Raw genomic sequence first — 116,005 nt, 5'->3', positions numbered from 1 at the left:
TCAGATACTCCCCTGCATGCAGATACTCCCCTATATGCAGATATTCCCCTGCATTCAGATACTCCCCTGCATGCAGATACTCCCCTGCATGCAGATACCCCCCCTGCATGCAGATACCCCCCTGCATGCAGATACTCCCCCTGCATGCAGATACTCCCCTATATGCAGATACTCCCCTGCATGCAGATACTCCCCTGCATGCAGATACTCCCCAGTATAGCCCAGGCAGGAGGCAGCTAATCAATTGCTCTCTCATCATCGATATTTCTCTCTCTCCTTCCCCTTTCCTCTCTCTGAAATCAATAAAAATATATTTAAAAAAAATTAAAAAGAAAAATACCTACTGGGTGCCCTTGTGGTCCAGGTATGCACAGCAGGGGACATGACATTCAGGATTCTAGGAGCTGTAACAGACACGTCTTCTCTCTTTCATGAAGTGACAGGGCCGACCAGCTGTCAAGGGCTGAGTTTTGCCAGCAGGCTGGGCTCCCACTGCTGGCTATCGAGGAGCACCTGGGTCATAAAGGTAGCAGGGGACAGCTACCTTCCTCCCAAATCCATCAGCGACGATTGCCTTTGAGGTCAGATCATTTGCACACTGACTTGCCATGTAAACAAAACTTTTAAAATGCATTTTTTTTGTTACTCTGAATAACATCGACGTTTTATAAGCATGTCTATTATATGCTATGAGCACACATGTCTCACTGAGATAACATTATAAGGAAATAATGTTTTTTTAAAGTATTTGGAATTATGACTGATAAATAAATCTATACATTTAAGAAATATGTCACCCAGCAGGCGTGGCTCAGGACCTATGAACCAGGAGGTCACTGTTTCAATTCCCATCAGGGCACATGCCCAGGTTGTGGGCTTGACCCCCAGTCGGGGGCGTGCAGGCTGCAGTCGATCAATAATTCTCATCGATATTTCTCTCTCTCTCCACCTCTCCCTTCCTCCCTCTAAAATCAATAAAAACATATTTCAAAAAAGAAATATGTGACCTACATTTTTTAAGGAGGCCGTATGTACATTTTTTCTAGACCCCTTTTAATTTCACAGGACATACAAATACATAGGCTTTTATCAAAAGTGGATCTTTTGGAAAATCACATGTAAATTAGGTAGTGTGCTGCATCATTAAATATTTTGGCAAAAACGACGTCTGTTTTATCCCTTTAAACCTCTCTATAAAGAAGCCGCAGAGCGGTGGGTTTTGAAATCAGGATAAAAATTTTATTTAAGCCCGAACGGGAGATGGTGACACAGTCGAGGATTTGTTACGAGTCTGGGCCGTAACGTATCTTCATCAACCAACTTGAGCTGTGGCCAAGTTTTTGTTATCAAGACACATCGATTGCTTGCCTCCTGCACGTGCCCCAACGGGGGGCCGGGGATTGAACCTGCAGCCCAGGTACATGCTCTTGACCGGGAATCGAACCCGAGACCCTTTCGCTGTGCGGGGTGATGCTCTAACCTTTGAGCAGCACCATTGGCCACGGCCAGGCTCTGTTTTATTTTTTTTTCAAGGAGGTTTCAGATACAAGGTGCAAACAATGTGGTCATTACATAAGATACTTCTGACTTAAATAATGGACGTAATAATGGACGTTCAGCTCTCTCTGGTTTTCTTTCGGTTCCCATTAAACCTTCCCCATTTCCCTGTGGTCGCGGGAAGAGCCGGGCTCTGGGTTCCTGGAATTGCTTTCAAAGAGGAGGCCTGCGTTTCTCTTGCCTGGGGAGAAGCGGTGGACATGCCCTGGCTGGTGGGGTTCAGTGGTCAGAGCATCGCCCCGCCCTGGACCAAAGGGTCTCGGGTTCGATTCCTGGTCAAGACCACACACCTGGGTTGCAGGTTTGGTCCCAGCCTCAGCTGGGGCTCCTGTGGGAGGTGACCCATCAAGCATGCCTCTCTCACATCCATGTTTCTCTCTCTCTCGCTCCCTCTCTCCCTTCCACGCTTTCTAAAAATGGATGGAAAAAAATATCCTTGGGCCTAACAAAAATAAGAAAAAATGGAATTTCAGTTCAGCTCCAGCCTTTGTCAAAAGGATACAGCGTTGTTTGCATCCAATTGCTGTTTGGAAAAAAAAAAAAATGCACACACACACAAAAAAAGGCCTGTGCCTAATTCTGCATAATTGTACTGATGAGCTGGCTAGAGCATTGATGACGGTCCCGTGAGAGGCAGAATTTTGGGAGCCAGGGGGGTTGGGGATGTTTATTTCTACGCCCGGAGACAAAAATACTTGCTCTCTTGGTGTCATTTTTCTTTTTGTGGGGGGAAGAAAAAAAAAACAACCCACGAACAACAAAACACACAACTAAAACCCAGAAGCTGATCTGGCTGGTGTGGCTCAGTGGTTGAGCGTCAACCTAGGATCCAGGAGGTCGGGGTTCGATTCCCGGTCAGGGCACAGGCCCAGGTTGTGGGCTCGATCCCCAGCAGGGGGTGTGCAGGAGGCAGTCGATCCATGACTCTCATCATTGACGTTTCTCTCTCTCTCTCACTCTCCCTTCCTCTCTCTGAAATCAATAAAAATGTATCTTTTTAAAAAAATGAAACTGTATTAGGGTCCTGTTGCTACTGTAACAAATGACCACAAGCCAGGTGGCTTAAAACCACAAATGTATACTTTGTCTCCATCCTGGAGACCAGATGTCTGAGATCCGGGGGTCCCAGGGCCGAGCTCCCTCCAGAGGCTCCAGGGAGGGTCCTTCCTGCCTCTCCCAGCTCCTGGGCCTCCAGGCGTCCCCGGGCTGGTGGCCGACTCCCTCCCGTCTCCGCCTCCGTCTCCACGCGGCTTCGTCTCTGTGTCCGTGTCTCCGCTTCTGTCTCTTCCAAGGACCGCATCTCAGGGCCTTCACGTCACCCCATCTGCAAACACCGTGTTTCCAGATAAGGCCCCTTCCCGAGGTCCTGGGAGGTCAGATTGCATCATATCTTCGTGTGGGGACACAATCAACCCACAGCAGCCACCAAACATTTCCTGGCCTGACGGTTCCCTCCCAGTTAGCTCCGTATCGTCCACAGCCTCTGCTGTTTATGTAAAGCCAGGAATTGCCTAATTGTTGCTGAGTAAAGGAACTTGACTCCTTTTTAATTTTTTTGGTAGTTTCTTTTTTTAAAATTTATCTTTATTGTTGAAAGTATTACCGATGTTCCCATTTCTGACCCGTCCACCCAGCACCCACGCTCCCCAGGCCTTCCCCACACTATTGTCTGTGTCCGTAGGTTGTGCACAGATGCATATAAGTTCTTTGCTTAATCTCTCCCTTCCCTCGTCCCACCTTCCCTCTGAGATCCCTCCGTCTGCTCCATGCTTCTGTGTCTCTGGACCTATTTTATTGGTCAGTTTATTTTATTCATTAGACTCTACATATAAGTGAGACCATGGGGATACTTGCCTTTCTCTGATGGGCTTATTTCACTCAGTATAACACTCTCCAGGTCCCTCCCTGCTGCCCCAAAGGATAAGAGACCCACCTTTTTCAGAGCTGCATACTATTCCGATGGAAAGAAAAATCATGAAATTAAGAAACAGAGACCCCTTCGTAGTCACTCAAAACTGAAACCCACCTGAATCTAAACCTGGTCCTGGTGGCCCAACCCCGGACCACACTCTTGCCTTCGCCGTCTCCATCGACGACACCCCAAGCCACTCCGGACAAAGACCTCAGCCTCACGGCCGCCTCCGTTTGCTCCATCGGCCGTGTGCGTCCCGATTTCCCTCCGTGGAATTGATCAGCGGCTCATTTTCAGAGCCTGCTCTGGGCTCCCCACCAGCCCGAGACCCCATCCGGTTGGATTCAGGCTGTCGAACCAGAACCCCAGCTGGGCCATTTGCCCCAGAAATGAAATCTCTCCAGATCCCTGAGGCTGGCACGGGCTGGGGGGCGGGCGGAGTGTCTCTTTGAAGGCTCAGGATCTTGCAAGTAGCAAAAGCAGAGACTTACACTGAGGCGTGTTTGAGGATCTTGCACGGACCCAGCGCCTGGTCTTGCTTTGCTGGAAGAAGCCCTGTGGGCCGGGAGCGTCCTGAGCCCGGGGTTGGCACCCTTTTATCTTTGCACCCACACCCACAGGGAGCCCAGCCACGGAGAGGGCGTGCCGGCCTCCCCAGCCCGGCTTGCCCATTGGTGCCCGCCTGCCTGTCTGCCGTGCCATCCGCAGGGTTGGCCGTCGAGGCTCAGGGAGGCTGGCCCGGGACGGGCCTGGTGCACTCACTTGTCTCACGGGTCCCTGGCTGGCTCTGGCTTTTGGAGCCTGAGCAACAAGCCCTTTGAATGCTGGCAACGGGGCTGCCGTTTGGTTCACACTTTCCACTTGGAGGCATCCTACCCGCCTCCCTCCCTCGCTGGGAAAGAAGTCAACACCACCGACGGACAGACAGACGGGCGGGCGGGGTGACTCATCTCCGGAGTCCCTTGGCTGCGGGGACCCCTTGAGGTCCCTTCCTCCGCACGGGAGCGATGGGAAATCCGTGGGGGCTCTTCTGGGTGCCGTTCCTGTGTTTCCTGATCCACGCCCGAGGTAAGAGAGGCTGCGGGCTCACAGAGGGGCGTGCGGGTGTCGTCTTTTCTCCCCGGTTGCTTTGAAATCTCGTTGCAAAGCAGCCAGGTCCAGGGAGGGGACCAGAAATGACAGCTGGGAGGGGACAGGGCAGGGATGTCTACGTGAAGCGGGGTTGGGGGGGGTCCCCAAAGTGAAACTAAACGCGTGCAGCCGGTGGGCTGAGCTACCCACGGTGCTCGAGCCGACGCTGTTCTTGGGGTTTTGCATCAGGGCGTGTCTCGGGGCTCTGGAAAGAACAGGGCGCGTTTTGGGGGTTTCTAAATCCCCCCCTGGCTGATTGATTTCGAGATGGTCTGCGGACGGGGGAAATGCTCCTGAGACATTGGTGCTGAGGGCCCCAGGCTGGCTCGTCCGCCCCTCAGGATTTTAAAAAACTTTTCATCCGTGGCTTCCTTCCTGGAGGTCGATTTAAAACATCTGAGTCGTGTGCGCCCCGGATGGCGGGGTGTCTTGTCTCCCCCAATCCAACCCCCCCCCCGGATGATAATAGGATTTGGGGCTGTTTGGGGAGGGCGGGGGCCTTGTTTAGGGACCATCAGGGACCCTAAGCTTTTTTAGGATTTACGTTTTTTTTTTAGGATTTAAACAGCCGTGCTCGTGTGAATGTCTGAATTCCAGGGGGAGGCCTAAGGCTGGAACTTGGGGCGGGAACCGTGCTGGGTTAGGAACTGATGGCGTCCAGACGTTGGGCGTGATCGAGCATTTCCTGTTTGTCCTGTTTGCTGCGTCTGGAAGGATACGAGCTGGTTGTTTAGGGACAGGGGCTGGGATCGGGACCCCGGTGCACAGGCCCCCGGACCCCCACCGAGACCCTCCTGTAAGCCCTGTCGTCCGGGGACCATCCCCAGGGTGCACACAGCCCTGCAACCCACTCAGGAGCTTCCCTTCGCAGCCAATGCCACTCCCCAAATTTGCAGAAACAGGAGGGGGCAGATTTCGGATTCACCCAGAGGAGGCCCAGCTGCAAGCCCAGCTCCCCCGAAAAGCAGGTCCCGGAGTTTTTGGGGGTTTTTTTTTGTTTTTTTTTTTTTTCCTCTCGCAGCTGTGAGAACCGTGGGCTGAGTGTATTTCCCACGTGCGGCTGGGCTTCCACGGTGCAAAGTGTGCTCCGCCCTCCAGCGGGCCCCTCTGGCAGCCGAGCCCGGGAGAATTTTAGGGGATGTTTGTTAAATCCGGGGACAGCGGGGGAGCCAGGACGGGTTTAGGACGGAAGTGTCAGCAGGAGAGGGGCTGGGTGGGGAAATGAGCGTGGGCTGGGCTGCTTGGGCTCCCTGAGGAGTCGGAGAAAAGGGGGCCTCGGGGGCAGGTTCAGGACATTGGCCCAGGGCAAGCTACCACTGTCCATTGCACCCCCCATGGGGTCCCTTAGAGTTTAGGGGATGCCAGCCTGTGAGGGAATATGTGGGGGTGCCAGGGGCGTGCTCCTGGGAGGCCGAGCATGTGCTGGGACCTTTATTTTGAGGGTTTTCAAGGCTGGGCCTTTAGGGGAGGTATTAAGGCAGGATCTCAATAGAATATTCACCAGCTTTATGCTGAGGCACCCAAATGAGATTTATGCCTTTAATTCCATCTGTTCTTTCTTTTTGTTATTGTTAATCTCCCCCCGCACCAGCCCACGGCCCCCGCCGAGGGTATTTTTTTCTGTTGATTCTTAGAGAGACCGGAAGGGAAGGAGAGAGAGAGAGAGAGAAACACGCATGGATGTGACAGAGAAACATCGGTTTGGTCGCCTCCTGCACGCACCCCGACCAGGCCGGGAGTGGAACCTGCAACCCAGGCACGTGTCCTCGACCGGGAATCGAACCCGTGACCCTTCGGTGAGCCGCCTAACGTTAGCTCTAGCCCCTGAGCAACACCGGCCAGGTCGATGAGCCTGTTTCTAATTCTGCTGTTTTGCTCCTGGGCCGTCCAGCCAGCATCCTTGGGCCGAACCCGCGGGCGGGTGTGAAGTCAGCGCCCCCGAATTATGTCCATTTAACCTGCACATTGTCGCCTGGCCCGTCTGAGAGGCTGAAGGTGCCCAGTTATTTAGGGCAAGGATTCCCAAGGCTTGTTGTGCGCGGGACTCACCTGGGCGGGAGCTGGTTGAAGGGCCCCAGGCCGGGCCCCACACCTTGAGAACCTCACTGAGGAGGTGGGTGGGGCCCCCGGGGAGCTGGGAACCCGGCGTTTGCAGAAACACCCTGGGCGAGATTCTGAGAGATGATATGGGAGCGAGCGTCCCGCCGTCTGGTTGAAGCTTAGCTGAGCCTCGTGGGTTCCAGACACGGGAGCCGGGGTCGGGGGGACAGGGGGACGTGGTGACTGGAACCCATTCAGGGGTGAATCACCGAACACGTGCAGGTCGTGACCCCCCCGTCCCGCCCAGGTGGAGATGCTGAAGCCAGACCTTCCCAATTCAGGGGAGGCTTTGTCCCCAGGGGGCGCGTGGCAATATCTGGAGTCGGTTTCGGTTGTCACAGCTGGGAGTGGGGGGGCTGCTGTGGTCAAATGGGGGGAGGCCAGGGGTCCTGCGGAATGTCCTGCCATGCAGAGGACCGGGAATTAATTACTCACCCCTCAACTGCTGGTCCTGCTGAGGTTCAGAAACCTATCTACCTACCTACCTAGGAAGTAAAATTTATTTTAAGAGACAGGCTTACAAGACCCTGGGGCCGGCAAGTGTGAAACGTGTAGGTCAGGCTGGAAACCGAGTCAGGATTCGAACCTGCCCCCCTCGAGCCCGAATTCCTCATTCCCTGGGGCGCCTCGATCTTTGCTTTTAAGGCCTTCGGCGGGTCTCATGAGGCCCACCCACGTTGTCCTCGATCACCTGCTCTGTTTATATATCGTCGGTGGGTTGTAGGCCTGAGCCCTCCCGGCAAAACGCCTCCCCAGTGACACTCCCGTTAGCCACAGGGACCCACAAAATTCATCAAATCTAATACGTTTTTGCCTCTCGGGCGTCGGCTGCCTGAGAGGCCTGTTCCGTAGACCATGCGAGGGCGGCCCTAAGCTCTTTCTTTTACGCTCATTTCGCGATTTATTTATTTTAATTGATCGTTATTGTTGAAAGTATATCCCCCCTCGCCCAAGGAGCCCCTCCACCCGGCCCCCCTTCCCCAGGCCTTCCCCACACTATTGTCTGTGTCCATGGGTTATGCTGGGGTTTTTTTTGTTTTTGTTTTTTAAATCCTCGAGGTTATTTTTTTCCATTGCTTTTCAGAGAGTGGAAATGAGGGAGAGAGAGAGAAACATGGATGTGAGAGACAGACACATGGATGGGTTGCCTCCCACCCTCGCCTGGATGGGGGCCAGGGACCCAGGGACCTGCCCTGGACCCTGAATCGAATCGGGGACCCATCAGTCCACAGGCCGAGGCTCTAACCATCGAGGGAAACTGGCCAGGCCCGAGTCGATCTCTCTCGTAACAAGTCCAATGGAAAGCTGACATCGGCAGTGAGATGATGATGCGGAAATAAATAAGTAAAAGAAACAGTTGTAAAGGGACCCCTGTTCCAGGAGGGACAATAAAATCCGAGAGCCAAAAAAAAAATTAAAAAAAATTAAAATAATAAAATAAAATAATAAAATAAAATAAAATAAAATATAAAATAAAATAAAATAAAATCCGAGAGCAGAAAAAAAAATTAAAAAATTTAAAAAAAAATCAAAAAAAATCCAAGAGCTGAAAAAAATAAAATAAAATAAATAAAAAATAAAATAATAAAATAAAATAAAATAAAATAAAAATAAAATAAAATATAAAATAAAATCCCAGAGCCGGTCCGCACCCTGGAGTGGGGAGTGTGCCCCAAGCAGTCCACGGGGAGTTAAACTCTGTGGTGTATAAAATCTGCTGCTGATTGTGGTCATTGGTGTGAGGGCTTCAGATAGCAAATGGTATCTTTCTTTGGAGTGTGTTTTGGGTTGTTTTTGTTTTTTTTTTCCCTCTCAGAGTTTGCCTGGGGCTAACTTTCTCATTTTAGATCCACAGGAACATAACTCTGTGGTTCCTGGGGACTGGGAGGGAGCGTGTTTTGGTTTCTGTGGTTTTTTTCCGCCTCGGTTGCTATGGTTCTGCAGAGCACGGGTCTTGGACGGTATTATTATTAGTAGTAGTATCATTGCAAAAAAACCAGCCCTGTGCCCGGCCGGCGTGGCTCAGGGGTTGAGAGTCAACCTATGAACCAGGAGGTCAGGGTTCGATTCCCGCTCAGGGCACAGGCCCGGGTTGCAGGCTCGATCCCCAGTCGAGGGCATGCGGGAGGCAGCCGATCAATGACTCTCTCATCATTGATGTTTCTCTCTCTCTCCCTCTCCCTTCCTCTCTCTGAAATCAATAAAGATGTATTTAAACAAAAAAAAAAAAAGGAAAGAAAAGCCAGGCCTGGTCTTTGCTTTTTGCAACCTTGCGACGGCTGGTATTGACGAAGGGCAGTGAATGGAAGTTGAGAAATTCAGGAATGAAAGGTCCTCTGGGGGATGGAACGAATCTCCCAGGGTAGACTCTGAACTGGGTTCGGGTCTGTGGCTCTGTCTTTGGTTAGTAGAGACGACAGAATTCTTCCAAGCGGGACGCAAAGCCTCCAAGAATAGCTTTTCTTAAAAAAAAAATTAAATGTCCTAGTTCTTTTATAAAAATATTTTTTTATCGATCGTACAGACAGAGGGAGAGAGAGAAAAATGTTGATTTGAGAGAGAAACATGGATCGGCTGCCTCCTGCACGCCCCCTACTGGCGATGGAGCCTGCAACCCCTGCAGGTGCCCTGACCGGGAATCGAACCCCTGACCGGGAATCGAACCCCTGACCTTTCCGTGCACAGGGCGATGCTCAACCGACTGAGTCACACTGGCCAGGGCAAGAATAGCTTTTTTGAGGGAAGAGAGAGCCGTGTGTATAACACCAACCTCCTACCCAGCAGCTGAACCCCTTTAGCTCATGTCCCCAGATTGTCCAGGATAAAAGAACAACATTGTTTATTTTTGTTGCTTTTTTTTTTTTGTTTTTTTAATGGATGCAATTAGACTTTAATTGTTCCATAGGATAATCCCTGATATTTCTGTAACTTAGTATCCAACGAGCGTGTTATTTACAGTAACCTGTTTAATATTTATCTCAGTTCTTTGCTGAGGGAGTACGAACGCCGTTTCTCTACGAGGACATGGACTACGGTGTGCTCAGGATTTTATCAGGGTTCTTGGCATTTAAGCTGCCAGACCTCGAGTTACAAGTAGGGTCTAGTACACTGCCTGGCTAATAACAGTCGTGCAATGATTACATGGTGAATAATTGCCTGTGAGAAAGTATCCAGAGCATGAATTATAACCTGATTTGGTGTTTCATGGGAAAGACGGGCATTGCGAGCTGGGAAAAGGTGAGGCTGCTTCCTCCTCGGACGTTTCCAGGCCCCAAGGCACGTGGGTTTGATTAAACCCCAGAGCTAGCTAAGCAAAAAAATAACAAAAAAAACAACCCAAAAAAACAAAAATAAATGAGAAACAGACCTTACAGTCCAATTCCAGTCTTATGCCCTGAGTGGAAAATGTGGGTCATGAAAGTTTTGCCTCATCAGCAAGCTCACTTCCCCCCATTTCCCCAAAATCGAACCCCCCACATCAGCATCTTCTCGCTGAGCAATCTCCCAGATGCAAAGGCCTCCTGAGACCAGCCTGGGCTCTGCAGAGGTTTTTTTTCTGGGGAGCGGAACACTGCCCCCTGCAGGACTGGGGGTGGGAGGGCTTTACACGTGGTGCCTGCTGCTGGCTGAAGCCTCCCGGGTTATGCAACCAGGTGGCTGGAGCCTCCACCCGTCCCCCCCAAACGTCTGAGTCATGCTCAGAGTTATTTCCCTGCAAAACAAAACACTCACCAGGTGCGGCTTCCCCGGTGGCCTCCTGGAGGAGGCATCCCAAGCACCTCCCAGCCCAAGGAGGTGCTGTAGACTAGTGAAAAAAAAACAAAAAACTAGGAGCCTGGCCCGCGTGGCTCAGCAGTTGAGCATTGACCTAGGATCCAGGAGGTCACAGTTCGATTCCCAGTCGGGGTACACGCCCGGGTTGGGGGGCCCGATCCCCAGTAGGGGGCGTGCAGGAGGCAGCCGATCCATGACTCTCATCATTGATGTTTCTCTCCCTCTCCTCCTCTCCCTGAAATAAATAAAAATGTATTTTAAAAAATAAAGAAGCTAGAAAAATTCCGGGACACTCGGAATAGGGAAACTGAGGCAGACCGTTAAACAGCCGTTTGCAGCCCCCTAGTAAATCCTGTCTTCCCTAAACCAGGGACACCTGAGAGTAAATGGTTTGTACTTAAGCCATTTGCCCCCTTTTCCCCCAACCAGAGGGCAAATAGCTTAAATCTCCCCCACAGGGACACAGGCAGCAGAAATCCAATTAGTGCCATTTGCTAACTACACCCAAGGACAGATTAAGGGGAAAAAAAATCTCATTTTGGTACAAAATATATATTTTTTTATTGATAAATAAATCTTTATTTCTAATCAATAAATCTTCATTGATTTCAGAGGGCGGGAGAGAGAGAGAAACATCAGTGATGAGAGTCATTGATCAGCTGCCTCCTGCAGGCCCCCTGCTGGGGATCGAACCCACAACCCGGGCCTGTGCCCTGACCGGGGATCCGTGGTTCACAGGTGGGACCCTCAACCAACTAAAGCCAGGCCGGCCGGGCTCTACACTTTGTCTCTCGATTGAAATCTTTCCCTCAAAACACAAGGTTTCCTTTTCTCGCCAATAACAGAAGCAGCTGAAGAGGGGGCACAGAGGGTGGTTTGCAAAGCCAGGAGGGGGTCCCACATCCCCCTGAAAGCATGGACCTCTCTCCCCGGAGGTGGCCCTGTGCCCTGCGGGGATAACTCACCGGTGCCTCCCGGTGTGTTGTGCAAGGGCCTTTCGGGGAACCCGGGGGAACACGGAGGCCTTGGATTACCTGGGACCAGGGCGTGGCCAGCACACAGCCCTCAGGAGATAGTTTGGCATCAGTTTATCACGTTCCTGGGACGGCCGAGCCCCTTTGGAAGTTGTCTGTGAATCATCCAGAGCTGTTGGAATTCGGTCAATGCAGCTGGGCGGCCTCGGAGGAGGGTCAGCCACACCCCCCCGACTGCCCTTGGAGGCAGGCGTCCCAGGAATCCAGGTGGCTGACGCCCTGTCCTGTCCCCGAGCCCGTTCACAGTGGCGACTAAGGGACCAAGGAAGGACCAGGGTGCCCCCCGTGGGAGCAAGCGGAGGCTGTAGCAGATGAGACCCTGCAAAACACAGATATCTGGAGGGACCCCCAGAGTTAGAAACGCCTCTCTCTCTGCCAGTTGGCCTGTAATTGCATCAGCTTCTGGGCCCTGGGCTGCTGGTGGGTGCATTCGGGCCTCAGTTTCCCCTGCCCTTCCAGGCCTGTGGTTTGTCCCGACTCAGGATGCTCATACCTGGGGTTGCATCCATTCTGGGGCCCGAGGTCCCTCGGTCAGGAAACCCTGAGCCTGCCACGCGCCATCCGGGCTGGGACTGAGGTTGCTGGAGGGTCCAGGTGCGAATTCCAACGCTACTTTTTCCTGTATGTTTTTATTGACTGCAGAGAGAGAGAGAGAGAAACATCAATGATGAGAGAGCCGTGGATCCACTGCCTCCTGCACACCCCCTATGACAGACAATGGAACCAGCGACCTCCTGGTTCATAGGCCGATGCTCAACCACTGAGCCAAGCCGGCCGATAGAGGCAGCTGGGGTCCTAGGAGGATCTCTCTCCTCTGATTTAAGAAACTTTATATAATAATCTTCCCTGAGACATCTCTGCAGTGAGGGGCCACCATTCCTTCCGGGGAAATATAAGATACTGGTTTGACCCACCCATGGGACCTGGAGGGTCAAGGGTTTGCTCAGGGGGTGTTGCCCTTTGCTCTGAGCGGGGATCTGAGGGTTTTAGACAAACAACCAGGGGCCCTGGCTGTGTCATCTCGGTGTGACTCACGCCCTGTGTGCTCCCCGCAGGTCAAGGTGACTTCGATTTGGCCGACGCCCTCGACGACCCAGGTAAGTGCCTGCCCACGTTTTGCCGGGAACTTTGCTTGGGCGGCTTGTGTCTCTGGCACCAGCTTTGGGTGGGTGGAATTAAGGGGGGGTGGGTGGGATGCAGAGACCCCGGGGCAGTGAGGCCTCAGCGTTTCACAGGAGATCACAGGCTCAGGTGAACGGCTCTGGGTACCAGGTGTATGCCCACTGGATCATAGATTCATGCTCAACCGCTGAGCCACGCAGGCCGGGCCAATTGTTCATTTTTTAAATGGTATTGAGGATTCTGACGCTTATTGGATGCATTTTCTCTCTTTATTTACAGAACCCACCAAGAAGCCGAGCTCAGGTGAGTCATCACCGGCCTGGGCACACCTGAGGCTCTGTTGGGATGATGCTTGGGGATGGGTATAGGGCCGTGACGTGTGTGTGTGAGGGAGATGTAAGTGTAGGCCAGGGAGCAGGTGTTAAAAGCAAAGCCTGGTCACTGGGGACATGCTACCAGAAATCACATCGAGACATCACTACATTCCGGCTGGGCCGCAGGTATCAAAGCAGGAAAAACAGCAGGTGTTGGCGGAGACTTGGAGGAATTGGAGCCCTCGTGAGTTGCGGGTGGGAACGTCAAATGGGGCAGCAACTGTGAGAAACAGTCTAGAAGTTCTTAAAAAATTTCAACATGGAGTTACTCTAGGATCAGCAATTTTATACCAAGGAACTGAAAAGAGGGACTCTAACAAAAATGTGTATGGATGTGTTCATAGCAACACTATTCAAAATAGCCAAAAAAAAGTGGAAACAACCCAAGTGTTCATCCGTGAATGGATGTATGAACACAATGGGGGTTTATCCACACAGCGGAATATTACGCAGCCATGAAAAGGGGAAGGGCAGTTTTGCCCCTTGTTTTATGCATTAAAATCAAAATAGGAGACATAAGTGGGTCCCATGAAATCCATGGGTGACAGATGAGGGAGGCGGGAGAAAGCAAAGCGGGGAAACCTCTGGGATTGGATAGAAAGTAAAATGATAGACACACGTCTTTTACTCAGGTGGGAGCAGGATAGTTAACAGTCAACAATTAACTCAATAACAATGAGGGGATTTGTAGTATCCACAGGGTGTACCTGGGCCCCGAGGGGTCCGGAAACGGGGAAATTACTCTGACATCCCAATGATATGTTACTGTAAATGCAAAAAGACAACAGACAGGCTCAGTTCAGGTAAAGATGGACATTTGTCAGAGGAGATACCAGCCTAAGACCTGACGACCCTCCATAAACTGCTTTTAGGTAGAAAGTTTTCATTTCAGACCATCCCGTGGGGTTCCTTTAGGCCTCTGAGTTTGCAAGGCCGCCCGCAGGCCTCCCCCAAGCTCATCAGGTTAGCACCCCTTTTTAGTCCACATTTTGCTTTTGAGTTTTATCTTTCCGGGGCTAAATGCTTTTCAACCAGTCGGTGGTAGCCTCTCACATGTGAGCAGCCAACGTGAATGAAACTACAGATTTTATAGAGTCACAGCAAAGTTCTCGTTTTCTACGCCGCTTCTCATGAAAGGAGATGTTTTTTTCTCTCGTTTAAAAAAGCAACATCTTTTCTCCCTGCAGACATCTACCCGAAGCCGAAACCCCCGTATCACCCGCAGCCCGGAAATCCTGACAACAGCGGAAGTAAGAGCGCTCAGCATTCAGAATCATTTCGACACGGGTTTGATGGACGTGGCCTTTTGCGCCCTAGTGTTGTTGGAAGATTCAGTTGGCGGGATTCCTCTGTCCCTAGTGGGAGTGAGGTTCTCGGGGTACAGCTGGAATGAGCATTTCCAGAGGCCCCCACAGGCGGATGAGATGTGGTAAAAGGCTGGCTTTATGTTTCTGGAATGACATCCCTGGGTTTGCAAAGTCCAGTCCTGGGAGAGGTGCAGCTGGGGTTTCAGCAGAGCTGGAAGCAAAGCCAGTGTCTGCATGACCTAGTCCCCCCCCTGCTTCTTTCCTGTTAAATAATAACCACATTATGACAATGGCATGAAATTCTACCTGCATTGCTCCTTTTATGATATTTGTCCCCAGCTTCTGCAGTGTTTAAAAACTTGGCAGACACAGTTCCCGTAGATTCTTTAGGGGGGAGAAAAAAGAATCGGGGGCAGGGACATTGGCCTTTGTGTCGCTTGTTCCTTAAAATCATGTTGGTTGTTTTCCAACAGATATTTATCCAAAACCAAAACCGCCACCCCCTCGCCCACAGCCTGGCTACCCGGATGGTGGAGGTAAGACGGTGCCTATAAGGGTATATTTCAGAAACTAAGCATTGGGTACAATGTATGCTCTGGGTAAGACCTGTGCCTATTAGGGTACATTTCAGAAACAAAACATTGGATACAATGTATCCTCTGGGTAAGACCCGTGCCTATTAGGGCACATTTCAGAAACAAAACATTGGGTACAATGTATCCTCTGGGTAAGACCCGTGCCTATTAGGGCACATTTCAGAAACAAAACATTGGATACAATGTATCCTCTGGGTAAGATCCATGCCTATTAGGGTACATTTCAGAAATAAAACATTGGATACAATGTATCCTCTGGGGATTCTATCCTGCATGGTGGAAGGCCCATTGCTTTGAAATACTCAGACAGGATCCTGTCTGTCCCCCCCCCCCCCGACTTGGGGCTACACTGACAGAAAACACATTTAATTTTCTTTTGGGTTAATGGCCTAAAAAATGCACCCTGTTCCAAAGACTCTTCATGTTCTCCTTGAGGAGGGCGATTCTTTCTTTGTGTTTTGTTATCTGTTTGGGTGTTTTGTTGAGGTTATTATTATTTTTTAAAATTTGAATGAAAAGGATTTAGTGAGTTCTGATATTCCGGAACCACACCTCTGGCCCTGTAAAGACTTTATCTGTACAGCAAAGACAGTCATTTTTAATACCTTAAAGATTGGCAAATGTTAACAAAGGACTAACAAAATCATTTACCCATTTTTGAAGTGTTTCTTTCCATCTAGGAGGTTATGTATTTATTTTTTAAGTACAGTTGACATCCAATATTATATTAGTTCAGGTGCACAGCATAGTGGTTAGAAATCTATATACTTTACAAAGGGCTTCCCCCTCTATTTCCAGTACCCACCTTATACACAGTTATTACAACATTATTGACTATATTCCCTGTGCTGTAATTTACACCCCCAGGACTATTCTCTAACCACCAATCTGCACTTCTCAATCCCTCCTCCTTTTCCACCTGGGCCCTCACCCCCCTCCCATCTGGGGACCATCAGTCTGTTCTCTGTATCTATGAGTATGTGTCTTTTTTGTTTGTTTGTTTATTTTGTTGTTTAGATTCCACATGTAAGTGAAATCATATGGTATTTGTCTTTCTATGACTGGCTTATTTCACTTAGCACAATACCCTCTAGGTTGGTCAAGTGTTGGGTTGATCTTTGCTTCTCTCTTTCTCTTTATTGTTGACAGTATTACAGATATTTCCTATTTTCTCCATTTTTACCCCCCTTGTGTCTCTTTACATGAGCCCTTGGGGGTCCCATTGCTGAGTCCCTGCAGTATTTCTCCTGAGATGTTACTGAACCTCACATAAATGAGAACACCGATCAGGGAAGAGATGCCCACCCTTGGCCCTGGCCGGGTAGTTCAGTTGGTTAGAGTGTTGTCCCAATATGCCAAAGTTGTGGGTTCGATCCCTGGTCAGGGCACATACAAGAATCAACCAATGAACGCATCAGTAAGTGGAACAACAAACCGATGTTGTTTCTCTCTGTCTTCCTCTCTCTAAAATCAATCGATATTTTTATTTATTTAATTATTTTGTTTTATTTTATTTTATTTTATTATTTTATTTTTAAAATATATCTTTATTGATTTCAGAGAGAGAAAAGGAGAGGGAGAGAGAGAGATGGAAACATCAATGATGAGAGAGTCATCGATGGAGCCCCCAACCCGGGCGTGTGCCCTGACCGGGAATCAAACCCTGATCGCCTGGATCCCAGGTCGACGCTCAACCGCTGAGCCATGCCCGGCCGGGCATTAATCGATATTTTTAAAAATAAAAAATATAAGAGAAAATAAAAGAGATGCCCACCCATAAAAATGGAAGAGTCCCAGCCATCATACAGGTGGGCACATGTAGGGCAGTGATGGGTGTTGGAAAAAGTTAAGATACTCCGGGTATCTGATCTACCTGCCTTGGCGACAGGGAGTTTCCCAGATTCACTTATGTTATATGGATATCAGTTTCCTAGGGTCCAAAACACTCCGTTATGTCCAACTAGACAACCTCCAGATGTATCCACTGGCCATGGCCTGCCCCTCCTGCAGGTCTCGGGTCTTTGTCTGCGAGACCCCACCTCCCCATCCCAAGAAGGGCCTGCGGGGTCGAACCTGTTTCCCATCACCTGTCCCCGGGTCCCTCACCTGAACCTGGGGGCTAAGAGGGCTGCCTGGAGAGCGTTTGAGGAAATGACCCTGTGTTTTATCCCACAGGTTACATCAGCGATGGGGACGGCGGCCGCTACCCACCCAGGCCTAGGCCCAGGCCACCAGCAGGTACCGGGGGGGCTTCTCTGACCAACTGGGGAGGGTGTTGGGAGCCCAAGGCCCCCAGCCTGGTGCAGGGTCAGCCCCTGTGGGAGATGCAGGTGCAGGCGCTCTTGTCCTACCTCACCTCTCAGGGTGCGGGCCGTGCGTCCGTCCATTCTGGAAGTTTGGGACATGGCCTCAGGTGACACCTGCTGGAACCCCGCGCCCTGCAGGTGAGACGTTTCTCACATCCACCTTCTTTCACACAGGAGGCGGTGGCGGTGGAGGTGGCTATAACCCCGGTAATGACGGCTATGGAAACTCGCACGGTACACCCAGCTCTGAGGCTCTCCGGGTGGGCGGTCGATTTGGGGAGCACATCCAGGGCTTGCAGTTGGGTTCCCCAGAATCCCTTCTCCCCGAGGTCTTGGGTGTTGGGTGGTCCATCTTCTGAGCCCTGTCTACTCTGACCCTCTGCTGCTCTCCTATCTCAGCTTCAGGAGCTCAGGTGCTCCCCACATACCTGTGTCTAGGTCGAAAGAAACAGAGAGAGCCCTGGCTGGTGTGGCTCAGTGGTTGAGCATCATGCCAAGCACCCAAAGTTCTCCGGTTCGATTCCTGGTCAGGGCACATGCTCGGGTTTCGAAGCTGGATCCCCAGTAGGGGGTGTGCAGGAGGCAGCCCATCAATGTCTCTCTCTCACATCGATGTTTCTCTTTCTTCCTCCCTCTCCTTCTTTTTTCTCTAAAAATCAGTAAAAATATATTGAGGGGAAAAAAAAAAAGACACAGAGATAGAACATGGAATAAATTGAGGAGTTCTTTGCTAGGCAGCAAAGGAAAGAGAAACACTTCAGGGCTGTGGATTCCACCAAATTAAAAGGAGCTTTTCACAGGAGCAATGAACAGGGTCCTTCTCTAGACCGAGCTTCCCTGAGATCGACTGGTGGACCTGCAGGTCCTCAGACGTTCTCTGGTTCTTTAAGGGGAGATGGGGAGCCAAATATCACGGCTGAGAAAAGAAAACGCTACAGATTTATTTTATTTTATTTTATTTTTGGTTGATATATAACTGACGTTACACTCTTTAAAAGTTTCAGGTGTGCAACATAGTGAGTTGATATTTGTGTATATTGCAAAATGATCCTTCCCCCCCAATAAGTCTAGTTAATATCTGACACCTCACATAGTTATAAATTTTTCTGTGTTTAAGACCTACTCTCTTAGAAACTTTTAAATATTCAATACAGTTTTGTAACTATATAATATAGTGTAATATTAACTATAGTCACCACTCTGGTACTTTTATTTTATTATTTTATTTTATTTTTTTATTTTATTTTATTTTATTTTATTTTATTTTATATTTTATTTTATTATTATTTTGTTCATTCTAATCCGGGGATATTTTTTCCATTGATTTTTAGAGAGAGTGGAAGGGAGGGGGAAAGAGAGAGAGACATCGATGTGAGAGAGACCCATCGATTGGTTGCCTCTTACACTCGCCCTGACCAGAGCGGGGATCGAACCTGCAACCCAGGTACATGCCCTTGACTGGGAATCGAACCCGAGACCCTTCCATGCATGGGCCCAACACTCTAACCACTGATCCACGCCAGCCAGGGCCTGGGACTTTTAAAAAAATAATTTGAAGTTTGCGTTTTTTGACACCTTTCATCCACCAATCAATCTATGGATTAATTTTAAAGTATTATTATTATTAATAATTTTATTTGTTGTTTACCATTTGGTAAGAGTTTCGAACATCTTCAGTTAATTGAGAAACTAGTTTGGGTTGATACGTATATATCTTTTTAAAATATGTTTTTATTGATATTTTTTTAGAGAGAGAGGGAGGGAGAGGGAGAGAGAAACATTGATTGGCTGCCTCCTGCACGCCCCCTAGTGGGGATCGAGCCCACAACCGGGCCTGTGCCCTGAGCGGGAATCGAACCCTGACCTCCTGGTTCATAGGTTGACTCTCAACCCCTGAGCCAAACCGGCCGGGAGAAAACAATATTTTTATAGAACATTTCCAACGTGGGCAGCCCTTCTTGGATTGTGGTCACGTTAAACTCTGTCCTTGGGGATCATTACTCAGTTTTACACAATAAAGGCCATCATGATGCCCAAACCATCTCCACTGGAAGGGGGAGGCCTTTGTCACCGTATAGGTGGCCCCATCCCCAGGATTTCATCCCTAGGAGGTGGACAAGGGAGAGGTGACACGTGGAAGACTGTGGCCGAGGCAAGAGCTATCTGATTTTTATTTTATTTAATTTTTTATTTATATTTTATTTAATTTTGTATTTATTTTATTATTTTCCTTACTTTATTTAATTTTTAATTTTTATTATTTTATTAATTTTAGTTTATTATTTTTAATTTTTATTATTTTAAGTTTTAATTTTATTATTTTATATTTTATTTTATTTTTATTTTATTTTTAATTTTATTTATTTTATTTTTATATTTTACATTTATTTTATTTTATTTTTATTATTTTATTATTTTATTTTATTTTATTTTATTTTATTATTTTTAATTTTTATTTTATTTTAAGTTTTAATTTTATTATTTTATTTTATATATTTTTAATTTTTATTTTATTTTTAATTTTTATTATTTTTAATTTTTATTATTTTATAAGTTTTAATTTTGTTATTTTATATTTTATTTTATTACTTTATTTTTAAATTTAAATTTTATTTTCATATTTTATATTTATTTTATTATTTTATTTTATCATTGGCACTATTACAGATGCCCTCCAGTTTCCCTCTCTTTCTCCCCTCCTCTCCCAGGCCTTCCCCACACTATCATCTGTGTCCATGGGCTGTGCACGGATGCATAGAAGTTCTTCGGTTAATCTCTCCCCACTCCCTTCCCTCTGAGCTCCCTCCATCTGCTCCATGCTTCCGTGTCTCTGGATCTATTTTGTTCACCAGTTTATTTTGTTCATTAGATTCCACATATGAGTGAGATCACGGGACACTTGCCTTTCTCGACCTGGCTTATTTCCCTCAGGATCATACCCTCCAGGTCCTTCTATCTGCTTTCAGCTCAGCATACTAATGCGATGAGCCCGTCTTTCTGTTCCCGGTGGAATCCTGGGGAAAAGAACATTCAATATTTATACAAATGCCCAGGGGGAGTGTGTAGCCCTCGGACACCTGGCATTCCTGCAGCTCAGGATGCCTTGTGCTCAGGTGACCCTCCTGGTCCCCCCACCCTGCACGCACCTCTGGAGACTCAGCCGCCCTGCAGGTCCTCTGCACAGCGAGTTCTTTTGTTCTTTGCCACGTTCATAAATCAGCAAGAAAGGCCTCCTCCTCCTGTACTGGCCTTGGAGTCCTGAGTGTCTACGTGTTTTCCCAGGAACTTAGGTCTCTCTCTCCACGAGGCCAGCTCCAGAAGGGATGAAAGCTCACTAAGGTGACATCTGAGCCTGGGGGCTGATCTCTGGCCCTGAGCTGGGCGAGGCTGTGAGTCAGCAGTCGGGATGGGTCAGAAGGTGGGGCTCCGAGGGTAGCTGAGCGCCTCACCCAGCTTGTCCCCTGAATGTGGTCAAACGTGTTCAGCGTGTTCCCTCCTCATATGAGACGCCCACCCATTGACCAGGGCTGAGCAGCCGGGTGTGTGTGTCCTATGTTGGTTCTCCTTCCTGGTGATGTCCAGAAAATGGGTCTTTTTTTTTTTTTAACAGCTGGCTTTAAAAAAAAATTATTTTTATTGTTGAGAGTATTACAGATGCCCCCTCTTTTGCCCTCATTGACCCCCTCGACCCTGCTCCTGCCCCCGCCCCAGGCCTTCCCCACACTATTGTCTGTGTCTGTGGATTACCCACAGATGCATATAAGCTCTTTCATTAATTTCTCCCTTCCCTCCTCCCGCTTTCCCTCTGAGCTCCCTCCGTTTGCTCCATGCTTCCATGTCTCTGGATCTATTTTGTTTGTCAGTTTATTTTGTTCATTAGACTCCACATAGGAGTGAGATCATGGGATACTTGCCCTTCTCTGCCTGGCTTATTTCACTCAGCATAATACCCTCCAGGTCCCTCCCTGCTGTCCCCAAAGAATAAGAGATCCACCTTTTTCACAGCTGCATAGTATTCCACGGCGTAGATGTACCACAGCTTTTTTATCCGCTCGTCTACGGATGGGCACCTGGGCTGTTTCCAGATCTTAGCTGTTGTCAATAGTGCTGCTCTGAACATAGGGGGGCATAGATTCTTTCTGATTGGTGAGTACCTGGCTTTTAATGACCAGGTTTCCCTTATAGAAACTGTCTTAGTCAACTCAGGAATACAAAACAAAGGACACCGGGTGGAGTGGCTTAAACAACACAGTCCTGGCTCATTTCTCACAGGCCTGGAAGCTGGAAGTCTTAGATCCAGGTGCCAACAGGTCTGGTTCCTCCTGAGGCCTCTCTCCTTGGCCTGTAGACGGCCGTCTCCTTGCCGCATCCTCACACGGTCGTCCCTCCGTGCCTGTCTGTGTCCTAATCTCCTCTTCTTATAAGGACCCCGGTCCTATTAGATCAGGATCTACCCTAGTGACCTCATTTTACCTTAATCTCCTCTCCAAAGACCTATCTCCAAATACAGCCTCATTCTGAGCTGTATTCGGAGCTGGAACAGACACCATTCAGCCCCATGACATCCATCACCCACTTGGAAGAGGCAGTGTATTAAATTACCCTTAATATTTAGAGAATGCCGAGATAAATAACTCCAGTTCAAAACGAGCAAAATTTAGCATCAAGCAATTTTTTTAATTTTTGTTTTTGTTTTTTACAAATCTCAAATCGTTCTTTACATATCACTCTGCAGACATAAGAAGGAAGCGGAAAGATGCCTCTCAGTTTTCGCTGGCTCTGGTTACAATTCATAATGTGTTTCCATCCCAGTCTTGTCCCTACCAGCGCCGGTGCGGTTTTCTCCTGTTGCTCAGAAAGCAAATTTGTACACAGCTGAGTCATTCCCCACCCTTGGGGGCCAAGAAAAGTGCCTCTGTGGCCATGTGGTCTCAAGGGTGTTAGCTCACTTTGCCGGCGGCGATGTCACCGGCTGCCTCTGTGTGCCGAGGGTGACTGTTTCTTCCCATCGGATCCTTGGTGGCCTTTCCCGGCATCTTGCTTCAGGCGCCCTGGCTTCCTCGTGGGTCCTGCCGTTCTGGGTGTTGGGGAGACTTCCTGGGCCTTACCTTCCATTTCACGTGATCTTTCTGTCCTGCAGGAGGAGGGTATCGACCCAACTCAGGTGGATATAATTATGGTAAAGGAACGATTTCTTAGAAGCTGTGTGGGGAGAAGCTCTCTCTGGAGAACTGACCCCTGCCTGGGCGCTGGTGGGAAGCTTTTCGGGGTGTCCTGCATGGTAACCAGCTCACCACCTGGGTCCCTCATGGTTTTGCATGTGGTGAGGCCTTCGTTTCTTAACGGGATGAAGGCCTGCTCAGCGCTGGTACTGTGTGGGAGGGCACGCATGTGTGTGTATATGTGCACATTTGTGTGCCTGTGTGCGTGAGTGTAGACGTGTACATACGTGTGCATATGTATCATGCATGTGCATGCATGTGCCTGTGGGTGGGTGTGCACGTGTGCCCATGTATTATACACATACACGTGAGAGCATATATTTACATATATGTGTGTGTGTATGTTCTGTGCATGGGTGCACATGTGGCATTTGTAAGTTCACACGCGTGGAAGACATGCATCTATGCACCTGTATGCATGTGTCTCCACGTGCACACGTGGATGTCTGCTTGCGTGCCTACATGTGTCCACATGTGTGCACATGGGTGCATGTGGTGGTGTGCTTGTGTGTGTTGCATGTCTATGCTCATGCGTGCATTCCCTGACCCCTGAAATGCAAGCTCTTGCCCTGTCCCTTCATGCCCCATTCCAGTCCTCGCTGTTAGATGCAGTGTCCATGTCCCGCGTTCCTCCTGCGGAACGCCTGTCCCCTCTGGGACCGTGAGCTTCGTGAGAATGTAGATTTTTGTCTGCTTGCTCACGGCTGCATTCCCGGCATCTCAACGGCGCCGGGAGCAGGGGCCAGCGATACGCTCTTCCCAAGGCACGCGTGACTCTGGTTTTCCCGTTACAGGCGGAGACAGCTACAACAACTACGGCAACCCTCACGGTAATACCTGGTGCAGCCCACCCCGACCTTAAGGAGAGAGCAGCCTTGCCTGTCCATGTGGGAAGGGCCGGAGTAGGCCTGCATTCCTGTTTCAGCCCAACGGCATTCATGGGGCGCTTCCTGAACAAAAGCGCCTGCCCTTTGGGGTGGGAGCAGGTCCGGGGAGCTCAGGGAAGGAGAGAGACTGATTCTGAGGCTGGCAGGTGCCTTGTAACCATGAGAGCAGAGATGGGGTTCTCGGATGCGTCTCGGGGGCACCACAGCGTCCCTCTCTTCATGAACTTGAAGCCAAGAAGGAGAGAAGGGAGTTATGGTCATTCGGCCCTGGGAGGCGCACAGTCAACCCCATCGCAGGTCCAAGAATGGAGGGGCTGAAGTCAGAAGGGGACTTTTGTCACATGTAGCTGGAGATGGGTCCCAGCCTCTATGTTGAAGATGACAGGAGCCCCTACCCCCATCCCCAGTGCGGAGACAACTGTGACGCGTCAATTTTAAGGCAGAAAATAAGGGAACAACGCGGGTTGGCAACCCTACATCATGATACGCAAGCAGAGTGTCGGGATTCCTACTTGTTGGGTGTTGGGTGTTCTTAGTTGGCCCCTAAGGTGCCAGTGGGAGATACGATGCGTGAGACAAAAATGCACGTTGGACACCTAGTTTGATGAGACACATGGGGTCCTGTAGCTACACAGAGGACAGATCCTAGGCCAGGTTGGGATGGAGTGGGTCAGGACTCCTGGAAAGAGCTATATCCAAGCCAGAAGGGTGGGAGGTGGCCAGAAGAAGACAGTGAGGTGCTAGGGATGATCGTGAGCAAGGTCAGGCTGGCGACGATCCTGGAACACCCGGATGTGTGCAGCCAGGGTGTCGATGATCATGGGCGGGTGGGACAGGTGAGCAGATGGACGGGTCTACGGCATGTAGTCACTTAATGGGACAGAGCCTGCCCCTGAGAAAGGCATGGATCAGATGCAGGCAGTTAAGGCTCAGGGAGACCAGCTGTAAGACCCACTTAGTTCCCAGAATGGAGGTGATGACCAGGTAAATTAGGATACAGGCAGTGGAGGTCGACTTTTAGGGTTATTTGGTGATTCGCATGGATGTGGTTAATGAGTAGGGAACAGCAAAGAGGGAAAAGTGTATCAGTCAGCTGTCCAGGTGTATCAGCTGGCTGTGCCAAATAACAAAAGGCTCCAAACCACAATGGCTTAAAACACAACCAGTGATCAGATCACTGGGCCGGTGAGCAGATGGATGGACACGTCTGCACTACGCACAAGCTTAATGGAAAAGAGCCCCACTCCTATTAATATTTTGTAAAGGATGAGTTACATGGAAGCCTCCAAGGGTCGGGGTGACCAGTTGTAAGACCCATTTAGTTCCCAGACTGGAGGTGATGGGGAGCTAAATTAGGGGATAAGCAGCAGAGGTGGGCTTTTAGGGTTATTTGGTGATTCGCATAGATGTGTGTGGGACAGCGGAGAGGGGAAAGTGTATCAGTCAGCGGCGCTGCATAACAAAAGATCCAAAACGTAGTAGCTTAAAACACAACCATTTATCAGGTCACTGGGCGGGTGAGCAGATGGACACGTCTGCCCCACTTACGGTCTTAATGGAAAAGGACCTGCCCCTATTAATATTTTGTAAAGGATGAATTACTTGGAGGCACCTAAGGGAGTCCAAACAGCATCCCGATGACGAGACAGAGGCGACGGGTGTTTATGAGGAAGGGACGGGGGACAGTGACACCCACGGCGGGAGGGCGTGGCCGTGGGCACAGATAACAGGACGTCCTGACGCTGATTCTAAACAGGGTGTTTAATCTTCAGTCCTGAGGTCGCCCGTCCAGTGCGACCTGCTTTCCTGTCATCTTTCCAGACAGCTCTTTGGGACATGAGGTTGCTTTAGGCCCCGTGCAAAGGTCGTCTTGTCTTGTTTTAACATCCAAAGTTTGAGGCATTGGATGTGCCAGGCAGCTCCTGAGGACAGCAGCTCTGGCTCCGTTTTAAAGGGGCTTTATTTATATTATTATTATTTTTTAATGGAGACAGTAATTTACACTTTGAGAAGAGTATTGACTATCTCTGCAAGGTCCCACCTCATTTCTCTGTGCAAGAACCCCAAAACATTGCATTAAACTTGCCTTCGGGGTATCAGTATCGGGTCTGTGTCTGTGTCCAGAGACCCAGTGGGTTTCGTGGGGCCCCTTACCCGGGAACTTCTGGATTAAACATTGTTTCTTGCATGAGTAAATATTCTACATCCAAAAAAGTACAAATCCTTCAAATTAAACAAATTTTTAAAACCACATTAAGTGCGTCTTCTGTGCAAAGCCGTGGATGTCCTGGACGCTGATGCTACTGGAAAGGGGACCTGGCCTTGATGGGGTCTGCCCAGGACCAGCAGTTATTTAAAATTAAAGGTGTTCCTGCTGGCCACTATTTTTTTTTTCTCTCTCTCAGACAATCTTGTTTTTTCTTGGTTCCTGCAGGCAACATGGTAGCTAAAATTGTGTCTCCCATCGTATCCGTGGTGGTGGTCACTCTGGTGGGGGCCGCAGCCAGCTATTTCCAACGCAACAGGAGGAGAAATTGCTTTAGAACAAATCGTGAGTTCCATCCCAATTTTTTTTTTCTATTTATAAAGCGCCCCCCCCCCCCCCCCAAATACTTTCTGGCATCGTTCAAGAGCAATGTTATTTCTGGTTAAGTCCAATATAGACCCTCTTAAGTAAGTGATTTTTTTTTTTTTTGGTTTTGTTTTGTTTTCATTGATTTTTAGAGAGAAGAAGGGAGGGAGGGAGAGAGAAACATCTCACATCTATTGGTTGCTGGGACCAGGGATCGAACCTGCAACCCAGGCACATGCCCTTGACTGGGAAGTGAACCTGAGACCCTTCTGTGCACTGGGGACACTCTCACCGCTGAGCCACATCGGCCAGGGCCTAATTAAGTGATTTTAAGTTGGGACTTTCTCCCAAGCATACGGAAAATGGAGAGAAACAATGCTTTGTTTGTTTGTTTGAACAGAAGATGCTCAATGATTTATTAATTTTTCGGACAGTTTTCTGAGCTGCAAGATTTGATTAAACTGCCAGAGAACTTCAATAACTAACATACACTGGCCCATTATAAGCTCGGATGTGTGTGTGTGTGTGCGTTTCGCTAGCCGGATACAGTTTTGTTTTGTTTTTGTGTGAAATTTTAATCACAAGTGACTCTGGAGAAATATTGGGGTTCAACCTGACATTTTTGCACCCCTTTCCCCAAAGAAAACGATGAGAGAGCCCTAAATTATAAACCTTCCCATGTACAGACCTCGGGAGTCTGAGGCCTCCCCCTGCTGGTGGATAGTGGTACTGACACCTGCCCATGGCCTCCCCCTCCTGGTGGATAGTGGTACTGACACCTGCCTATGGCCTCCCCCTGCTGTGGATAGTGGTACTGACACCTGCCCGTGGCCTCCCCCTTCTGGTGGATAGTGGCACTGACACCTGCCTATGGCCTCCCCCTGCTGGTGGATGGTGGTACTGACACCTGCCCGTGGCCTCCCCCTGCTGGTGGATGGGTGGTACTGACACCGGCCGGTGGACTCCCCTACTGGTGGATAGTGGTACTGACACCTGCCCATGGCCTCCCCCTGCTGGTGGTTAGTGGTACTGATACCTGCCCGTGGCCTCCCCCTGCTGGTGGATAGTGCTACTGACACCTGCCTATGGCCTCCCCCTCCTGGTGGATAGTGGTACCGACACATGCCCGTGGCCTCCCCCTGCTGGTGGATAGTGGTACTGACACCTGCCCGTGGCCTCCCCCTGCTGGTGGATAGTGGTACTGACACCTGCCCATGGCCTCCCCCTGCTGGTGGGCGGGTGGTACTGACCAATCCCAGCAGAGTAAACCTTGGTCTATTAACACCTCACCCTGGAAGTGTGGGGGACACAGAATTTAGAAAAAAACCCACTTACTTTCTCACAAGAGGATAATAATGATTTAAGACCAATCTGTAGGTTTTTCTTCCTCGGCTGTGACACTTTCATTGCCATCTTCCCTTACAGAACCCGAGAATGTCTGAGGACCTCAAGGTCGGGCGGTCGCTCTGAGAGAAAGCTCAGACGAGACAAGAACCCCGCTCATCATTCCTGTGGAAACTCCCTTTCATTTTTGGCGTCATTCAACTCCAAAAAAGTGTTTTCTTTCCCATCTGACAAAGATATGATGCCTAACAAAGAATCCCCCATGTGTTGGACTGGCTGCGTTTCTGCAGATAAATTAAACATCTAAACCTGGGGGGTCCAAAGGTGGCCTCACTGTGTTCATTGCATCATTGACTTGGACACAGAGATTTTTTTTTTTTCTGACTCTGTTCTGAGCTCTGACACTACCTCCTTGTGCGACAATACCACGTGAGTATTCAACCCTCTGGGCATTGTCACAAAAGACAATGTAAGCAAAATGGCCCAGGGTCTTGGAAGGGGATGTGAGTGCCCTCTGGGAGACAAGAATGCGCTTGGCATTTCCAACAAGTGATGGTGGGAAGTTGATGGATGCTCTGTTCTTCAGTTATGTGAAAAATCTTGAGCGCAAATGCAGCATTTTGGGTGAAGTGGGAATGAAAGATGGACCACACAGAGGGCAGAAACTGATCTACTCAGCTCTCACTCCATGGCCCCCCAAATTTGTATCACCTGCAGAAAGCAAGCCTGGATGGAGGGGGGATTTTAGGTGAAAATCGCTCATGTGCAAAACCATCTTGGAGAATCAGTGTGGTGCTACATTTTCCTGGGAAATGTTATGCTTTCGGTCACTTTTTGGGAACTACTATGGGACAGAAATAGCAATTTTTCAGGTGCTGAGACTTTGCCTGTTATTTTTAATCTTTGAGACACCCTGGGTACCAGTGAGTAGGGCAACATCCTGGCTTTGCTTCCTTTATACTTTTTCTTTGTGCTGGAATAGAAAGCCTAATATCCTCCAACATCAAAAAATTCTATTAGCTATTTTCTTGTATTTTAGTGATGCTTTAGGGGAGAGGAAACAGGGTGGTTTGGGCCTATCAGGCTAGTTTGACTCAATGAAGATTGTTTATATAGGACTTTTGGACTTGACCATGAATATCAGAACCAACAATGAGCATATTCGTGGTAACCTGCAACCCTTAAAAATCCCAAATGTTCAAGCTTCCATTATGGGTTGGGAGTAGGTCTCCAAAGAGAGAGAGTAGAGAGAAGAAAGTGTTTGAAAAAGAACTTAAAACTAACAATCGAGGTAGAAGAGGGTGCAGGGGGGATGGAAGGAGACTTGACTTGGGGTGGTGAACACATAACACAATATACAGATGATGTATTATAGAATTGTACCCCTGAAACCTATGTAATTTTATTAACCAATGTCACCCCAATAAATTCAATAAAAATTTAATAGAAGAAAAACAGGAAATTTTTTTTTATGAATCTCTGTGTGGTGGTCATTAAAGACAACCACAGTTGATAGGTTGAATGAAAATGGTAAGTGACAGCAGCTTCTGCAGGTTTAGTTACGTGCTTGTGGTTTTGAGTGGGAAAATCTCTGACATTTCTTGCATAAAATAATTTACAGTAAAAGATAACAAAACAACAAAGAATTATCCAATGAGATGTCTCGGTACAGAATCGTGGATCTCACATCATGGATTTAGACAGGATTTGAGCAATTTGAAGACAGCCCACGTATCCTATTTCTATTTATTTTAAATTTTTACTTATTGATTTTAGAGAGGAAGGACACATACAAGAAGGCACCAATGAGCACATCAATAAATGGAACAAATCAATGTTTTTCTCTCTTCCTTCTCTTTTTCTCTAAAAGTAATCAGTAATTTTTTTTTTTTAATGAGTAAGAGAAAAATGAAGGTTGAGTGGTAACCAATATATTACAAGGTTAATCTTTATCAACATATAAAATATGGGTATAGCTCAGTCAGTGTGGCTCAGTGGTTGAGTGTCGACCTATGAACCAATTCAATTCCGCCGTCAGGGCACATGCCCGGGTTGAGGGGCTCGATCCCCAGTAGGGGGCGTGCAGGAGGCAGCCGATCCATGACTCTCTCTCATCATTGCTGTTTCTATCTTTCTCTCCCTCTCCCTTTCTCTCTCTGAAATCAATAAAAACATTTTTAAAAATATGGTTATAAAATTTCAATTGTGATACACACATATATGTGTGTCTACATTACAAACATTTTCTCTCATTCTTTGCTTGTCTTTCAAGTTAGTTACAGGGCGTTTGTCACAAAAACTCATGTTACACAATCAAATTGTTGGGCGTCTTTTTTTGTGGCTTCTGGGTTTGAAATCTGTCCCCAGAAAGGTCTTACATCTTTTCAGTAATAGTGTTTCTGGTGTATGAAGAAAAGACTCGTTTTCCCAGAAAGCATCCTGAGGACAGTGCAGACTCACCTTCTGCTGACCCACCCATCAAGGACCTCACCAGGTGGCCCGTGTCCGTGCTTCCTGGAGACCAGCAAACATAGAAGCCCAGCAATGCCCATGGCAGGATGTGTGCTCTGGGCTTATAAATGGAACTACCCTTTGCCCAGGGGTCACCTGTGGCTTACTTCCTTTTGCCCTGCTTCCTGAGCACAGGTTCAGGGCAGGTGGGAGGGTGGGGTGGGTGTGGGGGCAGGAGATGCTGTAACATCTACTGGTGCTTGTGTTGGGAGACAGAGGAAGCTGCTCTCTCCTCCTCAACCTTCTCTTTAAACATTTCTGCAGGTTTTAGAGAAAGACAAATGAATGGATGGATGGTGGATGGATGGATGGATAAGTGGATGGATGGATGGACGGACGGAAGACAGACGGACGGATGGATGGATGGATGGATGGATGGATAAGTGGATGGATGGATGGATGGATGGATGGATGGATGGATGGATAGGTGGATGCATTGATGAATGGATGGATGGATGGATGGATGGATGGATGGATGGATGGATGGATGAATGGATGAATGGATAAGTGGATGGATAGGTGGATGAATGGATGGGTGGATGGATGGATGGATAGGTGGATGGATAAATGGGTGGATGGATGGATGGATGGATGGATGGATGGATGGATGGATAAATGGATGGGTGGATGGGTGGATGGATGGATGGATGGATGGATGGATGGATAAATGGATGGATGGATGGATAGGTGGATGCATGGATGGATGGATGGATGGATGGATGGATGGATGGATGGATGGGCGGGCGGACACCAGGGATGCTACTGGACGCCTTACAGTACACAACAAAGACTTCAGCTCTCTTGAGAAGCGAGTCCCCAGGATGTGCCCAGAGTGACCTGACTTTTGCTCCTGGTGAGACACGATGAGCAGAAAGGACCCCAGAGGCTTTTGCTCAACTTGGGGAGAGAGATGTGTCAGCCAAGTGGTAGAGAGGGAGCTGCCCAGAGGCGGGAGGGAGGCAGCCAGCCCTCTGCTTGTCTAACCAGCTAAATAACAACTCAAGGGAGAGATGCCATTGTGAGAATGCAGACCCAATTGTGTTCACTGGATTTCATCTTTGATGATTCCAGAAAGATATCCCGAGACAAGCCTTGGTGACGTTATGGGCGATTGTGGAAGGTGGAATGCTCCCTTCACTTTTCTTGGGGCCTGGCAGAGGGTTCTCCTTGGTTCAGCCCCAAGCTGGCTCTTACCCAGGTTCTCTTGCTGCAGGAAGAGTTTCTCAATCCAGTGTGATTGTTACAGCTGGGAGAGAGGTCTTGCTCCTGGCCTCTGGTGGGTGGAGACCAGGGAGGCTGCTCAATACCCTACAGTGAACAAGACGCCCCACATCAGAGAGTCATCCAGCACCAGATGTCAGCCATGCTGAGTGTGAGAAACCCTGCCCGTGCATGGGGCCCCTTGTGTTTCCCCCGTTTCTCTCTTTCTTTGTCTCTCCCTTCTCCATATCAATCTACCCATTCATCCATCTATTCATCCATCACCTATTATCTATCATCTATCTATCATCTATCTATCTATCTATCTATCTATCTATCTATCTATCTATCTATCTATCTATCTATCTATCTATCTATCTATCTATCTATCATCTATCATCATCTATCTATCATCTATCTATCTATCTATCTATCTATCTATCTATCTATCTATCTATCTATCTATCTATCTATCTATCTATCATCTATCTATCTATCTATCATCTATCATCATCTATCATCTATCTATCTAATCATCTATATCTATCTATCTATCTATCTATCTATCTATCTATCTATCTATCTATCTATCTATCATCTATCTATCTATCTATCTATCATCATCTGTCTATCATGTATCTATCTAATCATCTATATCTATCATCTATCATCTATATCTATCTATCTAATCTATCTATCATCTATCTATCTATCTATCTATCTATCTATCTATCTATCTATCTATCATCTATCTATCTATCTATCATCTATCATCTAATCTATCATCTATCTATCATCTATCTATATCTATCTATCTATCATCATCTATCATCTATCTATCATCTACCTAATCAATCATCAACTAGATTCCTCTTATGGAGTCAGAAAAATATGCCTGTCTGATAGGCGATGGACGACATCCACACCACACTGTGCCCATTACAAGTGAGGTTTAGCACCCTCGGTGTTCTCTCAGCCCTTTAATTTTTTTATTATTATTTTTTAAATTTTCACCCAGGGATATTTTTCCCATCGATTTTTAGAGAAAGTGGAAGGGAGGGAGGGGGGGGAGAGATAAAGAGAAACATTGATGTGAGAGAGACACATCGACTGCCTCCCACCCGGGCTGGGAGCAGAGCCGCAGATCAAACCTTCAATCTGTTGGCCCTTTTAAAATCTCTATGCTGCATACTTACTTTGTTGTTGATTTCTATAAAAATTTTACATTTTTAAAATTATTTACTTTTTGGCACCACAGGTAAAGGTCTGTATTCTAATGTTAATCTTAAAAACCAACTTAAAAATAAAATGAAATATAAAAACCTCTCGCCTTCGGAAGCCTAAATTGTGTTGGTTCTCAAGGTGTGAGATGCGGAACCCTAGGGGGGTGACCCCAAGACCCAGAGGTCCACGGGGAGTGGGGGTGGGGTGTCAGAATCCTTTTCATCATAAGACAAAGACCTTGTTTGCCTTTTAAAACTATGTTGGTGTTTGTCCTGAGGGTCTCGAAGTGACACGGAATGAACTTGCTGGGGCAGGTGGCTGGTTTAGTGGGGACACGACCCTCCCCTTCCCCCTCCCCAGGTGATATCTGTAGAGCAGGACGCCTAGTTCTTTAGTCCTGCATAGCAGGAATGTTGACTCCCTCTGCTGATGTTTGTCCCCTGGAGGCTTGAGCTGCAGGACAGTGACAACCTGTTGGAACAAGTAGATCCACAGAGTTCCTGAAATAACTGCCTGCCTTTACCGCCTCCTCCCTGAGGGCTTCTCCGATCCATCTGGCAGTCTCCTCTTTCCCTCTACGACACTCCATGGCTCACATGTCCCCTGCACTGCAGGCAGCATTAACCCCAATCACGCATTCTTTTCCTGTTCCTTCCAGGTGAGTATCCCAGATGGCCAGCCCTCCAGGGTATCCCTGGGTACCCACCTCCTTCCCACCTGGTGCTGCAGCCAGAGGTTTCAAACTGGTGGCCCTCAGAGCCACACCTGAGCTGCAGACCTCCTTGGCCTGTCCGGTTTTGGATGGTCAACTTGAATGAGTCTCCAACGACTGACCATCAGGACAGCCCACGAAATAGCAGCGACTTCTCAGGACAACTCCTAAGGACTGGCAACCCCAGCCCACACCCTCCACTCTGTCCTGCATTTGGGTTCAGTAGGGCTCCTACCCCAATGCACACCTGTCCTGAGGAATGGCTGGGCCCACGGGCCTTAGGACAGGTCCCTACTGGCTTGGGTCTTGGTGGCCTTTATCTAAATCCATCATCAGCAGAGGGACCCTGATAGGTCCCTTATCTTTAGCTCTAGGGCTTTGCAAGGTAAGGAGGGACATGAATGCAAAAGGCTCAGGGAGACTGATTTTCATCTGAATCCATTTTGTCAGTCATGCAGGCATGCATCCACTCATTCATTTATCCACCCAACTCATCCACTCACTCATTTATTCACCCAACTCCTTCACTCACACACACATGCGTCCAGTCATTCATTTATCCACCCAACTCATTCCCTTATGCACACATGCACTCACTCACTCATTCATTCACCCAGCTCATTCACTTATGCACCCATGCACTCACTCATTCATTTATCCACCCAACTCATTCACTTATGCACACATGTATCCACTCATTCACTTATCCACCCAACTCATGCACACATGCATCCACTCATTCATTTATCCACCCAGCTCATTCACTTATGCACACATGCATCCACTCATTCATTCATCCACCCATTCACTGACCCATGCACCCATGCATTCACTCACTCTCTCACTCAAGCATATATGAACTAATTCATGCATTCAGCCACTCACTGGTGCCTCCGAGAGCCCCTGGCTCCTTGACTCACTCACGCACCAGTCCAGAGATTCATCCCTTGGTGTCTGCACTCACGACTTACTCTCCTAGCTCCTCCCTCACCGTGCATTTATTCTCTCATTCACTCGTTCATTCGTGCGGTGGGTCCCTCATCAAGCACTCAACTCATGAGCGGGACCTGCAAACATCCATTCCCAGGCTCCTGTGTGCGTCGAATCACTCATTCCCTCACGCAGCCTCTGGTCCACGCACTTACTTACTCCTACAGCCCTGCGCCCTTGCACGCAGGCCTGCATTACTCTTTCCTTCGCTCACCTGCCTTCAACCAGATCTCGGGCTGCAGGTCCGGAGCTGGGAGGTGTCCAGCGTGGCCTCTATGCGGACAGCGCCCTGGCCTTGCGCCCAGGCCCTTGAGGCCACTGCAAACATTTGCTTTCGGCCTGGCTGGTTAAAGGTTATAGATGGACAAACCTGGAAACCACGGGCTCTGGGATTCAGCGGGGAGGGGGCCGCCAGGGAGCAGGGGCGGAGCTCGGAAAGGCTGGCTGCCCAGGCCCCTCCGTGGGCTTCTCCCGGCAGGCGGCAGGAGCCGGGCAGCAGGCGGCGCGCGGGCGCAGCGGGCCGGGGCTGCGGGGCGGCGGAGACCCGCGCCCGCGGGGCTGGGCAGGGGCGGGACCGGGCTTCCGGGGAGCGGCCAATCGCCGGGCCCTGGCCGCAGGGCCTCCCAGCGGTAGCCACCGGCTGCCTGAGCCCAGTGGAGCTGCTTGGGGAGGGACTCAAGGGTCCGAGAGATAGAGGCTGCGGGAGCGCGCTGGAGGTGCTGGGGACACAGGGGTGCGGCGCGTGGAAGCCCCTGGGGCGCAGTTGGGGATCCGGGAACCAGGGCGCAGAGGAGGGGCGAGGTGAGGGGGGTAGGGAGGCGCAGAGGTGGACCTGAGTTGAAACAGGTAACCGCGTGCCATTGGGTCAGGGTGGGGCCACCGCCCCCAGGAGAGAAACGCAAGGGCGGGGCGCACCGGGTGGCGCGGGGCTCGGGAGCCTGGAGAAAGTGTGGGGCGCGGCGGGGGCGCTGATGACTCCGGGGCCGACAGGGGGTGAGGGGAGCGTGGCCGGGAGGCCGAGGCTGTCCCCGAGCGCAGAGGAAGAGGCGTGGGGCGCAGGGGTCATGGAGGTGGCCGGGGTTCAGCTGCGCCCAGGTGGCACGGAGCGAGCCGTGGGCAGAGGGCTGGAGCTGCAGCCACGGGTGTGTCCCGCAGGCCGGGAACTCAGCGAGGGTCCCCTGGAGACGACGCTTCTGCCAGGCCCGGCTGGAGGCCGGAGAGTCCCCCCAGCGCGCCCAGGCGCACGTCGGCCCGTCGGTGCCCAGGGCGCACGGAGCCTCGGACCATGCCGGGTGAGTGAGAGAGCGAAAGCCCCTTCCTTTCAGCCTCTCGGTTCCCGTTGGCACGCGTGAGGTTAGTCTGCGCTGGGGAGACCCTCGCTGTGCCCCCAGGATCTCCCCAACTCCCCCCACCCCCTATTTCCCATTGTCTGCTTCCCCGAAGTCTCCCAAAGTTGGAGATGCTGGAGGCGCCCGGTGGGGTTGGAGATTCGGCAGCTGGAAGGGGGCGGTTTACAGCGTGTTGGGGGCATTCAGATTTCATATTTTCCGTAAAAAGTAGTTCTGGGGCTCTAGGCGGTTTTGCTCAGTGGTTAGAGTCCGCCGGGGGGACTGAAGGGTCCCAGGTTCGAGTGAGGCCAAGGGAACGAACCCCGGTTGCAAGGCTCCATTTCCGGCCCGAGGAGCCAGGCAGAAGGCAATCAATGGATGTGTCTCTCTCACACTCATGTTCCTCTCTCTCTCTCTCCCTTCCCTCTGAAAAGCAATGGAAGAAAATATCCTTGGGGGACGATTTAAAATAAAAAAGTCGTTTTCTGGGGATTTCCAGGGGTGAGTTTCTTGGTCAAAGCATAGAAGTGTCTCAGATTCTTACTGATGGAAACAGATGGGAAGACGTTTTGGCCCCCAAAACTCTGGGAGGACAGTGCCTGGAGGTTCTCCTGAGTCGGGACCATGATGGTATTTAGTTAGTCCCATAAAAATCGGGGGCAGCAGGGCAGCAAGCTTGTGATGGGTGGGGGGTGGCTGGGTGTTTGTCAAAGTTTGGTCCCCAAGGCCTCAGATTCATTCCTCTGTGTCCGCCTTTGGGTTTGGTGGAGGGCAGATTTGGACAGTTGACTTCAGAGGCCTAGAATGGGCACGTGGACCCACAGGAATGATGTCGGCTCTGTTTGCATCCGTAAGACAACCCGGCTCTTGGGCCAGACCAGAGCTGGTCATTCACAAGCAACATTATTTTATTTATTTATTTTTGAATATTTTTTTAATTGATTTTTAGAGAGAGAGAGGAAGGGAGAGGGAAAGAGAGAGGTAGAAACATCAATGAGAGAGAATCGTTGATCAGCTGCCTCCTGCATGCCCCCCACTGGGGATGGAGCCCACAACCCGGGCAGGTGCCCTGACCGGGAATCGAACCTGTACCTCCTGGTTCATAGGTCGACACTCAACAGCTGAGCCATGCCAGCCAGGCCACAAGCAACATTAAAAAAAAATTATTTAAGACACTCAGTGCTTAGAGTGTCTCCCTGCACACAGAAGGGTCTCAGGTTTGATTCCCAGTCAAGAGCACTTACCTGGGTTTCTGGGTTTTAGGTAAGATCCTTTGCCTTGCTTGGGGCACATGCGAGAGGCAACCAATCGATGTGTCTCTCTCCCTTTGATGTTTCTCTCTCTCTCTCTTTCCCACTCCCTCCCTCCCTTTCACTTTCCCTAAAAACTAATGGAAATATATCTTCAGTTGAGGATTAACAACAAAAAGGGAAACCGTTGGGGCAGAGGGAGAAGGGCCGTCTTCCTGAGCGGTGGTGAGATCTCTCTCGGAGCAGAAGCAGAAAGGACTCCCTGTTCCACAGAGCGGCTTGGAGCTTGCTCTCCAGGGTGAAACACCAGGCTCCCCCGCAAAGCTTGAGGGGCCCATATAAATGGCAGCATTGAGCCCTGGACATTTGGACATGTCCCCATCAGCCCTGGAACCAGGCAGAAGCCCCGCTGTGGGTTCTCAGCTCTTTGCAGGAAACAAACACACCTTTCAGTGCAGGGCAGGCCGGCGAGAGGAGGAAGCTGCCCATGTTTTCTCAGGGGCCGGTTGGAAGATGGGTTGAGTGGCACACAGGCCAGACATAGACATAAACATTTCTCACAGGCTCCTTGTAAACCTTGTAGCCACCAAAATCTTCAGGCTGAGCTCAAAGTTGCGAGAATATAGTTGTTTTTTTGGGGGGGGAGGGTTAATCCTCACGCAAGGATATTTTTTCCATTTGATCTTTAGAGAGAGTGGAAGGAGGGGGGGCGAGGGAGAGAGAGAGAGAGGGAGAAACATTGATGTGAGAGAGACACATCGATTGGTTGCTTCCTGCACGTGCCCTAGTCAAACCTGCAACCCAGATAGGTGCCCTTGACTGGGAATCGAACCTTTGACACTTGGGTCCATGGGCTGATGCTCTAACGACTGAGCAATACCAGCCAGGGCGAAAGGCGGCCTTTGGATAACTGCGGATGTTGTTTGGGGCCACCCCAAAACTCCCTCACTGGTAGCTTCTTCCATGGGAGGCTGTAGCAATGAATTTGCATCCTCTGTTACATTAAGATCCACTGGTGTCACTTTGTAGTTAGATTGTGAGGGTTTGCAACATTGTATCCAACCTTCAGAGTGTGCCTTGGAGTCTCAGGGGTCGGCAGAGAGAGGGCTTTTTCCCATCGCTGGTGCTGTCTCATCATTCGATTTGTAAGATCGATAGTCTCTTTCCATCGTCAGCAAAGAGAAAGTCGAGTAGCTTTTTTTATGAGAAAAGTTGGGGGACTCCCTTCACCACTGAGTGCTGGGTGGATAGAGTCCTTCTGATATCTCGAGAAAAAGAATTTCCTGAGACTCGCACAGGAGAATGAATGATTTTTATTTGGGTGGAACTACCTCCCTGGGTTTCCAAAGTTCCATTTCCCTTATTCCAGTCCTGGAAGAGGTGCAGCTGGGGATTCAGCAGAGCTAGAAGCAAAGCCAGTGTCCAGAGCCGGGTCCAGTTCAGCACCAGGCTAGTTGCAGCCTATTGTGTGTGGGGTCCACAGGGGCATGAGCCACACAGGGGAATGCAGGGGAGCATTTGAAAGCCAAGAGTCAACCAAGAGAGTGAACTCCTTTATTTAGGGGATTGCGTATCCCAAATTTCTTGCCCTGACAGTGGCCATGCCCATTTTGGCCAATGCCCTGTTCCCAGGTGTCACTGACAGGCAAGTACCTTCCCTAGTCCCCCCTCAACTTTACTGGGCATGCGTCTATCTCCCCCCTGTCCAGTCCCTTCCCCCAGCGATCAGCAGGAAATAGACTGGTGGCTCCCTGGGGCGTGTAAAGCTGTAGCTTCCTGGCGAAGCTGCCGAAAGGCCTGTAATACTTGCCTTCCCTTTGCTCCTTTCCTGTTATCAATAACTAGCTAATTACAACAGGGTCAGTTTTATAAACCCCGCTCTGTATGTGTAGCCCTGTCCCTATACTCAGTAAATCAGGCACCCCCCTACCTGCCTGCACCCCTTCACTCTGATGTAGGTGATCTTTGACTCTCCCCATGCCTCAACCATCTGGGTTCCCCACAGACCTCTCTGGTGATCAGCCTCGCCTCCCTGCACAGGCCATGGTGATTCCTCCTGCTCCCCAATCTCTCGGCTCCCCCCTGCCTTAGATGTTGGTGTTTCTCATTGGGAAGCAGCTAACGTGTCCACACCCAGTGGGTCGGAAACATGAGGTGGTAGAAAATCGAATTGTTGTGATCTCTTCAGCGAGGGGAACCCACTTGGATGTCTCCTCACCTGTCCAACTCCTCGTGGCCAAACTACGCTCCTCACATTTCCCATCAGATGGTTACGTCGATTTTATGTATCTGTAAATACTACCTGTGTCCCTAGAAAGTAAACACGGTGTTGTTTTAAGCCAGTTAAAAAAAAAAAAGAGATGGCTAGATATTTAGATGATAGATACATGATAATAGATAGATATAGATAGATATAGATAGATGATAGATGATGATAGATAGATAGATAGATACATAGATAGATAGATGATGATAGATAGATAGATAGATGATAGATAGATAGATGATAGATAGATGATAGCTGATAGGTAGATAGATAGATAGATGATAGATAGATAGATAGATAGATAGATAGATAGATAGATAGATAGATAGATAGATAGAGATAGATAGATGATAGATAGATGATAGATAGACAGATGATAGGTAGATATCTTTTGAGGTGCAGATGGAGTTCTGAAGTTGCTCTCTGTTACACTCCACTCACCACGGAAATGCCAGGAATTCTCCTAACTTCTCAATTCAAGAAAAAAACAACCAACACACCCCACCCACCAACAACGTGTAGACAGGACCCTGTCAGGACAGGCTCCTTTGGGACTCTACCCCAGTGGAATGTGACAGTCCAGGCATCAGCCCCAGGGAAACAGACCTCGGAAACCCCCCTCGTGCTGTTATATTTAGCCCGACTGTGAGTCTTGCTCCCTCCCTCCCTCCCTCCCTCGCTCCCTCGCTCGCTCTCAGTGCTGCCCGGGCAGGGCTGGGGGCCTGGAGAGGGGCCGCTCTGGTCTGTGAGACCTGAGGGCTGCAGGCTGTGAATTTTAATTTCCTCCAACTGCACGGCAGCCCCACAAGGCACAGATTTCTTCAAGCCTTCGTCTTTATCCTGGCAACAAGCTCGGGGGGGGGGGGGGGGGGGGGAGCAAGGGAGCAAGAAATACATTGTTTAAAAGTCCCTGGGAAGGTTAAGGTCCTGAGTATGTACTCAGGCTTAAAATTGCTATAAAGTGTATCTGCTGTTTGAGTTTCTCCCTCTCACGTTGAGACAGTAACCGGAGAACTCTGGGTGAACGAAACAATGTATCTTCTTTCTCCCCTCTCCTCCGCTTCTTAGATCCTTGAGTTGAAGTCTTTTCAACAACTGGCTGGTGCAGAATTTAATGGGTCCGGGCCCCTCTTCACAGGGCACCATTCTTTTGAGTTGGGGGATGGGCATCTTGGTTGGAGCTCAGATAATCCCACTGCTACTGCAACTTTCGCTTTGTTTTTTCCTTCCCTGCCCTAAGATTCAGATATTTGGGGTGAAGTTCTAAGACTCGAATGCAAAATAAAAGAAGGGGCTGTAGCATCAGGAAATTTTTATTTTTATTTATTGATTGCTTTTAGAAAGAGAGAGGAAAGGAGGGGGGGAGAGAGAAACACCGATTTGTTGTTTCACTTATTTATGCATTCATCGGTCGCCTCATGGATGCAGTCCTAGGTTGATTCTTGTACGTGCCCTGACTGCTGATCGAACCCATAACCTTGGCATATTGGGACAGTGCTCCAACCAATTGAGCTACCCGGCCAAGGCCTAGGGAATTTTAATTGTTCTCTGGTTGACTTGGTCTCATGTTTACGGTTCCCTCACATTACCCCTGTGTGTGTGTGTGTGTGTGCTTAAATGAAAGTACGTAGCCCTGGCTGGTGTGACTCAGTTGGCTGAGAATCATTCCATACACTGAAGGGTTGTGGGTTCAATTCCTGGTCAGCGCACATACCCAGGTTGCGACCTATCAATGTTTCTCACATCAGTCTCTCCCTCTCCCTCTCCCTCTCCCTCTCCCTCTCCCTCTCCCTCTCCCTCTCCCTCTCCCTCTCCCTCTCCCTCTCCCTCTCCCTCTCCCTCTCCCTTCCTCTCTCTTCTAAAATCAGTAAAAAATACATCCTCAGGTGAGGGTTAAAAATAATAATAAAAAATAAAATAAAATAATAAAATTTAAAAATATAAATGAAACATAAATAAATAAAATACAATTTAAAAATAAAGTAAAATAATAAAATAAAATAAATGAAAATACACATATAAACGGTTACCAATGAACATTTTAGAATACTAACCAGTTACTCTACAAGAGTTTTGAAGCTTAAGAGGGGATGTGGGGTGACCACCAACCCTGCCATCCCATGAGACCCACCAGGAGCGTAACCGGTGTTTCTGTGCATATCCACAGTGTCTGACCAGGCGTTTGTGACCCTGGCCACCAACGACACCTACTGCCAGGGGGCCCTGGTCCTGGGGCAGTCGCTGAGGAACCACAGGGCGACCAGGAAGCTGGTGGTGTTAATCACTCCTGACGTGTCCAACCTGCTCAGGTAAGACTTGGAGACACACCTGTGCCCTCCTGGCCTCTCCTCGTGTGGAATCAAGGTTGTCCTTGGTACGCTGGATGGTTGTCCCAGGGAGTGATGGTCCCAGGTAGACGTAGCAGCAAGGGCTGTTTAGATTTAAAAAGGGGAGCTCTGGTCTTAAGGAGGTTCTTAGTGGGGGAAGCAGGAGAACCCAGCAGCCACTCCTGAGGGACTATCAGGTGACACAGCCCACTTCTTGTTTGGGGGGTAAATGTGCAGAAGAATGAAAATCCACATGGAGCTTGAAAACAGAACGTTCAAGTTAAGCTGGGATCATCATGCTCAAATTCAGAGGAAGAGCGTACTTGTGCAGAAAAGTTATTGCAGGAAATGGGAAAATGAAGCTGGAAAACATCCAAAGTGTGCTTTTCATAAAATTCAGGAAATTAGGGACTCGTTGAGAAAAAGTGAGAGGAGACAACAGACTGAGTGGAAAATGATCTAGGCATGCAAAACAGGAACAGAGTGGGATGGGGAAATGTATTGAGTACATAAGATTATTTAAAAAATTAAGCCTTTCACCCGGCCAGTGTGGCTCAGTGGCTGAGCGACGATCTATGAACCAGGAGGTCACTGGTTCGATTCCTAGTCAGGGCACATGCCCGGGTTGTGGGCTTGATTCCCAGTAGGGGGCATGCAGGAGGCAGCCGATCAATGACTCTCATCATTGATGTTTCTATCTCTCTCTTTGCCTCTCCCTTCCTCTCTCTCTGAAATCAATAAAGACACACACACACACACACACACACACACACATATATATATATATAAATGTAAACCTTTTTAGAGAAATTATTAAACAAAATAAGATCTGCAGATTACAGAATCAATGCTATGGGACATGGGAGATCCTGCCAGTATCAGAAAAGAAGACAAGGACCCTGTAAAACACAGATGTACCCAATGAGAAGCTCAAAGCCAGTAAAATCATCTCAACCAACAAAGATGCACTTGGAGAAAAACGTCCTGTTTTTCTTGTTTCTCAATAAACAAAGATGTATTTGGAGAAGTACCAGAGAAAATTGAGCATGAGAAAACCAAAAAAAAACCCAAACCAAGACATACATATATATGAGAATTTTCAATATCGCAATGGTAATGTTATCTCTAGGCTTCCAAGATAAGAGCAAGCTTGTCTGCAAAGAGGGGAAAAAAGAAATCCAACTTCTTCATATAATATTAAAGGTCAGAGAATAGTGATGAGAGAGAGTCATGAAGCCAGTTTTAGGACAAATGACTTTTATACCCAACCAAGTTGACCATTTCTTGGGAAAGCAACAGGTAGAGATTCTCAAGCTTGGAACTACTTAGGATGCTTGTTACTGAAAAAATTGTTGGACTTTTTAACAGGTCAAGAGGCAAGTAAAAATGTAATGTTAAGAGTCAGTAACATTTTTTTTTTTTTCAGTCTTTCGGTCCACTCAAAAATTAAAATATTTAGAAGCAACATGAGGGGATGCTAGAAAGAGTTCAGTGTTGCAGACTGAGCTTGTTGTGTAGGATATGCTGTGTTTTTCACCATCACTGGGAGGGTTTAGGAACGGTGCCCTATGGTATATTGAAATCAAAAGATGCATTTGAAGGAAATTTCCTCTGTTTCTTGTTTCTCCATAAACAAAGTTTACGCCGTACAAGTGTGGAAGCCGGGGGAATTTTGTTTTGCAGGGACACAAACTGAGACCCACAGGCTCATCACTTCAAACAGACTGTATTCATGAAGAGATTTAATTCTACTTGTAGGAATTTATTTTAGGGAAATGGGCCGTACTGAACCAGAGAGTTGAAGGACCAAAATTACAGTGCTATTTGTAGCAATGTAGAGTGGTATTTCTCTGGCCCTCACCCCATGATCTTTAAAGAACCAGGAGGATGCCATAAATTCCATAAATAATTAAGCAGGAAGCAGGGGGATGATATTGGTGATGGAGTGGTACTTTCTTAGAGATAAAGTTTCTTTCAACATTGTGTGATGAGAAATCACAGATACTATTATTACTTTGTGAAGACTTACCCGAGGATATTTTTTCCATTGATTTTTTTTTAGGGACAGTGCAAGAGAGCAGGGTGGGGTGAGAGAGAAACATTGATGATGTGAGAGACACATCGATTGGTTGCTTCCTGCACATGACCCAACGGGGGCCTAGGATTGGACCTGCAACGCAGGTACATGCCCTTGACTGGGAATCGAACCCACCATCCTTACTTAGGTCCATGAAGCAAAGCTCTAACCACTGAGGCAAACCAGCCAGGGTGAGAAATCACAAATAAATGTAGAGTACCACAAAAAGCTACTACTGAATATCAAAAGATAGACTCAGAAGCTCCAACAACTGTGTGATGATAAGAGTTTCGTAAAGAAAATAAAAGGCAGAGGGAATGAAGTAGAGGAAATAACCGACATTGAATTTCAACTCTGAGAAAGGATATTAGATTGAGCATTTTCCGTGATATTGAGCTGATGTCGCAAAGTTCTGGGGCAAAACCATCCTGAAAAGAGATGTCTGTGTTCAACCCAATTCATGTAATTCGAGAGCAAAATAAAGATGTTTCAGATATGCAGAAGCTCAAATATTTTGTTCCTCAAAGAACCTTTGAGGGGAAAAAAAAATTACCTGAAGGGATACTCAAGCAGGTTGAAATGTGAATCCAAGAAAGAACAAAGAGTTTTATACAAAGCACTGCTAAACAAATAAATGAATGCATCTGAAATAGAATCTAAGCAAACATAAGTAAATCGACGGAAGGGAAGCAGATTCCACTTTGATAAAAGCTAGAGTCTTGCTTTGGAGTCTCAAACTTGTATGCGACTAACAATGTGAGTCGCAAATACGAAAAGCAAACACTGGTAGACATGGCCGTGAACATCGGTTGGCTGCTACCTCCTCAGCCTTCGATCCTCACTGCCAGGCATTTTGCAAGGAGAGAGAGGTGCCTTCCTAACACCTAACCTGAATCAGTCTTTCTTAGGATATTTATTTTCCATTAATTTTTAGAGAGAAGGGGGGGAGGAGAAAGAAGGAGAGAGAGAAACATCGATGTGAGAGTGACACATTGATCGGTTGCTTCCCTCACACCCCTCATCCGGGTCCTGGGATCGACCTGCAACCCAGGTACATGCTCTTGATTGGGAATCGAACCTGGGACCCTCAGGTGCACAGGCCGACACTCTACCACTTAGCCACACCGGCCAGGGCAAGGGGTGTCCTGCTTAAGAGACCTATCTTCTGTTCGATGCTCTTCAGTTCTCCTGGTATTTGGTAAATGTCTCTTCTAGGGTCATCCTTTCAAGGATGTTCGATGAGGTCGTGGAGGTAAATCTGATAGACAGTGCGGACTATATCCACCTGGCCTTTCTCAAGAGACCTGAGCTCGGGGTCACCCTCACCAAGCTTCACTGCTGGACTCTCACCCATTACAGCAAGTGTGTCTTTCTGGATGCAGACACCCTGGTGAGTACAGCGGGATTGTGAGAACGAGGCGGCCCACATGTTGAGAAACCCGTGAGAGACCATCCTTCCCCATTCCTTCAGCAGGCTGCTACCTTTGGGTAGGTTCCCAGCAGGTAGCATGGATCTCTCATTCACATCAACATTTATTCTATCCAAAGATTGCCCTGGGTGGTGTGGCTCAGTGGTTATAAGAGTATTGGCCCATGCACCCAAGGGTCCCGGGTTCGATTCCCAGTCAAGGGTATGTACCTGGGTTGCAGGTTCAACCTCAGGCCCTGTACCCACCCCGACTGGGGATTGAACCCACAACCTAGCTATGTGCCCTGACCAGGAATCGAACCTGGAACTTTTTCATGTGTAGGATGATGCTCCATCCAACCCACCGAGCCACCTGGCCAGGGTTCTGTGCTATAGTTTTATACATCTGGCAATAGGTCTGTTAACACCAGCCTCATATCACAGATACATATGTACTATGTTGTGCTACAGTGTTTCAATGGCGATCACTTTGCAATGGCAACAATGTTACCACACAATAAGAATTTTCCAGGTCCCTGGGGCCATTGTCATATATTCAGTCCATTGTTGAGTAACATTGTTATGTGCACCTGACTGTACAAGTGTAAGAGAGAAAAAAAGTCTCTCAGAAAACTGGGCACAGGCTCGGCTGGTGTGGCTCAGTGGTTGAGCATTGACCTGTGAACCAGGAGGTCATGGTTCAATTCCTGGTCGGGGCACATGCCCGGGGTTGCCGGCTCGATCCCCAATAGGGAGCGTGCAGGAGGCAGCCGATCAATGACTCATCATTGATGTTTCTCTCTCTCTCTCTCTCTCTCCCTCTCCCTTTCTCTCTCTCTCTGAAATCAATAAAAATATATTAAAAAAAAAAAAATTGGGTGCAGGTTGCAATCCCCGAACACTCTTTGGCCCATCCTCAAGCCCCTCCTTCATTTCTCACCTGCGCACCGGAGGCCCCAGGTGAACGACTACAGGTTTCCGTGCCCTGCTCTTTCGCCAGGTGCTGTCCAACGTGGACGAGCTGTTTGACAGGAGCGAGTTGTCGGCAGCCCCGGATCCCGGCTGGCCTGATTGCTTCAACAGCGGGGTCTTTGTCTTCCAACCGTCGCTGGAGACCCACGGCCTCCTGCTGCAGCATGCCACCGACCACGGCAGCTTTGATGGTAGGTGATGGGACGTGGGAAATGTGTGGACCCATAGCCCTGCCCCGTGCCCATGTCTGCGACTGACGGCTTGACATCAGGGAGAGGCAGGGACCCAAGGATACGGCCAGCAGGTGGCAGGAAGAATGAACACGTCCTACTCTGTGGGCAAGAGACAGAGAGACCCATGGAAAATACCTCGTACAAGTAGAATGACTCCCAACCCTGATCCTACAGAGTGCGTAGGCCATCCTTTCTCTAAAGGGCCACGTGACACATTTTTTTTAAATTAAAAAAAATGTTTTTATTGATTTCAGAGAGAGGAAAGGAGAGGGAGAGAGAGGCCTTGATCGGCTGCCTCTTGCACGCCCCCTACTGGGCATCGAGCCTGCAACCTGGGCATGTGCCGTGACCGGGAATCGAACCTGTGACCTCCCCGAACCCTCAACCTACTGAGCCGCACTGGCCTGGCCAGAGAAAACATTTTTTTTAGCGATGTCTGTTGCAAATATTTAACTCTGCGTTTGTAGAGTGAAAGTAGTCGTTGACAAGACTCCACCCAATGCACCTGTGTCCCAATAAAACTTTATTTGTAAAAAAAGAAACGCAGACTTTAGTCGGCCAACCCCTGATGTAAAAAGGAAAGGAAGAATTAAATGGAGCCGACCCGGCGCCAAAAACGTGACTCAAAGGGCATTGAAGAGATGGAAAAAAATCGCTAGGGTGTTTATAATGTTAAAAAAATATATTCGATATCGATGAAGAATTGTGTCTGGGAAAGAAAGGGGGCCCTAAGGAAGCCGGCTGACTTGCTGCGGGGAAAAAAGTCGAAGTTTGAAGACTAGGCCGTTTTATTATGTGTGGTTTGGTTATCAGTGGAGAATTTTGGAGAGAATACGGGTTTTTAAAATTCATGGAATGGCATTAATGGTGTTTAGTTAATGGCATCAGTTAATAGGATTAAAGCTATGACCATAAACGGCGTTGATGAAAAGTAATGAATAGTATTACCACTAGGGGTAATTTATTAATCGCTGCTGGCGATTAATAAAAACAAACGGCGTCCTACTTGGAGACAACGACAACGTTTAACTTAGCAGGCAGAGAGGAGAGGTGCAGTCAGTGACCTTGAATGCCCTTCGAATGCCCATCGCACCCTCTCAGCACCTGGAGCCCCCCTTTCTTAGCTCCTCTGGGTGTCTGTTCACCGTTTTAGGGGCTGACCAAGGCCTGCTGAACAGTTTCTTCAGCAGCTGGCCCACAGCGGACATTCGGAAGCACTTGCCCTTCATCTACAACCTGAGCAGCAACACCGCCTACACCTACAGCCCCGCCTTCAGAAAGTGAGTGTCCCCCCCACCGGGTGCCCACATCACCAGGAGCAAGCTTCTCACTCAGAATCTACATCAGCTTTTCGGGAAACAACAAAAAATTAAGTCCCCCCCCCAATGGCTCATAATTATAAAATCATCCTTGGGGCAGTGGTTCCCAAAGTGTTGCCCAGGGAACTCCTGCTGGGGGAGGGGGCGTTCCCCGCAACACTTCCCAGGGTCTGCAAAGTCAAAAGAATTTTTTAAAAAAATAATAATAATTCTGAGATGGTATTTCCCTTTCTTTTTCACTCTCCGTTTTTCATAAGCATCCGGTGGGATTTTTACAGGAACTACAGGGAGTGATAAAGCAATGCACTGAATGGAGACAGGGTTTTTTTAAAAAAGAGCTTAAAACGGTCAATGTCAGCCTTTTTATAATTTTTTTTTGGAACACAGATATTCTAAAAATAATTTTAATATCTGTAATCTGCAATACGCATGAATGTTGTTAATATTATAAATTGATATTAACCTATAATGGGTTGATTGCTTTCCAGTGAATCGATAAATACAGTTTCTAACTCCCCAGTTTTAACTTTTTCCTGTAAATGCGTGTAGATAGAATTCACAAGAACAAAGCTTTTGGAGTCCCCAGTGGTTTTTAAGAAGGTCAAGAGGCCCGGGAACTGAAACGTTTGTGCTCTGTTACTGTACCCACATAGTTATAAACGAAAATTGAAAATCTGAAGACAAGTCTTCAGATTTCCAGAGCTTGCTTTTTTTCTTTTTTCTTTTTTAAATCTTCCCCCAAGGATATTTTTTCCCTTGCTTTTCAGAGAGAGAGGGAGAGAGAGATAGAAACATCAATGATGAGAGAGTCATGGATCGGCTGCCTCCGGCCCGCCCCCGACTGGGGATCGAGCCTGCAACCCAGGCATGTGCCCTGACCCGGAATTGAACCCTGACCTCCTGGTTCATAGGTCAATGCTCAACGGCTGAGCCATGCCTGGCCGGGATGATTATTTTTTAGATGCATGCATACATGCGTAAGTAAGTTTATAAATAAATGAATAAATATATATAGAAAGATCGACAGATAGATACTATATCTTTGCACAAAATAACTACAAGTCAAAGTGGTTGTGATTCCACAATTGTCAATACCCCACAAGACATCTCTTTGACGGGCCTCGTGGTTCTGGTTGCTTTCTGTGCGTGTCTGGACCCTTGCAAGCAGAAAAACTTCTCTGTGTTTTCTTCTCAGATTTGGCTCCAGTGCTAAGGTGGTCCACTTTTTGGGGTCCACCAAGCCTTGGAACTACAGGTATAATCCGCAGACCGGCTCGGTTTTGGAGGAAGGCTCTGGGATGGCCGCCCAGCACCAGGCGGCCTTTCTCAACCTCTGGTGGAGCATCTACCAGCGCAGCGTCCTGCCTCTCTACAGAAGCATCCGGGACGGGCAGGGCCATGCATCTCTGAGACACACAGTGAGTGGCGGGAATTCCCTTCGAATGAATGCAAGAGTTGAGAACAGACTGAATAATACTGTCCTAACTTGGCCCTGGCCGGTGTTGCTCAGTGGTTAGACCACCAGCCCCCCAGACCAATGGGTCTCAGGTTCTATTCCCACCCAAAGGACACGTGCCTGGGTTGCAAGTCCCATTCCCGGCTCTGATCGGGGCAACCAATCCATACGTGTCTCTCACATCAATATTTCTCTCTCACTCTCTCCCGCTCGCTCCTTTACTTCCACTCTCTCTAAAAATCAATACAAAAAAAATCCTCGGGTGACGATTAACAAATTAGTAATAGTAACATTGTAGCAACATCGCATGGTGGTAATAGTAATATTGTAGCAACTTTGCATGGCAGTAATAGTAATATTGTAGCAACTTTGCATGGTAGTAATAGTAATATTGTAGCAACTTTGCACGGCAGTAATAGTAATATTGTAGCAACTTTGCACGGTGACAGAGGGTTTCTAGACTTATGGTGGTCATCGCATTGAAATGTCACGTCACTATGCTGTACCCTGGAAGATAATATGATATTCTATGCCATCTATGCTTTAATTTACAAAATTTTATTTTTTATTTTTTTAAACATATCTTTATTGATTTCAGAGACAGGAAAGGAGGGGGGAGAGAGAGAGAGATAGAAACATCAATGATGAGAGAGTCATTGATCGGCTGCCTAGCCCGCAACCCGGGCATGTGCCCTGACCGGGAATCGAACCCGGATCTCCCGGATCCTAGGTCAATGCTCAACTGATGAGCCACACCCAGCCGGGCTAATTTACAAAATTTTAAGCAATGAACTAAGAGCTTGGCTGCTGTGGCTCAGCTGGTTGAGCACCATCCTGTCCACGAAACGGTCGCAGGTTCGATTCCCACTCAGGCCACATGCCTGGGTTGTGGGCTCGATCCCCAGTAGGGGGAGTGCAGGAGGCAGGCAATCGACAAGTATCGTCATTGATGCCTCTCTCTGTCTCTCTTCTTCTTTCTCTCTAAAAAAAAATCAGTAAAAGCCTATTAATAAAAATAAACCAAGAGTTGAGAGCAGAGATAAATGCTCCACCATCAACACCGAGCGTATTTCCATCAAATCTGCCCCCTTCCGTCTCCACATACTGGATTTCACACAGAAAGATAATAGACAGGTGACCTTTTTTTTTTTTCTTCTATTTTTTGGCTCAAAATAATGATTCTAATGAGCCAAAATGCTGCTTTAATGTAGCGGACCGATGCATAAATCATGCAAAAAAATTAAATTATTTAAATTAGCTTCATTCATCAGGGAAAGAGCCTCCTCATAGATAAACGGCTGAAGATGACTGATTCCTGCATCACTTGAAGAGACACGTCCCAGTTTCCATTGTCCACTGAAATTGCAACCCGGGAACGTTTCTGAGAAGGAGTTTTTAAAAAATTGTTGATTGACACCCATTTGGTTTTTTTTTGAAAGAAATACAATGATAACCCTGCAGGCATGACATCATGAAGTGTGTGCTGTCAATTTAACATGGAACACAAGCGCCTTGCAAAAGGCCTTTTGAAAATTAGGTTTTAGGGAAGTATTTCTGGATAATTTATATATATATTTATTGATTGATTCTTTTAGAGAGACAGGAAGGGAGAGGGAAGGTACAAACATCAATGATGAGAGTCATGGATCGGCTGCCTCCTGCACGCCCCCTGCTGGGCATCGAGCCCACAGCCCAGGCGTGTGCCCTGACCAGGAATCGAACCCGTGACCTCGGGCGTCATGGATTGATGCTCAACCACTGAGCCACACTGTCTGCGAGGCCCTTGATGATTTTTTAAAATCAGCACATTGACTGGTACCATGGAGTCGAGTATCAGGAAATACATGGCTTGGGAAATCTCAAACAATTCTTCTTTTAACGTTGACAATGCTGCTTTTTTAAATGTTGTTTTTTGTTTTTTTTTTTTAAAAAAAGCCTCTCTGATTCTTTTTGTTGTTGTTAATTGTCACTTAAGGGTATTTTTCCCATAGTTTTTTTTTTTTTTTTTTTTTAGAGAGAGTGGAAAGGAGGGAGGGGGAGAGACATGGAGGTGAGAGAGACCCATCGATGGGTTGCCTCCCGCACACACCCCGACTGGGCCGAGGATCGAACCTGCAAACCCAGGTACATGACCTTGACCGGGAATCAAACCTGTCACCCTTTGGGTGCATGGGCTTATTTTTATTTTATTATTTTATTTTATTTTATTTTATTATTTTATTTTATTTTATTTTATTATTTTATTTTGTTATTTTATTTTATTTTATTATTTTATTTTATTATTTTATTTTATTATTTTATTTTATTATTTTATTTTATTATTTTATTTTATTATTTTATTTTATTTTATTATTTTATTTTATTATTTTATTTTATTTTATTTTATTATTTTATTTTATTATTTTATTTTATTTTATTATTTTATTTTATTATTTTATTTTATTTTATTTTATTATTTTATTTTATTATTTTATTTTATTTTATTTTATTATTTTATTTTATTATTTTATTTTATTTTATTTTTTATTTTATTTTATTATTTTATATTTTATTTTATTTTATTATTTTATTTTATTTTATTATTATTTTATTTTATTTTATTTTATTTTATTTTATTTTATTTTATTATTTTATTTTAAGCACTGAAGCTCTAACCACTGAGCACACCGCCCAGGGCTGTGTCTCGGATCCTTTGACACGAGCGAGCGAGCAGCAGATTCGTGTCTGTGTTTCCCGCCGGCACGTGTCGGCCCGAGGTTGCTTGTGAACGAAAGCACGAGTTAGCATCTGGTGGGCGGGAGGAATGACCACGCCGGGAGCCCCGCGTGGGCCTCTAGGACCTGCGCTCCACGCGGCTGTGCTGGGTGGGCCTTCTCGCCACAGAGGCTGCAGCTGTGTCCAGGGCCACCGGTCACCCTGTCTGTCCTGGGGGTTCCCTGTGCGGTCAGCCGGGGGTGGGGTGTGTCCCGCTCCGGGCATGGCCTGCTCAGGATGTTTATAAATTATGCATATGCCCTGGCTCTGCGGTTAGAGCTTCCGAAGGTGAGCTGAAGGTCCCGGGTTCGATTCCAACCAAGAAAACATACCTCAGTTGCAGGCTCCATCCCTGCCCCGGTTGGGGTGCGTGTGAGAGGCCGGCAACCCATCGACGTGTCTCTCTCACGTCGATGTTTCTCTCTCTCTGTCCGAAAAACCCTGGAAAAAAACATCCTAACGCGAGAATTAAAAACTGATAATATGAGTAAGTGTTGCTTAGATTCTTGGGGTCCCTTTCGCAAGCGCCTGGGGCATTCGTCGGCGAGCTTGTGTTGGGTAAATACGGACGGTTGGGGGAATCGCTGGGCACCCAGAGGACGGGATGGGCCTTGGGCCTCGGAGGGCGGCTGGAGAGTTGGAAAGACAGGTGCAGGAAAGCTCCCTAAGCCTGTCCTTTGTTTTGCGCAGGTTTGTCTCGGTGGCCCTGAGGTGCCGCCTGCAAATTCAGCACCTCACGCCCAGGAGCAGAGTGCAAATCCGGCAGCCAGGCCCGCTGACGAGCCTTTGGAGCCGACAGGGGTACTGAGTGACACCCCGCCGTCACCTGAAAGCGGCCACTCGGGACACGTAAGTACCTGCAGTGCTTACAGGTGGGGTGGAAAATCAGACGGCGGGTCCCCCCCGCGGGAGAGGCCAGAGAGGCTGCTTCCTGGGGTCCTGGGCTCCTGGAGCAGCGGGGCCCGTCTTTGGTGCGCCCTGGCATTAGGGGTCCTGAATTTATACAGATCATGGTGCAATTAAACGTCGTGGTAGAGCCCGGCCGGCGTGGCTGTGTTTTAAGGCAACGAGTGTATATCAACCACCTAAGGATAGGTGTACGGTGTGACCTCGATATTGGGGGAGCCTCAGAGCTTTGAAGCTTTGCCCCCCCCCCGCCACCCAGGGGCCAAGCGACGTGACCCTGTATCCTCAGAGGTCTCGCCAAACCCCCCGACTCGCATGAGACTTGCTCAGATGAAGGCTCACCGGTCATTTCTGCTGGGGCCGCCGAATTCTGTCCCCCGAGAAGAAAAGGTGCATGTTGTTTGCAAAACCAACAGAAAACGTCCGGCGAGCCTGCTGCCTCCTGAGCCCCAATTTCGGAGCGAACGCGTCGCGTGGCTGAATGCCTGGCGTTGGAGGATGTCTCATTTTAAACTTAGAGTTGTTCCGATCTCGTAGCCAGGGATGGATTTGGGGGCCGGGTGGAAGGAAAGTCACTTTTTTTTTTTCTTTTTTTTTTCTGGGTATTTGACATACATTTTGGGGGAGCTGCTGCTTGTTGATTGCAAACAGCCGTGGTTTAAATTTTGGTAAATGTCTCTGCGGAAGGCATCATACGGGAGGGACCGGTTATGTCCAGGCAGCTTCAGGCGTCGATAACATAAGAGTTCTGATGTCACACTGTTATCACCGGTGGAGGCGGGGTTCTCGGGGTGCAGCTGGAAGCAGCATTTCCGGAGGCCCCCACGGGCGGGTGAGATGTGGTAGAGAGGCTTTATTGGCCTGGAATGACATCCCTCGGTCCCGTCCTGGGAGAGGTGCAGCTGGGGGTTCTGCAGAACTAGAAGCAAAGCCAGTGTCCAGAGTGTCCATTTGCGGCCAAGTCCAGTCCAGCATCAGGCTCGTTCCAATGCATCAGTCCCGTGTGTGGGGGGTCTGCACGGCCTTTAGCCACATGGGAGAATTCAGGGGAGCAGGACCGTGAGAGCCCCCAAAGCCAGGAGTTAACCAAGAGAAACCAAGAGCGTGAACTCTCTTGTTTAGGGGGTTAATGATCGCAAATTTCTCGCCCTTGCAGGGGCCACACCTGTTTTGGCCAATGACCTGTTCCTAGGTGTGACTGGCTGCTGGGGGTGACCTAGTCCCCCCCCCAACTTTCCTGGGCATGCGTCTGTCTTCCGTCTGTTGGGCCCCTGGGGAGCGTAAAGTTGGTATCTTCCTAGATGCCAGGCCGGTAATATCGGCCTTCCCTTTGCTCCTGTCCTGTTCGTAATAATTAGTTCATTGCAGCGGGACCAACGCCCGCCCAGACGGGTTGAAAAGCCCCTCAGGTTTGGACAGTGAACACGGAGCGGGTAGAAAATGAAGTCTTTCCCTCGATTTTCATTGCTCCTGATATATCCTGAGCTCTGTAAGTGGAATGCCTCCCGGGAGTTAAATATAGGGCCTGAGCCAGCGCCAGGAATTTGAGGAATCTGCCCCGAAGCTCTCGTGTTATGTATAAAACTGCTCAGCCGAGGAGCCAGGGCTGTAAGGAGATTGAACGACGAAGGATCTCCTACCCTTTGGGGCAGTGGGGAGGGACCTGGAGAGTATTATGCTCAGTGAAATAGGCCCGTCAGAGAAAGAAAAAGCATCCCAGGGTCTCACGTGTATGTGGAATCTGATGAACATAATAAATTGACAAACACGATCGATCCAGAGACATGGAAGCATGGAGCAGACGGAGGGATTTCAAAGGGAAGGGGGTTGGGGAAGAGATGAACCTAAGAATTTAGATGTGTAGACGCATAATCCACGGACACAGGCAATCATGTGGGGAAGGCCCGGGGGTGGGAACCAGAGGATGGCGGACATGGGGGTAAAAAGCAGGGGGAAATATCTACAATCCTCTCAGCAATAAAGATTTTTTTTTTTTAAAAAAAACATATCTTTATTGATTTCAGAGAGAGGAAAGGAGAGGGAGAGAGAGGCAGAAACATCAATGATGAGAGTCATCGATCAAGCCCACAGCCGGGCATGTGCCCTGACCGGGAATCGAACCCCGATCGCCTGGATCCCAGGTCGACGCTCAACCGCTGAGCCACACCCGGCCGGGCAATAAAGATTTTTTTTTTTAAAAAAAAGAAAGAAAAATCAGAGTGACTGAGGCCAGACCAAAGAGAACACATGAGCCCAGCCGGTGTGGTTCAGTGGTTGATCGGAGAACCAAGAGGTCGCCGGTTCGATTCCTGGTCAGGGCCCAGGCCCTCGATCCCCAGGAGGCGGCCGATCCATGACTCTCTCATCATCGATGTTTCTGTCTCTCTCTCTCAAATCAATAAAAACATATTTGATAAAAGAAACGACATGAAACGTTTCGAGGACCATTAGATTCCGTAAGCGCCACTCAGAAAGCTCTTTGCGACGCAGATAGAACTTCGGTAGCTCTTCAGCTTTCAGAGTAAGAGGGAAACATTCGGGCGCCTGTCGTTCAGTGAAACTCACACGGGAGAAGGCTCAGGGGCTTCGGACTTGGGGCGTGAAAGGTTGAGTTAGGACAGAAGAGGGGGATACGGGCTTGAGGATCGGAGGGGAGGGAGGTGAGACTCAGCTGAGCCCACTGCTTTGGGCCCAAGTGGACGTCCTCTGGGTCTCAGAAGCTCTCCAGGGGGGGCGGAGTCCTTTGGGGGCTTTGTTTGCAAAACAAATAGTATTAAATGAGGTAATAGACCCCCGCCCCCCCTTATGGAGCTGGGAAATGGTCAGCCCTGGGGGAAAGGCGGGAGGTGAAACAAAGCCATTTAAATAAGTGAATAGAGACGCCAGCCCTCAACCGAGATATTTAAAACCTCGGTGGAATGAACAGAACATAAATAAAAAGCACTTGGGAGCACCTGCTTCTCAGGTCCTTCCACCAGGACCACCTTGGCAACCTGTGCATATCGGGTTAGGGCGACTGACATTTTTTTTTAAAAAAAAACAACCTCTACTGTTTGGAGATTTTATGATGAGCTTGAGTCTCTAAAAGCGATGAGGGTCCCAAGGCTTTTACAGGACGTACCTGTGATATATTTTATTATTTCAACCCTGGGGCGTCTCTGGAATTAATTACGCAATGACACTGCCACCTACTGGCCATTTCTTGAATTTTCCACTTTATTTGAAAAAATTTTTTTAACCCAGTGGGGGAGGGGCAATGTTCATGGTGTGTCTTTGTTTGTTTGTTTGTTTGTTTGTTTGTTTTAAGTTATTGGTTTTTGTTGTTCTTGGCACTGAATTTCACCCATAATCACTTTGGGGGGGCTGTCCAGTTTTTATAGCAAATTGATTTCGGCCTCTTAATGTACTCCTTTCCCTCTGCCCCAGGACCTTTGCACGTGCCGGCTCGTGTTTGCTCAATGTGTTCTTTTTCTCACCTCGGCTCCGGTCGTACTCCAGTCTGCTCCTCCTCAGATTTCATGTCAGGTGTTACTCCTCCGGGAGCCCTTTCCCCTTCGTGACGAGCTCGATCCGACCTTGACAAAGCTGCTCTTGGTTCCCCAGAGTTTTTCCTTCCTGGCATTTCTCATGGCTTGTCATCGTAGAGTCGGACAGTGAGGTGGGCTCAGGGCCGTGTAGATCATGCCTCAGTCTTTAGACCTAGCTCACCATGACGATCCATCGAATGCATAACTCCATGCCTCAGTTAATATAAGAATGAACTGGGCCGTCTTCAAAATGGGAATGCTAGGATCAGAGATTTGGGAGCTGGGGACAACCGGCCCGTCTCCACCTCAAGTCAACTCACTGGAAATATTTCTGAGATCATGTCCCGGGAATGTGCATTCCCAAGATTGAGACTCAGGTCTGCCTGGATGGGCCGAAGAGCCTGGGTGGGTGTCCGCCCCACCCCACCCCCACGATTTCTGCACCATGTTTGCCGTGAGGAGGGACAAACAACCCACATTCTCTGGTCTCTGTGGCTGATACCCATTAAGTTCCTCACTAGATCTTTTGGACGTTTCTGGACTCCAGCCTGTGGGCACAGGCTTGCGAGTAACCTTGACTCCTCCATCAGGGTGGGCTACCTGCTGCAACAAACATCCTCACATAAGTAAAACTCAATGACTTGCTTATGTCACAATTGGCCAAGTGGTAATGCTGTGTTTTGCCCTGGACGGTGTGTCTAAGTGGTTAGAGCATCGGCTTGTGCAGCAAGAGGTCGGGGGTTCGATTTCTGCTCAAGGGCACGTACCTGAGTTGCAGATTCAATTCTCGGCTGGGTTGGGGCACGTGGAGGAGGCAACCCATCGATGTGTCTCTTTCACATCAATGTTTCTCTCTCTTTCTCTCTCTCCCTTCCACTCTCTCTAAAAATCAGTGGAAAAAAATATCCTGAGGTGATGATTTAGCAGCAACAACATGAAAAGTATGTTCTGCTCCATGTAGTCATTCAGGGATCCAGGATCGTCCCGAGGTCCTGGTCCATCTTCTTGGAGATCAGCCCTTCTCAACCGTGGCTCCTTGAGAGAGAATTAGGCTCTTGTGCTAAAGCCAGTCTTTGGACATAATCTAGTGTTTCCTGCACATCTGGGAAGGTCTTAGCTGTGCATCATCTTTGGGAGCATTGAGAAAAATAGTCACGGGAATCGTTTCTCGTACGGTATCATTTTCTTGTGTTGAAATAGGTTGGGGAGACCTTGCTTCTCACATGACTTGTGGGGAGTTAGGGTAGCAAGAGTCCAACCTGACTCACATCCTATCTCCTCAATGCCATGGGTGAGACTCAGTCGCGCCCCCTTGTAGATGCAGGGACATCAGGACATGGAGATGGGTGTGAGCCCCAGATTAGGAGGCAGACAGAGGCATTGACGATCACGGCACTCTCTGCCCCGGACCTCATCCTCGACAAGTGACGTTTCCATCCTGGACGCAGAAAAAAATTAGTGGGGTGTTTTCCATTAAGCTGCATTCATTCGCGTGAAGGTGCCTGCTAACCTGCTTCTGTTTTGTTTTTATAACAGATGATAGGTTGGCCTGAAATTGAGACTTCTGTTGGAGTGGCGTATGACCCAGTGTCGCCAGCTTTGCCCCAATTCGCAGACTCCACAGGGACCCGAACCACCTCAGTACAGGTCATTTAAACACTTAAACACAGCCGTGTCTATCGGCAGCCAGGGTCAGGTTTGCGTGTCTGTGTCCACGGGCTATCCAGGAAAATGCCCCATTTTTTGTTTTGTTTTTTAAAATAATTGCTATGTTTTTTAAAATTGATTTTTAGAGAGAGAAGAAGGGAGAGGGAGAGAGAGAAACATTGATGAGAGAGAGTTATTGATCAGCTGCCTCCTGCACGCCCCCTACTGGGGATCCAGCCCACAACCCCGGGCATGTGCCCTGATTGGGAATCGGAACTAGGGACCTCCTGGTTCATGAGTGGATGTTGAACCACGGAGCAAAACTAGCCAGGTGCCCCCTGTCTTTTGTAATCACAACCTTTCTCAACGGTTTCCCCACAGAGCCAACATGGTATTGGGTTTGGTCTATATATTATCCAGGTGGAGAAGGTACCTGGGTATCTATTCAGATGTCACCTTTCACTATTATTAGGTTTCTGTTAGCCTTTGGATCATTTTCTTTTATCTGTGTTGGGAAAAATTAGAGAAAAAAACAAAAAACCCACACAACATAAATATGACATATATGTCTCCCTTAATTAAGAAAAAAAAAAATCAGTATGATTGTATGACTCCTGAGCTATCTTTAACAACAGCACTTAAGAAGAATGTGTTTCTCTTTTTTTTGTTTTCTAAATTTACCTTCCTGAATCCGGGCTTCTGGTCCTGCGTGTCATCAGAAGATTGAACCCAGATAGAGTCTTCTTTTTATTATTATTATTATTATTATTATTATTATTTTAAATTAAATTAAATATTTTCCATCACCATTTATCCCCTCTATGAGCTCTTCCATGTCCATCCACCCCCACAATCACCATGCTGTTGACCATGTCCATGAGTTCTCTCTCTCTCTCTTTTTTTTTTTTTTTGCATTTTTTGGCTCAATCCCTGCATCCCCCCAACTCCAGCTGTCTGCCTGATGTCTATCTATGAGTTTCCAGACAGACTCTTCTTACTAAAATGATTCGCAGGCCCTCGTCTACAGAAGATTCAACGCAGATAGAGTTTCTTACTCTCCCTGGGAGACTTATCTTCGTAAAACCTTCCGTAGGTGTTTGCTCTCAGCGAACAGAATCCCTCTCTGAAAAGTTAACATGGAGCCCAGCAGGCATGGCTCAGCAGTTGAGCATCGACCCAGGAGATCGCGGTTCGATTCCTGGTCAGGGCACATGCCCGGGTTGTGGGCTCCATCCCCAGCCGGGGGCGTGCGGGAGACAGCCGATCAATGACTCTCTCATTATTGATATTTCTCTCTCTCTCCCCCTCTCCCTTCCTCTCTCTGAAATCAATAAAAAACATATTTTTAAAAACAAAGTTACCATTGATCCATCGTATAAAAACTTGTAGCATCTCATCTTACATAAGAAACCCTCAGGGAAAAGCTAGGATCAGAAACGGCCATCTGGTATACCCGTTCGTTTTAATTTTCACCAGCAGGAAAGAGTTGTGTGTCATTTTGGTTAAGACTAACCACGGATGGTTATGTTTCTAGCAGCCAGCGGATCATGCAGGAGGTGGCCCTTCCGAGGAATCCATGGAACTAAGCCAGGATCCCCCCGTCAATGTCACCAGGGACCCCAGCCCTCAGGATGCGTTGGAGGTGGTATCCCAGCCATTGCTTGCTCGCTGCTCCTGCTGGGTGCCGTTTGCCATCACCGGGGCTCTTTGCATGCACGAACCTGCTGTTACTTCGATTTCCGGCCTCACTTGGTTGAAATAGAGTCTCCCTGCCTCTCCTGGCACCTTCGATCCATCTGTCTTCTCTCCAGCCTGGATGCTTGGTCCCCTCGCTCTTGCCTGTCCTGAATAATCATACCCTTTCTCTCTTTCAAAGCTGTTTTGCAAAAGTTAATTGGCGTTGGGGAGCTATGCTCTGTTTTGCGATAGAGAGAGCACGGAAACCAATGCCCGGCGACCCGTTGTATAAAATCATTCGTGCCGGGAAAAGTGTACTGACCCCCGGTCAGAACCTTGTATGACCGTCCCCTGAGGATAATACGGAAAAGAATCCACTGCCTAAAAAAAAAAAAAAAAAAAAAAAAATCTTGGAAAAATTAGGACTAAGATTTTGGTAACAGATGGGAAATTGAATAAGTGATGTGTTCATAGCAACATTAGTTTGCCCGACTTGGTCCCAGATTGTCCTTTCAATTCTTTAGCAAGTAGTTGATTCCTTAAATATTAATAGAATTTGGGGGTGAATCTTTTGACCCACACCGAGCACGCAACGATTTCGTCTTGAGAGAACCAATGAAAGATGCCGTCTCCATGACCCTTCCTCATACAGATGATCTCGTCTTAATCATCACGCTCTCTGTGGGTGCATTGAATGAAAGTGTTTGATAATGTTTTTTGTTTTTTGATAATGTTTTTTGTCTTTGTTAGATCCTAACAAAGATCTAATTGCCCAAGTTGGTCTTTAAATAATAGGAAATATAGTTTTCTAGTTGGGCGTTGGACTTAGGATGAAAGTTTGTACTGAACGTGTAGGTGTCTTGGTGTAGTCAAGCTGCTATAACAAAAATTGCCATAGCCCAGGGGCTTATAAAGAATAGATGTTTATTTCGTGCAGCTCGAGGCTAGAAGTCCAAGATCAGGGCATGAGCAGATTTGGTGCCTCGTGAGGGCATCTTTCCGATTCACCGATGGTGTCCTCTCACTGGGACCTCACGTAGTGGAAGGGATGAGAGAGCGTTGTGGGGGTCTCTTTTATAAGGACCCTGATCCCATTATGAGGGTTCCACCCTCATGACCTAATCACCTTCCAAAGGTCCCACCTCCTTATATCCTCACCTTGGGGGTTAGGTCTCAACCCAAGAGTTTAGGAGAAGACACGAGCCTTCTCTCTGTAGCAACATCTATTTGGAGTTGGACCTATTACATAATAAAGAATTTAGTCTTGGCCGGTGGTTAGAGCATCCGCCGGTGGACTGAGGGGTTATGGGTTCGATTGTTGGTCAAGGGCATGTACCTGGGTTGCGGGTTCGATCCCGGGTACGTGTGGGTGGCAACCGATCAATGTGTCTCTCACATTGATGTTTCATATCAATATAGGTGTCTGTGTGTAAAATGGTTTGGTGGCTAGACATGAAAACAATTCTTTTATTTAATTGAATTTATTGGGGTGACATTGGTTAATATAATTATATAGGTTTCAGGGGTACAATTCTATAATGCATCATCTATATATTATATTGTGTGTTCACCACCCCAAGTCAAGTCTCCTTCCGAGTCTCCTTCCATCACCATTGATCCCCCCTTTACCCTCTCCTACCTCCCCCACCCTCTTTCCCTCTGGTCATCACCATACTGTTGTTTGTGTCTATGAGATTTTTTTTTTCTTAATCCCTTCACCCTCTCACCCAGCTCCCAACCCCCTTCCCTCTGACAGCTGTCGGTCTGCTCCCTAAATCCATGAGTCTGTCTCCACTTTGAAAACAATGCTTAAGAAAAAGTGAACATATGTGCAATTATATTTTATAACATTGCAAAATACTTAGGTAAAAGACATCTTATAATAATATTATATAGAGCCCTGGCCGGTGTGGCTCAGTGGCTGAACACTGTCCCAGGCACCAGGAGGGTCTGTTCAGTTCCCAGTCGGGGCACATGCTGGGGTTGTGGGCTCCATCCCCAGTAGGGGGCATGCAGGAGGCAGCCGATTGATGTTTCTCCCTCATTGATGTTTCTCTCTCTCTCCCCCTCTCTCCCTCTGTCCCTAAAATCAACAAAAACATCTTTTTGGAAAAAGAATATTATCCCCAGTAGGGGGAGTGCAGGAGGCAGCTGATCAATGACTCTCATCATTGATGTTTCTCTCTCTCTCCCTCTCTCTTCCTCTCTCTGAAATCAATAAAAACATATTTTTAAAAAATTAAAAAACAACAACAACCAAAAGCCATCTCCCGTTGACGTGTCTTCCCCAGGTGGACCTGGCCATCTCCATTTCCGAGATTTCCATTGAAGAAAAGGTCAAGGAACTGAGTCCCGAGGAAGAAAGGCGGAAGTGGGAGGAGGGCCACATCGACTACATGGGGAAGGACGCGTTTGCCCGCATTCAGGAGAAGTTGGACCGGTTTCTGCAGTAACCCCGGGCGGTTGTGCGGTGTGGAGTGTGATTCCACCATTTTTCGTTGTGTGGATGTGTCCTCCAGGCCTTCCAAAGGCTGTTTAACTATGTGCCTCTATTTATGGTTATTTATGGTTGACCAACTTGAGTGCCTCACAAAAATAACATAGACCATGAAAAAGCCAGCTTGAAGCCCCCTGCTGATCTGAGCTCCCCACCCCTTCTCGGCTTCCTTGCGAGGTCAGGTGGACTTCTTACCTTGCCAGCAAAAGCAGCAGGTAGACCTCTGACAATGGTCTTCCCAGAGGAGCTTTGGAGTGCTGCCCTGGAAGGTGCTACTGTGTCTATCCCGTGTGGGGTTTAACATCACCACAGGTTGTCTCCTGTCCCTAAGCAAATAACAGTAGTAATGTGAATTTAGTGCCTCGGGAACCCTCAACTATGAACATCTTTGTTTTCAGGACTCAGTAAATGTTCAGACATCTTGAGTGTGCGTCTCGTAGACCTTGCAAAGCATATCTGAGAAAGACCACGGCTGCCGTTTCTGTTGTATAAAACCCAACAGGACTTTGGAAGGCCATGGACAGTTGCCCGATTTGGGAAATGCCACAGATATTTGGAAGAAAGATGCTAGATGACTTGGGAGGAGTAACCAATTTCAGAACTGGTTTACCATCCATCCATCCATTCACTCAACTATCCATCCATCCATCCATCCATCCATCCATCCATCCATCCATCCATCCATCCATCATCTATCCAACCATCCATCCAACCATTAATCCATCTGTCCATCTAACCATTAATCTACCCACCCACCCATCCACCATTATCCATCCATCATCCAACCATTCATGCAACTATCCATCCATCCATCCATCCATCCATCCATCCATCCATCCATCCATCCATCCATCCATCCCCACCTACCCATCCATCATTTATCCAACCATTCATGCAACTATCCATCCATCCATCCATCCATCCATCCATCCATCCATCCATCCATCCATTCATCTAACCATTAATCTACCCACCCACCCACCCACCATTATCCATCCATCCATCATCCAACCATTCATGCAATCATCCATCCATCCATCCATCCATCCGTCCCCACCTATCTATCCATCATTTATCCAACTATTCATGCAACTATTCATCCATCCATTCACCCATCCACTGATGCAAGGGTTTACTCCATGTGATGTCTGGTGATGACTCACTCATGATAACAGCATCTGGAGAGGCTATTCGGAGGCAAATTCATGTGCAGCCCTTTACGCTCCAGTGCTCTTTGCTGGGTCTCGCTACCTCACTTCCAAATAATGTATCGAGTCGCCGTGCTCTTCCAGCCATTTAAACTCAGCTCTTTGTGGAGAATTCTCAGTTTTATGAGACTGGACACTTTCTTCCTCAAGGAAACCTCATTCTCAGAAGTACCCTAATTTTGTGAATTTGTGCAGTATGTTGGAGCATCTCACTGCGTTACTGTTCCATGCCCACTGTAATTATAATTATAAACGAACGTCACTGTATGAAACAGAAGGAATGATATTTTTTAAATGTTTGAATCATTTATTCATCATGTATGTGCTATTGAAAATCACAGGTTAATTAGACACAGGTTTGGAAGCAGGTCAGAGGGTTATGTTAAAATTCAGTGGGTGAGTTTGGACACTTTTTTTTTTTTAATAAGTTTTTTATTGATTTTTAGAGAGTGAGGAGAGAGATAGAAACATCAATAATGAAATGAGAGTTACTGATCGGCTGCCTCCTGCACGCCCCCTACTGGGGATCAAGCCCAAAACCTGGGTATGTGCCCTAACTGGGAATCAAACTGGTGACCTCTTGGTGCATGGGTCGATGCTCAACCACTGAGCCACACTGGCTGGGCTGTTTGGACACGTTTTCATCTGAAGCAATTAAGCTTGGCTAAGGGATTCTGGGTGAGTCGTTAGTTGTATTAGCTTGTGCAAGATGTGAGTTATAAAGGGGCTGTTTCTCTCTATGGGTGCTTAATGATCTGATCTTAGTTGCTGTGACACATGGGATACTCCAGGGGTTCATTGAAAATAGCCTTAAGTGGGTTGGGCGGGGTAGTGATCAACCGTCAGAATAATGCCATACATTTGCTCCAGGGTAAGAATGAAGGTGCTCTGTGCTATGGTGTTTGGGTATGAAAAACAGAATCCTGAGCCAGGTGTGCTTGCAACAGAAGTGGTCCAAGTGAGGAATGTTTGAGTCTGGCTCAGCTTCCCTGGAGAGAATTCGTGTTTATAGGTAGCAGTTCTCTGGCTTACGGAGTATGTTCAACAGGGATGTCTGTTTTGCAGTCTGGTGTTGGGTGGAAGCTAACGTATTCAATTAAAATTTTACAACAGCATTGTGGTCTCCCTTCTGGTGTGTATGTCTGTGTGCATTCTGAGCAATCAGCATAATGGTTTCTATTTAAGAGAGCGAAGGAATGTGGCTGCCTGCCTTTGTTCTGTAGTAAATTTAAATTACCAAGTGGGTTTTTCAAAATGGCGGGTAACAGTGTAGTGCATAGATCTAGGGAAGCTGTCCTTTTCCTTGCATTGAGCTCATCCATCCATACATCCATCCATTTATCCACCCATCCACCCACCCATCTACCAACCCACTCATCCATCCATCCATCATCCATCCATCCATCCATCCATCCATCCATCCATCCATCCATCCATCCATCATCTGTCCGTCCATCCATCCATCATCCATCCATCCATCCATCCATCCATCCATCCATCCATCCATCCATCCATCCACCCACTCATCTATCCATCCACCAACCCACTCATCCATCCATCCATCCATCCATCCATCCATCCATCCATCCATCCATCATTTATCCACCCACCCACCCATCTATCCATCCATCCACCCACATATCCATCCACATATCCATCCATCCATCCATCCATCCATCCATCCATCCATCCATCCATCCATCCATCCATCCACCCATCTATCCATCCATCCACCCACATATCCATCCACATATCCATCCATCCATCCATCCATCCATCCATCCATCCATCCATCCATCCCATGGTATTGAGTTCTCTCTTTATGGCAGGCATTGTGACATGTTCTACAACAGCACATGAGACACCCAAGACCATTTGGACAACTTCTGAATAACATCCGTGTAGGAGGTATGACACTGTTCTGAATAACATCAGAGCCAGAATCTGTACAGCATAACGCCAGGACCACAGAATCATACAAGTTCAGTCCCCGAGAGATGTGATTTGACCTATACATACTCTAACATTTTGGAACGTAGAAAGGATTTTAAAAAACACATTTTTGTAGAAATATTTCATTCTTTTGGGGCAGAGAGAAGAAGCATTGGGAGGAAAAGCATTTCTAGGTGTACTGACTTGGCCAAGTGGATTAAGATTTAGGCCTTGTGCAAGGGTCATTTTGTCCTGTTTTAACATCCAGAGGTTTGAGGCATCAGGCGTGCAAGGCAGTTCCTCTGGAATGGCAGCTCTGGCTCTGTTTTAATGGGGCTCTGTTTCCTGTGTTTTTTATAATTCCTTCATGCTCATGTATTTTGCTCTTTAGATTCCTTCTTTCTCGTGGGTGAATGAACAATATTTCATTGCATACATCCACACAGGGTGCCCCCCCAAAACATGTATACACACTTGAACAGCTGAGAGCTCAGTTTTGAAGATGAAATGTATTTTAATAAACACTGCCTTTATAATTATTCAAAGTGTGTGTATATATCTTTATTCATGGACCTTTAGTTTGTTTCCATGTCTTGGCTGTTGTAAATAATCCTTCTGTGAGCGTGGGGGTGCAGGTAATCTGTTTCAGACCCTGTTTTTACATAAATACCCAGAAGCGGCCCAGACGGTGTGGCTCAGTTGGTTGAGTGTCTTCCAGTGTACGAAAGGTCGCTGGTTCGAATCCCGGTCAGGGCACATGCCCAGATTGTGGGCTTGATCACCAGTAGGGGGCGAGCAGGAGGCAGGCAATTGACGTTTCTCTCTCATCATTGATGTTTCTCTCTCTCTCCCTCTCCCGGAAATGAATAAAAACTTATTTAAAGAAAAATACCCAAAAGTGGGGTCCCTGGGTCCAACGACGGTTCCATTTTTAATTTCTTGAGGCCCCTCCCTACTGTTTCCATGGTGTCTGCCCCAGTCTGCATTCTCATCAACAGCGCACGGAGGTTCCCTTTTCTCCACATCATTGCCAACAGGTGTTGCGCTATGTTCCTGGCGGCAGCCACCCTGACCACGCGAGGTCACATCTCCCCATGGTCTCCATCCTGGTCACAGGAGCAGAAAGGGAAGGTCCCACAGCAGGGCTGAAGCCACGGCTTCCAAATGATGTGGCTTAGGGAGAGCTGAGAGACCACGGGACTCAGCGTCGCTCTGTGCTCCTCCACCGCCTCACCCACCCTGGCGACCACCATGTGGTACAGGGGCTCAGAGCCGGGGGACAGAGGCTGTGCCTCTGAGGGGTCTTTAGAGAGGTCAAAGAGCAAAGGGGGGCTATGCTGGTCCACGCCCTCCCCGGAGCAGGGGCACAAGCCTTTGTCGTAGCAGGCGCTGGCTCCCGGGGGGTGGAACCTCGGTGTCATGTAGTGAACTTTCCACAGCCGTCCACCTAAATGCAAACAGGGATGTGGTCAGGGTAGCAGGAACCTGATCAATGATAAACACCTGGCCCAGGTACTAACACTGGGGCGTGGTCACCAACACCGCATGTGATGTAAAAGTAAGAAGAGCCCTGGATGCTGTGGCTCAGTGGTTGGAGCATTGGCCCGTGGACTGAAGGGTCCCAGGTTCGATTCCAGCCAAGGGCACGTACCTGGGTTGCAGGTTCGATCCCCGGCCCAGTTAGGGTGCATGCTGGAGGCAACCCATCGATGTGTCTCTCTCACATCGATGTTTCTCTCTCTCTCTGCCCCTCCCTCCCTTCTTTCCTCTCTGAAAGGCATGGAAAATATATCCTCGGGTAAAGATTAAAAAGAGAGAGAGAGAGACTTGTGTACATCTGACATCAATGTTGACAAATCTGTGTCCATGTGTGTGTGCATGTGTGTGTGCACAACTGTTTGTGTGCATGTGAGCGTCCCTGTGTGTGTGCGTGTGTTGTGCTCCAGCCACAGAGAAAGCAAAGCGACCTACCTCAAAGGGCTCCGTGTGGCTCTGTGTGGGGGTTAGAATCATAGGTGCCATTGGAATACTCTTACTCTTTTGCCCTATGACTTAACCGTTCAACGCCTAGCAAGCATGGTGTGGCGACAGCCTGACTGGCCAAGGTCTGGCTGTGTCCTCAAGGCGTTCATTTGGATACAGGGCCGATAATAGAACCAGCCACAGGACATCACAAAGTGAAGCCAACACATCCCTTCCCCCATCAACATGGCACCGCCTGGGACCTGATTTTTCTCAGCTGGTAAGAAAAGAATCTGCCCTGTTACAATGAATTTCATGTGTGCACGTGACCAGGTTACGATGCCCAGATACGCAGTCTGACACTAGTCTGAATATCACTGTGAAGGTGTCTCTATCTCCATCTATCTATCTATCATCTACCTACCTACCTATCATCTATCATCTATCTATCTCTGTCTATATCATCTATATCTATATCTATATCTATATCTATATCTATATTATTTATATCATCTATATCTATATCTATATATCTATATCATCTATATCCATATCTATCATCTATCATCTATCTATCTATCATCATCTATCTATCTATCTATCTATCTATCTATCTATCATCTATCTATCATCTATCTATCTATCATCTATCTATCATCTATCTATCATCTATCTATCTATCATCTATCTATCTATCTATCTATCTATCTATCTATCATCTATCTATCATCTATCTTATCTATCATCATCTATCATCTATCATCTATCATCTATCTATCTATCTATCTATCTATCTATCTAATCTATCTATCTATCATCTATCTATCTATCTATCTATCATCTATCTATCTATCTATCTATCTATCATCTATCTATCATCTATCTTATCTATCTATCATCATCTATCTATCATCTATCATCTATCTATCTATCTATCTATCTATCTATCTATCTATCTATCTATCTATCTATCTACCTACCTACCTACCTACCTACCTACCTACCTACCTACCTATCATCTATCTCTCATCATCTATCATAAGTTTAACATTGAAATCAGTAGGCTTGGAGTAAAGCAGATTGTCCTCCCTAGTGTGGGTGGGCCTCACCCAATCAGTTGAAGAGCTTAACAGAAGAAAGACTGAGGGTCTACAAAGAGGAAGACCTTCTGCCTCCCGACCACAGCACAGACATTCTGCCTGATGCTCCAATCGTCAGACTCAAGGCAGCAGTCTCCATACCTGACAGGCTGCCGGCCTGCGCTGCCGACTTCAGACCTGCCAGCCTCTAAAACCACGTGATTCAGTTCTTTAAAATCTCTTCCTCTCTCTGTCTCCATCGATCCATCCATCCGTCTATCCATCCATCTACCTCTCTATGCATCCTCGCCCCCACAGGCCCTCTTGTTTCCGTTTCCCTGGAGAAGCCTGACGGGCACCCGCCCCCACGGTGTCCGGGAAGGCGTTGCACTCACTGTCCTTCTGGTGCCAGCGCACTGCATGGAGATCCACCCCACAGTAATGAAACAGGAACTCGTGTGCCGAGTGCTCGGCAGTGCCCTGCACCAAGGGCAGCAGGCTACGGCCATCAATCACCCTGATTCAGGAAAGAGACAGCAGGAAGCAATCAGACCAAGGCATGTGGGCTGTGTTTTGCACCCAGGGATAAAACCCCGAGGCTGCAAGGGCCCCATATGGAGGTTTTTTCCCCCCTCAATGCGAAAGATCTCAGAAATTGGGGACCAGGTGGTCTCATCGCACGTGTACCTGTCCTGGGGCACCTCGCCGCCCGCCAGCTGGACCACGGTGGGAAACACGTCCATCAGGCTGGTGGGCTCATGGATCACCTGGCCTGCAGGCAGGACTCCGGGCCACCGGAATATCCCGGGGACACGGATCCCACCTTCCCAGCCTCCCATGGCTTTACCACCTGTAAGGAAATGACACTATTAGAACGCTCCATGAGACTTTCCAGTCTAGACTCACACCTGCCTACAGGTGTGTATGTACATAGATACCCATGTGCACAGGGGGCCTGTATTACCCCAAACTGGACACACTGATTATTCCAGAATCTTGTGATGCCCCCCCAAGCAGGAAGACTCCACCCCTCTACCCGGGAAACTCGGGGGTCTCTGTGATCCCCTGAAGAAACAGGACATGGGCCCTGGCTGGTGTGGCCCAGTGGTTAGAGCGTGTTCTACCCCACATGCGACGTGATGTATTGAAATACAAGGACACGCACAGCTTGGGGCTAGGGTCTCCACCCCGCCTTTCATTCAGAATGGCGATTAGTTATTTATTTTGACATCTCTCTTGTCCATTAAAATGTAAACCCTTTGAGGGAAGACCACATGTCTTTATCTCTCTATCTTGGCATCGAGGTAAAATGTGGTCTATAGGAGATGCTCAAAAAATGCCCCTTGAATCCACTTAAATTTTTTAATCTTTCCCCGAGGGCAAGTTTTTATTGATTTGAGAGAAAGAGAGAGAAACAGCGATGGGCTGCCTCCCATACCCACCCTGACTAGGGATCGAACCCACAACCTAAGTATGTGCCCCACCAGGAATCCAATTTGCTATCCTTTGGTGCCCGGGATGACACGCAACCAATCGAGCCACCCAGCCACGGCTGAACCCACCTTTTTTTGACTTCCACTGAGTGTTCACCCTTCACTCATGGGACTCCCTGGGTGCATCTGCCCTTGAACCCTACGTCCAGGGGTCTTACCTCTGTATATTCCATTCCATCCCCCCTGCTGGCCATGCCTGTCATCTCTCTCCTCCAAATGCCCTCCGTGGTCCGAGGTGAAATACGTGAGCGTCCGGTTTGTCAGACCATTCTCTTCAAGGGCATCGAGAATTTTACCTTCAGGAGAGACGACACGTTTCAGGACAAAGTCAATAAAACAGCATCGGGGACCAGAGCGCCATCAGCCCCCCTCTCCACCCGCTTTCTGTATTAAGTCACCGCTTGGTGGAAAGTCACGCGCAGAGACCCATCTCCAGGAGACCACAGTGATGGATGTGACTGCAATGTGTCAAGATATATCCCATTGTTCTGATACAGTAGGATCCAGAATAGATATATTTAAATATATTTTTATGGATTTCAGAGAGAGGAAGGGAGAGCGAGAGAGAGAGAAACATCAATGATGAGAGTCATTGATCCGTTGCCTCTTGCTCGCCCCCTACTGGGGATCGAGCCAATAACGCAGGCCTGTGCCCTGCCCGGGAAATGAACCGTGACCTCCAGGTTCATAGGTCGACACTCAACCACTGAGCCACGCCGGCGGGGCGGTTACCGTTCTTTAATGGTGAGGCCCAAAGTAAGTAATGCTGGGTCATGTCTTGAGTTACCTACAAGCCAGTCCATCTCCTGCACACAGTCTCCATATAAACCGTGCTGGCTCTTCCCGAGAAACTCCTTTGTGACCGTAAGGGGGACGTGCACATGCAGCAAGGAAACAAAGAGTAGGAACGGCCGGTGTTTATTCCTGAAAAGAGAGAAACATCGTTGAAGCAGAACAGCATCTGTGTCGACACTAAGGGGTCCGTTATGGCGAAGGAGAGACTTGAGTTTTGGAAACCGCTACAGATAAAAGGTTGGGTTCCTCAAACTCGCCTGCACAAAAGGCGGGCGTACAAAATCCCAAAGGTGATACAGAGACTCAAATGCTATTAGAACTCATCTCCTCTTAAAAACGTGAGGGTTTAACAGTCACCAGCGATACGTCCGATAAGCGGTTAATTTCCAAAATGTATAAGGGACCCATACAGCTCAACAGCAGGAAAAGAGACAATGCAATTTAAAAAATGAGCCAAGGGCCTGAATGGACATTTCTCCAAAGAAGACACGCAGACAGCCAAGGAACATATGAAAAGATGCTCAACGTCACTCATCATCAGAGATGCAAATTAAAACCACAATGAGGTATCACTTCACACCCGTCAGAATGTGTATTATCCACAAATCACTGAATGACAAGTGCTGGTGAGGGTGTGGAGAAGGGGGACCCTGGTCCACAGCTGGTGGGAATGCAGACGGGTGCAGCCACTGTGGAAAACAGTGTGGAGGGTCCTCAAAAAATTAAAAATGGAACTGGCTTTTGACCCAATGATTCCACTTCTGGGAATATATTCAAAGAAACACTAATTCGAAAGAATATATATATATATATATATATATATATATATATATATATATATACACATGTTCATTGCAGTGTTATTTACAAGAGCTAAGATCTGGAAACAGCCCAAGGGCCCATCTGTAGATGAGTGGATAGAAAAGCTGTGGTATATCTACACCGTGGAATACTATGCAGCTGTGAAAAAGGCAGCTCTCTTACCCTTTGGGACAGCAGGGAGGGACCTGGAGAGTATTATGCTCAGTGAAACAGGTCAGTCACAAAAGGACAAATAACTTATGATTTCACACTTATATGTGGACTCTAATGAGCAAAATAAAGAAACAAACAAAACAAAAACAGGCTCATAGACACAGAGAACAGACTGACAGTTACCAGGCTGGAGGGAGGGCTGGGGGGCTGGGTGAAAAAGGGGGGAGGGATTGAGAAGGACAGGTTGGCGGTTACAGAATAGTCCTGGGGGTGGAAAGTACAGCACAGGAAACATAGTCAATAATATTGTAATAACTACAGATAGTGCCAGGTGGGCACTAGCCTTTTTGGGGGGGAGAGAGGGGTCCCTTTGTAAGGTATATAAATATCTAACCCCTATGTTGTACATATGAAACTAATATAACATTGTATGCCAATTGTAATTAAAAAATAAAATTAAAAAAAATCTGAACAGCCTAGCTGGGCGTGGCTCAGAGGTTGAGAGTCGACCAAGGATCCAGGTAATCAGGCTTCGATTCCCCGTCAGGGCGCATGCCCAGGTTGCGGGCTCGATGAATGACTCTCTCATCCTTGATGTTTCTATCTCTCTCTCCCTCTCCTGTCCTCTCTTTGAAATCAATAAAGATATATTTTAAAAAATAAATAAAAAATAAAAATAAATTAAAAAACTCTGAACAAAAATGGGGGTTGAATTACCTTTCAATATAGGAAACTGTTTCTTTTAGCAGAAGGCTTGTTACTCTCTCCAAAACCATGGGCTGCTGGGTGACGTCATGGTTTCTCATCAGGATGCAATTCCAGCGCCTCACGAACCCTAGGCTGGAGTACCAGGCGACGAAAAACAGAGAGAAGAGGATGGCCGCCCCCACGACCGCTCCCCAGGAAACAGAGATGAGCCCGCAGGCCTTGCCGGCTGCCATGGTCAAGATCCCCAAGGCCAGCCACTGGGTGTAACGCCAGAGCTTCATTCTCAGAGCCACATGCAGCTGGGGTGGATAGTCTGGGTCACAGTCCGTCACCAGCGTGAAAGGCATCCCGTAAAAATAGTCGAATCCGTGGCTGAGGGGGTGGTGGCAGAAGTCTGTACGGGATTCACAGTTGACACCCTGGTGCCATTTTCCTGCAGATAGAAACAGCCAGTTGCACAAAAACCCACATTTAAAAAATACATACATATATATACGTTTTTATTGATTTCAGGGAGAGGGAGAGAGAGAGAGAAACATCGATGTGAGAGAGACACATCCATTGGTTACCTTCCACACGTGCCAGGACCGGGCCAGGGATTGAGCCTGCAACCCAGGTCTGTGTCCTTGGCTGGAACTGAAACGGGGACCCTTTAGTCCACGGGCTGATGCTCTAACCGCTGAGCCAAACCAGACAGGGCCCCAAACCTATATTTGTCTGAAACAAATCACGCTGTCAGGATAATTCGGACGTTCCCATGAAAAAGGAGGTAGGAAACGGCAGAATTTGAAACTGAGGAGAAATATGATAGAAATTTGAAAGATAAAGAATGTTCTAGGCCCGGATGGCTCAGGGGTTGAGCATCGACCTATGAACCAGGAGGTTACGGTTCGATTCCCAGTCAGGACACATGGCCCCCAACAGGGGGCGAGTAGGAGGCAGCCGATCCATGACTCTCATCATTGATGTTTCTCTCTCTCTCCCTCTCCCTTCCTCTCTCTCTAAAATCAATTTAAAAAAATAGAAATAAAAATAAAGAGAAGTCAGATGGATCAGGCACCAAATTTTGGTTCTGACCCGTGACCCCTTTCCCTTGTAGAAACAGGGGATCTTGAAAACCCTGCTTTTCAATGGGACCAAACGGCAGGAGCAGGGGTACCTATGAGGCCTGTTGCGTAACCGCGCTGTTGCAGGATTCTTGCAAACGTGGTTTCATTCTCGGGGAGTCCGCCAGAGCCCCCGATCCAGGTAAGGGCCCGCAATCCTCCATCGCTGGCGTCCATGCCTGCAGAGCAGAGACGACAGGGAGATTTTGGTGTCTGCTGGCAGCCATGGGGGCTCTCAGCTGGGGTGAGTCTGCCCTCCCCTCCTTCCAGGGGACAGTCTGAAGGGTCTGGGATTGGTGTTGGTTGTCACAATTGGGGGAGGGGGCACGACTAGCGTCTGGTGGGTATAAACATCCTACAGTGCGCAGGGCAGACTCAGCAGAGGGAATCACCCAGCCCCAACTGTCAGTGGTGCTGAGGCTGAGAACCCCTGAGCCTTCACATGACTCTATTTGTCTATCTATCTATCATCTATCATCTATCTATCATCTATCTATCTATCTATCTATCTATCTATCTATCTATCTATCTATCTATCTATCTATATCTATCATCTATCTATCTATCTATCTATCTATCATCTATCTATCTATCTATCTATCTATCTATCTATCTATCATCATCTATCTATCTATCATCTATCTATCATCTATCTATCTATCATCATTTATCTATCTATCTATCTATCATCTATCTATCTATCATCTATCTATCTGTCTGTCTGTCTGACTATCTATCTATCATCTATCTATCTATCATCTATCTATATCTATCTATCATCTATCTATATCTATCTATCTATCATCTGTCTATCATCTATCTATCATCTATCTATCTATCATCTATCTATCTATCTATCTATCTATCTATCTATCTATCTATCTATCTATCTATCTATCATCTATCATCTATCTATCATCATCTATCATCATCATCTATCTATCATCTATCATCTGTCTATCATCTATCTATCGCTATATCCATTTACCTATCCATAGTCATCTGTCTATCTATCCTAGTCAGGGCACTTGCAGGCTTGGTCCCCAGTAGGGGGCGTGCAGGAGGCAGCCGGTCGATGTCTCTCTCTCTTGCTCATTGATGTTTCTCTCCCTCTCCCTCTCCCTTGCTCTCTCTCCAAAAAAACCAACAAAAACATATTAAAAATAAAAAAAATTAAAAAATATATATATATACACATAAAACGATGCCTGCATTCCTTGGCTCATGGCGGCTTCCTGCGTCATCAAAGTGCAATACTCCAATTTCTCACTCGCATCCTCGCGTCTCCTCTGCTGCCTCCCTCCTGGACCATCCAGCATCGAGTCGCCATCCCCACGTCCCTGACTTAATGGGACACCTTTCTGGGGGCGTGATTCAGCCCCCAACGCCTTCCCAGACTTCACATCAATATTGCTGCAAAAACAGGGTGCCCCCCCCCAAAAAACACACAGATAGACACCTTAACAGCTGGTATAGCTCAGTGGGTGTTTCTTTTCAGCCAGACTGAGCTTTCAACGAAGAAGATTCATCCTAAAATGCTACTGGAAGTTTGAAAACGCAGTTTAGGTATGAACAATGCCTTTGTAATTATTCAAAGTGTGTATGCGGTTTTTTTGGGGGGGACACAGGGTGCACACAGTTTAACGGCTGATCACTCACTTAATTTTCGCTCCTTTTCGGGTTTAATGGATTTGAAATAATGGGTGACGCCAGACTAAGCTTTGAACAAACAAAATTTATCCACTAGACTTTATGGGGACACATAAAAGATAAAGTTTACGGTATGTAACCGGAAACAGTCAATGTATTGAGGGAGCACAGATACCCCACGAAATGATCCTTGATGTTGACGATTCCATTGCTTTGCATTATCAGCAGGGCCTGGACCAGAGGGTCATCAGTTTGAAAACAGGCGTTGACCAAAAAAATTATTCATTTCTATAGATTCTTTCAAATATTGAAAATGAACTATATACTAATAAACAGGGACTTTATAATCATTCAAAATATATACATTTTTTGGGGACACCCTGTATTTAAACAACTAAACAGACATCACAGTCAGCTACCACCGGAGGGTTTCAGCATTTCCAATTATCACAACTTTTTTTTTCCCCACGACTGCATAAAACACAGTATGTATGTAATTACGAAACAACAAACGAGCGGACACAGACGGGCCCTTTTCCTGGTGGTCCCCACGACACCCACCTGATCTGAAAGCGTGTCTCCCGGTCAGGAAAGCAGCTCTGCTCGGGGTGCAGATGGGGGCGGCCGCCAGGTGCTGGGTGAGCCTCACGCCTTCCCGTGCCAGCCGGTCGATGTTGGGCGTCCTGGGCAAACCACACACATGTCACTGTCAGGAAGGGGGATGTGTGTCCAGCTCCAGCAGATCTTTGCATGGAAAGGCATCGGGAAGGAACTCTATTTGGAAACAGGGTCTTTGCAGGTGGGATGAAGGGAAGGCTCTGAGATGAGGTCGTCCTGGGTCAGGGGGGCCCGACGCCCAAGGACAGGGTCCTTGTAAGAGACACGGACACAGAGACGAAGCCACGTGGAGACAGAGGCAGAGACGGGAGGGAGGTGGCCACCAGCCCGGGGATGCCTGGAGCCCCAGGAGCTGGAAGAGGCAGGAAGGACCCTCCCTGGAGCCTCTGGAGGGAGCTTGGCCCTGGGACATCTGGACCTCAGACGTCTGGTCTCCAGGATTGGGGGTGGGGGACAAGAATTCCTGGTGATTTTAGGCCACCCAGTTCATGGTCACTTGTTAAGGCAGCCAAAGGAAACGTACACCCACCCACTACAATTCCCTGTTCTTGGAGAGGTGTAGGGCTCTCTTTTTCCCTGGAAAAATATATTTTTTGGTGTTGAGATCTGAAGCAGTCAGGAATTTCCTTCCTTCTACAGGCTGATTTTAAACGCATCATTCAGCCAAACACACACACACCCCACCACCACCACCAGCACCACCAGCACAGGGTACCTCAGTGTGTCGTTCCCATAGCAACCGAGGTCCCCAATGCCAAGGTCGTCGGCCATTATCAGGAGTATATTTGGTTGAAAGGCACCGGCTGCTTTTAATTCGCAAATCCTCAGGAGGAAACATACGGTGACTAGAACCAGCCAGCAGTCCCTGGAGGGAAACGCCAAGAGGCAAAAGAAAGATCTGTCAACGTAGGAAACTTTCACACCTGTGAAGAACTTTTTGTGAGCGTATTTGAGCCAAACTGTGGACAAATTTTGCCCGGACGCAGAATCTCAACGGGATGAGATGATGTTCCGGAGAACGGCAGGTCTGCCCCTTGTTTTATATATTACAATCTAAAGAGGAGACGTAAGTGGGTCCCACGAAATCCACGGGTGACAGATGGATGAGGGAGGCGGGAGAAAGCAAAGCGGGGAAACCTCTGGGTTCGGTAGAAATGATAGACACACGTCTTTTACTCAGGTCGGTGCAGGATAGTTAACAGTCAACAATTAACTCAGTAACAACGAGGGGATTTGTAGTATCCACAGAAGGAACCCTGTGCCCTGAGGGGTCCGGAAAAAGGGAAATTACTTGGACATTCCAACGATATGTTATCGTAGATGCAAAAAAGACAATAGACAGGCTCAGTTCTGGTAAAGATGGACCTTTGTGAGGGGAGATGCCGGCCTAGGACCTGACGACCCTCCATAAACTGCTTTTTAGTTAAAACAGTTTTCATTTCAGACCATCCTGGGTGGTTCCTTTAGGCCTCTGAGTTTGCAGGGCCCCCCACAGGCCTCCCCCCCCCAGCTCCTCAAGGTCAGCACGTGGCCCCTTTGCGTCCACAGGTCTATGCTGTGGAATGAAAAGTCACTGTTTCAAATCTAGGTTTACGCATTTCCACTAAATGTAGGATTTGCCAAAGAGATGCATCTGCCGCTGGTTCCTTTTGTCCCAATTGCTCGCATAATATAATAGGCGCCGGCAGGGATGTTAGTAAGCGCGGTGCGAAAAACGGCTGTTTGCTTTTGGAATCCCGGCCCCTCCTTTCCCAGCACCGGGGTAAAGAAGATACAAAGTTTCAAGTCTCACTCAGTGAAGGGCGGGGTACAAGGCGGGGCGTTCAGGTTTCGTGCAGGCGCCTCCCTTTCCCGGGGTCGAAGGTGCCAAAAGTCCCGGTTGTTCCGGCTGCGCCATGTTGGAGAGGGTGGGGGGGCCCGGGAAGATTTGGGCATCGGGGCACTTACATACTAAAAGGCTACATGTAGGGTGATTCAAAGCACCCCAGACGGGACCCGGGGATACAGCAGAGTTGTTTTCGCTACATAGTTACCGCGCATTTGAAAGGCCCGTTGCTCGAGCGCCCGGAGCGCGCAGGCGGCTGTTGCGCGTAAAGGGACCCGGAGCGGACGCGGCGGCTCCCGGGCTCTCCCCGCGCTAGAACCCGGAGGGGCACGGAGCTGGGGTAGCCCTGATCCCAATTCCAGCCCGTCCTGGTGTGGGGGGGTCCCCATTTCCCCCATTTCAACCCGGGGGAGAGTCAGGGCGCAGAGCAGCGGTGCTCTAGGGGGACCCGGACTGGGGCGTGGCCAGAGTGTGGGGGCCTCCGCCGAGTTGAGGGGGAGGGGGTCAAGGCCGGACTGGCTGTCTTGGGGGGGCTGTTTTGGGTTGGGGAGAAGGGGACTCAGCGTTGGGGGTAGGGGAGCGCAGGGCAAGGCGGTGGAGGTCGGGCCGCAGGAAGGGGGGGGGCCACGAGGGCGTGTCTTAGACTGTGGGGCTCCAGGGAACAGCCGTGCTCGCGAGGCTGGGGTTAAAACGTTTTTAGGCAAAGGGGGTGGGGCCAGGGGGCGTGCCTTAGACTTTTGGGGAGGACCCAGCTAGGCCCCGCCCACCGCCCTCCTTTGTCTTTCTCTCGTCAGACCTCTAGCCCCTTGGGGCCGGGAATTGTCACCACCGCAGGTCTTTTGTGCCACGTCCCTGCACAGGCCTCGGACTTTTTGTTGAATTCTAGGTGCACCCTCAGGGCTCTCACTTTGGACTCCCCACTTTCTCCCCCACCTCCACCCCGGGCCCCCAGCCCCAGGTCCCATGGGGGGGGCTGTGTCCTGGGGTCCCGCGCACCTGGCAGCGGCGGGCGGGGCGCGTCTCCTCTGCACCAAGGGTCCCATGGCGGAGCGCAAGCGACACGCTGAAGCCAGACGCACAGGACTTTGCCCTCAGGGCCTCGCGTTCAAGTCCCGCCCACGGAGTTTAAAAAAATCTGCCCGGTGAGGCCCCTCCCTCCCTAATCTTCTTAATCTCCTGGGAATAAATCTTTGAAACAGGTTTTCCTTCCTTCTGCGAGTTCCCGGTGGACACCCCCTGGGAAAGTGGGGTCAATGAGGAGCCGGTTAAGCCAGGCTGGGCTTGGGTATGGGGACACCAAACCCTACCCCCCCACACACGCACCCCTGCCAGCCCTCAGGACCGAGCCCCCTTTCCTCCACCTAAGGAAGAATATATTGGGGGTTTCCTGGTGAAACCAGGCATCCAGGATGCGAATTAAGTGTCATGAGGGTCCTGGATACCAGATGGCTACTCTATGGCCAAGGGGAGGGTGCGCGTGTGTGTATTAAATGTGAGCTGGTGTTGTTGGACCTTCACCCGCAGGACTGTACATTGGGGCCTGCCTCGTGGTCATATTTAGGTCCTGGTCCCCCTAAGCTACCCCAGAAGGAATGCTCTCCTTACTTTTAAAATTCAGTTTTGGCCATAACAATCCAGGCAGGGACCAGGCCTGGGGGGGGGGGGGGGGGCATCTGGAATAGGGTCCCTGCGTCCGTCCCCTCGGGCAGGTGTCTTGCTACCAAGCCAGTGGCAGGGGACCGTGCAGTGACCGACAACACTGAACCTCCAGACCATTTCCCAAATTCTAGGTTTTCCCCCAATCACCGGGGCTCTTGCTCACCCAGGAACATCCCTTGGAAACAGTTCCAGCCCCCAACACACTGTGTCCTAACCAAGGTTCAAACGACGGACCTGCGCTGCTCCATGGGGCCCGGGCCAGCCTGTGTCAGGGCCGCGGTGTCCCCTGCTGTCTACAAGTCGGCATGACAAAGACATGAGTTACTTTGGGACTGAAGCTCTTTAAGGGGGACACAGCGGGCTTTCCAGGGGCGGGGGGAGACTGGGGTCCTTTGTCCAGAAAGCCCTGAAGCAGGAGGAACTTTGCTGGTCGCTCGCCTGTTGCGTCACTGCTCTTTTGCATCATTTAGTTGTGACGTCGCTTGCGTGGTGCGTCATTTGCCTGTTACGTCACTGCTCTGTTGCGTCACTCGGTTGTGGGGGTCGCTTGCGTGTTGCGTCATTCGCCTGTTGCGTCACTGGTTGGTTGCGTCATTCGCCTGTTGCGTCACTGCTCTTTTGCATCACTCAGTTGTGACGTCGCTTGCGTGTTGCGTCATTCGCCTGTTGCGTCACTCAGTTGTTGCGTCGCTTGCCTGTTGCGTCACTCGCCAGTTGCGTGGCCTGGGCAGCCCTCAAGGGTGCATTTTATTTAGTGGAGTCCGTACGTGCCTGTGGCATTCTCTTGACCGAGCTTTACAGCCGCGTTTTATTTGCCCCCCAGATGGAAGACATCCAGGCATCGGGGACCCCAGGGTGCCCCGGGGCAGGCGGTTACTGCCCCTCGCCTTCCCGGCTGCACCAGCAGAGGGGGAAGGGCCCGCAGCACGGCTGCAGCCACGGCCTCCAGACGTTGTTCCGCGCGTCCAGCTGCAGGGGGACAGGCCCGAGGGTCCGGCGATGGTCCTCCACGGCCTGGGCCACCGTGGCCAGCAGCCGGTAAAACGAGGGCTCGGTGTCCGGCGTGAGCGCGTGGGCCTCGGAGGGGTCGCTGGAGAGGTCGAAGAGCAGAGGCGGGTCGTGATGGGTCACCGCGTGCCCTGCGCACGGGCAGATCCCTCGCTCGTAGCAGGCGCGCGCTGCGTCCGGCTGGAAGACGGGGGTCAGGTAGTGGACCTTCCACACGGTGCCTCCTGGGGGGAGGCAAGAGTCCCCGAGAATGAAGAGGGGGTGCTGCAGGGCAGCCTCGCTCACAGCAGCCAGAAGGCAGATGTCCACCAAAGAGGGGGTGGAGCCCTGGCCCGTGTGGCTCAGTGGTTAGATCACCAGCCAGCGCACCCAAGGGTCACAGGTTCGAGTTCCGGTCAAGGGCACATACCTGGGGGGTGGGTTCCCTCCCCACCCCACCCCACCCTGCTGTGGGGGGCTTTGCAGGAGGCAATAGATGCGCTCACTGAAATGTTTTGCAAGACCATGTGCTCCCACCTCTCGGGATCTGTTTTGCGCCTCAGTTTAGTTTGTTCATTGGATTTCACCTGTAAGGGAGCCTGAGGGGATCTCAGAGGGGAGGGGGAAACGGGGCTGGAAGACATTCACCGAAGAACTTCTAGGCATCTATGCCCAGCCCATGGACACGGGCACTGGTGCCGGGAAGGCCTGAGGAGGGGCTGGGAGCGGGATAGAGGGGTGAATGGGGGGAAAAGAGAGGATTTGTGTAATACGTTCAACAATAAAGGTGAATTAAAGAAAAGAAAACACCCTTCTGCGGATATGAACGCAGCAAGAAGGGTGTGGAAGGCGGAGAGACAGGAGCCAGGAGCAGGGAAGCCCTAAGGACAACCTGGAGCGTCCAGGTAGACCTTGTACCTGGAGGGCAACTGACACGGCCCCAAGGTCAGCCTCAGGACACATCCTTGAAAGACTGCAAGGCGAGCCCTGGCCAGTCTGATCCACTAGTGAGAGCATTGGCCCAGGCACCAAAGGGTGCAGACAGGTTCGTTTCCCGGTCAAGGGCACGCACCTGGGTTGTCGGTTGGATCCCCGGCCTGGTTAGTTGCTGCAGGAGGCAACCAATTGATGTCTCTCTCTTACAGCAATGCCCCCCCCCACTCTCTCTAAAAGCCAATGGAAAAATATCCTTCAGTGACGATTCACAACCAAAAAAAAAAAGCAATATAGGTAAAAAGAGTAGACTTGAACGGTCAGAGACAGGCTCTCGGATATGTGGGCACGTGGGGGGTGTGTGCGTGTGCCAGTGTGTGAGCGAGCATAGAAAATCCCCTAAGTTGTGCCTAAACCATACGTAACAACCCTCTTATCGTAAGGCCGTTGAGAGGATGTCGCTGGCATGAGGGAGAAAATATCCCAAGAAATGTAGAAAGGAGCCCGGCCGGCGTGGCTCAATGGTTGTGCATCGACCCTGATCCAGGAGGTCGCCGGTTCGATTCCCGGTCAGGGCCAATGCCCTCGGTCCCCAGTAGGGGGCGAGCAGGAGGCAGCTGATCCATGACTCTCTCTCTTCATTGATGTTTCTATCTCCCTCTCTCTGAAATCAATAAAGACATATATATATATATATATATATATATATATATATATATATATATATATTTTAAATATATCTTTATTGATTTCATAGAGAGGAAAGGAGAGGGAGAGAGAGAGATAGAAATATCAATGATGAGAGAGTCATCGATCGAGCCCACAACCCAGGCATGTGCCCTGACCGGGAATCGAACCCCGATCGCCTGGATCCCAGGTCGACGCTCAACCGCTGAGCCAGGCCCGGCCGGGCAAGACATATTTTTTTAAAAAATAAAAAAAGAAAGAAAGAAAGGAGCCAGTAGAAGGGCGGAGGCAGCCGCCAAGGGGGTAGAGTCCCCCAGACGGTGCCGTCCCCCAGCCTACTCACTGTCCCGTTGGTGCCAGCGGACGGCGTGCAGGAACTTCTCACAGTAATGCATCAGGAACTCGTGGTCCGAGTGCCGCGCGGTCCCCAGGAGCAAGGGCAATAGGTCCCGGCCGTCCACCACCCTGCAGAAAGCGGCACAGAGACTCAGGGGTGGAGCGGCACCGATGGGAGGCATGCCCGAGCCGTGGCCCGCTCGGGGGCGCCTTGGGGCAGCCGCCCAGCTACCCTCCTGCCAACATCGCCTTTGACTAAAAGCTCAGCCGGGACCAGCTGGTTCAGGTTAGGTTTCTGCCCAGCTGAACATATGAACGCAAAATAAGCCACTGAGTCGCTGAAACGTCTTTTTCTGTGTGTGTACGTGTGTGTTTTAAATGCTGATTTGAGTTTTAAGTTATTCTAGAATACGTGTGTTTTTGTTTTTGTTTTTAAATATATCTTTATTGATTTCAGAGAGAGGAAAGGAGAGAGAGAGAGAGAAACATCAATGATGAGAGAGTCATGGATCGAGCCCACGACCCGGGCATGTGCCCTGACCGGGAATCGAACCCCGATCGCCTGGATCCTAGGTCGACGCTCAACCGCTGAGCCACGCCCGGCCGGGCTACGTGTGTTTTTTTCAACAAGACTTGGAACCGTTTTCTGGCCTGCAGGGCCCTCCGCCCTCACCTTTCTTTCCTAAAACTAAGGCCCGGCCCTGGCGAGTGGGGCTCAGTGGTTAGAGCAGGGGTTGGGGAACCTTTTTTCCTGCCAAGGGCCGTTTCTATATTTATAGCATCATTCTCAGGCAGCACAAAATGATCAACTTAAACATTAGGTATAAGAAAAGCTCCCCGATGTGTTGAATTTCGAGTCCCGCCTGTGGTTGTCCCGGCAGGGCCGGACTCAATGCCATCCAGGGCCGAATGCAGCCTGTGGGCCGGACGTTCCCCACCCTCGGGTTAGACTGTGGGCCTGCACACCGAAGGGTCCTGGGTTCAATTCCCAGTCAAGGCCACCTACCTGGGTTGCGGGTTCGATCCCCGGCCCCGGTTATGGCATATCGGGGAGGCAACCAGTTGATGTGTCCCCCTCACATCCATGTTTCTCTCTCTCTCTCTGCTCCCTCCATCCCTCCCTCCCTTCAACTCTCCCTCAAAATCAATGGGAAAAATATCCTCAGGTGACAGTTAACAACAAAAACCAAACCCCCCCACCAAGGCTGATGTCTACATATAAGCCATGAATTTTTTTGTCTATGCACAAAGATTTTTAAAAAATATATAAATATATAAAAATAATATATAAGTGCATATAAATAATACATATGTATATAATATATAATATGTATATAACATATTTTATAGATACGCTATACATATTACATGATTTAATTATTTATTCATGTCCAGGCTGTTAAGATTATAAAATAATTTATTTTCTTATTTCTTCCAAAATTTTCTATGCATGTTAAGACAAGAAAGACTGAAATCATATAAAATTTCTGCATGACACTGAATCTAAAACACTTTTTTCGGGGTACATTGTTAGATTTTTTTCCATGACAATGTCCCTTATAATAAAATGGGCCCCACTTACCAGCCAGGAAAGAGAAATCCCCCCCCCTTTCTTTTTTGTATAAAATGAAGGAGACGCTTGATCTCGGGAGATGACAGGGAACTGGAGCCTTTTCCCAAATTTCTCGGACACTTTACGCCATGTGACAGGGACATTGCAGACACATGACATCTGTGTGCAAAACGGAATTGCTTTTGGGGGGGTTGCTCCGTACCTGTCCTCGGGCACCTTGCCGCCCCCCAGCTGGACCACCGTGGGGAACACGTCCATCAGGCTGGTGGGCTCGTGGATGACCTGGCCGGCGGGCAGCACCCTGGGCCACCGGACTATCCCGGGGACACGGATCCCGCCTTCCCAGCCGCCCATGCCTTTACCACCTGTGTCGAAACAAGAGCAGAAGAATACGGTTAAAAACCAGATGGGGTTGCTTACCCTGGGTGATTTAACATTTCTGCTTGTTAAGGCTTTTTATTGATTTCAGAGAGGAAGGGAGAGGGAGCGAGATATAGAAACATCAATGATGAGAGTCATTGATCAGCTGCCTCTTGCACGCCCCCTACTGGGGATCGAGCCCAGTTGCTTACCCTGGGTGATTTAACATTTCTGCTTGTTCAGATTTTTTATTGATTTCAGAGAGGAAGGGAGAGGGAGCGAGATATAGAAACATCAATGATGAGAGTCATTGATCAGCTGCCTCTTGCACGCCCCCTACTGGGGATCGAGCCCACAACCCGGGCATGTGCCCCGACCGGGAATCGAACCCCGATCTCCTGGATCAGAGATTGATGCTCAACCGCTGAGCCACACCAGCTGGGCTGCTGAATCCCTTGAGGTAGATGGTCCACTGGAAGGGGTAGGAATGGTAGGTAAGACCACAGACAAGGGCCTGGGGCTCTGTCGTACGTACCTTTGTAGACCCCGTTCCAGCCCCCATACTGGTGGTTCCCCACTTGAGCCTCTAAGAATCCCCCGTTGTCCGATGTAAAATAAACGAGGGTACTGTTGGTGAGACCTTCTGCGTCCAAAGTTTCAAGGATCTGCCCTGCAAAGAATTGGTATGTTTGAGCTGGTCAACACAAATTATGTATATAAAATAAAAAAAATATATATATATATAATATAAAATATATTATTATATATTTAAAAATTATATATAAAATAAAAAATATATAAAATATAAAATATATATTTAAAAATTATATATAAAATAAAAAAATATATAATATAAAATATATTATATATATTTAAAAATTATATATAAAATAAAAAATATATAATATAAAATATATTATTACATATTTAAAAATTATATATATAAAATAAAATATATATAATATAAAATATATTATATATATTTAAAAATTATATATATGTAAAATAAAAATATATAATAAAAAATATAAAAATATATATAATATGTTATAATATATATAATATATATACAATTATTGATCGATTTTTATTTATTTTTATTTTTTATTATTATTTTTTTATATATATATTTTAAATATATTTTTATTGATTTCAGAGCGAGGAAAGGAGAGGGAGAGAGAGAGATAGAAACATCAATGATGAGAGAGTCATTGATCGAGCCCGAAACCCGGGCATGTGCCCTGACCGGGAGTCGAACCCTGATCGCTGGGATCCTAGGTCGATGCTCAACCGCTGAGCCACGCCCGGCCGGGCTGACCGATTTTTAGACAGAGAAGGAAAAGAGAGACAAACATCGATTTGTTGTTCCACTTCTTTATGCATTCATTGGTTGCTTCTTGCGTGTGCCCTGACCGGAGATCGAACCCGCAACATTAGACTATCTTAAACCAAATTATTCACTGTGTGTGCTTTAGCATTTTGGAGCAATCCTCCGAATGAGTCTTTATACTGGGAGTGAGCGGAAGTATAGCTGGGCTATTCTGAGCATCTATGATCTAACATGGACACGTCTTGCTATACTCCCCAATCTGTGTCCACAAGAGATTTAGGCAAGATACAAGGCTATATGCTACAGAGCACTAAACAGTAAAAAGTTAAAATTGAGACAAAAGAAGATTTAAAAAAAGAAAGAGGTTGACTATGGTGTTGGACATGTATGTCCACGGGTAACGAACAATCTTAAATAGTGGCTTAAGTTTCTTAAAGTTACACAAAAGATACCTGCACCCCCATGTTCATTGCTGCATGGCTCACGATACCCAAGATTTGGAAGCAACCTAAGTGTCCATCGGTGGATGACTGGATAAAGAACATGTGGTATATCCCTACAAGGGAATAGTATGCAGCCAAGAAAAGGAAGGAAATCTGGCCAAAATGTGACAACATGGATGGGCCTCGAAGGCATTATGGTGAGGTGGGACAGACAGAGAAAAACAAATACCACATGATCTCACTTATATGTGGGATCTAAGGAGAAAAAAAAAAATTATAGAAAGAGAGCAGAGTGATTGCCAGAGGTGGTGGTGAAGGGGGGGAGGCAGCCAGTTTGCACCAGGAAGACTCACTTACCCACCATCCAGTCCATTTCCTCTACGTTGTCTCCGTATAGCCCGTGCAGGCTTCTCCCAAGGAAATCCTCAGTCGTGACGAGAGGGGTGTGGACGTGCAGAAAGGACACAAACAGAAGGAAAGGCCCTTGCTTGTTTCTAAAAATAAATATGAGACCAGGGTTCATTTTATTTATTTTTTTTGAAAAGCAGAGATGGAGATCCTAGAGATACAAAACTGATTTTATGCATCTTGTTTCCCTTGACGACTATCATTTTGTGCGTTTTTTAAATCTTCACCCAAGGATATTCTTTCTGTTGCTTTTCAGAGAGAGAGGAAGGGAGAGAAATAAAGAGAGAGAGAAAGAGAGAGAGAGATGGATGTGAGACAAATCGATTGGTTGCCTCCTGCACGGGGCCCAGGGCCAGGGCTCAAGCCTGCAACCGAAGCACATGCCCTTGACCAGAACAGAACCAGGGAACCTTCAGTCCACAGGCCGACGCTTTAACCACTGAGCCAAACCAGTTAGGCCTGACACTCACCTTTTGAGAAAGGAGGAGGCCTCCTTGAGAATGAGGGACGTCGTCCTTGAAAAGTCCATGGGCTGCTCCGTGATGCTGTGATTTCTCATCAGAAAGCAGTTGGTGTAAACAATCAGAGTGCCCATGAGCTGCGACGTCATCAACAACAAGGTAGCCACAATGGTCAAGCAGATGAATGGCGCCCAGGAGACCGACAGGAGGCCGGCGAGTTTCCCGGCGGCCAGCGTCAGGGCGGCGAAGGCCACGATTTGCACGTAGAAGTTGAATCTGCGCTCCAGGCTCACCCGACTCTCCGACACTTCCCAGCCCATGCAGTCTCCCATCATGGACAAAGGTATCCCGTAGAAGTGGTCGAATCCGTGGGTGTGGGGGTGGTGGCAGTGATCGCTGGAGGATTCGCAGTTGAGACCCAGGTGCCATTTTCCTGAAAGGGAAAAAAATATATGTTTATGTAACAACTGGCTTATCAGTTGTGTGTGATAGTCTAGGTACTCAGTTGGGTGCTGGGATTGGGTGCAGATGGAGAGGACAGGACTAGTGTTTGATGTGATTTGCACCACTAACTAGTCTCACTCTTTCAGGGCAATGGGACCCTGTGTGGCAGCATTACCTGGTGGATCATCTATACTCTTGTGACTAGTGACCCGAGCTAGTTGACTTAAAAATCACAGAAATCCCTCATTTTTCCACCCTGGAGACCAGACGTCTGAGGTCCAGGGGTCCCAGGGCCGTGCTCCCTCCAGAGGCTCCAGGGGAGGATATTTCCTGCCTCTTCCAGCTCCTGGGGCTCCAGGCGTCCCCGGGCTGGTGGCCGCCTCCCTCCCGTCTCTGCCTCCGTCTCCACGTGGCTTCTCCTCTGTGTCTGTGTCTCCACTCTGTCTCTTCCAAGGACCCTGTCCTTGGGCGTCGGGCCCCCCTGACCCAGGACGACCTCATCTCAGAGCCTTCACGTCACCCCATCTGCAAAGACCCTATTTCCAGGCAAGTCTGTATGTGCAGGTTTCGGCATTTAGGGCCTGATATCTTTGGTGATTTTGCAACCGTCTATGTGAGAAAGAAAACAAAGGCCCAGAGGCGTCGAATTGCTTCAGAAACCTCAGTCGGATAAAAATCACTGTGGGCAACAGGATTCCTGCCTTCCGGCTTGACCTTCAGCTGGCTAATCTGCTATAATGAGGGTAAGAGTGGTGGTGGGGCGTCTGTTATTTATTTATTTACTGTTAAAGATTTGGCTCATTTAAAAAAATATGTGTTTTATTGCTTTCAGAGAGAAGAAGGCAGATGGAGAGAGAGAAAGAGAGGGAAGCATCAATGATGAGAGTCGTCGATCGGCTGCCTCCCACACGCCCCCTACTGGGGATCGAGCCCCGAAAACCCCCAGCGTGTGCTGTGACCTGGAATCGAACCGTGACCTCCTGGTTCATAGGTCGAGACTCAACCACACACAAAACAATATCCTTAAAGTTTGGAAAGACACATACCTATTAATCCAGTGGCATAACCCCGATCTTTCAGTATTTTTGCAAAAGTCGTCTCATTGGTCGGAAGGCCTCCTGAGGCTGCGGTCCACCGGAGAACACGAGAGCCGTCGCTGGACACCATGCCTTTTGAGGATCGTTTTCAAGAAATGGTACCATCCCGCGCCGATAATATCATTATTATTTTAATGTAAATTAAAAAAAAAATAAAATAAAAATAATAATTTTGTAATTTCCGGTTACAGTTAACACTCAATATTATATTAGTTTCAGATGTACAGCATAGTGGTTAGACATTTATATACCTAACAAAGTGTCCCCCCAGATATTTCTAGTACCCACCTGGCACCATACCTACTTATTACAATATTATTACTGAAAATATCCCCTGGGCTGCACTCTACACCCCTATGACTATAGCGTAACTGCCAATCTGTCTTTCTCAGTCTCTTTACTTTTTTTCCCCAGTCACCCAACCACCCCCCACCCGCCCGCCGGCCTGCAATCTGGCAGCCATCAGCCTCTTTGTGTCTATGAGTCTGTTTCTGTCTTCTTTGTTCATTTATTTTGTTGTTTTTTTTAGATTGCACACATAATTCAAATCCTATGGCATTTGTCTTTCTCTGCCTGACCTGTTTCACTCAGCTTAGCACCCTCCAGGTTCATCCACGCTGTCGCCAATGGTAAGATTTCTTTCCTTTGTTTTGGCCCAGTCCTGTTCCATTGCACGCATGCACCACAGCTTTGTCCAATCGTCTACTGATGGGCATATGTTTTCTTAATTTATCAGTCGTATTAAACTTAGGCTATTTTTTTTTTTTTAATATATCTTTATTGATTTCAGAGAGAGGAAAGGAGAGGGAGAGACAGACAGATAGAAACATCAATGATGAGAGAGCCATTGATCGGCTGCAGCCCGCATGTGCCCTGACTGGGAATCGAACCCCGATCATCTAGATCCTAGGTCGACGCTCAACCGCTGAGCCACGCCCAGCCGGGCTAAACTTAGGCTATTTGATGAGCCCTGGATGGGTGGCTCAGCAGGTTGGAGCATCACCCCATAAGCAAAAAAGGCATGGATTCGATTCCGAATCGGGGCACATATCTGGGTTTCAGGTTTGAACCCCAGTAGGGGGAGTGCAGGAGACAGCCGATCAATGACTTTGTCTTATCACTGATGTTTCTCCTCTCTCCCTCTCCCTTCCTCTCTCAAATCAATAAATATATATAAAAAAATCAATAGAAACATATCCCTGGGTGAGTATTAAAAAAAAAATATGGGGGGACATGTACCATTCCCTGCCGCTGAGCTGCAGGATCCTTATTTGAATGCCTGAATTAGAGAAGTTAAAGGGAGAATCCTCAGCCGTTGGACTCATGGAAGGACAAACCTGATCGGAGAGGGTATCTGCCTGTCAGGAAAGCAGCTCGGCTCGGGGTGCAGAGAGAGGCCGCGGCGATGTGCTGGGTGAGCAGGACCCCACCCTCTGCCAGGCGGTCAATATTTGGAGTCCTATGGGGAGAGACAGACAGGGGCGGTTTTCATTCCTTCACCAACAGAAACTCACGTTTTCCCCATCGACGTCTCCTGGTCATTGCTGAACCCACGAAGGTCCTCCTATCAATGACCAGAGGAGATGGCGAAGGGCGTTCACGACCTTCCGAACCGTCGAGGAAACTCATCGACCGGAGTCGACCTTAGGACCTGTGTTTCTGCAAATGAAACGGGTGCTGTGGGGAGCCCAGCAGCGGGGAGGGCCCTTCTCACTTGGGGTTCACAGTCTTGGTTGGAAGGGTCTTAGCGCCTTGTAGGGGGGCGTGGGAGGGTGGGATCCCGATGTAGCTTCATGGTGGTCTCCAAGGGCAATGAGACCGCGATGGAGGCGACGAGCTCATTGTAAGAGCAAAGCAGTAGCAGGGACACATGGGCTTCGAGGCAACACTGATTTTAAAAACATCATCTTCAGGCCCTGCCTGGTGTGGCTCAGTGGTTAGACTGTCGGCCTGCACACCGAAGGGTCATGGGATTGATTTCTGGTCAAGGGCGTGTACCTGGGTTGCAGGTTCGATTCCTGGTCCCTGCCGGGGTGCATGTAGAAGGCAACCCATCGATGTGTCTCTCTCACATGCATGTCTCTCTCTCTCTCTCTCTCCCCCTCCTTCCCTTCCACTCTCTCTAAAAATCAATGGAAAAAAATGTGCTTGGGTGAATATTAAAAAAATAATAATAAAAATAAAAACTAGAAACATTGTCTTTAGAGGGTTTCAAAGGCGGGGGGGGGATCTATAATACTCTGAATAAATAAAAACAAACGTTTTCCGTGGGCTGTGCTAATGGCGATGGTATTTAAAAATAAAACCATTACTCCTGTGTGGGATGGGCTGGAGCCGGGGTTATTGCAGGCCTGGGAGATGGCAGGATTGGGAGTGTTCAGTGGCTTGTGCAGAATTCTGCTAACGTTTGGATTGTTTGTATCAAGGGCCAGATGCATTGTCTGTGGTCTCTGCGTCGGGGCCACGCCCGGGCCGTTCTCTCCTTGCCTGATTGTGTCATTGCCATAGCAGCCGATGTCCCCAATGCCAAGGTCGTCCGCCATCAGCAGAAGGATGTTGGGTCGAGAGCCAGGTACACCCCTACCGTTGGTGGGCCTCAGAACGAGGACACCGACTGCTGCAGCCAGCCAGCCCCTAAAAAACAAGCTAACAACCCAAACAAATCGTCAGTAAGAAGTCTCTCTGGCTTTGTATCTCCTACAAGGAGTAAAGAGACTCAACCAGGGCATGCACATAAGTAGTGCTCCGACCCACAGGGTCATGAAATAAAGACACCTGATGGGCTCCTTGGGAAAGCAGACACCTCCCACGGGAGATGAAAAATCATGGGTGTCCCAGGGGGCTGGATACCTGCTGGCCCAGAAGCCTGCCCACCACGGTAGCCACCAGGGCTTGACATCTGCTCGGATGGGGGCAAGTGATACAGACTTCCTCCCCAACCTGCCCAGGTTACCCCCAGGTAGGGGACCCCATGGAAAAACATCAATGAACCCCGAGTCTCACGCCCGGTTTCCAAGACACACGATCGATCCGTCACCGAGGAAGACCCGCTTTGTCATCGGTGGATTCTGCCACATGAAGACCCGTGGAGGCAGGGATGGGAGATTCAGGGCCAAATTCCATCTTACCTAGAACGTCCCGGGCGTAACATGTCCTCTCTGGCTTCCTGTCTCCTACGAGGAGCGAAGAGATGCGGAATCAGACAGGGCCGCAGGACGTGAAGCCGTTCGATAAGCAGAACAGGAAGGAGGGAAGGAAAGGGAAGCCGTTCGATAAGCAAAACAGGAAGGAGGGAAGGAAAGGGAAACTTTGGTTATCTCTGGTATGATCCGTACAACCTTGAAGCAGCTACTAAAAACTCACAAAAGAGCCCTGGCCCTGTGCATTGGAAGGTCAATGGTTCGATTCCCAGTCAGGGCACATGCTGGGGTTGCAGGGTCCACCCCCAGTAGGGGGCTTGCAAGAGGCAGCTGATCCATGACTCTCTCACATTGATATTTCCATCTCTCTTTCCCTCTCCCTTCCTTTCTCTAAAAATCAATAAAAACACATTTATAAAAAATACAATGAAAGAAAATGATAGAAAAAGAGAGAGTAGAAGGCTGGCACCCAGTGGGAAACGGGGAGGTGCTTAAGGATACAAAGTTGCAACTAGAAGGTCTGCAGTTGCAACTGGCAGCACAGAGGTGACAGTCAGCGCTACTATGTTACTAAAGTCAAAGTGTCTGACTGATGGCATCTTAATTGTTCTTAACACTCAATGATTAGCAGTGATTCTGCAACCCTCAGAAGCTGTTGGCTCCTGTTACTGTTGCAACCATCTTGCGAAACCCAGGTCCTTGCACAATGAGCTTCCCCATAGTGGTATCTCTCCATCCCATCCCGGTTTAAGAAAAGAAAATGCGAACAAGAGAAGGAAAGGGTTTCTTCAAGACAGTCGAACCCATAATTTTGCCTGGGGTTCTATTCCTGGAGAGAAGGGACCGTCTGCTTCTTGGCTGCCCCTTGGACCCCGGGGAAGGACAGTTAGGCGTCACCACGACGCTTGGCCCTGTCCCCAGCTTGGTATTTCATCCCCAGCCTGTCTTTAAAATCCAGTCTCCATGCTGTAAAATGTCTAAAAACCTAGTCCCTTCCCCCTCTCCCTCCACACATTTTGTTTTTTATTTATTTTTATTTATTTATTTTTTTCATTTTCTAGTTGATTGGAGACTGCACCACGCCAGAGTTTCTTCTAAATCTTTGCCAGGGGATGCACTGTACCAAGCAATGGGGTGCTGTTTGAAACAGCTGTCCAGAGTCCCCCCCAGGAAGGGGGGACAGCTGTATAAAAGCATCTTGGTGGCCGAGGGAGAAATGCAAGTTACCTGAACACGTGCGCTGCAGCTGGAGATCGGTGTGCGTGGCTGGCTGGTTGTGCAGGGAAAGATCTCCTCCTGCACAGGGCGCCGCAGGCTCTTGCTGGCTCACAATCCCCACCTCTCAGGCCCGTGCACGCATGTGCAAGGGTAGCCGGTTTACTCTCCAAATAAAACACGAATTCCAGAGGCACTCACGTTAGGTTGCTCAGACAATGCGAGGAGAATGGGCCCCCAGTCATCTGGAGGTCTGTTTTAATTCCTGGGTTGTGTCCCTCCCAGAAGGACGCCAGCAGCTTGCTCCATCCGAGACAGTAGCTCCTTTATTCCCTGAAAGGCTGGCCTGTGGTCAAATAAAAAAAAAAGCAAAAAAAAAAAAAAAAAAAAAGCTATGCCTGGCTTCCCTCCAATCCTGCAAAACAGTTACCCTGACAATTTTGTTGTTTTTATGATTATTATTTTTTGCCTCCGCCCTTCTGACATCAGCCTCAAAAATATGAAAGAAAAGGACACAAAATAGCTGTGACTACTACGTGCCAATAATGCTTAGCTACCTAACGCCATATATATATAAACTTATTTGGGGGCTGAGTGCCAAATTTCTTCTTTTTTATCCACGAAGGAACATTTTAAACTTTTTTTTTTTTCCATGTGGCCGCAGAACATGGGAGTCAGGCGTCGGAGGTAAAAACGATGCTTTTCTAAGGCCTTTGCAAATAGGACCTTTTCCTCACGTGTCTACAAGTCGAACAAACATCTAAATAATGTTTAACCTGCCCTGGCCGGTGTGTGGCTCAGTGCTTAGGGCACCGGCCCGCACGCTGAAGGGTTGTGGGTTCGATTTCCGGTCAGAGATGGGTACCTGGGTTGCAGGCGGGATCCCCGGACCCGGTTTGCATCAAGGCTCCATGTACATTTTTGGGGGGAGTTTTTTTCCCATTGCTTTTCGGAGAGACTGGAAGTGGGGAGAGAGAGGGAAATATCAATGTGAGAGAGACACATGGGTTGGTGGCCTCCTGCACCCGCTTGACTCTCTCTCTCATCATAGATGTTCCTAAATTTCCCTTCCTCTCTCTGAAATCAATAAAGATATATTTACAAAAAAAGTTCTGCATAATAATAATAATAATAATAATCAATTTAAGAAATGTTTCCTAAGGGTCATGAGCAAAAAGACAACCTTGAAATCCGTGTTCCTAAGGGAGTCACCTTAACTCGGATGTTATTAAAAGAGCAAAAACCAAATGTGTCTGTTGGGGCAAAACGCATGGCGGGTTTCCATGAGAAAACGCCTTCTATATGGAGCCCTATTAGCATCATCATTTTTTTTTTTTTATCTATAAAAGCTCTCTTTAAAGTCAACTCTTATCTCATGTTTTGAAACACGTCTCAACGTCTTCTGCAGATTGATCCAGCTCTTATCTGCTGACGACAGGCTTTGCAAACCCTTTTTATTTTATTTTATTTTATTTTATTATTTTATTTTATTATTTTATTATTTTATATTTTATTTAATTTTAATTTAATTTTATTTTTATTTTATTTTATTTTATATTTTATTATATATTTTATTATTTTATTTTATATTTTATTTTATTTTATTTATTTTATATTTTATTTTATTTTATTTTATTTTATTTTATTTTATTTTATTTTATTTTTTATTTTATTTTATTTTATTTTATTTTATTTTATTTTATTTTATTATTTTATTTTATTTTATTTTATTTTAATTTTAATCTCTATGGTTTCCAGATCTGGGCGGGGTTGTTGTGCCATGCCTCTGCGTTTGCAGGTTATTAACCGTTTCCCAGGCACTGCACGCAAGGTTTACAAGCACCGTGTCAGCCCTGGCCAGGTGAGTCAGTGGTTAGAGCATCCTCCCGATACCCCAAGGTCTCGGCTTTGATCCCTGGTCAGGGCACATACAAGAATTAACCGATGATGCATCAATAAGCAGAGCAGCAAATTGATCTCTCTCTCTCTCTCTCTTTTCTTTCTCTCTAAAAAATAAATAAATTACAGACAATAGTATCAATAGTATGGGGAAAACCTGGGGGGCAGGAATGCGGCTGTGGGGTGGAGGGGATCAATTGAGGAGAAACGTGGACATCTGTAATACTTTCAACAATAAAGATACATTTTTTTCTTTTTTAAATAAAGGCTAAGAAAATTTAAAAAGCAACATTGTTTTAGCTAATCCAATCACTCTGAGGAAGATATTTTTAACACACACACCCCCTTCCCTCCCACGAATATCATTATAGTTGAGGAAACCTGGGCTCACTGAGCTTATGTCAATTAACAGGTTCAAACCCAGCTGGAAAGTAGCAAAGCTAGAAACGGGAACCCAATGCCTCTGAGAGCCATGATCTTACACACTGTGCTACAATGTTTCTCATGAAAGGATACAATTCTCCTTCCCGAAGCATGACCCCGAGAGCAGATGTGAGGCGGGGAATCAGCTGTTGTATTTCAGCACTTGGAGGCGTCAGGAGATAGGCTGGGTGTCAGGGTGACCACCGGGCCCCTGTCCCCAGTGTCCCAGTTTCGAGGCTGTTCTCACGTCAGATCTCCACTCCTCGATATGCTGTGTTGAGTGGATAAAAAAAAGCTGTGGTACATCTACACCATGGAATACTATGCAGCTGTGAAAAAGCAGCATATGTTACCCTGTCAGCCCTGGCCAGGTGAGTCAGTGGTTAGAGCATCATCCTGATATCCCAAGGTCTCGGCTTTGATCCTTGGTCAGGGCACATACAAGAATTAACCGATGATGCATCAATAAGTGGAGCAACAAATTGATCTCTCTCTCTCTCTTCCCCTTTCTCTCTAAAAAATAAATAAATTACAGACAATAGTATGTGGAAAACCTGGTGGGGGGCGGGAACATGGTTGTGGGGTGGAGGGGATCAATTGAGGAGAAACGAGGATCTCCACTCCTCGATATGCTGTGTTGAGTGGATAAAAAAAAGCTGTGGTACATCTACACCGTGGAATACTATGCAGCTGTGAAAAAGCAGCATATGTTACCCTTTGGGACAACAGGGAGGGACCTGGAGAGTCTTATGCTGAGTGAAATAAGCCAGGCAAAGAAAGACAAGTATCCCCTGACCTCACTCATATGTGGAATCCAATGAACAAAATAAACAGACGAACAAAATAAATCCAGAGACACAGAAGCATAGAGCAGATGGAGGGATCTCAGAGGGAAGGCGGGTGGGGAGAGATGAACCAAAGAATTTATATGCAAATATGCATGACGCACGGACACAGACAATAGTGTGGGGAAGGCCTGGGATGCGTTGGGAACTGGGTGGGAAGGCAATGGGGGAAAAAGCAGAAACATCTGTAATACTTTTTCAATAATAAAGATAAATAAAAAATAGCTATATGGCCCTTCTTTGACTCCTATTGCATTCTATAAATCTTAAGAGCAAAGAAAAGGGGCTTAAAACCCTGTCAATGGCAACTTCAAAGCAAAATGTCCTAAAATTTCCCACTAGGTGAACGAATCGGGGATCCTGGTTCATTCCACCAAGAGAACAAGTCACTGAATGCTGGCAGGTCAGAAACGCGAATTTGCACCAGCTGGCGTCCCAGTCCTGTCTCTGCCTATGTGGGGAAACTGGGGAGACCACAAGCCTCCTAGGTTTGCGAGGAACCACGTGCAAACTTCACAGAGGTGTATCCTGTTAACTTTTTAAAAAATTGGATCTGGCCCGGTCGGTGTGTCTCAGGGGTTGAGCGTCGACCTATGAACCAGCAGGTCAGGGTTCGATTCCCAGTCAGGGCACTTGCCTGGGTTTCGGGGGCTCGATCGCCAGTAGGGGGCGTGCAGGAGGCAGCCGATCAATGACTCTTTGTCATCATTGATGTTTCTCTTTCTCTCCCTTCCTCTCTCTGAAATCAATACAAAAAAATCATTAAAATCATTAAAAAAAAAAAAATTGGATCTGTACCCTGGATTGTACACAACTCAGAACCCGCGTCTCTGCAGCCTGGCCCTGGGTCAGGATCACGTGCGGAAGTTTTTAAAACACGGGCTTCAGCCCTCACTGCCAACCTGTGTGAGTCAGGAGGTTGAGGGCTGGGTCCAAGAGAGCACAGCTAAAAATAAAATTTGCCCTTGACTGAGCCGTTGTCAAAATAACGTTAGTGAATGGAGCCGGAGCTGCCATCCCTGAGGAACTGGCTGGCACATCTGAGGCCTCCAAGTTTGGACGTGAAACACTTTGCTGACAGGAGATTTCAAGCCAGAATTTGCCTGTGGGGCCGGCTACTTTCATCAGAGAGATGTTTAAAATTATTTAAATGAATGTAAATGCAGACGCAGGTTATCTTGTGACCGGTCAGCAAGGTGTTTAAAATAAAATCACCTTTGCATGGGCCGAAAGCCACCTCGTGCCCCCAAGAGCTGTCTGCAAAGATGACTAGAAAGCAGGTGTGACGACCACTGAGGAGACAAAGTAACCTTTGCATGGGGCCTAAAGCAACATTGTATCCAAAAGAGCTGTCTGCTAAGACCACTGACGAGACAAAGTAACTTTTGCACGGGGCCTAAAGCAACATTGTATCTAAAAGAGCTGTCTGCTAAGATGACGGGGAAGCAGGTGTGACGACTACCGGATGGGGGGGGACAGGACTGAAGATTAAACACGTTTAGAATCAGCACCATGACGTCCTGTTACCTGCACCCACAGCCACGCCCTCCCGCTGTGGGTGTCACTGTGGCCCGTCCCTTCCTCACAAACACCCGTCGCCTCTGTCCCGTCATCGGGACGCCGTTTGGGCTCCAGCCTGAACCCGAGCTCTCCGAGTCGCTGCTCTTGCTGATCTCAAATACACGGTGCGGCCTCTCCCCTTGAGCGACCTTGTATTGTTAGGTGAACACCTACCAGGGTTAGGAACAGTCTTAAACCATAATTCAAATTTCTGCTGTAGAGCTGTCTCCCTTCCCGGAAACACACACACACATGTTACATGCATGTACACACGTATACATACGATACCATCTACCTAAATATATATTCACACACATACATAGCTATACACACACGTATGATATATACACATATATAAATATACTCACACGCACATATATAGCGTATCCCCCCAAAATGTATACATTTTATAAAATATTTTTTTTATTGATTTCAGAGAGAGGAAAGGAAAGCCATGGGGTTTCCCTATGGCTTCTCGGGGCGTCAGTCACGGCCAACAAGAAAACCGTCGTCTCCATGATTTTTTAATTTTTTTTTTCTTTCCCTGAGCCCTTTTCAGCTGCTTGGAGACATTGCATGTTTGGTCTCGGACCACAGCCATGGAGCGAGTCACATTCGTTTTCTTGTTTGTTTCCCGGTGTATATAAAAGTCATGTTTGTACTATACTGTAGTGTATTAAGAAAGTAAGAGGATTATGTAGAACGAATGCACAGATTTTAATGGAAATGACCCACGTGCCCATCCGTAGGCGAGCGGATAAAAAAAAGCTGTGGTACGTCTAGGCCGTGGAATACTATGCAGCTGTGAAAAAGGTGGGTCTCTCGTATCCTTTGGGGCAGCAGGGAGGGACCTGGAGGGTGTGAGGCTGAGTGAAATAAGCCCGTCAGAGAAAAGACAAGTATCTCGTGATCTCACTTATATGTGGAATCTAATGAACAAAATAGACCCAGAGACGGGGAAGCGTGGGACAGACCGAGGGCAGCGGGAGGGCAGCAGGAAGAGATTAAGCAAAGAACTTATATACGTATACGCTTCACCCGTGCACCTTGCGATGGTCTCTCCCCCTCGGATGTGCGGGTTGAGGCTTCACGATGCCACGTTTACGAGACGTGTTTTAAGCCCAGAAGGTGGAAGCCGCTCTCGAAAACCTACGGCAGAGTCCAAAATGCTGAAATCCCCTTGTTACCGTTCTACGGGGTGTCCCGGAAAAAAAATGCACCCGCATTTTGAATGATGATAAACTCCGTGCTGATGACTAGGGGCCCTTTAGGATAAATGTGCTTCGCCCAAAGCTTAGTCGGGCCTCATCCATTATTTCAAATCAGCTAAACCTGAAAAAGAGTGAAAATTAAGGGAGGGACCAGCTGTGAAAGTGTGTGTATGTTTTTGTTTGTTTTTTTGGGGGGGGTGGGCGACACCCTGTATTCCCTCTTCCTGCCTTTTAAAGCCAGACTGTAGACCTTGGTTAAACTTAGAAATAATTACGTCGGCAGGAAACGTGCCCAATATCATTAGGTCCCCTTAATTATATATAAGCGTGTGTGTGTTTAGTGCCCATCAAAAGGCCGAGAGGAATGAGTTATTTGCTAAATTACTATGCAGCAGCTGTTCCGGGGGGTGTGTGATGCTGAAATATAAAAATATAAAAATGATTGACAGGCTCTCGAGGTGCCCGACGTCGGCACTTAATGAGTATTTAATTATAACAGTGGGGGCAGGAACTGGGAGCTGTCCCAGGGGCTCGGACGTGCAGGGCCGGCGGCCACAAATGCGGGAGACGGAGAGACAGCTGGACCCAGGTGAGTAAAATACGTGAACTTGCCCGAATTCGGGTTCTGAGCTCTTAAGTGGTCAGCTGGGGGTGAGAGTGGGCAGGTGAGTATTTCTTTTATGAAACCGGCTCTCTCCTCTTTTTAAAAATGTGCTTGAATTTCACCTACATAGACTTTTGCAAGGTATCTGGCTTTTTAAAAAATTTTGAGACGTAGGACGGGTCTTGTCTAATGCGTAGACGATCCCCACGCCGGCTGGGGCAAGACAGAAAGGAAGATTTTAATCAGATTTTAATCACAGATGCGTTTGAAATTTTTCATCTCGCTGGTCTATTTCAGAATAACAAGGTTCCAAGGATCCTTGGCTATCGGGAAACTCGAAAGGAGTTAGGGGGCTGCGTGCGAATCTCTCCGGAAATCGCCGGCCTAAGTTAGGAACCGGCTAATCCTGTCATCACCCAACAAGTCAGTTCCCTCCAGCAGGGACCCGAGTGCGAGGAAACCGCCAGGGAACCTGCTGTCTAACTTTTAATATGACTGCGTTTCAGTTAAAAAACGAATAGAGTTGGAAGGTTTATATTTTAAGTCCACAAGTGTGTCGTGAGATACTGAGAATGTTGCATCCTTTAAAATAACAGCGTGAGCCCGGCCGGCGTGGCTCAGGGGTCGAGCGCCGACCTAGGATCCAGGTGATCGGGGTTCGATTCCCGGTCAGGGCACAGGCCCGGATTGTGGGCTGCAGCCGATCAATGACTCTCTCATCATTGATGTTTCTGTCTCTCTCTCTCCTTCCACTTCCCTCCCTTCCACCGTCTCTGAAAATCAATGGAGAGAAATATCCTCGGGTAAGGAGATGCCGGGTGGAAAGGGTCTTGATATTCCTTAGGCTCCTGACCCGATACGTACAATCCTCCCACACCGTCCGAACCCCCTTTACCACAGGGAGTGGTTTGTTCAATGTCCATCGATTTAACAAACGGCATCGGTTCCTGGCCCCTGAGGGAGAGCCAGGCTCGGGCGGCCGGTGACCAGCCACTGGGACTCTTTCCCTCTCCCTTCCTCTGTCTCTAAAATCAAGGAAAATGTATTATAAAAATAAAAATAGAAATAACAATAAAAATAAAGATAAAAATATTGATAAAAATAGAAATAGAAATAAAGCCCAGCCGGGCGTGGCTCAGCGGTTGAGCGTCGACCTAGGATCCAGGTGATCGGGGTTCGATTCCCGGTCAGGGCACATGCCCGGGTTGTGGGCTCGATCAATGACTCTCTCATCATTGATGTTTCTGTCTCTCTCTCTCTCTCCCTCTCCTTTTCTCTCTCTGAAACCAATAAAGATATATTTAAAAAAAAGAAATGAAAATAGAAATAAAAATAAAATAGAAATAAAAATAAAAATAGAAATAGCAATTAAAAAATAAAATAAAATAAATAAAATATAAAATAAAATAATAAAATTAAAATAAAATAAAATAAAATAAAAAAATAAAATAAAATAATAAAATAAAATAAAATAAAATAAAGGATGGGTGTGTGGGTCCCAGCAAATGCCTCCAGGTAGTAAGCAGCCTGTAGAGATGCTGCATGTGAGGGCCGGACCCGAGGTCTGAGATGGGAACGTGTCCCTGGATATGGGACAGACACACACGCTATATACTGAATCCCACATCCTCAGCTGACCCGTCTTGAGAAAGTCTTTAAACCCTGTGATTTCCCCCGGTTGCCTCTCCATTAAAAGGGGTGAGCAATCGTCCTCTTGTGCAAGACGCTGGGGGAGGTGTCCCGAGGGCGCAGTGGGAACCCGGCCTGTAAAGTACAGGAGCAGGTGACTCACCTTATCACGTGTGTCATTTGCCCCGAGGGTGGCTCCTGGGCCTACGAGAACCGCACCCTGTTGGAGAAATTGGAGGCTCTGAGGTTTCGGGGTGAGGGGGGGATGCCAGGCTGGACCACTCCTTGGACTGTTATGAAAGAACATATTGAGTCGGGCCACCACGGCCACAGGCGAGGGCCGTTTGTCATTGTGTGTGTGGGTTTTTTTACTTTTTTATTTTTTAAATTAAAAAACACACAATACAATATACAGACAACATATACAGACAATATACAGACAACCGGTTTATTAGGGAATTGCAGCCCTGAGGCCTATCTAATCTTACGAACCAGTATCGCCCCAATAAATTCAACTACGAAACGCATCAATAAATGTAAAAAAATTTAAAAGAATAGCAAATACCTCAATTCAGGGAGGTGTATCAATCGTGCTGGGGTTGAGGTTTTTTAATCCCAAGGCCAGTGGGACGTTACTGGACATCTTCAGGGGCTATTGCAGCCGGGTTTGGGTATCTGCAGGGTTGGCTGGCTTGGCTGGGTCGCCGAGAGGCCAGCTGCCCAAAACGGGGGGGTCGGAGCCAGTTTGGAGGGTTCAGGGGTATGCAAGAGAGAGAGACGCCATCAGTCACCTGGGGACAGGGAGGGGACTGAACACCGATGGACGCAAATGAATTTAAGAAACTGTGATTTTTAAAATTTATTATATTTTTATTTTTTTTGAGGTGGAACAAACAGACCTCGGAATTCACCGGATGACGTTTGGGGTTGGAAAACCCGTTTTCCTGCCTGAGGGGACCATGCGGCTGGTCATATCCCGGTAATGACCTTCGGTCAAGGGCATTCATGGGCATTTTCCGGACTATTCAAGCATTTGGCCTTTGCAGGTGGATTACCCTGTGGTCTGAAATTTAGTGGAATAGTTTCGTGTTAAGTTTCCGTTTTCAGACGTTAAAAGAATTGCTGTGAGTTGTGTTTTGTTTTGTTTGTTTGTTTCAAAATATTTTTTATTGATTTTTAGAGGGAGGGGAAGAGAGAGGGAGAGAGAGAAACATCAGTGATGAGAGAGAAACGTCGATTGGCTGCCTCTTGCTCGCCCCCTACTGGGCATGGAGCCCACAACATGGGCCTGTGCTCTGACCGGGAATCGAACCGGCGACCTTTCGGTTCATAGGCCGAGGCTCAACCACTGAGCAACACCAGCCAGGACGTGCGTCTGTCTTTGTTTCTGTTCTGCTGTTGAGTGTCCTCCACCTGCTATATGGACGTAATTTCTTTCTTTTTTTAAAAAAAATTTTAAAAAAATACATCTTTATTGATTACAGAGAGAGGAAAGGAGAGGGAGAGAGAGATAGAAACATCAATGATGAGAGAGTCATTGATCGAGCCTGCCACTGGGCATGTGCCCTGACCGGGAATCGAACCCAGATCGCCTGGATCCTAGGTCGACGCTCAACCGCTGAGCCACACCTGGCCGGGCTGGACGTAATTTCTTGACAAGGGAGAAACAGCAGATGTAGCCGACCCCAGAAGACTGAGTCTTGGAGCAGAAAGTTCTGGGCTCAGACCCAGGAGGCTACTCGAGCTCCTGGTTGCACTTTCCACTTTGAGCAGCTTAGAGCAAAAACGATGAACCTATAACACGCACAGGGTGGGGCAGAAGTGGGTCTACAGCCGTGGGTACGGAAAACGCAGAGTTTCTTCGTGTATTATTATTTGTTAATTATTGGGCTGTTTTCCACACGGACCACGGTAAACCTGCTTTGGCCCCGCCTTGTATTAGAAACCACGGCTGAGCGTGAAGAGAAAACCGAACCCGACTAGCTGGCTCTTTGCTCTGATTTTACTGTTTTGTTTCCACTTTTTTTGCAATGAAATCAAATTATGAAGCTTCACATTCAAACGACTGATAGAATTTGTTTTTTTTTTTGGAAAGGCCTCTTATTGCTAAAACAACAGTGGTGCTTCAGTTTTGGAATGTAATTCGTCCCGGGAGCCCGTACGAGTTCTGAAACGTTTGGAAAACCGAGGGATCCACAGCCCACAACTAGGCCTCAGGGTCTTGCCCTCGGCGGAAGCCAGCGTGGGGTGTGTTTGACTTCCGAGGCGTGTTTGAAAACCGAAGCATTTCCTTCCGGGTCGACGGGCCTGCATAGACCGAAATGTTTGTCAGCGGAGACGTTGGGAAACCGAGGTACCATCGTATTTGAAAAATTTGGTAAATTTAAAGTCAGAATGCGTGTGAAACGAAGGTGTCAGTTAGACTATATTAACATAAAAAATACTCTGGTTTTTGAGTAAGCGCCAGCTCAGGGATGTTGGACAGTGAACATTTATAAGGGATACCATTAATTCCGTTTTTATGATTTTTTTTGTTTGTTAATCATCACCAGAGGCTATTTTTTTCATTGATTTTTTTTTTAAATAAAAGAAGGTTGAAGGGCCCAGTTGGGGTGGCTCAGCAGTTGCGCATTGACCGACGAACCAGGAGATCGCTGGTTCGATTCCTGCTCAGGACATAGGCCCCGGTTGTGAGTTTGGTCCCCAGTAGGGGACGAGCAGGAGGCAGCCGATCCCTGACTCTCCCAATTGATGTTTCTCTCTCTCTCCCTCTCCCTTCCTCTCTCTGAAATCAATAAAAACGTATTTAAAAAAAAAATAAACAAGTAAAAAAGAGGGAGGGAGTAGGCGAAAGAAATATTGATGTGAGGGAGACACATCGATTGGTTGCCTCCTGTGTGCACCAGCCTGCACCTGGGCTGGGGATTGAGCCTGAAACTCAGGTACGTGCTGTTGGCCGGGGAATCGAACCCGAGACCCTCCAGTGAGCTGGCCGACGCTCTAAGCACTGAGCCAAGCCAGCCAGGGCTATTTTATTTTATTTATTTTATTTTATTTTATTTTATTTTAATTTTATTATTTAATTTTATTTTATATTTTATTTTATTTTATTTTATATTTTATTTTATTTTAATTTTATTTTATTATTTTATTTTATTTTATTTTATTATTTTATTTTATTTTATTTTATTATTTTATTTTATTTTTTATTTTATTTTATTTTATTTTATTTTATTTTATTTTATTTTATTTTATTTTATTATTTTATTTTATTATTTTATTTTATTTTATTTTATTTTATTTTATTTTATTTTATTTTATTTTATTTTATTTTATTATTTTTTCCAAGTTGCTACAAATGCAAAAGTGAATTGATAGTTGTGTTTATTTATTTTTGGTTGTTTTTTTTGTTTGTCTGTTTTTTTCTTTCCCAAATACTCACAGGGGCTGCTGGCTCTGGGTGTCCCTGTGGTGCATGGTTGGGGGCCTCCATGCCGTGTTCGTGACCAGGAACTCCAGGCCCAACATTGTCCTGTTGATGGCCGATGACCTTGGGCTGGGAGATTTATGCTGCTATGGTAACAACACAGTCAGGTAAAGACCCCCCACCCCCCACCCCCCCAACCCTGGCTGGTGGCATCTCCTGGGGGGAGGGAAGGGCTCCCCAATCCCATCGCTGTCAGTTCTCAACACGAACAGCAGAGGGCGCGCTAGGCAAGCGGCAAAAGATCAGGCCCTCATTTCGTATCTCTGTCTTCTTACCTACAGGGGGCGCTGCTGTTGTTTTTATTATTGTGTTTTTAAAAAAACCCCAAAACACCCCCAAAACACATAATACAAACATCTTTTTAACCCATTGAAAGCAGGCCGTTCAGAGGCATTTAGTAAATTCGCAGCGGTCCACCCAGTGTCGATTCATTGGTAATCCCAGCTCATCCCTCCCCCAGGCCCTGACAACCACTATCCTGCTCTGTGTCTCCCTGGAGTCCCTGGTGCTGGAAATTTTATATAAATAGAATATATAAGGTATCTCTTTGCTGCGGCTGCCCTAAGGAGCCCAGACAGGGCAGCTTCGACAGGACATTTATTTTCTTCCAGTTCTGGAAGCTGGGAGGCCGAGATCACGGTGTGGACACGACTGGTTCCTCCTGAGGCCTCTCTCCTTGGAGAGCAGACGGCTGTGTGGCCCCTGAGTCCTCACACGGTTGTCCCTCGGTGTCCTTATTTCTTCTTCTGATTGGATCAGGACTCACCCTAATGACCTCGTTTTACCTTCATCACCTTTCTAAAGACCCGTCTCCAAATGCAGCCCCATTCTGAGGTCATGGGGTTAGGGCCCAGGCGTATAAATACTGGGGGACGCAATTCAGCCCACAACATATAATATGCGCTTTTCTGACACAGGCTACAATGCCGATGGACCTTGAACACAGCACCCGTCCCCATTGTAGCCTGTGTCAGAGCTTCACTCCTTTTCACGGCTGCGTAATATTCCCCCATGTGGATGGACCACATATCTTTGTTTTTTTTAAATATTTTTATTGATTTTACAGAGAGAGAGAGAGAAACACCCATCAGCTGCCTACTGCACACCCCGTGCTGGGGATTGAGCCTGCAACCCAGGCATGTGCCCTGAGCAGGATTCGAACTGGCAACCTCTCGGTGCATGGACCGGTGCTCAACCCACTGAGCCACACCAGCCAGGGCCAGTTTCAAGTTTTTCAACATCGTGCTCGAGTTCTTTCTAAAGCCTCTGGTACCCAGTTCCCTCCTTTATTTTTAAAAAATTTTTATTATTATTTTTTAATATATCTTTAGTGATTTCAGAGAGAGGAAAGGAGAGGGAGAGACAGAGATAGAAACATCAATGATGAGAGAGTCATTGATCGAACCCGCAACCTGGGCATGTGCCCTGACTGGGAATTGAACCCCGATTGCCTGGATCCCAGGTTGACTCTCAACCGCTGAGCCACACCCGGCCGGGCATATTTACTCATTTTAAAACCATAGAGAAATATGGTATAATTCACCGCACACACATAGACACATGCTTCCTTTTATTCAATAATTCACTTAATAAATATTTGTTTAAGAGATAAAAAAAAAAACAACAATAAAAAACGGGTCAAGAATGAGCCCTGCTGGTGGTTGAGCATCGACCCAGGAACCACTCCTGGTCAGGGCACGTGTCCAGGGTCGGGGCTCGATCCCACCAGGAGTCGTGCAGGAGGCAGCTGATCAATCACTCTCATATTGATGTTTCTATCTCTCTCCCTCTCCCTTCCCCTCTCTCTAAAAATCAATAAAAACATATTAAAAAAAAAAAAGAAAATAATCTGTTTCACACACACATGTAGAATTATCTCATTTTAAGATGCTGAGGAAAAGCACCGGTGTTGTTTAAGTATTTAAAACACTTTTTTTTGGGCAGCAATTTCGAGAACTTTTTTTTTTTTTTTCCCAGTAATTTAGAGAATTTAATACATTAGACAAAATAAAATGGGAAGTAAATTGAGTTTAAAAACACAGCATTTGGTTATTTAAAAAAGCTAAGTTTCGCTACAGCTCAGCGAATAATCCCACAGGCTTCTAATAATTAAGATTAGTATTCTTAATTATGACAGTTGACTCATCTTAGTTTGTAATCATCTTGCCTGAAGGTTCATTGTTTTATACTCTGCTTATTTTTTGCATTTAATCACAGGTGCATCCAAGTAGGTAGAAAATGGAAATTGAAAAAAAAAAAAAAAGCGTTTTAGGTTGACTGGAAACAGAGTCAACCCAAGACACAAAGGCTTTGGATCTCCTCCGTTTGGTGGGGAATGGGAAACCTCAATGCTGATTGTCTGTCTGTCTGCAGCACCCCGAATATCGACCGTCTGGCCAGGGAGGGAGTTCTGCTCACCCAGCACCTGGCAGCAGCCTCTGTGTGCACCCCGAGTCGGGCGGCGTTTCTGACAGGCCGCTACGCCATCCGATCAGGTGAACTGGGCAAATCCCACAGGCTTCTCATCTCAAACTCTGCTGTTTTATTATGCACCCTAAATCTAACCCTAACCCTAACCTAACCCTAACCCTAACCCTAAATCTAACCCTAACCTAACCCTAACCCTAACCCTAACCCTAACCCTAACCTAACCCTAACCCTAACCCTAACCCTAACCCTAAATCTAACCCTAACCCTAACCCTAAATCTAACCCTAACCTAACCCTAACCCTAACCCTAACCCTAACCCTATCCCTAACCCTAACCCTAACCCTAAACCTAACCTAACCCTAACCCTAACCCTAACCCTAAATCTAACCCTAACCCTAACCCTAACCCTAAATCTAACCCTAACCCTAACCCTAACCCTAAATCTAACACTAACCCTAACCCTAACCCTAACCCTAACCCTAACCCTAACCCTAACCCTAACCCTAAATCTAACCCTAACCCTAACCTAACCCTAACCCTAACCCTAACCTAACCCTAACCCTAACCCTAACCCTAACCCTAACCCTAACCTAACCCTAACCCTAACCCTAACCCTAACCCTAACCCTAACCCTAAACCTAACCCTAACCCTAACCTAACCCTAACCCTAACCCTAACCCTAACCCTAACCCTAACCCTAACCCTACCCCTAGCCCTAACCCTAACCCTAACCTAACCCTAACCCTAACCCTAACCCTAACCCTAACCCTAACCCTACCCCTAGCCCTAACCCTAGCCCTAACCCTAACCCTAACCCTAACCCTACCCCTAGCCCTAACCCTAACCCTACCCCTAGCCCTAACCCTAACCCTAACCCTACCCCTACCCCTAGCCCTAACCCTAACCCTACCCCTAGCCCTAACCCTAACCCTAACCCTACCCCTACCCCTAGCCCTAACCCTAACCCTAGCCCTAACCCTAACCCTAACCCTAACCCTAACCCTAACCCTAACCCTAACCCTAACCCTACCCCTAGCCCTACCCCTAACCCTACCCCTAACCCTAACCCTAACCCTAACCCTACCCCTACCCCTAGCCCTAACCCTAACCCTAACCCTAACCCTAACCCTAACCCTAACCCTAACCCTACCCCTACCCCTAGCCCTAACCCTAACCCTAACCCTACCCCTAGCCCTAACCCTAACCCTAACCCTAACCCTAACCCTAACCCTAACCCTAACCCTAAGCCAAGTTCAAGAGCACGTGTGCATTTGGCCCGTGGGAGAAGGAGCGCGGAGGAAGCTTATAGTCAAAGGCAAGAGAAACACTTGGGAGAGAAGAGACTGGAAGGGGCACAGGGGGTGCATCCGAGGACCTCAGGTAGACGCAGGGATCCGCGGGGCCCCTGCCGGGAGGGCGGGTCTGGGCGGTCACCTGGGCTCTGCTCCTGTGCCGTAGGCATGGCCTCTGCCTTCAACCTGAACCGCGCCCTCGCCTGGCTGGGAGGCTCGGGCGGTCTTCCCACCAACGAAACCACCTTCGCCAGGCTGCTTCAGCATCAGGGCTACCGCACCGGGCTTATAGGTATGGCCGGCGGGGGAGCTGCGGACGTGGGAACCCCCTCTTTTTCTGGGCCACCTCTCCAGGGGGTACCTGGGGCCAGCTTCTCTTTGCGAAGAGACAGTGAAAAAGGAGCTTAAGGCACAATGATGGACGGCCTTCAACACCTAGAGCAAGGAGTTAGAAAAACCGTGGGTATGAAAAGCAATTATGCTCATCCATTGCCCCCAAAATAGAATATTCTGTAGGGCGGGGGCCTGCTTTGGCGAGGCCATTGCTAGCTGAAAAAATGAGTGAATTTTTAATTAAAAAAAATTATTTTTTTGTTCATTGTTATCGGAAAATATCTTTTTCCATCGCTTTGATTTTACAGAGAATGGGAGGGAGGAGAAGAGATAGAGAGAGAGAGAGAGAAACATGATTGTGAGAGAGACATATTGACCGGGAATCGAACCCATGACCCTTTGGGGTACAGGGGGACTCTCTAACCACTGAGCAACACCGTTCAGGGCATGAATCAATTTTTAAAGGGATCTTCTTGAACTTGGGAACTGAAAGCGTACACAGCGAGCAAGGGGAGGCAATTACTAGCCGACGTGTTCAGATCGCCCCCCTCGCCCATGCCTGTGGGGTGTCGGTGTTGGGCAGGGGTGAGACTGTGGGTCGGCAGGTTTATGCCACAGGATTCTGGTCCCATCACTTACGCCTCTAAGGAGAGACTCTGTGACCAAGTAATTCTGAGACACGTTTCCTGTTTGTTATAGGCGCTAGTTTTAGGATTTTCCATGTAGATTGTACCTCGGACATCAGCTAAGATGGCCTCACTTTAAAAAACATGAGTTTGCAGATCTTAGCTGTTGTAAATAGCGCCGCTACGATCTGGAAACAGCCCAAGGGCCCATCCGTAGACGAGCGGATAAAAAAGCGCTGGTATATCTATACCGTGGAATACTACGCAGCTGTGAAAAAGCAGGATCTCTTACCCTTGGGGGCGGCATGGAGACACCTGGAGGGTATTATGCTGAGTGAAATAAGCCAGGCAGAGAAAGAGAAATATCCCCATGATCTCACTCATAGGTGGAGTCTAATGAACCAAATAAACTTATGGGCAAAATAGACCCAGAGACATGGAAGCGTGGAGCAGATGGAGGGAGCTCAGAGGGAAGGCAGAGGGCGTGGGGATTAACCAAGGAATTTATATGCCTATATTCATAACCCATGGACACAGAAATAGTGAGGTGAAGGCCTGGAAGAGAGGGGGGACTGGAACCAGGTGGTGGGGGGCAAGGGAGAGAAAAAAGGGGGAGCATCTGTAATACTATCAACAATAAAAATAATTAAAAAATGGGAAGGGGCTGTTCAATGGGGGAAAAGGGGACATCTGAAATACTTCCAATAATACAGATAAATTTAAAAAGAACACCCCCCCCTCAAAAAAACAACAACCCCAAAACCAATGAGTTTGTATCATCCATATGTGACCAGTAGTGAGTTTATTCCCACAAAGCTCCCGGTAGCATCAGATGAATAAACATCTTCTAAATTAGCTTTGAGGGAGACTCAGGGCACCACCAAACCTGGGTGTGAGTCCAGCTCCCCCATCATTAATATGACCTCAGGCTTCCTAATGAATCCACATAGTAGCTTTCTCATTGGTCCTAAAGGGTCTTAAAAGAACGAAATACAACAATGCGTGTGAATAAATCAGCACAGAACCTGACCCACGTGGTATGTGCTCGTTCGAGGGAATGGCTCCCATTCCCCAATTCCTTTCGCTCACGATTAAGTTTCCGGGGATAGCGTATCATCCCCACTTTGGGGACCGTGGAGAGGAGCTGCGGCCACAGAGTTTTGGTTATTTTTTTAGTGGGTGGCATGAGACAGTGAGAAGTGACTGCTCAAGGGGAACTCGGGCTCCGTCCCCAGTACAGGAAATTCAGGGGGCAGCCAGCAGGGGGCGCAGAAGAGGCAGCCAGCCGGTGACGCTCTCTCATCATTGATGTTTCTCTCTCTCTCCCTCTCCCTTCCTCTCTCTGAAATCAATACCTATTTTTAAAAAGATAAAAAAAATTAATACAAAAGAAAATACACGGCTGGTCGGTGGAAGCGTGAACACATATCAACCAAGACGCAGTCTCTGGTTTCCCAGGGAGTGCGGGGCACCTGGGAATTTTTTATTTTTATTTTTGGAAGCTTTTTTTTTTTTTTTAAATTATCTTTATTATTGAAAGTATTACAGATGCCCCCTTTTTTCCACATTGACTCTCTTCCCCACATCCACCCCCCACCCCAGGCCTTCCCCACAGTATTGTCTGTGTCCATGGGTTATGCACAGATGCATATAAGTTCTTTGGTTCATCTCTTCCAGTCCCCGCTTCCCTCTGAGACCCCTCCGTCTGCTCCATGCTTCCACGTGTCTGCATCTATTTTGTTCAGTTTATTTTGTTCATTAGATTCCACAGACGAGTGAGATCCTGGGGATCCTTGTCTTTCTCTGCCTGGCTTATTTCACTCAGCGTAATACTCTCCAGGTCCCTCCCTGCTGTCCCAAAGGGTAAGAGATCCTTTTTCACAGCTGCATAGTATTCCCCGGTGTAGATGTACCACCACTATTTTGTCCATAAGTTTATTTTGTTCATTAGATTCCACATATGAGTGAGACCGTGTGACACTTGTCTTTCTCGGACGGGCTTATTTCCCTGAACATAATACTTTCCAGGCCATAGACTCTGTCCATCTAGAAAAGAGATGGGTTTCTATTGCCCACTTTTAGCCTGAAAGATGCAGGTTTTATGCAAACAGGTGTTGGCGCCATAGCTACAGACATCTTAGCATTTGCACGGAGACGATGTCGGGACCAAGAAGATCCATGGAACCGTGGCTGGTGTGGCTCATTAATAATAAAAATAATAAAAGATCCATCAATGGCAAGAAAGTCCAAGTTTTTTGTAACTTCTCCTGACAGAAGCCCATGTTGTAGAAATGCTACCCCTGTTTCTATTTTCAGGAAAGTGGCACCAAGGCCTGAGCTGTGCCTCCAGGGATGACCACTGTTACCACCCCCTGAACCATGGCTTCGACTACTTCTACGGGATGCCCTTCGGCCTTCTGAGCGACTGCAGGGCCTCCGAGACGCCGGAGCTGCACCGGTGGGTCAGGATCAAGCTGGGCATCTCCACCGCGGCCATCGGGCTCCTCCCTCTCCTGCTGCTCATCCCCCGCTTCACCCGCTGGTTCCCGGTGCCATGGGGCATCATTGTCACCTTCGGGCTCCTCGCCTTTGTCTTTTTCGTGGGCTGGTTCTCCAGCTACGGGTTCGTGCGGCGTTGGAACTGCATCCTCATGAGGAACCACGAAATCGTCCAGCAGCCCATGAGGGAAGACAGAGTCTCCGCGCTCATGCTCAAGGAGGCCCTCTCCTTCATTGACAGGTATTCAGTCACCCACGAAAACCCAAGACACACAGGGGACTGTGATAAGAAAATAAAAGGTGCCCTGGCTGGCGTGGCTCAGTGGTTGAGCATCGATCTATGAACCAGGAGCTCGCCGGTTTGATTCTTGGGTTTCAGGCTCCATCCCCAGTAGGGGGCGTGAAGGAGGCAGCAGACGGCTGTTTCTCTCTCATTATTAATGTTCCTATCTCTCTCCCCCTCTCCCTTCCTCTCTCTGAAATCAATAAAATCCATGCTGTCCAAAAGGATACAAGGTCCTTTTTCACAGCTGTATAGTATTCCACGGCATAGACGTACCACCGCTGTTTTATCCACTCAGCTACGGATGGGCACTTAGCTATTTTAAATTGTGCTGCTATGAACATAGGGGTGCACAAATTCTTTCTGATGGGTGTTTCAGGATTCCTAGGATATATTCCCAGAAGAGGCATCGCTGGGTCATAAGGCAGCTCCATTTTTTATTTTTTTTTGAGATAACTCCATACTGTTTTCCACGGTGGCTGCACCCCTCTGCTTTCCGCAGTCGCCTCTCTCTGTAAAGGTAACTCAGTCTGACTTCCTACCCTCAGGTACAAACGCGGACCTTTTCTCTTGTTTGTGTCTTTTCTTCACGTCCACACGCCCCTCATCACCAAAGAGAATTTCGTGGGACGCAGTAAATACGGTCGCTATGGCGACAATGTGGAAGAAATGGATTGGATGGTGGGTAAGTATTCAGGAAAAGCAACCAAGCCTCTAGATCGTGGGGTCAGAAAGCAAATCTGTACTCATCGCCTCAATGGACGGCGCCTTGCGGATCTTGGGAAATCAATAGGTACACGTTTCCCTGAACTAAAAGCTGGCAAATCAGTGAAATCTGCAAATATTTCCCCCCCATTGTGCCCAGCTCCCACCCCACCCCAAGCCTCCACGGCAAAATATATAAAGAATTCATACAACTCAACACGTGGAAGACAAAGGCTCCAATTAAAAAATGGGCCAAGGGCCTCAGTGGACACGCTCTGTCTTCTCAAGGGACTGTCGACCCGTAAAAACAATGCTTGCTGGGTCCAGCAGAGTATTCACAAGCATCTATGATAGCGATGTATTACGTAATATTCTGCAATCTATACTAAAGTATAATTTAATTATGCTGCAGTGTGTAGTAATCACGAACACATGATAAACAGCCATGGTCCACGCTGAAAGGTGACAGCTCCCTGTCTCCACCTGTGCCAGGTAAGATCCTGGAGGCCCTGGACCAGGAGTGCCTGACCAACCAGACACTGGTGTACTTCACCTCGGACAATGGGGGCAACCTGGAGGCACAGGCCAGGGGCGAGCACCTGGGCGGATGGAACGGGGTCTACAAAGGTGAGGCACAGGGGCTGTCCCACTTCAGTTGATACCCCTGCAGGGTCTCCTGAGCTTTGCTCGCACCCGTGTCAACCCCCAAATGCTGTGTGGAGATGTTTAGGAGTTATACTCCCTTGTCAAGCTAGATGGGGAAAGGTGGTGAGTTTGGGGGCAGTGTGCAGAGTGGAAGACAAAAATGTGGGAAGTAATGAAAGCCTTAAGAGCGTAGCCCTGGCTGGTGTGGCTCAGTGGTTAGAGCATCAGTGGGTTAAAGGGTCTAGGGTTTGATTCTCGGTCAAGGGCGCTACCTGGGTTGCCCCAGCTGGGTGAGTGGGGGAGGCAGGCCATCCACGTGTCTCTCTCACATCGATGTTTCTCCCTCCCTCCCTTCCTTCCACTGTCTCTAAAAATCAATGGAAAAATGATCCCTAGTTGAGGGTTAACAACAACAGACAAAAAAAGCAAGCAGAGTTTATGTGTAGGTTTAATTTCCAGTTGAGGGGAGCATGACACAGTTGAGTTGAAGTCATCTTTGCCTTTGCTCTTTGCTTTTAGGTGGGAAAGGGATGGGCGGATGGGAAGGGGGCATCCGCGTTCCAGGAATATTCCGGTGGCCAACGGTGCTGGAGGCTGGGAAGGTCATTGACGAGCCCACCAGTCTGATGGACATTTACCCAACGCTGTCTTATATCGGGGGAGGAATATTGCCCCAGAACAGGTAGGAAACCACTGCTTGCTCCTAGTCTGGGGGCATAGGTTTGAGTTGCATGTGGATACATTAGATAATCTTACATGTTTGTGAAACAGATTGCTTAATTTTCTTTCTTTTTAAAAAATATAAGTTTTTATTGATTTTTAGAGAGAGAAGGGAGAGAGAGAGAGAGATAGAAACATCAATGATGAGAGTGATTGATCGGCTGCCACCTGCACACCTCCTACTGGGATCGAGCCCCAAACCTGGGCACGTACCCTCACCAGGAATGGTTCCTGGGTCAATGCTCAACCACTGAGCCACACCGGCAGGGCTCATTCTTGACCCGTTTTGTTTGTTTTTTAATCTCTTAAACAAATATTTATTAAGTGAATTATTGAATAAAAGGAAGCATGTGTCTATGTGTGTGCGCTGAATTATACCATATTTCTCTATGGTTTTAAAATGAGTAAATACGTGACATGCTTTAATGGTTTAATTCTGTGGAGTGTGTGTGTGTGTGTGTGTGTGTGGTGGTGGGAGGATGTGTATTCATTTGCAGTGGGGTTCCCCTCCAATCAAATAAGAGTAAAAAGTGCAATGTTGTAATCCATGACGCTCACTCCCAATGTCTTGCAAGGTTATCACCTTAATACTTCCATCTGCTGCCCTCTCCCATTATCTTAGAAAATGTATCATATGTCTTAATTTTTTCCCCTTTTTTGTTATAAAATAACTGAAGATGAGCGATAAATTTTATTATTTTTTTAAATTTATTTTTTAAAATATATCTTTATTGAATCCAGAGAGAGGAAAGGAGAGGGAGAGAGAGACATAGAAACATCAATGATGAGAGAGTCATTGATCGAGCCCACAACCCAGGCATGTGCCCTGACCAGGAATCGAACCCCGATCGCCTGGATCCCAGGTTGATGCTCAACTGCTGAGCCACATCCGGCCGGGCAATAAATTTTAAAAAGTCTGTCTCCTCTCCCTCCACCTCCATCCCTTCCTCGTCCATCTCTTCCCGCTCCTTCTGTAATAAGACAGGCGACTAAACCACGCCTCCCTCACCACTTTGTGCATTTTCCTTTCTCTCCTAAGAGTGATCGACGGCAAGAACCTCATGCCTCTGCTGGAAGGCAGGGTCCGCCACTCGGACCACGAGTTCCTCTTCCACTACTGTGGGGTCTACCTGCACGCCGTCAGGTGGCATCAGAAAGACTGTGAGTATGAAGACGGTAGACATGTGGGCATGTGATAAAGACACAGCCCTGTCTCCTTTTTCTCTGAGGGAGGGCAGGAGCTATGACACGTGCAAATAACCTCCAGCCAGGATGAATCTTCTCCTTAGGAAAATTATGTAAGCAGCCATTGTACTACAGTAAGTTTATCGAGGTGTGTGTCTGTATGTCTCTCTATGCTTGTATAAGCAAATAAGCAATTAGCTTATTATGCATGTATGCTAATACGCAGGTAGAGAGAGAGAGAGAGGGAATACAAATGTTCCCAACTAAGAATATTAAAAAAAATTAGCAACAGGGAGTGAACTTTATTCTAACCTACACATCAGTCACTACCTGCCTCTCCTAATTCACTGTTTCTGTCTCACCTTCACACTATCGGATGCACGTAAATAAATATATATCAACAAATGATATCGATTACCTTACATCTGTCAACGAAAGCTTTCAGAGACGTTTGGATAAAGTTATAGAATTTTTACTTGGTTGAGCTTGACTGGAACTGCAGAATAGATACGGGCTTTCTCCCGTGCAATTCCTCAGTACTGGTGTGATGCATTCTTCAGGTCAATGTGGATGAGTCTTCCCTGTAAAATGAAAGCAAACAAACAAAAAGCTTTTCCTGCCCTGGCTCAGTGGCTCAGTTCAATTCGTTGGGTGTCCTCCATGCACCAAAAGGTTGCTGCTGGTTCAGTTCCTGGTCAGGACATATGCTCAGGTTTTGGGGTTGATCCCCAGTAGGGGGCGTGCAGGAGACAGCCAATCGATGACTCTCTCATCATTGGTGTTTCTCTCTTGCTCTCTCTCTCTCTCTCCATTCCTCTCTCTCTAAAAAAAAAAAATTTAATAAAAAATTTTTTTAAAGAAGAAAAATCTTCAAGTTGGCAGTAAAATCGTGAATTTTTTGATAGCTGAGGAAACACTATTTTTGTTGTGTAACTTTTTGCAGGAGACTTTCAATTATTAACCAAAAATCATTTGAGAAATACGTGTTTAATGAAAAAAGATCCTAAAACAATAACAAATATGGCATCTCAACGAGAGGGTTCTGTTTCCCAGGTGCAACGGTGTGGAAGGTTCATTACGTGAGTCCCAAATTTTCCCCGAAGGGAGCTGGAGCCTGCTACGGGAGTGAAATATGCTCCTGTACTGGAGACGTCACCTACCACGACCCTCCACTCCTCTTTGACATCTCAAGAGATCCTTCTGAATCCCGACCGCTCAGCCCCAACAACGAAGCGTTATTCGACTCTGTGGTCATGAAAATCGAGGCGGCCGTCAAAGAGCATCGAAGGACACTCACGCCCGCTCCACAGCAGCTCTCTGTGTTCAACACTATTTGGAAACCGTGGCTGCAGCCCTGCTGTGGGAATTTCCCCTTGTGTGGGTGTGACAAGGAAGATGGCATTATAGCCAACGCTTGAGGAGCAGACAGGGGCTACTTGTTACCAACCACCCACGTGCTATTACAAAGGCTATTGGGAACAGTTCTCGGCTGACTCATTCAACCCCTTTGGGATCAACAATGACGCCCTCCACTCATTTTTTAAAAAATATGTTTTTATTGATTTTGTTTTAGAGAAAGAGGAAAAGAGAGAGAGAGAAACATCGATGAGAAAGAAATATCGATCGGCTGCCTCCTGCACGCCCCCTACTGGGGATCGTGCCCTGATCGGGAACTGAACTGGTGAC

At 47.8% G+C, this 116,005-nt stretch overlaps 5 protein-coding genes and 1 long non-coding RNA gene across 10 annotated transcripts; 4 read left to right on the top strand and 2 right to left on the bottom strand.

Moving 5' to 3' along the window:
* Nucleotides 1-12,721: 12,721 nt before the first annotated feature.
* Nucleotides 12,722-22,657, top strand: XG (Xg glycoprotein (Xg blood group)). Its single transcript, XM_016219793.2, has 6 exons — nucleotides 12,722-12,933; nucleotides 14,192-14,254; nucleotides 14,785-14,847; nucleotides 17,083-17,145; nucleotides 17,388-17,447; nucleotides 22,354-22,657. Exons 1-6 carry the CDS (start codon nucleotides 12,885-12,887, stop codon nucleotides 22,410-22,412), a joined length of 357 nt encoding a protein of 118 aa, XP_016075279.2. The 5' UTR covers nucleotides 12,722-12,884; the 3' UTR covers nucleotides 22,413-22,657.
* A 366-nt stretch (nucleotides 22,658-23,023) lies between these two features.
* Nucleotides 23,024-28,666, top strand: LOC148090657 (uncharacterized). Its single transcript, XR_015716461.1, has 3 exons — nucleotides 23,024-23,265; nucleotides 25,757-25,873; nucleotides 27,320-28,666. It is a non-coding gene; the product is annotated as an uncharacterized LOC148090657 (long non-coding RNA).
* A 5,815-nt stretch (nucleotides 28,667-34,481) lies between these two features.
* On the top strand, nucleotides 34,482-62,203 carry GYG2 (glycogenin 2). Of its 5 annotated transcripts, none has more exons than XM_087813611.1 (11): nucleotides 34,482-34,591; nucleotides 35,031-35,167; nucleotides 40,887-41,028; nucleotides 44,339-44,513; nucleotides 45,532-45,694; nucleotides 46,890-47,016; nucleotides 48,251-48,473; nucleotides 51,956-52,114; nucleotides 57,235-57,339; nucleotides 58,883-58,987; nucleotides 61,314-62,203. In XM_087813611.1, exons 2-11 carry the CDS (start codon nucleotides 35,161-35,163, stop codon nucleotides 61,473-61,475), a joined length of 1,368 nt encoding a protein of 455 aa, XP_087669737.1. In that variant the 5' UTR covers nucleotides 34,482-34,591; nucleotides 35,031-35,160; the 3' UTR covers nucleotides 61,476-62,203. The 5 variants fall into 5 exon arrangements, with proteins under 5 accessions (XP_087669737.1, XP_087669736.1, XP_087669734.1 ...); XM_087813610.1 differs by having other exon boundaries at nucleotides 58,880-58,987; XM_087813608.1 differs by having other exon boundaries at nucleotides 57,235-57,345.
* A 3,119-nt stretch (nucleotides 62,204-65,322) lies between these two features.
* ARSD (arylsulfatase D) lies at nucleotides 65,323-76,029 on the bottom strand. Its single transcript, XM_016219791.2, has 9 exons — nucleotides 75,761-76,029; nucleotides 74,989-75,110; nucleotides 72,831-72,956; nucleotides 71,681-72,104; nucleotides 69,981-70,117; nucleotides 69,352-69,489; nucleotides 68,388-68,550; nucleotides 68,096-68,217; nucleotides 65,323-66,106 (listed from the first exon to the last, which is right to left on the bottom strand). The coding sequence occupies exons 1-9, from the start codon at nucleotides 75,814-75,816 to the stop codon at nucleotides 65,742-65,744; spliced, it is 1,653 nt and encodes a 550-aa protein (XP_016075277.2). The 5' UTR covers nucleotides 75,817-76,029; the 3' UTR covers nucleotides 65,323-65,741.
* A 2,645-nt stretch (nucleotides 76,030-78,674) lies between these two features.
* On the bottom strand, nucleotides 78,675-90,837 carry ARSL (arylsulfatase L). The gene is made up of 10 exons (XM_087829273.1): nucleotides 90,717-90,837; nucleotides 90,076-90,234; nucleotides 88,926-89,047; nucleotides 87,538-87,660; nucleotides 86,057-86,480; nucleotides 85,536-85,672; nucleotides 83,941-84,075; nucleotides 83,248-83,410; nucleotides 81,480-81,601; nucleotides 78,675-79,761 (listed from the first exon to the last, which is right to left on the bottom strand). The coding sequence occupies exons 1-10, from the start codon at nucleotides 90,737-90,739 to the stop codon at nucleotides 79,403-79,405; spliced, it is 1,767 nt and encodes a 588-aa protein (XP_087685399.1). The 5' UTR covers nucleotides 90,740-90,837; the 3' UTR covers nucleotides 78,675-79,402.
* A 12,654-nt stretch (nucleotides 90,838-103,491) lies between these two features.
* ARSH (arylsulfatase family member H) lies at nucleotides 103,492-115,801 on the top strand. The gene is made up of 9 exons (XM_087813497.1): nucleotides 103,492-103,708; nucleotides 105,975-106,096; nucleotides 107,490-107,615; nucleotides 110,599-111,022; nucleotides 111,613-111,749; nucleotides 112,262-112,396; nucleotides 112,934-113,096; nucleotides 114,174-114,295; nucleotides 115,373-115,801. The coding sequence occupies exons 1-9, from the start codon at nucleotides 103,590-103,592 to the stop codon at nucleotides 115,735-115,737; spliced, it is 1,713 nt and encodes a 570-aa protein (XP_087669623.1). The 5' UTR covers nucleotides 103,492-103,589; the 3' UTR covers nucleotides 115,738-115,801.
* Nucleotides 115,802-116,005: the final 204 nt, after the last annotated feature.

Source organism: Miniopterus natalensis, chromosome X, assembly GCF_054644295.1.
Source record: "Miniopterus natalensis isolate mMinNat1 chromosome X, mMinNat1.hap1, whole genome shotgun sequence".
In the NCBI taxonomy this organism is placed as follows: Eukaryota; Metazoa; Chordata; class Mammalia; order Chiroptera; family Miniopteridae; genus Miniopterus; species Miniopterus natalensis.
Note: the sequence above shows the minus strand (reverse complement) of the source record. Positions and strands in the feature narration are given on the sequence as shown.

Bases quoted from the DNA above. Each gene is read 5' to 3' on its own strand.
- XG (XM_016219793.2), top strand. From the start codon at position 12,885: ATGCATTTTCTCTCTTTATTTACAGAACCCACCAAGAAGCCGAGCTCA. The intron at 12,934-14,191 runs GTGAGTCATCAC...TTCTCCCTGCAG, and splicing joins CACCAAGAAGCCGAGCTCAG to ACATCTACCCGAAGCCGAAA. The intron at 14,848-17,082 runs GTAAGACGGTGC...TTTATCCCACAG, and splicing joins TGGCTACCCGGATGGTGGAG to GTTACATCAGCGATGGGGAC.
- GYG2 (XM_087813608.1), top strand. The intron at 44,514-45,531 runs GTGAGTACAGCG...CTCTTTCGCCAG, and splicing joins TTCTGGATGCAGACACCCTG to GTGCTGTCCAACGTGGACGA. The intron at 58,988-61,313 runs GTGGTATCCCAG...TGTCTTCCCCAG, and splicing joins GCCCTCAGGATGCGTTGGAG to GTGGACCTGGCCATCTCCAT.
- ARSD (XM_016219791.2), bottom strand. From the start codon at position 75,816: ATGGCCGACGACCTTGGCATTGGGGACCTCGGTTGCTATGGGAACGAC. The intron at 68,218-68,387 runs GTACACGTGCGA...TTCCTGAATCAG, and splicing joins GGCGAGGTGCCCCAGGACAG to GGTGATTGATGGCCGTAGCC. The intron at 66,107-68,095 runs GTGAGTGCAACG...GTTTGCATTTAG, and splicing joins GCGCTGGCACCAGAAGGACA to GTGGACGGCTGTGGAAAGTT.
- ARSL (XM_087829273.1), bottom strand. From the start codon at position 90,739: ATGTTACGCCCGGGACGTTCTAG. The intron at 89,048-90,075 runs GCAAGGAGAGAA...CTCTCCCCATAG, and splicing joins TATGGCAATGACACAATCAG to GACTCCAAATATTGACCGCC. The intron at 84,076-85,535 runs GTAAGTGAGTCT...AATTCTTTGCAG, and splicing joins GGAAATGGACTGGATGGTGG to GGCAGATCCTTGAAACTTTG.
- ARSH (XM_087813497.1), top strand. From the start codon at position 103,590: ATGGTTGGGGGCCTCCATGCCGTGTTCGTGACCAGGAACTCCAGGCCC. The intron at 103,709-105,974 runs GTAAAGACCCCC...GTCTGTCTGCAG, and splicing joins TATGGTAACAACACAGTCAG to CACCCCGAATATCGACCGTC. The intron at 111,023-111,612 runs GTATTCAGTCAC...TCCTACCCTCAG, and splicing joins GCCCTCTCCTTCATTGACAG to GTACAAACGCGGACCTTTTC.